This window comes from Podarcis tiliguerta (genome assembly GCF_965153285.1).
Source record: "Podarcis tiliguerta genome assembly, chromosome: 13".
NCBI lineage: Eukaryota > Metazoa > Chordata > Lepidosauria > Squamata > Lacertidae > Podarcis > Podarcis tiliguerta.
This window is the reverse complement of record NC_139546.1, coordinates 1,488,754-1,611,494: the sequence shown is the minus strand read 5'-3', so window position 1 is coordinate 1,611,494 and position 122,741 is coordinate 1,488,754. Positions and strand designations below refer to the sequence as shown.

Here is a 122,741-nt window from a genome sequence, read left to right as displayed (position 1 = left end):
TTGTTTAACTGGCCCCCGGTTCCTGCCACCAGCTCGGTCAGTCCCCATGTAGAGCTAAACGGCACGGCAATGGTTCGTCCCACGGGGACTCACTTCCACTATGCTGGAGCGGCTTCCTATTGGCTGCAGGAAGTCACGGATGCCTCTTCCGTGCCTCCTCCAAGTGTGTGTGGAAATAGCACGTGTGCAGAAATTGCACACGCTCCGGCCCAGCAAGAGCCTGGGCTCGATAAGTTTGCCGACCCCTACTTTAAAAACTCAATATATCAATGTGCCATTTGTTCATCAATCTGAACTTCCCACCATAGATATGTTGACTAAGTAATTATCTATCAGTAATTTGTACTAATTGCTTGTCATACATTTTAATAAGATTTTGAAACATTGTGAAAAGGGTCTTAAAATGCAGTCATTGGTATAAATCATAGGTGTCAGAAGAAGATTCTAGTAATCATTTTTGAATACACTTGTTTTCCAGAATATATATACTTTATAACGTATCATTCCAGGCATTGCAAAGATGCCTAGACTTGTCTTGAATAACTACCAAATCTATTCTCTGAAGGGAAGAAATATCGACACAGAGTTACTTCAAGTTGCATTTGGGCTTCTTTGCTACAATTTATTGCTTTGTTATAATATTGTTATGATTTTAAAATACCATAAAATACTGAAAAAGTATGAAAAGTTGGTGGAATGCAACTGAATCTCAGGATTTTGTAAACTGCCTTGGGATAAGAGTTAAATAAAATAAAATGAAATGCCGATTTTTCTGTTTATAGGGTGGAAAAGGAAGAATAGGAGTAGTGATATCTGCATACATGCCCTTTGCAGGTGTGTCTGCCAGGTAAGAGGGAGCAGGTCTTCCTCTTGCCTACGTCTATTTTTTTTTATAATATTTTTTTATTTTAACAATCAATAAACGAATAATACAAACAAACAAGTAGAGAACAGAAGGTAAAAACAACACATACAAACAATATATAATATAATTGCCTACGTCTAAAGCCCCCACCTCACCCCTTCCAGATGTTTTAGAGTACCATTTCCATCTGCCCCAGCAAATGTGGTTAGTGGTCAGGGAATGTGGGACTTGCAATCCAAATCATGATTTTATTATTATTATTTATTACATTTGTTGGTCACTTTTTAACTTAAAAGTTTTGAAGTGACTTACAAGATAAAATACAATGGATAAAAACAGTTAAAGTCAGAAAATTTAAAACAATACAAATATAATACAAAAGACCTAAAATGCTCATTCAATAACATAATAAGTACAAATGAATAAAAACCAAACACCAAAAAGAATAGATCACATTAGTGCATGTTTCTCTGTGGAGAGCATTCCACACCTGGTGGGCCACCACTGGAAAGGTCTGTTCTTGTGTGGCGCATGGGCAAGGGCCTCTGATGAAGACTGCAGGGTCCAGACTCATTCGTCTGGAGGGCACACGGTGAGGTAAGGCTAGATTAAAATACGAAGTGGGGAAGACAGGATCCTACTAAAAGCACAAGAAAAGGCAGGAAGTCTCCAGGGTTAGACTTGTTTTCTGTCCTTGGTTTCAGAGCAAATGTCAGGTGGATGGAGCATTTCACCAGGGGAAGAAAGTCCTTCCTGGCACTCAGTGGAGCTTCAGTTAGCAATGCAACTAGCCTTGGTTGGAAATGAGGAGAATGTTGCATAGCAATTCCCCCCCCCCCCCCACTCCTTAAGTATGTAGTTAGTTACCCTCCTAGGGTTGAAATGTGCTAATTGATTCTATGACTCATTTTTAAAAATGTGCCTGAGGGTCGGGGCTTGTCTTGTCCTGATGGAGCAGGGAAGGAAGCACCCACATTTTAATACGTTTTTGGCCAGTCTTCAAAATGAAAAAAGATTCCCAAGGCAACTACTGTAAAAACGTAAAAACTGGTATTCTGAATAAAAGTGGTCTTTCTAGGGTAGGGCACTGGGGATGCATTTATGGAACCAAGGGGGTGTCCCCCCCAAAAAGAAGTTTGGAACCACCACCTTAGACCATAGCACAGAGTGTGATAACAGCATTTCAACCAGGTAACAAAATTTACATAAACTTACATTAAAAAATCACTACTCGCTCACTATTCAAAATTCATGATAAAGCATAAAGCATACTCTTAAAACAACACACATTATTTATTTAATACAAAACATCATAAGCTTATATCAAGGTTCATTTCTCTTGCTTGCAAAACTTCAGGGCAGTTTGCAGCCATTATGCCCGCGTCCTTTTCCCTTGGCATGGCAGCCTTTTCTGCAAAGGAAGCTACCCTTTGTGCCACATAATGATGAAAACCCAGTTTCTTTTTAGCAGCCCAGAATTTCATTTTCCTGAAACATGGGTCTAAATAACAATTTCTGATGTCAGTGTATAATCAGCATTCAAAATAGAATGTGCCAAATCCTGCACTCGAGGAAATGGGGCAAAATGAGTGCCTCATCAGAAGAACATGTCACAGCCCAGACATTGTGCTCCTCTGGTCTGGTCAGCCTTAAATGGAATCTAATACACATTTGGAACTACAGTGGTACCTTGGGTTAAGTACTTAATTCGTTCCGGAGGTCCGTTCTTAACCTGAAGCACCACTTTAGCTAATGGGGCCTCCTGTTGCTGCTGCGCAGCCAGAGCACAATTTCTGTTCTCATCCTGAAACAAAGTTCTTAACCCGAGGTAATATTTCTGGGTTAGCAGAGTCTGTAACCTGAAGCATATGTAACCCGAGGTACCACTGTATGTCCCTTGTGATTTTGCTCTTAAAGCGATATTGTCATGGATTTGTGGGGTGCCTGGGATCCCCGTCCAATTCCTGGGTGCCAGACACTGGATTTAGTATGTTAAAATGCAAGCAAGCCTACTGATGGGTCCTCGACTGGAACAAAGGGAGTGGCTCTCTGCCAGAGGGCAAATGAGAGGCGACCCACTTTCAGCTCAGTTCAAAAGACAGAGTGTGGAGAGTTGGAAGGAGAGCAGCTGGGGGTGATGTGGGCTGGAGGAAAAGTCCTGGCCACCCTGACATGGGGAGAAGCGGGACCCTCTTGGAGTCTGAGGCTGGAAGCCCCTCCATCCCAGGCTCAGGTTGTGTATATGTGGAAAGACACCTCAATCTCCGCTTCGCCTCGTTGTCCAAAGGGAAACTCAGAACCTGGGTAAACACGACTGGCGCCCCTGGAACCTCACACTGCTCAGAGGGGCAGCGCGTAACAGTATTAAGCAAATAAGATTTCCCGCTTTATGAAGGGGACCATTCACTTCTTTAAAACAGGTGTTTTTTCTGGTGTTCAGCTGCAGTTCTGAGGCTGTTTGGCTCTCTTCTTGACACAGAGCGCTTGCTTTTCAAAAGGGGCAGAAACAAATGCTTGTAGTGCGAGGGTTGGAGGAAAGACACAGAAAATAATGCAATATTTGGTATTCTTAATCAAACACCCGGTGATATAACAGAGGTGGGCAGCGTTGTACCACATGTGAAATGCAGCCTTCCACTGCTCTTCCTTTCTTGGGCTTAGTGGCACGTTATGCTGGAAGAAGAACAACTACAGTACTATAGTGTGACATTATCTGCTTGCGTTGAGCAAATGTATTTAACTGCATTAGTAACTGCTTACTAATTGTACCTTTTTGGGGGTGTAACACTGATATAAGAAAATATATTGGTTATCTTATCGCTGTTGACATGAGCCAACAGTGTGACGCGGCAGCTAAAAAAGCCAATGCAATTCTGGGCTGCATCAATAGGAGTATAGCATCTAGATCAAGGGAAGTAATAGTGCCACTGTATTCTGCTCTGGTCAGACCTCACCTGGAGTACTGTGTCCAGTTCTGGGCACCACAGTTCAAGAAGGACACTGACAAACTGGAACGTGTCCAGAGGAGGGCAACCAAAATGGTCAAAGGCCTGGAAACGATGCCTTATGAGGAACGGCTAAGGGAGCTGGGCATGTTTAGCCTGGAGAAGAGGAGGTTAAGGGGTGATATGATAGCCATGTTCAAATATATAAAAGGATGTCACATAGAGGAGGGAGAAAGGTTGTTTTCTGCTGCTCCAGAGAAGCGGACACGGAGCAATGGATCCAAACTACAAGAAAGAAGATTCCACCTAAACATTAGGAAGAACTTCCTGACAGTAAGAGCTGTTTGACAGTGGAATTTGCTGCCAAGGAGTGTGGTGGAGTCTCCTTCTTTGGAGGTCTTTATGCAGAGGCTTGACAACCATATGTCAGGAGTGCTCTGATGGTGTTTCCTGCTTGGCAGGGGGTTGGACTCGATGGCCCTTGTGGTCTCTTCCAACTCTATGATTCTATGATTCTATGATCTTGACCATGATTGCTGCTGCCAGGATACAATTTGGAGCTTAGTTTTGAGTGCAGTTTGGTGGTTAATCTTAAACTGCATATTGTCACAACAAGCAGGCTGGAACCCATAGTTGAGACTAACCACAGTACATAACACGGTATTTAGTAATCTTGTGAGAGTTTTCCAATATCCATTGTTTAAAGTTCACCAATAAATATTTTGGCTTTTGTTTCAACTCCAATCCCTGGGAATAAATACTCTCTCAACAGTGAGATCATCAAACTCCCTGTCAATTAAACACGCAGAGCTCTTCCCCCCCCCCCCCGCCCGTTTCGCTCAAAGAGGACATATTTAGCTACACAGAAACAAATATTTCCTAATAAGTTTTTCCAGATGAATGAACAGTTACAAAAGGCTGCCTCCGAATGTAGCACAAAACATAAATAAATCACAAGATAACCTCTGCAATATAATTACAGGCTATTTTCCATCGTTAGCAGGGAGTCATTTGGTTCTTTGTACTCTGTCTGAAGATATCTGAGGTTTTCTTGTTTGCTCCAGTTGCTTGTTAGACAAGCTAAGGTCAAACTCAGTCCCACACCTCTTGTGTACTTACGTGCACAGAAGCAGACATAACCAGAAAAGTTAAAGGCACAACAATTATATTTCAGTTCCCATGCATAGTATCTTTCTGGATTGCACCGCTCTGGGGGGTGGTAACAAGGTGGGTCCCCCTTACTTGGAAGATGTGGGGCATGCCAACCGAGAGTTTGCCTTTTTGTGCAAATGGCTGGGGACAAAAGCTACTTCAGCCGGTACTCCACAACCTCAGGAAGTCAGACAAAAGATAAGGACATTGTCTATGCCCCTTAACATGTTCTATGAGTGGGCTTCAGGTAGCTAAAAAGTCAAAATGTTGCCTTTCTTTCTGACAACTGTGCATTGAACATGTTTTTCTACAAGCACGATATGCAAATGTCTATGGAACTGTTGCTCAAAAATTAAGTTGACCGTCGGCTTCCAGGTTTTTGCAATTTCTAGTTCAGCATCTAGTATCAGAGACCCTGCCTGCTCCTCAAAGTCTTTGTTTGACCTTTGGATTCTCCATGCTTGGGACCAGGTCAGGGCCACACATGATGTTTACCACCCCTGCTCCACAGCAACGAAGGATAAGTACATAAGGATTTGTCCTCTGTTACCCCCCAACTCTCCATTTCTCTCTTGTCAGGGGGCTTATCAACCATAGTTAGCAGTTATGTCCAAACTGTGAAGCTATTGTTGGCGTCCATCTCAAGCAACAGTGGAGTGCGCCTCCAGGGATGAAGTCCAACCCCTGCATTAGCAGCATCAGAGTGACCTCCCTGGGGTGCAAGCCTGTGTACAGAGGTCCTGGGCAGCCCAAACACAAGACCCGCTCTCAGCCACGCTGTTGTGGTCCAAAAGAAAGCAGAGCCAGACGTTTGGCACCAGCTTGGCTGCAGGAGTTGCTTGAAGGAGGCGGACAAGGCACCATCCAACTGCCTTGGAGTCTCCACCCTGGATTTGTGAAGGGTTTCCTTCTGAGCCTTTTCTTCTCCTGAAGATACCCCGCAAGGCAGTGGAGGTTTAGGACCGGATTTTTCTTTCTCCTAGATGGGCTCCTTTCCCAGGCGGTCGAGCCCCATCTGCCCCTCACTGCCCTCTATGGCAGGGGCAGAAACCGCTTTCTCGACCGCTGGACTCACCCACTATTGGTCTCATCTACTCAATCCACCAGAGCCCGTCTTCGCATGCAGGGACGTCCCTAACTCCCCAAGGGTTTCAGACCCATTGGCTACCCTCCCCTGGTTTAGCTGGCAGTCAAAGCCGTTTCCTGGGATTGTGGCCACTGTTGCATGATGACAGCTTCTAGGAGTCACAGGTAACCTGATTACAGTTTATTTATATACTTCTCCTTGACCCAAAGGCTGCCAAGGTGGTAAAGGACATAATCAAGCAAAAATTACAATATTTTATAATAAAATGTGATAAATCGATCAGTAAGTAAAGTAATGTAAGAGCAAAATCAGAACAGAGGTCAAACAAAAACCTCATGGAGCTCTCAGCAGCCCTCTATCTCTCACACCTAGGGATTAAAAGTATACCAAGGCAATAAGAAATGGTTTTAAAATGGGAAGAATTAAGATTGACAAAATTGAGTGAGATGTTGAAGATGTGGTCTGAGTGGATCAAGGTGGTGTTCAGCATGTATCAAAATTTCCATCTTTAAATATGTTGTCCTGCTTTGGAGTCTTCATTAAGATGCTCATTGAAGCCATCCGTTACCTGCAGTGGGAGAGCATGTGGGGTTGATACATGCATTATGTATAGGCACAAGAAGATTTCCCCTGGCTTTCATTTTATAGGTTCATTCTGGTTCATTTCATTTTATAGGTTCATTGTCAAGCAGAGGCTTGACAACCATATGTCAGGAGTGCTCTGATGGTGTTTCCTGCTTGGCAGGGGGTTGGATTCGATGGCCCTTGTGGTCTCTTCCAACTCTATGATTCTATGATTCTGCTGTGTCATCTATTTCTCCTGAAAGCTGGCTTAAATTAATTCTGGAATCTGAGCCTATGAGGTATTCAGTTCTTCCTGCTTCCCCAAGGCCATCTCTCTCTTGGAAGGTTTTCAGTTCAGGAGGCCTTCAACCACAGTCTTTCAGAGAGCCAATGGGCAGTGTGAGGGTTAAGCTGAGATGCAGATGTGCAAACTGAGCCATCTGGCCAAAATGTGGCAGTGACTCCTCTAGCGTCAGCCATGTCTTGAAGCAGCTGTACATACTGGGCTGCACCTGCACCTGACTCCCAGACAAATCTCCCCTGAACAGCTGTTGGGTGAACAATGAGAGTGGGAAGACAGGTGAACTTTGTTCAGTTGATCTTGGCTCAAACATTAAAGCTCTCTAAGCCTTCACTTTTTCTTAAATGCGCTTTGAACTTTGTTATGGGTTGAACTGTTCATTTATGTTCCTTTATGCTCGTATAAGGGCAGGGGTACCTTTACCTTTATGCTCGTTTAAAAGGTAACACTCTCAGGAAATGTTCTCTTGCAAAATGCATTGATGGCAGCCTGGATCAGAACAGCAATGCAGGAAGACTCCTGAATCCCAGCTGTAGATGCCTGGCTGAATAAGGCCGTGGCTGGGGGTGGCTGGGCCTCGTTGCACTTCCACTCTAGTCTGGCCTGGCCAGCACAGCCGATGGTCAGGGATGATGGGAGTTGTGATTCAGTAACATCTGGAGGGCCTGACCCACCCAGTGGCCCCGCTTTCTTTGAAGGTGCCCGGGCTCTGCCTTTCTCCCGGGGTGCCCCATTTCGCATGGCCTCTGGATGTGGGCCACGGAAGCAGCTCCTGGATGGCCACAGGGTAACCTCCACTGGCATAGATAAATGGTTAAGAGGGTGCCATTGCAAAGATTGTGGTGTCTGAGGGTTAGGATTCTTAAAATGTGAGACATGCTAATTGGAAGGCAGAATCCCATGTGTTGTTATCTGCTCAAGAAGACGGATTAGTATTTTGTGTTACCTAATTAATAGATGCATGTTTAGATTATAATGGTTCTTTACAACTTTGTCCCTTTTTCAAAAAATGTGATGATGTGCTGATTCTTATTTGTAACAAGGTGTTATTATTCCTATTGTTATATTTGCACAATTGATAATGCCATAGAGTTCCATGACATTTTTGTTTTGTTTTAAACGTAAATAATATCCTTTGATCTGAAAGGTGGTTTACGATAAAACACGCTTCAGTCCATTCTCACGTGTTCACAGCTGCCAACTGCGGAGGAAACGGCAATAAGGCTCAGCAAAGCCCTGTTCTGCCTCATCTTTACCCCTGCCCATGCTCTGTAACAGGAGCGGACCTCTCCTGTCTCCACGCAGCCCTCCCTGAGCACAAACATATCATGTATGGGCTGGTTCATATATGACTGCAGCCTCAAGTGAAGGCTAGCAGAGGGGAATGGGCTATCATAGATCATCACCTCAAATGCACATTTTGTTGTCTCACCAGTACCATCCATTTACAGTGGTACCTCGGCTTAAGTACTTAATTGCTTCCGGAGGTCCGTACTTAACCTGAAACAGTTCTTAACCTGAAGCACCACTTTAGCTAATGGGGCCTCCTGCTGCTGCCGCACCACTGGAGCATGATTTCTGTTCTCATCCTGAAGCAAAGTTCTTAACCCAAGGTACTATTTCTGGGTTAGCGGAGTCTGTAACCTGAAGCGTCTGTGACCTGAAGTGTATGTAACCCGAGGTACCATTGTATATCTAAACCTGCCTAACATCAGGGCCGGCGCGGACTGTAAACTTGCACAGAGTTCGCAGAGAACCAAAGCATCTTAAGTTCTGTGTCGTTCCTCCACACTGAGGAGCTTTCTAAAGGTAGAAAGAAAGAGAAGGCAGGAAGACCTGAACACTTTATATTCTGAAATAGACTCTATCAAGCAGGTAAATCAGAAGCAAGGAGCCCTCCTTTTTCCAGGGTCTGGGTGGGGGCTGGCCTGACCTTCACACTCCACCCCTTAAGAAGTTGTGCACCATTTGCAAAGCTGTAGAATGTCTGGCTGAAGAGTGACTCTCAGCATGTGGTGGCGATCCATTGCCAAGTACCGTAAGTGAGCTGTACCTGTGGGAAAAGGAGAAGAGGCCCCATGACTCCTAAAAGGGGGCAACTGCACCCAGAGAAATTGCCTTATGCACTTAGCATGTCCACAGGATCCCTGCAGGGTTGTGAGCCTGCTAACAGCCTGCTTGTTTGGGAGCACGGGGGCGGGGGGGGAGAGAGCCTGGAAGCTGCTCTGCATCTCATCTGTGTCTTTAATCTGGGCTGACTAAGGTCCTTTAAGTGGAAATCCTGCTTATTCCTCAAGCAGATTAGGAGCTCTGCAATTGATGATGATGCTGGAGGAGGTTCTTGATAGGGATGAGGCCTCTTTTCAGAAAGAACAGTCAAGGTCCTCTGAAACCCTCTGCTTTCTTAAGCTTTTTTGCCTTCTTTCGCTCCCTATAAGTGGTTCTAAACTTAATATCTTTCCTCCTCACTGGATGCAGATGGCATCTCCTGAGTGTCCACAAGGCTGTGCTGTTGTCTTTGGACAGGCCTCTGAATGTGAGAGCATCTGTGTCCCTCTGTAGGGAAGAAAGTTGGAATGGCCTATTCCTCATTGCCTGAGGGAGGGAGGCAGCCTTGGTTGTTTTTAAATGTACTCTTCCTCTGCTGGAAATTTGTAGGACACCTCTGTGAACTGCCTTCTCACCTTCCATGGACACTATATAATCGACTCTTCCTAATCTTGGAGACTGTATTCAGTGGGAATCATAGAATCCTAGAGTTGGAAGAGACCACAAGGGCCATCGAGTCCAACCCCCTGCCAAGCAGGAAACACCATCAGAGCACTCCTGACATATGGTTGTCAAGCCTCTGCTTAAAGACCTCCAAAGAAGGAGACTCCACCACACTCCTTGGGAGCAAATTCCACTGTCAAACAGCTCTTACTGTCAGGAAGTTCTTCCTAATGTTTAGGTGGAATCTTCTTTCTTGTAGTTTGGATCCATTGTTCCGTGTCCGCTTAGGAAAGATTCCCTACAAAGGCTGTGAGATGCCAGGGAGAAGCGTAGAGGACGCCTGCCCAGTCGCCATCGGAACGTCCTCCAGCAGCATCTGGCAAACTCAGAAACTGACCTTGCTGTGGATTTCTGTTTGAAGATGACGCAGGAGGACATTCTGCCCAGCTCTCCTTCCTCTGCTGTGGGGCTGGTGGCTTCTTCTGCCACCTCACATACTGTCAAAGCCTTTCTTAGGCAGCTGCTCCTTAATTGGAGGTTTCCACTTTTTCTTATAGGGGAAGTTCTTTTTGTTACTGAAATAAAAAATTTAAGGTCTTATATATATATAATAAATGTTCATAAATGTACCAACCAAGCGCATACATAGATGTGTGGACCACATGTCTGGAGCAGCACAGGAAGAACGCCCTGAAACCATTTTGACTCCCAAACTGACCAAATGTTTTCTCTGCAAGGAGGGAGGAGGTGGGGGAGACTCCCCATTGTCTTTTTGTTCACAAATCCTGTCTTAAGGGTATGTCTTTGTATGAATAGGGTGAGCCTGTGACCTGGCTCAGGAACTAAGTATTTGTCTTTACGAAAGACTGGCCAGGTTCCCCAGGGTATCCAATCAAGTAACCATTAACAGGTAACCTGCCGGACAGGAGATAAACAACGCTCTCAGATTTCTGTTGTAGGTATGATGTTTCTGGGGGTGGTCTTGGACTCCAGGGCAGGCAATTTAAAATGTCTCTATAAGGGCGGGCACACCTTTGTCCGGGGTCCTCCTCCTTTCCTGCATGTGAGGGGAGCACCCTGTTGCAACAGTTCAATAAAGATCAGGCTTACAAGCCGCTTTGCTTCTCAATATTCTCTGGTTGGCCTCTGCTATTTTCTCCGACCGATGGAGAACCTACAAAGGACTCTATAAGGGCTCTTGTTTCCCCCATAAGGGAATCAGGGCACATTTTTGTTTATTACATTACCCTTTGTCTTCTTGTTCTTCCCCTTTTTTCCTTCTCTGTAGAGTTGTAATTGTGGGACTCTTGTCTTTGTTGTGGTTCCAGTTACATGATTGTTGAGGCGTCCGGGAGTTGTCGGCTCTGCAGGTTGGTCTGCAGAAAGGGATGACTCCTCCTTCCCTAGAGATGACTCCTCCTTCCCTTCCCGTTGGAGGAGCCACCAATCAGGAATGTTCTCCAGCAGCATCTTCAAACAGAAATTCTTGCTAAAACAAGTTTCCGTTTTTCAAAAAATCAGCTGGTTTTGTAGCAGTATCACTTTAAACCAGGGGTCAGCAAACAACGGCCCCCGGGCCAGCTAAGGCCTGGGGGGTTGTTTAACTGGCCCCCGGTTCCTGCCACCAGCTCGGTCAGTCCCCATGTAGAGCTAAACGGCACGGCAATGGTTCGTCCCACGGGGACTCACTTCCACTATGCTGGAGCGGCTTCCTATTGGCTGCAGGAAGTCACGGATGCCTCTTCCGTGCCTCCTCCAAGTGTGTGTGGAAATAGCACGTGTGCAGAAATTGCACACGCTCCGGCCCAGCAAGAGCCTGGGCTCGATAAGTTTGCCGACCCCTACTTTAAAAACTCAATATATCAATGTGCCATTTGTTCATCAATCTGAACTTCCCACCATAGATATGTTGACTAAGTAATTATCTATCAGTAATTTGTACTAATTGCTTGTCATACATTTTAATAAGATTTTGAAACATTGTGAAAAGGGTCTTAAAATGCAGTCATTGGTATAAATCATAGGTGTCAGAAGAAGATTCTAGTAATCATTTTTGAATACACTTGTTTTCCAGAATATATATACTTTATAACGTATCATTCCAGGCATTGCAAAGATGCCTAGACTTGTCTTGAATAACTACCAAATCTATTCTCTGAAGGGAAGAAATATCGACACAGAGTTACTTCAAGTTGCATTTGGGCTTCTTTGCTACAATTTATTGCTTTGTTATAATATTGTTATGATTTTAAAATACCATAAAATACTGAAAAAGTATGAAAAGTTGGTGGAATGCAACTGAATCTCAGGATTTTGTAAACTGCCTTGGGATAAGAGTTAAATAAAATAAAATGAAATGCCGATTTTTCTGTTTATAGGGTGGAAAAGGAAGAATAGGAGTAGTGATATCTGCATACATGCCCTTTGCAGGTGTGTCTGCCAGGTAAGAGGGAGCAGGTCTTCCTCTTGCCTACGTCTATTTTTTTTTATAATATTTTTTTATTTTAACAATCAATAAACGAATAATACAAACAAACAAGTAGAGAACAGAAGGTAAAAACAACACATACAAACAATATATAATATAATTGCCTACGTCTAAAGCCCCCACCTCACCCCTTCCAGATGTTTTAGAGTACCATTTCCATCTGCCCCAGCAAATGTGGTTAGTGGTCAGGGAATGTGGGACTTGCAATCCAAATCATGATTTTATTATTATTATTTATTACATTTGTTGGTCACTTTTTAACTTAAAAGTTTTGAAGTGACTTACAAGATAAAATACAATGGATAAAAACAGTTAAAGTCAGAAAATTTAAAACAATACAAATATAATACAAAAGACCTAAAATGCTCATTCAATAACATAATAAGTACAAATGAATAAAAACCAAACACCAAAAAGAATAGATCACATTAGTGCATGTTTCTCTGTGGAGAGCATTCCACACCTGGTGGGCCACCACTGGAAAGGTCTGTTCTTGTGTGGCGCATGGGCAAGGGCCTCTGATGAAGACTGCAGGGTCCAGACTCATTCGTCTGGAGGGCACACGGTGAGGTAAGGCTAGATTAAAATACGAAGTGGGGAAGACAGGATCCTACTAAAAGCACAAGAAAAGGCAGGAAGTCTCCAGGGTTAGACTTGTTTTCTGTCCTTGGTTTCAGAGCAAATGTCAGGTGGATGGAGCATTTCACCAGGGGAAGAAAGTCCTTCCTGGCACTCAGTGGAGCTTCAGTTAGCAATGCAACTAGCCTTGGTTGGAAATGAGGAGAATGTTGCATAGCAATTCCCCCCCCCCCCCCACTCCTTAAGTATGTAGTTAGTTACCCTCCTAGGGTTGAAATGTGCTAATTGATTCTATGACTCATTTTTAAAAATGTGCCTGAGGGTCGGGGCTTGTCTTGTCCTGATGGAGCAGGGAAGGAAGCACCCACATTTTAATACGTTTTTGGCCAGTCTTCAAAATGAAAAAAGATTCCCAAGGCAACTACTGTAAAAACGTCCATGTTAAAACAATAATGGCCCTATCAGATCTAGAATCGAGTGCGTTTGCCAATTAACCCAGAACATGATTCAGTTGGTATGAACCTATGCAATATCCTGATTTGAGAGCAGCAAAGCTACTCCCGAAAACAATATAATTTTTTCCTCCCCTTCTCTCAACAGTGCAGATCAAGCCCTAGATAGATTTGCTATGAAGAAATTCTTTGATGATAAAGGTTCTGCTTTAATGCAACCATCCCAGAAAAGGTATTTTAATTTATCTTCTCATATACTTCTGTTTAGGCAAGTACCACACTTCCCTCCCTTCACCAGTCGGAGGGCGGTTTCCTGCATTTGCCCCGTCTTTCACCATCCATTTCACCATCTTTCATAGCTGTCAACCGTCCCTTATTTGTTGGGAAAGTTCCTTATCCCAGCACTGTGTCCCACTGCTGTCCCTTATTGATGTTGTCCCTTCAATTTCCTGGGTTTCTCCCTCCCTCCCTGCCAGCCAACTGTGTTGCTTGGCTGCGTTGCTCACCCAATAAGGAGTCTAAGAACGACTGGGGGGTGGAGCTTGCATGCCTTGTGCCAATCAAATCAGCCGCGTTGCCTGGGGACTCGCCTTTGCTCTACGCTTCCCAGCGGAGAGGTGACGGTGGTTTTCCTTGCTGCATCCCCTTTGCCGGGTTGCTGCGCTGTGGGAACCACGAAGCTTGAGGCTTCATTTGGCTGCTGGCTGGGCTTTCTGCCTTTGGCTTGGAGGGGCTCAGAAGTTGAACATACCTGTGCTCGGAAAATCCCTTATTTTGGCTGCTGATCCGTTATTTTCGAGGCTGCTGGTCCCTTATTTTCAAATCTGTAAGTTGACAGCTATGCTATCCTTCCCTACTTGAGGGTGTGTATCTTTTGCTGGGCTCATATGAGGGGGAATCTGCATTATAAATGGTGTGGTTAACCATGTTTTGGCCCAAGTCCACACTGAGGGTTAGGCTGCCCTCCAAGGGCCCTGTGTGCAAAGTGTGCATATGCATATGCATATGCACACACACACACACACACACACACACACTTGCCACACACACAACTTGAATACAGACAGGCTTCTGCATTTTGTTTTCCCAACATGGCAACTTTGGGCTTAGGAAGAACCTCCCCACCCCCGGTCCAGTTCTGCCACAGGGTGGGAAAACAGCACAATGAAGGTGCCTGCTTGATCTCAATGGGTAGTTCCAAAGTGCAGGTGCTGCCACGCTAATCAGACTCACAGAGCAGGAAGGGACCCCAAGGGTCATCTAGTTCAACCCCCTGCAATCCAGGAATCTCAGCTAAGCACTGCTCTTCAGCCATTTTAGTTCTGCAGAGTTGTTCACTATACTAAAGTCAGATTTACAGGTGGCTGAAATTGCCTTCGTAGTAACAGATCTTGATTGCCAGATCCTGTTTATCATACCAAACAATAAATGTAGCATGAGAACCCCAGTTTGCATGTAAGAAACACAGATAACATTCATAGAAGTGGTTACAATGCAAACATGCCTTGACGTTATATGACTGGAATATTCATTCAATTTAGGATTGAATTAGTGGGCCTTGTAATACCAGAATGGGAAGAGGAATTAGGGCACAACAATTGGCTAAAAAGAATAGAAGCAATCAGCCTGGCAGCTCGGGTTGGTAACCCTAGTTACCCATCCATTCCCTTCACCAGAACGCAGATGAGTATTGTAGAACTTGTTTGGAGAGGGAGGGTCTTGCTAGCCATTGAGAGGACAATGTCTGGTAGAGAGCCAGGCCAGGCAGTACATCTGTTTGTCTCTCACTGCATAAAAGCTTTCCCAGTGAGCTGCTGCCCTTTTCTCTGGAGACCTACACAGCTGCTGCTGAAGTGGAAAAAGAACAACACATCCCCTCTGAGGCTTTAATAAATATTTAGCCTTGAGAGATCCTTTCCCATTCTGCTCCAGGTCAGCAAATAAATGCAGCATTATTAGGGCGGTTGGGTGTGCTTGCAAACATTGCTTTGAAAGGCACAGATGAGCAGTGCCGTGGGATCGAAAGGAACAAGATGTTTCCATTGGCCCCTTTGAGAGGATGTGCAATATAAACTGTTCTGATTTTCTCACAGCCTTTCTCTTCTGCAAACAAGCATCCATGAAAAGCAGAGGCCCACAGAGCAGCATTTGCAGAAGGTGCTTCATGGCAGTAATTGCAGCCGTGGAGGATGGTCAGGGGGGAAGGCGTCAAATGGTGTCTTCAGTGTACGACACCCCACCCCCCACTTGCAATATAGTCATTTCTGAAAGGCTTGGGGAGAAATTCAGTTTTATGGCAGATGCAGCTTCCTGTCCATTGGCATACCTGCAATGCCTTGTGCTGTACAGCTCTTCCAACGGTGTCGGGAATTGGGATTGTACTGGAGCATCCTTCCCCTTTTTGCCATTTGCATATTAAGTCATTACTAATATCTATGAGACAAGTTAGTAATGACTTAATTTAATTGCCATCGGTGTAAGCAGGCCTGTGCAGAGCTTGTCTGAGGCCTGAGGCTTGAGTCTTGTTAGAATAAAGTTATATACTGTACTCAGAGAAGAAAGCAGCCTGTCGCTGGTGGGAACTGGATTTAAGTGATTACTTAGTGCACCTAGGGACGCAGGTGGCGCTGTGGGTTAAACCACAGAGCCTAGGACTTGCCGATCAGAAGGTCAGCAGTTCGAATCCCCGCGATGGGATGAGCTCCCATTGCTCAGTCCCTGCTGCTGCCAACCTAGCAGTTCGAAAGCACATCAAAGTCAAGTAGATCAATAGGTACCACTCCAGCAGGAAGGTAAACGGCGTTTCCGTGCGCTGCTCTGGTTCGCCAGAAGCAGCTTAGTCCTGCTGGCCACATGACCTGGAAGCTGTACGCCGGCTCCCTCGGCCAGTAAAGTGAGATGAGCACCGCAACCCCAGAGCAGAGTCGGCCACGACTGGACCTAATGGTCAAGAGGTCCCTTTACCTTTACATTTAAGTACACCTAATGAATCTGGATGCAATGAATTGTGTCTAGGCCACTAATGGAATTTTCCCCATTTGCTCAAAATAATTTAGAAGAGCGGCATTTCCGTGTGCTCTGCCACTCGTCACTGTGTTTCGTGCACCAGAAGCAGTTTAGTCATGACCCGGAAAAGCTGAATAATGGGGAGGAAGGATGGGATGCAAATGCTAACAAATCATAATAGTACCTGCTGTCACCTTAGTAATTCCAAAGCAGTTTGAAGGACTGCGCTGCCTACTGTTGCAGGGGAGTGTAAGCAGACTGTGCCTTAAAAAGCACGGCCAACTCTAGGAAGAGCTTCTTCATGTGTTGTGTTTGCTCTAATTTATCTACTATGACCGTTTCCCCTTTCAGGCATGCACAATTCTTAAGTGGCCTTCTCTCTGGATCTGTAAAAATGAACACAGCATCTCTCTTCCTGCATTATGTTATCCTACACAGAATTCTGAATTTTGATGCTGGGGAGGGTGAGTTTATTCTGCTTGCAGTTGTCCTTGCTCCGAGCTGTGTGAGCATGGGTCCTGATACAAACTCTGCAGAGGCAGGTTTAGGATTGTGCAACCGGTGCAGCCCGTACCGGGTGCTGTGTTTCAGAGGGCGCCACAACAAGGCTGTCAAATGGAGTGGGGGAGCCGGGGGGATGTGCCAAATTTTAGCACAGGACACTGCAAAATGTGGGGGCCATACCTTTCTCTCACCAGTGGGGGCCATAATCCTTAGAGGAACAGGTGGTAAATAAATGTAATAAATTCATTTACTTGCTTGCCCGACCTGCTCCACCCCTCATCAGCTGCCACACCATCTGTATTGCTTTGGCCTTGGGCACCACTTCCTCTTCCCCTAATGTAAGGAAAGCTCACCTGTGGCCTCCCAGATGTTGCTGAACCCCAACTCCCCTTAGCCCCAGCCAGCGCGGCCAGCAGTCCAGAACACAAACAAGCTATACGAAGGCATCCTCCAGGTCTTCAGTCTGGCTTGGTGATCTATAGCAGACACTCTATTGTATCCTATTGGATGGGAGTAGAGAAATCCTCACTGCTTGGAGGAATTCTGGGTCGTTTGGGGCATCTGTTCCGCAACTGGTGGCCAGAAGGCAGAATCTCTCTAAAGTGAGAGCACTTCCTGAAGATGGAAGACCAGGCCAGCTTCTGCTTGCCCACCTCAGGACTCCTGCCACAAGCTAAATAAAACTGAAACGATATCAGTGCCCGAGAACTGTGGGATAATTGCTGTTGCATCAACAGAAGACGAAAGCAAAAGACATCCCTGAGTGGTCTTGCCAACTTCTAATCACATGCAGCTAAGCAGGCACAAGTGGCCTAAACCAAGCTCTTGCCTGGGTGTGCGTTCTAACAGAACAGTGCAATCCATGATGCTATGGGAACACCCATTTTTAAAAAGCCCTTTTTTCTCAGTTTGTCGGCTTTTTCTGAAGGTGTACCAGGCCATGCAGCCAGTTTATACATCTGGAATATAGTAAATAGTAAGCAGCACTTCAATCCCTTATCTGCTCCTGGCTAATCTAAAGTTCTTAATGGCGCTCATGTGCGATAACAACCCATCACTGAACTGTTTCAAAGTGAATGTTGTGGGTTATTTGTTTGTTTGCCTTTCTCTCCCCCCCTTTTAAAATACTTTTTATTTTCTTGTTATAAAATTGTACACACAAATAATAAAACATGAGTGACTAACAAAAAATGGGTCATTAGGTGGGTAAAATACTAAACATATTATTTTATAATAATGAGGTGATTACAGTAAACCAATAAAACAAGTTCTTCCATCAACTTGGAAAACACAAAGCAAAACAAGTCAGTTAATGAGTTGTTGTTGTTGTTGTTGTTTAGTCGTTTAGTCGTGTCCAACTCTTCGTGACCCCCTGGACCAGAGCACGCCAGGCCCTCCTGTCTTCCACTGCCACCCGCACTTTGGTCAGACTCATGATTGTCATGTTTGTGGCTTTGAGAACAGTTAATGAGTAGTGCCTGCTTATCTATGCCATATTGCAATATTCTGTTTTATATATATATATCTATAATATTTTTATTCATTTTCCAAAAAAGAAAAAAAAACATTTTTATACAATCAATCGCTGCTGTAACTGCGCATTGAAAAAGTTTACAGCCTTTCTTACTTATCTCATTTCCTACCAATCCCAATAAGAAGGCCTCCGGTTTCTTAATAAATGTATATTTCAACATCTTTTTCAATTCATTATATATCATTTCCCAGAAGCCTCTCACCTTTTTACACTCCCACCACATATGATAGAATGTCCCTTCTTTTTCTTTACATTTCCAACATTTATTACATGTTTTGTACATTTTAGCTAGTTTTACTGGCGTTATATACCATCTATATACCATTTTCATCACATTTTCCTTTAACGCAGTACATGCCATAAATTTTAGTCTTTCATTCCATAATTTTGACCATTCATCATATTGTATATTATAACCAAAATCTCTGGCCCAATGTATCATTACCGATTTAACCTCTTCATCTTTTGTATACCACTCCAGCAACATTTTATACATTTTAGACAAATTTTTATACTCATTATTCAATATCTCTAGTTGAAATTTTGATTCTTTTTCTCCATATCCATACATTTTACAATCTTTTTTAAACATTTCACAGACCTGATAGTAATGCAACCAATCATAGACAAATTCTTTTTCCATTTCCCCCCTTCTTTCACTATCAATTCTCCATGTTATCCACCTCCCCCTCATATTGATCTTTTTTACGCTCATCACTTCTAAAGGTGAAATCCAGTGGGGGAGTTTAATTCCAACAAATTTTTATACCTGTCCCATACATTTATTAAGGACCTTCGGAAAATGTGGTTTTCAAACCCTTTATGAATTTTCTTCTTTTCATACCATATATAGGCATGCCAACCAAATCTATATAAAACCTTTCCAGATCCAACAATTCTCCATTTTCTAATTTAATCCACTCCTTTAACCAGCATAAGCAAGATGCTTCATAATATAGTTTCAAATCTGGCAGGGCGAAGCCACCTCTTTCCTTCGCATCTGTTAGTAACTCATATTGCAATATTCTGACAGGATTGAGCCAGCAAGAAATCACAGTGGGCAAGCTGGAGTTTTTATTAGCAAAAATAGGATCTGCACAGGAGTGTCTGGCCTAATGAGCATCACAACTCATCTCTGGAAGGTCTTGCACACATGAAGCAGTTGCTGAGACTGAAAGTCCCCTCCTCTCCAGCCCCCCCCCCAGCAATCTGAGACTGCACCTGCAGGAAGGTAACTTCTCCTTGGCCCTCTTCATGCCTCCCCTGGTTCTGGGAGACCTGGTGGGGAGGGGAGCTTGCCGCAGCAGGAGGGAGAGATGCCTGTGCCTCTTCACCAGCCGGACTCATCTCTGCTTCTTGGCCTCCCTCTTCTCCTGCTTCAACTTCTGCCTCTTGGTCTGAACTGCTCTCTGGCCCAGACTCTGCCTGCTCACTAAGCCCTGTTTCCTTTTCAGCTTCCGACACCTCCTCCTCCCAATCTGCTCTCTCTTCTCCCTCTGACCTCTCATTGTCGTCCCACCACCAACCCCCGGAGCCTTCTTCCCCAGGGGGTTCCCTTAGCGGTTCCCCAGATGGGGTCTCCCAACACTCCTCTGCATCCAACCAGCCTGTGACATATACTCTGTACATATTACTCATCTCTGTGTTGTTTCATTAGTATATTTAATAAAATCATACCATACAGTGTAAAAATTATCTTGCTTTTTCTCTCCCCTTGCTACCTTCAATTTTTGTGACAGCTTTTTCATTATGGCTGTTTGCCAGATGACATTATACTAGCGTTCAATATTCATTAATTGCAAGGTTTTCCAGGTTCTGGATATTATCGTTTTAGCTGCTGTTAATAAATGTGTTATTGATTCCTTACTTCTTAATTAGTTCATATCCGAAGTATATAAATTATGCTGGGGTTATTGGGATTGTCTGAGCTGTAATCCGAGATATCTCTTTCCAAAATAGTTGTATTTGTGGACACACATTTGGTATGTACCTATCATTAGACATCCTTTCCAACATAACAGAGAGCTATTGGGCTTTACATAAGATAGGCACCTCGGTGCTAAATACCACCCAGGCCAGGGGTCTGCAACCTTTAAGACACAAAGAGCCACTTGGGCCCGTTTCCGAAGAAAAAAAAACTGGGAGCCGCAAAACTCGTTATTATAAAAATAACTTTTTTGTCACTTTTTTATTATTTCTTTGTTTGACCCCTCAGAATTACTCCTCCTCATAGAAATAAACATTAAATCAACAAGTTATCTTTTTGTGTGTGTGTGTTCTTCACTCCCCTTCAAAACAGTGACCAGCGTACATGCCCCTTACAATGTAGCGGGCGGGCGGGAAGGTGACGTCGGGACAGTGCATGACTAACGCACGCACCGCCCCCATGCGACGTCACAGCCAGTACAGCGCCCGCCACAGTGGGGAGTTTCAGGGCGCACAATGCGCCTCCTCCCCTCGCTAGTATCCGCCCCGGAGCCGCGGCAAAGGTGTAAAAGAGCCACATGCGGCTCCGGAGCCGCAGGTTGCAGACCCCTGACCCAGGCACAATTGATAGTGAACGTTCCCTAGTAATAGCTGACAGATATTTATATGGTGCTTTTGTCCAAAAATTGTTTCATTTATCCTCTTCAAAGTTTGTATCCCAATATAATTCCCACCAGCTTTTTAGATTTTGTTGGGGGCAAAATGGGTTCTCAATAAGGGTGTTGTGTTTTACATATATGAATGAAATTAATCTCTTAGTCATTATACTATCTCTTATTACTATCATTTCATATTCTGTTCGTTTCCTTGTAGCCTCATTTTAAATTTTTGTAAATGTAAGAAATGATCTCAACTGATATCCTAACAGCCATGAAAACTGATTATTTTCTAAATGGACTTGCATCTCTGCTGCTGTAAGAGGTTTTCCTTTCCCATAATAATCTTTCAGATAGCTCCAGGAATGGCAGCCGGTCTCACAGCTGAGAAGATGTTATGCTTTAAAATTTTAGTTAGTTTCTTTTTTTAATCTGGGCTTGCTGCACTCTGACTCCCCTGCATTCCATGGTGGAATGCCAAGAGCCGTAACTTACGGAGTTTACTTTTTAATTGTGTTTTTATCTTTCTCGCTGATGTCTTTAAATTACTGCCCTGGAGCTGCCATGCACAAGCAGAAATGAATCAGCACCTGCGAGACAAGGTTGGCTTGTTGCTGCTTAAGTTTGGTGAAAGACAAAAGCAGGAAGGATTTTAGATGGGAAGTTGTAATCACTCGCTTCATCCATAGGGCTCACCAAAGGGGCAGTTGTGCCTCTGTTGCATTGAACAATTCTAGCTAGCCAGAACATCAGGGGGTGTCGTTGAACTCCGGTACCCCCCTCTCCACCCCGCGGTTGGCATCCAGCCCCTGGATTTTCTACCTCCATGATGGCACTTACCCATGGTCAAGCCCGTAGGGGCCCCCTCCCTCCTCCAAAAGCCCCAGGACATTCCCCACAGTAGAAGTCTACACTGGACTTTTTTGGGAAAGGAAAGGAAATACCATTTGGGAATGACCTTGCAAGCCTAGAGAGTCCTGTTGCTATAAACCAGGGGTAGGCACTCTAAGGCCTGTGGGTCGGATGCAGCCCAATCGCCTTCTCAATCCGGCCGATAGACACTCCGGGAATCAGCGTGTTTTTGCATGAGTAGAATGTGTCCTTTTATTTAAAATGCATCTCTGGGTTATTTGTGGGGCATAGGAATTCTTTCATTTTTCCCCCTTCAAAATATTGTCCAGCCCCCCACATGGTCTGAGGGACGATGGACTGGCCCACGGCTGAAAAAGGTTGCTGACCCCTTCTATAAACCAACCACTGCTAGATTGCTATCTGGGTTCTCCTGCTAATTTTGAATCTGGTTTTGCCACAGCTGACGAGGTGTTTAATTGGTGTATTAATCTGGACCTTGGTGGTGAGGTCTTTGCTGACAGTGGACAGTACCAGCTCCCGCAGGACAGAATTACACTGATCGTAGGAAAAGACGCCCCAAGGCCAGCGTGGACTACTGGAGTCATGTGTAAGGCCACCTGTGCTAGTACCTGGAAAGATTCATTTCACCCCCTGGCGCTGTCCACCTCTGCCCCTGAGCTAATGGGGGTGGATGGGCTTGTTTGGTGGGAGTGTTGCAGGGCTGTCCACCCACATGCCCTTGCCAGTGTTATGGCTGCCAGACTTTGATGCCTTGAAAGAACAACATCCCCGGGAGATGGACAACTCTTTTTTCCAACATAGAGAGCAGCTGCCAGCAAGATGATTGGACACCACTTCCATGCTCCCATGCTGATGTGGTAGCTACTATTGAGGCCCCTAATCTTAAGGGAGCTAACTCAAAACCTCATGCATCTGCCCAGGGCTCAAGGTCTAAGGAGATCCTACATACCTGGCCAGTTCTGCATTCCCATGGACTGGAGGTTGAACTGTTAGCGGACATTTGGGACGTTTTAGGGACATCTATCAAACTAGACAATGACCTCTGCTGCAGCTGGGTGGACATGTACGAGCAGAGGGGCAGCACTGAGCTGGTTTTCCATGACTTAGTGTTGCAGAATAACTTCTGGTATCTGATACATTTGTCTGCAAATAGAGAGCTCCTTGTTGAGTTAATACAGGCCTGTAATGCTGAGTGCAGACACATAATGGAAGTTGGGCTGCAAGGAAAGGAAATGTGAGGCAGAGTGGTGGAGGCAGGGAGAGACCGAGGTTGAGATCCCAGTGTTTGTCACCTCCCCCAGTAACATCCAGATCTGCTCTAAGAAGCTCCCAGGCGGCAGGCAGTTCTTGGCTCTTCTTACAAGAGCCCCATGAGTCTTTGGAAGCGGACAAGAGACATGTAAGGAACTGTCTCTGTTGAAATGAAGTGGGAATTACTGATCCAATTTCCTTATTGGATCAGTTATTCCCCCAAGAACAAACCCAGGTTGGTTTTGGTGTATATAACTGCAAGTAAACATTTTTAATCTAATGACCAGAATGGCTGTAAATATTTTATAATCTAGATTTAACAAAGAGATTGGTTGGTGGGATCCTTGGGAAGAACCACGATTCTTGAATGCTTTGAAGTTGCGGGAAGTGGGTTATGGGCTAAAACAGTGTTGTGTTGCATTCCACCCCAGTCTCTGAGCGGTGAGGGGCTGCAGCAGGCACTTACCCAGGGTTCATGCTTCCTCTGCAATGAGGTTATTTGCACATATATACAACCTGAGCCTACGATGGAGGAGTTCACAGCATTAATGCCTCAGGATGGTATTGCTTCTCCCAGAGCCACAGCCTTGGATTCCAACAGAAATCAGGCATCGCTCTGTCTCCCAGCTGCCCAGCCTGCAGCTTCTAGCTTGCACACCCCACTCAAGTTTTTTGTCTTTCAAACTACCAGACACGGGAGGGAAGGGGCCCCACTCATTTGTCCTCTGGCACAGAGCCACTTCCTTCGTTCCCTTAACAACCCAGGCTTAGGCCGTTACCTCATCAGGAAGCTCGTCTGGCTATTCCTGGAATTGAATCTGTGTGGGATGCAGGAATTGGAAGGAGGCTCGGGCTTACAGCCCCCCCCCCCCCCAACACACTGCATAGCCTGGCCATTTGTGGAAGTGTGTGTTCCTTAAATGTTTTGTAAAAGGGTGTTTCAAAACCATCACGACGGGTTATAAATAATAAAATTATTATTATTATTATTATTATTATTATTATTATTATTATTATTATTATTATTTAGGGCCACATGATTTCCCCACCTTCAAGTTTTAAATTACTTCTTTTATCTTCTCCTCTGATACCTATTTTCCATACATTTACTGTCCTCTTCCTTTAGTATAGGTATTGCTTTGGTATCTAGTAATTTATTCTAGAGGGGGAGTGGGGAGGAGTACAGAGAAGAAAAACTTATTAAATTCTGATTTTGTGTTATAAAACCTTTCTTCTGTTTTCATTTTTATACCTGTAATTACAGCTTTGTTTCTCATTTTTTGCAACCAGCAGCTAATAGTTTGGATCCCTTACCCCAATATTCTTAATACTTTTGTTTTTAATGTAGAATTTGTACCATTGTTTTATCAATTTCTATTGCTTCTAGTTCTTCTCACATAATATGTTGTTGTTGTTTAGTTGTTTAGTCGTGTCTGACTCTTCGTGACCCCCTGGACCAGAGCAGGCCAGGCCCTCCTGTCTTCCACTGCCTCCCGCAGTTTGGTCAAACTCATGCTGGCAGCTTCAAGAACACTGTCCAACCATCTCGTCCTCTGTCGTCCCCTTCTCCTTGGGCCCTCCATCTTTCCCAACATCAGGGTCTTTTCCAGGGAGTCATCTCTTCTCATGAGGTGGCCAAAGTCTTGGAGCCTCAGTTTCAGGATCTGTCCTTCCAGTGAGCACTCAGGGCTGATTTCCTTCAGAATGGATCGGTTTGATCTTCTTGCAGTCCAGGGGACTCTCAAGAGTCTCCTCCAGCACCAGAATTCAAAAGTATCAATTCTTCGGCGATCAGCCTTCTTTATGGTCCAGCTCTCACTTCCATACATCACTACTGGGAAAACCATGGCTTTAACTATGCGGACCTTCGTTGACAAGGTGATGTCTCTGCTTTTTAAGATGTTGTCTAGGTTTGTCATTGCTTTCCTCCCAAGAAACAGGTGTCTTTTAATTTCATGACCGCTGTCACCATCTGCAGTGATCATGGAGCCCAAGAAAGTAAAATCTCTCACTGCCTCCATTTCTTCCCCTTCTATTTGCCAGGAGGTGAGGGGACCAGTGGCCATGATCTTTGTTTTTTGATTATGAGCTTCAGACCATATTTTGCGCTCTCCTCTTTCACCCTCATTAAAAGGTTATTTAATTCCTCCTCACTTTCTGCCATCAAGGTTGTGTCAGGTGGTTGATATTTCTTCCGGCAATCTTAATTCCGGTTTGGGATTCATTCAGTCTAGCCTTTTGCATGATGAATTCTGCATATAAGTTAAATAAACAGGCAGACAACATACAGCCTTGTCGTACTCCTTTCCCAATTTTGAACCAACCAGTTGTTTCATATCCAGTTCTAACTGTAGCTTCATGTCCCATATAAAGATTTCTCAGGAGACAGATGAGGTGATCAGGTACTCCCATTTCTTTAAGAACTTGCCATAGTTTGCTGTGGTCGACACAGTCAAAGGCTTTTCATAGTCAATGAAGCAGAAGTAGGTGTCTTTCTGGAACTCTCTAGCTTTCTCCATAATCCAGCGCATGTTTGCAATTTGGTCTCTGGTTCCTCTGCCCCTTCGAAATCCAGCTTGCACTTCTGGGAGTTCTCGGTCCACATACTGCTTGAGCCTTCCTTGTAGAATTTTAATCATAACCTTGCTAGCATGTGAAATGAGCGCAGTTGTGCGGTAGTTGGAGCATTCTTTGGCACTGCCCTTCTTTGGGACTGGGATGTAGACTGATCTTCTCCAATCCTCTGGCCACTGCTGAGTTTTCCAAACTTGTTGGCATATTGAGTGTAGCACCTTAACAGCATCATCTTTTAAAATTTTTAATAGTTCAGGTGGAATACCATCACTTCCACTGGCCTTGTTATTTGCAGTGCTTTCTAAGGCCCATTTGACTTCACTCTCCAGGATGTCTGGCTCAAGGTCAGCAACCACACTACCTGGGGTGTACGAGACATCCATATCTTTCTGGTATAGTTCCTCTGTGTATTCTTGCCACCTCTTCTTGATGTCTTCTGCTTCTGTTAGGTCCTTTCCACTTTTGTCTTTTATTATGGAAATCTTTGTACGAAATGTTCCTTTCATATCTCCAATTTTCTTGAACAGATTTTTGGTTCTTCCCATTCTGTTGTTTTCCTCTATTTCTTTGCATTGCTCGTTTAAGAAGGCCTTCTTGTCTCTCCTTGCTATTTTTTGGAAATCTGCATTCAGTTTCCTGTATCTTTTACTATCTACCTTGCATTTTGCTTGCCTTCTCTCCTCCGCTATTTGTAAGGCCTCATTGGACAGCCACTTTGCTTTCTTGCATTTCCTTTTCATTGGGATGGTTTTCGTTGCTGCCTCCTGTATAATGTTTCGAGCCTCCATCCATAGTTCTTCAGGCACTCTGTCCACCAAATCTAAATCCTTAAACCTCTTCCTCACTTCCACTGTGTATTCATAAGGGATTTGACTTAGATTGTATCTTACTGGCCCAGTGGTTTTTCCTACTTTCTTCAGTTTATGGAATTTTGCTATAAGAAGCTGATGATGTGAGCCACAGTCTGCTCCAGGTCTTGTTTTTGCTGACTGTATAGAGCTTCTCCATCTTTGGCTGCAGAGAATATAATCAATCTGATTTTGATGCTGCCCATCTGGTGATGTCCATGTGTAGAGTCGTCTCTTGTGTTGTTGGAAAAGCGTGTTTGTGATGACCAGCTTGTTCTCTTGGCAGAACTCTATTAGCCTTTGCCCTGCTTCGTTTTGGACTCTAAGGCCAAACTTGCCAGTTGTTCCTTTTATCTCTTGACTCCCTCCTTTAGCATTCCAATCCCCTATAATGAGAAGAACATCCTTCATAATAGGTAGTTGTTTGTAAACTTGTTTTGAACTTGTTGCCCTGTGTCTTGGCTCCAGGGAAAAGACTTCCTGTTGTAACTGTGTATTTTGTGCCTTGTAGATTTTATTCACTCTTGATTTTTCTTGCATACATAGACCTTTAAACACTGTCTTCATTGTTTCCCACAGCAATTCTGAAACTCTTCCTTCTGTATTATTTTTCTTTTTAAAAAAATCTAATGATGTCAAGGACAGGACCAAAATACCAAATATGGGTCACAATTTCTGACAGAGTTAATAGGAACTCTGCACTCACTGGAACATGGTCTGTTATTTTGATTTCGCCAATATGAGCTGTCTGCACTTCCTTTAAATGTCTATATTAGATTGTGAGCTAAAAAAAGGGTGACAAATGTGTGGATTGTGTCCCCTGGATTATTCTCACTCCATACATCCCTTAGACCCCACTCCTACAATGTTCTCATCTATTTTAGTTGTTTCTTGCCCTCCCCCCCCCCCCCTTTTTAACTTCAGTGTTGTTTTACATTGCTTTTTCCATGCAGAATCAGAAAAACATGAGAAAAGCCTCTTGCATTCTAATTTTAATCTCCCCCAGTTATTGACTTGTAAGAAGAAAAGTTATTGAGGCACAACATAAAAAACCCCACTTCCCGTATGAGTTACTCAGAGTTTAAAGACAGCCTGCCCTCTCTCTGAGTCTCTCCCAAACCTCAGAAAAGCAAGCTGGTCACTTACAACTCCAATCCTGAATGCCCAGTAGCCTGAATGCCAAGTGTCTGGGCACATGGAGATCCTAAAACCCTGTGGTTAACAATTGCTGTCAAATTAAGAAACTTTATTAGGAATAAAGGGTGGGGGGAAGCTGGCAGAAGGTCAAAACAGATTGCTAAATAAATCTGAGCTCTGTGGCTCTAAAATGACATCATCATTATTATTATTATTATTACTACTACTAGTACTACTACTACTATTGGACCCGGGTGGCGCTGTGGGTAAAACCTCAGCACCTAGGACTTGCCGATCGCATGGTCGGCGGTTCGAATCCCCGCAGCGGGGTGCGCTTCTGCTGCTCGGTCCCAGCGCCTGCCAACGTAGCAGTTCGAAAGCACCCCCAGGTGCAAGTAGATAAATAGGGACCGCTTACCAGCAGGAAGGTAAACGGTGTTCCGTGTGCTGCGCTGGTGCGCCAGATGCAGCTTGTCACGCTGGCCACGTGACCCGGAAGTGTCTTCGGACAGCGCTGGCTCCCGGCCTCTAGAGTGAGATGAGCGCACAACCCTAGAGTCTGTCAAGACTGGCCCGAACGGGCAGGGGTACCTTTACCTTTACCTTTACTACTACTATTACTACTATCATACAGGCAGTGACCACTTTAGGCGTGTCCAATTGATGCAATCCCTGACGCATGCGGCCTTTTCGACCTGGAAGAAGGCAGAATGGGGGCGGACCAGGGGTGGGGGGAATTCGACATGTGGGTTCCAGGTACAGAACCGCCATGCAGAATGATTGCTGCCTGTAAATAAAAAACAATAAAATATTAATAGAAATAAAATTATATCTCTACCTCTATCTGTATTGATCTAAGACCTATTAAAACATACAGACAATTCCAATGGAAAGGGCACAGCACTAGTCTTTTCCTTAAAGGCAGCCAGATTCCCAAAGCCATTTGGAACAAGAAGGTTTTCACTTGCTGACGGAAGGACAACAAGGAGGCAGCCATTCTAGCTTCTCCAGGGAGAGAGTTCCAAAGTTTGGGAGCAGCCACCAAGACGTCCCCAAGAATCCTAGCTGCACCAGTTCTGGTTTACTCATAAGCAGCAAGGATGGTCAACTTCACAGAAAGTCCAGTTTGGAAGCCTGATGCCAAGAGGGAACCTGGATTCCTGGTGCTGCAAGAAGCGGATCAGCTTTTTTAAGGCTTTCGCTTAATGTGGGAGGAGTGACCTCCAGACTCTTTCTGACCATTAAGATTATGAGTTGGTCACATATCTCATGTCTCAAGTATCCTCTTTGCATTTGAAAAGGACTTGCAGGGGATACCTGACAGACTGGCTTGGAGAAAAGGTGGGCAGCTCAGTGCTTCTCTTCACATGGTGGAGTTCTCCAGTCTGTTTAAGGTCATCTTGAGTCCTGATTCTATCTTCTGCAGTATTAGCTGCCCCTCCCAGTTTGGTGTCATCTGCAAATTTGATGCTTCTTTGGGTTCGCTCAGTCAAATCCGCCTACCACTGGCATTGCACAGCACACATTTTACCAGCTTCTCCACAAGAATATCATGGGGGACTTTTTTGATAGCTTTATTGAAATCAAGCAATGTTATATCCACAGCACCCCCCCCATCCACTAAGCTTGTAACTCTCTCAATATTTTAAAAATAAATAAGATTACTCTGGCATGACTGGTTTTTGAGAAACCCAAGCTGACTCTTAGTAACCACAAAATCCTTTTCTGACTGCTCACAGACCAACTGTTTAATGGTCTGTTCCATGACTTTTTCTGGTATTGATACTAAGCTGTCCTCTCCCCGCCCTCAACATCTGTCCACCTCCAGTCTGCAGAAACCTGCCCTGCTCTCCAAGAACTCTCAAAGATTATAGGTAGAGGTTCTGAGATTACAACTGTGAGGTTCTTAATACCCTTTGGGTGCAGCTCATCACGTCCTGGAGATTTGAATTCATTTAAAGGAGCCAGGTGTTCCCTGACCACCTCCATGTTCTCTTCTGCATCAGGAATCCCAAATGGAGAGAGCCACTTTCTCCCTAAGCAGCTATTTTTCTGTATGAAAATGGCTCAGTTAAACAATATTATTCGTGCACCTACTTAATGAGTTGGTACAATCCCAGTGGGGCTGAGATTTTTTAAATGTATAAATCAGGTTTCAGCCATTTGGACTCCTGGAGTTCAAAATTATCTCTTCTGACGGCACTTTGAAATACAGCCTCTCACACAATTCCCCTTCTTTGTTCTTTAAGTTGTGTGGGGCCAGAGAATAAAAACAGTGTCTCTATTGGAGTGGAACCAGCCCAGCTGCTGAAGGAAGATATTATGGTAAGCATTAACTGGACTTCATTGATGTTTAAATGCTCTGGGTGTATTTTTTCTACAGAAAAACACTGTCTCCATCTTCCTTGGAGGAAGAAAACCTACAAATATTTAGTATTTTAGCTAAATTTAGGCAGCTCAAAAGGTTATCCAGAAATGAGCCAAAGTAAAGAGTCATCAAGAAAACCATAGATAAAAAGTCACTTAGTACATTATACTGGGTATTACTAGTACATTATACTGGGTATTATTATGACTTTTTTTACAAACTAAATTGGATTCTTTCTGTTCAATATGTCTAACAACAAGGCAGAGAAGTAAGACTAGAAGGCCCTATTGAACAGGGTTAGCTAAAATTCAACATCCTGTAGATTTTGCTTAGCTTTGAATCAGGTTCTTAGGTTGCAGGCTGCACTGGGCAGGAACAGGGGACCATTCAGTCATGTGCCGTCTGAAATGGTCGAGATCTAGAGACAAGACTAATTAAGGTGGATGGACAGCCTAGAGGGCCCAGCACATGTTGCTTTCCAAGGACTAAGAGTGGCTATGGTCTCATTCTTACTATAGCCCTGTGAGGTTACTCTGAGGGATTATGGCCAGAGGAACAGTCTGGATTGCCTGAAGCTATCCAGCAAAATTCATGGCTAAGCAAAGTTCTGCATCTTGGGTTTCTCATGGCTAAACCAATGATTACTGTCTGCACCACACATCTGCCCCACAGTACAGTATATGGATTTTTTTGCTGATTTATTCTGCTACATACCTAAGCATTTTGTGCCTGCATGAATCCTGGAAGTTGCCTTACCTGTGTTTTCCTCTATTTCAGCTGAAATGCTGCCATAAAAAATACGGATGTACCACCTGTGATCTTTTCCGCCTGCAATTCCACACAGGGGCTGTTCAAGGATATAGCCTGGTGTTTGACAAAGAGGACTTGGAGAATGCAAACACAGGCAAGTATCCATCTACCTTTGAAGATGGCAGAGGAGGATTTAAGCACATCTATGTGCTTAAACAGTACTTCTGCCTTGTCAGGATTCAGTCTCAATCTGTTAGCTGCCACCCGCCTCCAAACACTCACACAAGACATTCACTGCCTTCACTGGTTCTGATTTAAAAGAGAGGTAGAGCTGGGTATCATCCGCGTACTGATGAACACCCAGCCCAAACCCCCTGGTGATCTCTCCCAGAGGCTGCATGTAGATGTTGAAAAGCATGGGGGAGAGGACAGAACCCTGAGGCACCCCACAAGTGAGAGCCCAGGGGTCTGAACACTCATCCAGACAGAAGTACTGTTTTGTGGAGGACTACCTGGTCCTGAATGGGGAAACTGCCCCTGAAGGACCAGGTGCGCAGCCCACTCCCAACAGAGCAAAAACAAAAAACCCCAACATTTAAAACACCACAGATTAAAAACTATTTAAAAGCATTTCCAGCAGCAGCCATGTCCCAGTGGCCTCCCAGGAGCCTTTTCGCTGTTCCGGGTGAGGGTAAACGTATTTAGTATTTATGTGGGTGTTGGAAGGAGGGCCTGCCCCTGAGGCCAGGTAGAAAGGGGCCTTGCAGCAGCAGCAGCAGGGAGCAGGGCCTCCTTCCAACACCCACATAAATAAATACGTTGTGCACATTTAAAAAAAAAAGTTTGGTAACAAGGCATTGATTTTTTTAACTCCTTTGTCCTTTGGGCCAAAGCATCAATAATTTTTAAGTGTCTTCAGATGAAATAATCCTTCTATAAAATCTTGATTTCCATATGTGCCCGACTGTTCCCTGGGAACTTAACTTTCTAAAACAAATTGTGGTACCTTTCACAGATGAACATTTCCCTGATTATGGAAAAGCTGAACTGTTGTTTTCAGGATCCTCAGAAAAAATCCAAGGTGAGTACCCCTCAAAAATTTCCTGCCTTACAGCTGAATCCTATAAGTTGTAACTCCAGACTCGGCTCACTTGAGTCCAAAGGGCTCACCAAGGAAGAACTCGTGGGACTTTAGTCAATGGCTGGGAACCAAAGGACCTTGTACATGTTTCAGGCACCTTTTGTTTGAAGAAAAAACACTGCTCAGAAGGCTTAGGACAAAGACCCATGATACAAATTGGCATTCAAATTGGAAATGCTACCTTATATGTATAGATATGGGTTTAGGCCAACTTTCAGAAGCCAACTCTGGGTCTTGCTGTCAGGGTTTCCTCTGTGCTAGAGATGTCAACAGGATTTTCTGGAAACAGTGCTTTGCAGTAGGCCTTCCACAAATTGAGGTGGTGGGTGGCTGAGATCTCATCACCATTGTGCTTTGGCTGCTCTAGAAGCAAAGTAAGAAAAGAAGCAGGATCACGGCCTCCCTCCAGCTAAACTCTTGCTTGCATGTTGCCTCACCACTGCAGTGAGCTTTGGACCTTATTACACAACCATGTTATCTGCAGTGATAAATTCCTTGGGCTGTGGTGGGGGGTGGGGAGGAAGCCCAGAACTTCCAGTTAACTTTATTGGGAAATGAAAACATCAGAAATACTGATAGTTAAAACCCTAGCCATGATTTTATGGGCTTACATTCATTAGTTATTTAATGCAGAGGAAAAAATGCACCTTTCAGTTCTTCCCCACACCTGAACTGTCAGCTCAAAGAAAGCTTTCGAGAAGAAGCAATTGAACATTTTCACTTGCCGGTATGTGCTAGCTTTTTCACATACAGAGAGTTTTGAGGTGGGGAAGAATTCAGCCATGAGACCTTCTCACCTATACTACTAAGTGGTGCAGTCTGCCTTGCAGCATAGCTTCTCTTTCCCTGCACATTTGAGTCACTTCTTGTTCTAGTTCTTGATGAGGAAGTGAAACTCAAAAAAGTGATTCTGCCCCCCCCATAGTGACCTCAGTAAACTAGCCAGTGCTGATTGGGGGGGGGGATTTGGAGATGCCTAACTTAAACTTCTGGTTCTCATCTTTCAGGATGTGAAGAACTACAGAATGGCCATGGTGTGTTAGTGGACTTCAGCTGTTCAGATCCACTGATTTGCTGGGATTCTTACGAAAACATGAGTGCTGATGAGGAAGGTGAGTTGCTACCAGGAAGTGAACAATACAAGCGACGAGGAAGCAAACAAGGTCCCTCTCAGCCTGTCCAGCTGTGCTTGCAGTCTTGCTGTCGTTCTTGGCTTTTTGTTTTTCCAAATAACCTAGTTTATTAGGTTTTTCACATTATTACAATAGGACAGTACAGTGCCTTATTCACCTTGCCAGCTTCCCTGATGTCCTCTGACCTCATGCTCTCTTTTTTTAAAAAAGCCATCAGCTAACTCAGTTGTTTGGCATGTTTTGCAGTGTTCAGATGTGCACACAGGGGCTTAGAATAAATGAATGACAATGCTCTGCTGAAGTCCAGATTAGGATCCATTAAGTTGGGAAGCATGGTCATATTGACAAATTCCACATCAGCTGCAGTTTCATAGTAAGCAAGGCTGTTATTTATAGTCAACAGGAGCAGACAGGGCCAAGTTCAATGGTTGTTTATCATCTGCAGAGACCTCCCTGATTTTAATTAGAACCCCCACAGCTTTGCAGTTTCCCAATATTGATTGCAAGCTACATGGTAGAAGCTATGGCAGCAACAGTGGGTGAGATGTTTCTTGGAGGCCGGATCTGCTGCCCCTATGAATCCTGCCACCCAAGGCGGTTGTCTCACCTTGCTTCATAGATGAGTCGGCCCTGCCTATGGCATTGTATAACTACATTGTTTGTAATTACTTTGTCCCAGCTGTGGTTTGTTTTCTTGCACATATGTTCTTTAAAAGATTCTCCACTGGTGTAGAAGCCGACTTGTGTGCAGTAAAAAGAAGAAGGAAAAAGTGAAATTTGGGATTGTTTGGAAGCTGAAGTTGAATCCCACATTCCAGTTATTTATTTATTTATTTATTTATTTAATAATACAGATTTATGGCATTTGAAGGTCCTGGTAAATAGATGCCAACAGTGCCTGCAGCAATTTAGCAGGAATCCATGAAAGTGCCAGGTGTCAGCAAAAAGAGATTTACACTTGGAAAGAGAGGTCCGCTACAACGTTAGTGGAAAGCAGCCATTGGTAAAAGACTCCTGCTGACTTTTGGTGAAGCTTTTAAGGTTAGGGCAATAGGTAAAGGTAAAGGTACCCCTGCCCGTACTTGCCAGTCGTGTCCGACTCTGGGGTTGCGCGCCCATCTCGCTTAAGAGGCCAGGGGGCCAGCGCTGTCCGCAGACACTTCCGGGTCACGTGGCCAGCGTGACAAAGCTGCATCTGGCGAGCCAGCGCAGCACATGGAAACGCCGTTTACCTTCCCGTTTGGTAAGCGGTCCCTATTTATCTACTTGTACCCGGGGGTGCTTTCGAACTGCTAGGTTGGCAGGCACTGGGACCGAGCAACGGGAGCGCATCCCGCCGTGGGGATTCGAACCGCCGACCTGATGATCGGCAAGTCCTAGGTGCTGAGGTTTTACCCACAGTGCCACCCGCGTCCCGTTAGGACAATAAGTACTGTGAAAACCAAAGCTTTAGAAGCTGCCCTTGTCTCTCTGGAGTTATTAAGAACTGCATCCAGGTGAGCAGCAGCTGGCTTTCAGGAATTCACCTATGACAAGATGATTGCTTTTCCCCTGGGACAGTTGACTTTTCAGTTTATCTTTCTCCCGCCCTTACTCCCCTTTTAACTCAAGGTAAATAGTAGTTGAATGGGGAGGTGCCCTCTTGCATAGTTAAATACTTGGTTTCCCAGAGGGCTGCTCTCTATTACAAAACTCTAGATTTGAGGCAAGATTACTTTGGCTCTGGTGCTTTGGAAGGAATGCAAATGCCTACTAACAAAAACAGCCCAGTCAGTGCCGTTTCTGGTAAGTGAATAAATGTGTGGTTTGATTTCTGAGCTGTATAAGCAGTTCTTTGAAAGAAGTGTGTGTGAGAGAGGGGAGGGGTGATAGAAATTTGGGAGGCAAAATAGGTGAATTTATTTTAAAATCCAAAATATTATGTACTGTTACATTTCCCTCTCCATTTCCATGTGGCAACCAAAGCTTTATCTGGCAAAACTTTAAATTCGCCTTTTAACTGATAGCTCTGATAGTGATTTCTTATCTTTTATTGCAGAATCTGTTGTCAAATCAATAAAACACTCATACTGCTGTGTTATTAGACAAGCTGGTTTTTCCTGACACAGAGAATGGGTTCACAACACAAACGTTTTCTTTAATTTTTTCATGGAGTTCTTCCAGAAAACAACAGTTGAGACCAGGGCTATTTTTCTAGAAAAGGAGGTGCTGGAACTCAGCATGAATGCCTCCCTTGTTCTCTTATAATGGCAATGGCGCCCACCTGAGAGGTTCCCTGGTTGAAACTTAGCAGATGAATGTGAAACTTATTTAAGATATCTCCTCATATGTCAGAATCTAGCTCTTCTCTAAATTCTTTCCCCATTTGTGAAGAGATCCATGCTTTGAGCCTGGAAGGCAGTTGCAGAGAGAGGTCAGGAGGGCTTGCATGAGAAGTTAAAAATAATAATAAAGGTTTCTTTGGCTGTGTCTGAAGCAAGAGGAAGAACAAGTGAGCAGTAGGTCCCTTGTGTGAAGAAGACAGACAAATGCTGTTGGCTGACAGAGAGAAGGCGGAACTACTCAACGCCTACTTTGCCTCTGTCTCCACCTAAATGCCTCTGTCTCCACCTAAATGGAAAGCAATGCCCAACCAATTTATTCTGACAACAGAATAAATGGTGTAAGGAAGGAGCTGCAGCTCAAGACAGGAAAAGAGGGAGTAAGGGATCACCTAGCTACTTTGAATGAATTCAGATCTCCAGGGCCTGATGAGCTGCACCCGAGCCTACTAAAGAACCTTACAGATGTAATCTCAGAACCTCGGTCTGTAATCTTTGAGAATTCTTGGAGAACAAGTCATGCCAGATGACTCTCATTTCTTTTTTTGATAGAGTTGCAAGCTTAGTGGGAATGCTGTGGACATTGCGTATCTTGATTTCAGTCAGGTTCTCAACAAAGTCCCCCATGATAGGTGGATTTGTAGGTGGTTGACTGGCCAAATCCAGAGTGCTCATTAATGGTTCCTCGTCATCCAGGAAAAAAGTGACCAGTGGGCTGCCTCCGGGTTTTGTCCTGAGTCTGTTGTTGTTCAATGTCTGTATAAACAACTTGGATGACACAATTGAGAGGATGCTCATCCAATTTGCAGGTGACACCAAACTGGGAGGGGGAGCTAATGTCGCAGAAGGCTGAGTATATTTAGCCTGGAAAAGAGGAGACTGAGAGGAAATATGATAGCCATCTTCAGATATCTCAAGGGCTGTCACATGGAAGAGGGAGCAATGCAACGGATTCAAGTTGCAAGAATGGAGATTCCGACTAAACATGAGGAAGAATTTTCTGTCCCCTTAGCAGAAAAACACCCCCAAAGCATAATATGTCCCCCTCCATGTTTAACGGTGGGGATGGGGTTCTTGGGGTCGTAGGCAGCATTTCTCCTCCTCCAAACATGCCGAGTTGAGTTGATGCCAAAGAGCTTGACTTTGGTCTCATCTGACCACAACACTTTCACCCAGTTCTCCTCTGGGTCATTCAGATGTGCATTGGCAAACTGCAGACGGGCCTGTACATGTGCTGTCTTGAGCAAGGAGACCTTGCGGGCTCTGCAAGATCTCTGTCTTTCACGGCGTAGTGTGTTACCAACTGTTTTCATGGTGACCATGGTCCCAGCTGCCCTGAGATTGACAAGTTCCCCCCATGTACCGTATTTTTCACCCTATAGGACGCACTTTTCCCCCTCCAAAAATGAAGGGGAAATGTGTGTGCATCCTGTGGGGCGAATGCAGGCTTCAGGAAGCTGTCCGCAAGCCGTGGGAACCCGCGGGAGTTCCCGCCGGGCTCCCACGGCTTGCGCAGAGCTGCCTGCACCCCGGAGCCCTGGTGCGCTGAGCAGTCGCGCTGGGGCTTCGGGTAGCTCTGCGCAAGCCGCAAGAGGGCTCCCACGGCTTGCGGAGAGCAGCCTGTTCTGGGGGCTGGGGTCGGGGGAAGCTTGGGCTTCCCCCGCCCCAGCCTCGCGCCTTGGGGGGGAAATAATTCCCCCCCTTTATTTCCCCCCCAAAAAAACTAGGTGCGCCTTATGGGCCAGTGCGCCCTATGGGGCAAAAAATACAGTAGTTCTGGGCTGCTTCATCACCATTCTCCTGATCATTGCAACTCCACGAGATGAGATCTTGCATGGAGCCCCAGACCGAGGGAGGTTGACAGTTATTTTGTCTTTCTTCCATTTGCGAATTATTGCACCACCAAGCTGCTTGGCAATAGTCCTGTAGCCCAGTCCAGCCTTGGGCAGGTCTACAATCTTGTCCCTGACATCCTTGGACAGCTCTTTGGTCTTGCTCATGATGGCTACTTTGGAATCTGCTGGATTGATTGCTTCTGTCGACAGGTGTCTTTTGTACAGGTACTGTAACGAGCTGGGATTACAGGTAAGACCTCTCCCTTACAGCAGGTGCTTCTAATCTCAGCTCATTACATACAGTGAAGACACCAGGTAGCCTGACATCTGGCTGGTTGATAGGGGATCAAATACTTATTTCACTCATTATAATGCACATCACTCTCTGACTTTTGTCTTCTGGGTTTCTGGGGTTTTTCCTGTTGTTACTCTGTCTCTCACAGCTACAGTAAACCTACCATTAAAATTATGGACTGGTCATTTCTTTGTCAGAGGGCAAAGAGGCAAATTTAGCAGGGAATCAATACTTTCCCCCCTCACTGTAACACCGGGAAGCCCAACTTAAGCTGATTTAGTTCAGTGGCCCAGTGCATCTTATGAAAACCCTTCTGCCCGAGAAGATAGCAGAAACAGCTGGCACTAGAACTGGTTCCATCAATATCAGCGTCTTTTGATTCCATAGAAGTACACTTGGAACTTTTTAATATTAGAAGCCTTGAGTCTCACACACGCTGTCCGGTGAAGGAAGTGGATGATTCCCGTGCGTGCCCCCACCCAGAGAGAGAGCAGGGGCAGCTCGGGTGAAGCAGTTGCCATGCGCTCGCGGCTGCCTCCCTTTTCCAATGGGCAATTTGACAAAATGGGTTATTTTCAAAGATGTCTTGCTTTTGAGATTCAAGTACTAGAACTTTGAGTTCTAGTCTTTTCATTTCAGGCATCAAAGTTTAGTTTGTTAGCTTGAATACTGTTTGATTGTCTTTTTAGCAATTATAGTCATTACTGTTATATAGCTTTTGAAATGTCTGTTGCCAGACAGGCAGCCCCTTTCCTGGCCACGGCTCATAATGCAGACTCTGAAACAATAAGCCTGTGGCATGGCTCATTGGTTGGGATGTGTTAACATTAGAGAATGTTTTCAGGAAGTTTTCATAGGGTTCAAAGAAAGTTTTGTGGGCTGTGGTGTGGTAATGATTTGCTGGAGTGAACTATAGATTTTTGCAGACTTATTTATTTACGTATTAAATTTGTATACCGCCCTTCATCTGAAGATCACTGAGCAGTTCAAAACATAAAACACATAATGAAAAGACAAAAAACAAAAATGAAAGCAAAACAACCAACCACGCCTCCTAGAAACACATTTTAAAAACCATAATCAGACAAACGCCTAGTTGAAAATAAATGTTTTTGCTTGGCACCTAAAGGTATGTAATGAAGGTGCCAGGGAGGACTCCTTGGGGGGAGCATTCCACAAATAGGGAGCCACCACTAAAAAGGCCCGTCCTCTTGATGCCACCCTATGGACCTCTCGTGGGGGAGGCACCCAAAGAAGGCCCATAGATTATGATTGCAGGGTCTGAGTCTGTCTGGGAGAGGCTGTCTGGGAGCTCTTACAGTCCTGAGCCCTTTAAGCCTTTATAGGTCAAAACCAGCCCTTTGAATTGGGCCTGGAAACTAATTGGTGGTCAGTCTAGTCCAGCCAGGATCAGTGTAATATGCTCACACTGTCTTGCCCTGGTGAGCAATCTGGCCGCTGAGGTCCACATCAGTTGGAAGTTTCCAAAGCATTTTGCGTTGTAGTAATCTAACCTAGATATTAGCAAAGCATGTATGACAGAAGTTAGGCTATCCCTGTCCAGGTAGAGGCACAGCTGGGCCACCAGCTGAAGCTGGTGGAAGTTTGAGTTTATCCAGATGGGGGGAGGAACCAGAGTTTGCTTTGTTGAGTGCTGGAAGCTGCTGTTACCAAATAAAAATCTGAGTGTGGTTAGGACTGAGCAAATCTTTTGCAGCTTTCTGCACAGAGATGCACAGAGAGTGAGCCAAATGAGGATGTGGGCATTCAGAACAAATATTTGCATAACAGTTCCGGGGAGAACCTCATAGAACACTATCTGTGTCATTTGGTGATGCAAGAATTAAGGTGGACTCGTGTTGGGGTCTGGCATCAGTTGACTAAGGCTTAGTGGCGGTGAGATGGGCAGAGGGGAGAAGAAAATAACATTTGTGAGAAAGAGTTTGTAGCCTGAATTACCTTCTGAAACACCACGGCTTCACTCTCGCTTTGCTGCAAGGGTTCAAATTTCACAGAACCTGACTGCACTCTCTGGCTCCTCCCTTATGTTTACATTTTTACTCTTTTTCTTCTGAATCCAAAGTTTCCTGCTTCTCTAGTGAGAGCGATTTACCTTCAGCAACTGCTGCATCGAGAATGGCAAAGTAGCTAAAACTGGTGGTGTTTTCCAACTGCTTTCCAACTGCTGCTGTTTTGTGTGTGTTGCGTTTGCTGTTGTAGTGTGTGAAGCTGATTTTAAAATAGGGCAACCATTTTGCTGCTTCAAAAAGTTATGGGGCTTCTGTAATTCCTCTGCAAGGTAAGATACCATTTTCTTTAGACTCTGTTTGTTTGCATGTGAGTGAGAGAGACATGCTATGTTCATACAGTGCTTTGTGAGTTTGTGTTCAGCAAAGGAGGCAAGACAAAACGGCAGAAATGACTTAACCTTGCAGAGAATGCAGTTCTAGGCTTGTACAGCTTTGCCTAAGGGCGGAGATTTATTTCTTAGGTGTGGGAGGGCACCTAGATTACTTCCTACTTAAAGAGAGATAGCTGGTGGTGCAGGATAAGCAAATAAGTTTCATATAGAGCGTTACCCAACCCAATTTAGAAAAACTGGGTCAAAACTGTCATTACTGGGCCCTACAGTTCATGAATTTACCTCGCTAGTTTGCTTCTTTGAATGTGCTTTCTCAAGTACTGAATGGCTGGAAAGGAGATAGCTGTGAGACAGATCAGAAAAAGCTGAGAAACAGAAGTGGGCGAATTTTGCACAGAGGAAGTTTAAGAGCTCTCTCCTAATCAACTTTAGTTGGTAAGTGTTCGTGGCTTTGGCGTTGCTTTTGTTCACGGGATCTGCTTTCAGTGTGTTCATTTGTAGGCATAAAAATACACATGCAGCCATCTTTCTGTGTGTGGCTGCTGATCCCATTCAGTTTATAGTTCAGATTCAGGGCTGGCATTTTACCAGGTCTCTCGGTCATTCAAGAAGAATTTCCTTTCCCCCCTTTCCTGGAGGGAGTTGAGCTTAAGAGAAACGGTGTAGGGAAAGAAAGGGGTTGTTTTCAGTTTGATGTAGACAAATTCCATCGCCACTAGCTCAGCTTTACAGTTTCAATCTGCTTTTGGTTTCTTTTCTTTTTGGGGAGGGGGGGGCGGAGTTTGGACAGCTGTGTTACTGTACCATTTTTGCAGAAGGCTGTTTCCTTGGAAAAATGAGAGCAATGTTTGAAGTGAAATGAGGTATTTCAGCTGTTAATGAGAGTGTCAGCGTATTTGGTAAGGTGATCATACAGTGAAGTCCTGCTCTCCTAACCTATCTCCCTCCCCTTGTTTTTGGAAACTTCCTTTCCTTTCATTCTGTGCCTAAGGGTATTAGTTTCGTAGCTTTTGATCCGTCTCTTTGGCTTTTAAAGATGTGAGCAGGTGATGCAAGTGGCAAAGAGACTTGCCAGAAGTGTCTTCACAGCGGAGACTTTCCATGTGTGGGACTTCAGAAGCAGGCAAATGACCAAGCACTGGGCTGACAAAATGCCAAGCTTATGTGCTTCCCTAGAATCCAGCCGTTTGTATTTTGGTTCTTCTTTTAAATAGAAATGAGAAGTTTATTTTGCCCTGTTTAATAACAACGTAGAATAATATTGTGTGCCTCATCTCTAAAATTCTTCCATCAGGTCGCGTCAAGGTAAGTTGAGAAACGCAGCCCGTTAAATTGGAAGGGAAACTTTTTGCAGACTTCACTGGCCCATGAAGAACAAGGCCCTTCTTTGTGTGGTGGAGTTAAAAGGGGGCAGGGATTACTGAGGAACCCTGTAAGCTCCTTATGATTTGGTATAAATAATTTGAGTGACTCATATGGAAAGGAATGTTCCTTGAAGGTCAGGTGAAGAAAATGTTACCTGCTGCGTATTCTCCATAAATATTTTATTTTATCAGACATGCAAAGCACACAAGCTGGTTGTTTTGCCTGCCTAGTGCTTGTCCCTTTCTTAAGTTTCACTCATGGAAAGCCATATCACAGTGGCTTGTCCAGCCTGAGAGGATGATTTGCAGGGTTTCTCAGGGGTGGGACAGCAACTTCACCCCCACCGAATCTCTCCACCCAAGCTGTATATTTGAAGGATTTCCATAACTAGAAGTTCCAGGACGTTTCTGAAAACAGCGCACTGTACAAAGTGGATCTAGCGCAGTTTGAAAGTGTGCAAGATGCCTGCCATGCCTGTGGAGCAAGGGGGGGGTGTCATTACCCCCAAGAGATGTTAGGGAGCTTTGCTAGTTCTCCTTGAACACTGGACAATGGATTGTGGAATCTGTTCCAGGTTTTATAAACCACCTCAGAGTTTGGACAAAGTGAAATAAATGTATTCTGCACTCCACCAAAATTTCCAGAGAGAAGCCGTTTTGCTCATTCCTTGCATCAGGGCTTGTCTCATAGTGGGCTCTTGCAGGCGAAAATCTGAGTTGGGTCCAAAGGGAATATTCACTCTGGCGATGACTGCTGAAATTATTGTCCTTTGGCAATTCTAACTATATGTGAAGCTGTGGTCATAGCCTCTGGCCATGTCGTGAGGTGAGTGTTGCCATCGTCTCTCTGTCCATGAATAGGTTTAAACATTACTCAGCTGAGAGGCCCCGGGGAAGGATGGACTTGTAGGGACCATGCAAGCTGGGAGACTATTGTTCATTAACAGATTCCTATCACATGCTCAGATCTCTGTCATCTTTTCCCTACGTGGTGGCATAGAAAGCTGCCTTATCCCAGGACAGACAGTGGACCATGCAGCTCAAGATGACCACAACTGGCAGCTGCTCTCCTGGGTGTTCCAGCTCTGCCTGAAGTGGCTAGAGATTGAATCTCTCACAGAGCTCCAAGGGTTTGCAAGGAGCAGCTTGTAGGAGGTTGGACTGGGACACTGGTGCTCCTGCCTCATGAGTAAAACCTGCACTCTTGTCATTCGTTTTCCCTCATGGGCCTGGGCTGCATAGCAGGATTGAGGCAGCCACAGTTTTTATCAGGAAAACAGCTTGAGGGGTTAACCCCACCTTCTCTTACTGCTGTGCTAAGTCAATGTGGGACCATGTTTGCTCAAAAGAAAATAATTACTCTGCAGTTGACGTTTTGTTTTTCCTTTAAATGGAAACAGTTCGATTGTTCCATATAAACTGTACAATATTTACATGTAACTATAGTTACCATAGTAAACAAACCCACAGAGCAGATGTCCCTCTTTGATCAAGCTGTATAATCACAGGTTTGAGACACATCAGTTGATATCAAACCTGCAAGCTCTTGCTTGGAATCCAGTGCAGTCATTCATTTGTTTTTCCAATAAGTTAAACCGTTAAAATTTTCTGCCTGAGCTTCAAGTGCAGAGTGTGTAATGCAGAGCTTTGGAGAAAGCACCTTGTTTATTCCCTCAAATCATAATCCTTTTGAAAAGGCCATTAGGGTACTTCACAGAATTATGGAGTTGGAAAGGACCCCGAGGGTCATCTAGTCCAACCCCGTGCAATGCAGGTATCTTAACTAAAGCATCCAAGACAGAAGGCCATCCAGCCTCTGCTTAAAAACCTCTAAGAAAGGAGAGTCCACCACCTCCTGAGGGAGTCCATTCCACTGCCAAACAGCTCTTACTGTCAGAAAAGTTCTCCAGATGTTTAGTCAGAATCTCTTTCCCTGTAATTTGAAGTCATTGGTTCAGGTCCTACTTTCCAGAGCAGAAGAAAAGAAAAGCCTGCTCTATGTGACAGCCCTTGAGATATTTGAAGATGGCTCTCATATCTCCTCTCAGTCTCCTCCTTTCCAGGCTAAGCATACCCAGCTCCTCCCACCGTTCCTTCTAAGGCTTGGTTTCCAGACCCTGGATCATTCTGGTTGCCCTCCTCTGCACACCTTCCAGCTTGTCAACATCCTTCTTAAATTGTGGCGCCCAGAACTGGATACCGTATTCCAGGTGTGGTCTGGAATAGAGTGGAACTATGACTTCCCTTGATCTGGACACAAGACTTCTGTGGATGCCGCCTAGAATAACAGCATTAGCTTTTTTGCTGCTGCCTCACACTGATGCCTCATGTTAAGCTCCTGCCAAAGTGCAGAACCTTACATTTGTCCCTATTGAAATTCTTTTTGTTAGTTTTGGCCCAGTTCTTCAATCTCTTAAGGTCATCTTCAATCCCAATTCTGTCTGCTGCGGCATTAGTTACCCTTCCCAGTTTGGTGTCATCTGCAAATTGGATGGGCATTTGTGGAGCTTATGCCCATTAGGGGCAAAGAGTGCCAGAAGACCTGCAGCAGCAGTTGGTATTTCCAGGAAGCTGGGAAACAGACTCACCCTCCTTTCTGTCCCACCCATTTGCCTTTGGCTGCTGTCTGCCTCCTCTGGAGTAAGGATGTGATTAACTTCAGCTGGGCTATTTACTATAGTTTTAAAAACAAGTGAAATAGAATTATAGAGTTGGAAGGGTCATGAGGGTCATCTAGTCCAACCCCCTGCAAATGCAGGAATCTTTTGTCCAGCATAGGGCTCAAACCCACGACCCTCAGATGAAGAGCCTCCTGCTACGTGTGGTGAGATAGTGGATTATCAGGGGTACACATTGAAGTAATTGTTTTGGGAGTGGGGGATAGCCAGAATTTTATTCTTACTCTCTCCTCTTTAAAACCGTGGTTTATAATTGGTTTTTAAATTACCGTATTCTCTGTGGGCCACTAAAATGATGTTCTGAGTGAAATAAAGGTAAAGGGACCCCTGACTATTAGGTCCAGTCGTGACCAACTCTGGGGTTTTGGCGCTCATTTCGCTTTACTGGCCGAGGGAGCCGGCATACAGCTTCCAGGTCATGTGGCCAGCATGACTAAGCCGCTTCTGGCAAACCAGAGCAGCACACGGAAATGCTGTTTACCTTCCCGCCAGAGCGGTACCTATTTATCTACTTGCATTTTGACGTGCTTTCAAACTGCTAGGTTGGCAGGAGCAGGGACCGAGCAACGGGAGCTCACCCCGTCACGGGGATTCGAACCGCCAGCCTTCTTATTGGCAAGTCCTAGACTCTGTGGTTTAACCCACAGCGCCACCCGTGTCCCTTCTGAGTGAAATACCCTTAAATTGCATGATGTTGTATCTATTGTTAATGAGGAAGTAAAGTATCACCTTCTTAAATATTGAATAACCTCTTCCCCTCCACAAGTGTTTTTCATTCACTTGTTTTCTAAAACAGAAGTTGGACAATGTAGAAAAATCATTTCCATACTTGGGCTGCTCATAGAACTGATACAGAAGTCTAGTCACCTCAGGGCTGTACATTTACAAATAAATAAATACATAAATAGCCAGCACTGTAGCTTGTGGAGCCAATATAAAAATGCAACTTTGCTATTGCACCAGAATAATTCAGTTTCCAGAAACAAAGTAGGGAAATGTGCTTTTCACCCCTTCCACGCAATGCTCTGTTTTTGTGAGTCTTGTTACAGAATTAATTGTATAAGGCGAGTAAAATGATTGTGATTTCATCATTCATTCTGGCACAGTTAATGATAGCAATGTCTGCTGCTATTATTATTATTATTATTATTATTATTATTATTATTATTATTATTATTAATATTGCTACAAAAGTTGTGTGCCACCTCCCCTCCCTGCAAAATCCCAGGGGGTTCCAGGCACTCACCCAGGGTCTGTGTTCTTTTAGAGAATTGAGACATGGAGGAGATTGTTGTAACTTTAAGAAAAATGGTTTATTCACCTGTTTACACTTTCAGTCTGCATGGAGGGTATCCAGATCTTACAGCATAGTCATTTCAAGAGAGCCAGCTTTCAGCCCGCCTACCCAAGATGGATCCCAGTCTTCCTTCCTTCCTCTTCTTCCCAGCAACCCTTCCTCAAGACTCCCCCCCCCCCACCTCCCACCCAGTTACCCTGGCATCCTTCCAACCCCGCAGTCTCTTCTCACACCTCGGGGCAAGGGGGGAGGACAGCTCTCTTGCATTGCCAAGGGCTCTCAATGGCCCTCTCTTGTTTCTTAATGGCCCTAGCCTGGCCATGTCATTTTGCCCAGGATAACCCAGGAATTCCTCGGCAGCTTGCATTTCTCCCTTCGCATTCCAAATAGACAAAATCTCACCATTTACTAATATCTAGGGTTTAAGAGGGGTTCCCCCCGAAAAAAAAAATTCTATAATGTGTGTGTGTGTGTGTGTGTGTTGCCTCGATATTAGACAGGATGAAAGCCAATAAACCGAAGCTCAGGCCAGATAAGACAGAGGTGCTGTTGGCGGTGGGGGAGGTTTCCTAGACCAGATGGCTGTGAAGATGCCTCCTCTGAAAGAGTGGGTCTGCAGCCAGCGGGTCCTTCTGGATCCTCTGCTGCAGATTGAGGCTCAGGTGGCCTCATGTCACAAGTCAGTAATCACACTCTTCAGAGTTGAAGTCAACTCATTATTAGCAAAAATATGATCTTCTCAGACTTGGTTGAGTGTCAGGCCTAATGAGCACAGCATCTCATCCCAGGTAGGTCTGGCCCCATGGATCACTTGCCAAGACTGAAAGCCCCGCCTCCTCACAGCCTCCTTTTCCTTAACGTGGGGCTGTGAGGGTTGTCTTTCTGTCTGTTTGGTTGTGGGCTGCTTTGGGCTGCCCTGGGCAAGATAAAGCAACCAACAAATTTAATAAATAATAACAAACAATATTAAATAGTTTCTTCTTGTCCCCGTTCCCCCACTCTACTCTGTTTTGTCTTATATAATGCCTGCTGTATTTCTTTGCAGTGCTGCGCACCCAGGGCCCCACGGGGGGCAACTTGTATGCTCAAGCGAGGAAGAAAAGCTGCAGTGAGAGCCCCCTTCCCCGCAGGGCCCCGGCTGCTGCAGATACCAGCCCTGACCCCAGGGACTATGCCTGGTCCGTGGGCAGCGACTCGGGACACTCTACAGCCTCTCTGAGGGCGGACAAGACTGAAGAGCGTCCCCTGCCAGAAACCCAGAGTGTCCTGAGCCCCCTGGAGAAAGAGGGGCTGGAGCAATTGCTGAGCGGCCTTGGTCTGCAGCACTCAGCCAGGCCTCCTAAGGATATGACCGATGCCCAAAGCCCGTTCAGTGGGACCCGCCACATAGTACCCGCCCAGGTTCATGTGAATGGAGGTGCCGAGCACAAGGACAGGGAAACAGACATTCTGGATGACGAGGTGTCCAGCCACGACCTCCACAGTGTGGGCAGCCTTGGGACTTTGTCCTCCTCTGAAGGGCAGCATTCCAACCACCTTGGAAACTTCCGCTGCCACAAAAGCAGCCAGAATTCTCTTCTGTCAGATGGCTTTGGAAGTAATACTTTGGAGGAGGAGTACAGCAACACTCTGGTCCCAGATTTGGACATTGGTGGAGACGCCAGATATGAGAGGCACGTTGGAGGCACCGACCCAAAGCAGTCGCAGCAGCTGCCGAGAAATACTGCCGTTTCCACCGAACCAGAGGCCTACGGCCTCAGTGGCTACCCAACCCAGACATGGGTGCGGGAACAGCAAATGGTCGTCGCTCATCAGTACGCTTACGGCCCAGAGAATGAAGTACGGCTTGGTATTCGTGACGTGGCTGAGAACTCCAGCAACCTGCGCAGCCAAGCCAGAGGTCCAGATACCCCTGCGCGGGGATCCAGCAGCAGAGATGCTGTGCAGAGGAGCCTCGGGAGCATGCTACCGTCCTGCAAGATAGCACAAATCCCTGGCCCTGAGGTTTTAAAATTACAACACAACCTCGAACTGGGATTGAACATGGGAAACGATTCAGCAGGCTTGCCATCCTCCCCCACCCTGGATATTGATCAGTCCATTGAGCAGCTTAATAGATTAATATTAGAACTGGACCCAACATTTGAGCCTATTCCCACATGTATCAAGACAATCAGCAGAGACACAGGTCAGCTGAATGGCCTTGCCAGCCCTAAAATGGACGTGGGGGGGTTTGGGATGAGCCCCAGATCCCATGGGAAGGCAGAGGTCCTGGAGAGAAACCTGCCTCAGCAGGGTGAGTTATTCTTCATGATGCATCAGTGAAATGTGTTTTTCTTCAGTGGTTAAAAGCTTCCATTTGCCATTGCATAGTGTGAATATGTTAAACGTTTGTCACTGAGAAATGGAGTATCTCAGTATCTCCCTATTACAGATCTCTGGAACATTGGGATGGAACTGAAGTCATTTATCTTTTTTCATTAATATGTTTTTTTCTACACCTTATATCAAAATAATTTCTATCTTTATATTTCAATCATTATATTAAACCCAAAGAGGCACGCATAGACCATGAAATCCCAAGATTCAAAGTGGCCAATCAGATCTTCCCTGTTACGCTTTGGGTCTCTCATGTCACTTCCTCTCCCGCCAGATCCTCCCTAGGAGAAGATGTCGGGGGGGGGGGAGTGAGAATGGCAGGCACATCATGGAGTTCTCATTCTTTTCAGTTGCTTTAGTTCTGTGAGGTTCAGGCTGGGGAGACAGATGAGTAAGGGGAGAGTATATTCAAATATTTATTTATTGTTATTTTATTTGTTAAATTTGTGTACCACCCTTCATCTTTAGCTCTCACAAAATGCATAAGAAAAACAAGAAGGAAAAAGCACAAACCAGTAAACTCCCTCCCTCACTCCTCCCACAAACACATTAAAAAAAGGGTATAAGATGTTAATCAAGCCAAAGGCCTGGTTGAAGAGAGACATTTTCGCCTGGCACCTAAAGGTGTACAGTATAAAGACGGTCTAGAGTTGTGAACATCTTTGGAATTTTGAGCAGCGTTTATTTTGGAGCCAGTTACAGTGGCACCTCCAAGTTAATAAGAAAGAGCTGTTCACAGAGTTAGTTGCTCAGTCCTCCTCCCAAGCTGGAATGAGCATATCCTATTTGTGTGATTGTACAAATAACCCCACATTGTATATAGTCGAGGGGACTGCATGTGTTTGTGCCTCCACAATGGGAAGATGGTCAGAAGCAAGGTTTAGGGCTGCTTAAAATAAATCTTAATTATTTGGTAATATTCTATCTTACCCAGCATTCTGTCTCCTTAGCAGCATACATAGACCCAGGAGAAATAGATTTACCTTTTTATTTTGTCTATAGTGCAGGTACTTTACTTGCGATTTGCCATTTATGGGGGGGAAAGGTCATTATTCATTTACTTTTTCCCCCTTAGGAGAAACTCATGAGACAAGAATTATGAAAGACTCCCTGTATAATTCTGTCCTTTTTATTATGAGCAGAGTTCTCAAAATACAAGCAATATGTAAAAAAGAAAAAAGTTGTAAAAATTCATCATCATCATAATTTATTATTTATACCCCGCCCATCAGGCTGGGTTTCTCCAGCCACTCTGGGCGGCTTCCAGCAAAATCTTAAAATACCATAAATAATGAGACATCTGGAAAGCACCAAACATTGGGAGTGCTTTAAATCTGAGTGTAGTGTTTCTCGTGTGTGTGTGTGTGTGTGTGTGTGTGTGTGTGTGTTCATGTTCCCCATCCCTTTTAAGCTAGATCTCACTGCAGTCTTAAAGAGGGAGGCTCTGAAAGGCTTTTGGAAGCATTTGTGAATGTCTCCCACCTTTAACCGTGGCTGTGACATCAAAATCGGGCTCAACAAGGAAGACCTTTAAGGTCTTGCGAGAGCATCGCTGACCCTGCCTGCTGAGCAGGACTTGCCCGGTAAGCAAGGTGGAGGGCTTGAAAGCTCTCCTCCAGCTCCGCAAAGGTAAGGATGCTCACACAGGGGCAGTTCCAAGGGGACGCATACTCATGTATACTCATTTTTGCATATACGCACCATCCCCCAAACATCACCCCCAAATAAGATGCAAATGTACTGTATTTTCAGAGACCGCTGAAACATCTCTAGGAGAATCTTGCTGATGAAAAGCAATCTCAGAAAATAGCCGCTGTGTTCTCTGCCCAGTTTGTAGAGGAGGAAGCTGCTCTTCCCAGTTTGAGGCCAACAGAAATGGCTTCGTTCACAGCTGATCCAGGGGTTGAGAGGGCTAATGCCTCTGGCCAGGCCACTCTCTCTCTCTCTCTCTCTCTCTCTCTATATATATATATAATTTATTAATTTCAACATACCAATTATTATACATTCCACAGAACTTCCCATCTTATACAATATTTTGGGACTTCCATCAGCACCTCTGATGATCCACCATTTTTATCATTTCTTCTGCATTTCTTAAATTCCTATTGCCTTTAATTATCTTAACTCACAATCCACCTCCTTAACCATTTTTGCAATAATTCAAATAATTTACCTCACAGAACTTCTTGCAAACCTACAAACGTAATCTGGTCATCACAATTACTTTTCAAATAGCCCGTAAATTTACACCAGTCTTCTGTGAATCTCTGGTCCCGCAGGTTTTGAATTCTTCCGGTTAGCCTATCCAATTCTGCATAGTCCATCCATTTCATCCTCCATTCTTCTTTTGTCGGTAATTCTTCTTGCTTCCATTTTTGTGCCAATAATATTCTTGCTGCTGTCATTGCATATAAAAACAACTTACAATCCTTTCTGTTTATATCATCTCCTACAATGCCAAGTAAAAATACTTCTGGTTTCTTAATAAATGTATATTTCAACATTTTTTTCATCTCATTATATATCATCTCCCAGAAGTTTTTCACCTTTTTACATTCCCACCACATATGATAAAATGTTCCCTCTTTTTCTTTGCATTTCCAACATTTATTGCTAACTTTATACATTTTAGCTAATTTAACTGGTGTAATATCTATACATCATTTTCATCACATTTTCCTTTAAGGCATTGCATGCAGTAAATTTTAAACCTTCATTCCATAGTTTTTCCCAATCATTCAACTGTATATTATACCCAATATCTTTGGCCCAATGAATCATTACCGACTTTACCTCCTCATCCTTCAAATGCCATTCAAGCAGCAATTTATACATTTTGGACAAAATTTTATATTTATTACTTAATATCTCTACTTCAAACTTTGATTTATTATCATCAAATCCTTTTTCTTTAAAATCCTGTTTAAACATTTCATTGACCTGGCGGTAGTGGAGCCAATCATTCACATATTCTTTAACTTCTTCATATGGCTTCATCTTCCACTTACTCCCTTCTTTTTGTATTAATTCCCCATAAGTTATCCAATTCCCACCCATATTGATCCTTTTCACACTGATTGCTTCTAATGGAGATAACCAATGTGGCGTTTTACGTTTAGGTTTTGATACCTATCCCATATTTCTATTAGAGATCTTCGAAATATGTGGTTTCCAAATCCTTTATGGACTTTTGTTTTGTTATACCATAAATATGCGTGCCAACCAAATCTATTATCATAACCTTCCAGATCTAACAATTCTGTATTTTCTAATAACATCCATTCATTTAACCAACAGAGACAAGATGCTTCATAATACAATTTCAAATCTGGCAGGGCGAAGCCTCCTCTTTCTTTAACATCTGTTAACAACTTACATTGTATTCTCGGCTTCTTTCCCTGCCAGATATATCTTGAAATTGCTTTTTGCCACTCTTTAAAAATTGTTGCCCCCTTGATTATTGGAATTGACTGAAACAAAAATAACATCTTTGGTAGCACATTCATTTTGATAGCAGAAATCCTTCCCCAAAATGACAATTTCATCCTTCCCCATATTTCCAAGTCTCTTTTAATTCCATTCCACACCAGTGTATAATTATTTTGAAAAAGATCAATATTTTTAGGTGGTAACCAAATTCCTAAATATTTAACTTTTTTTTACTGCTTCTATGCCAATTTGTTGTTGCAGTACTTCCACCAAGTCCTGTTTCATATTTTTAACTATCATTTTGGTTTTCTTTTTGTTCAATTTAAAACCTGCCACTTGCCCAAACTGTTCTATCTCCTCTAATACTCCTTTAACACTTGTAACTGGATCTTCTATTGTTAGTACCAAGTCATCTGCAAAGGCTTTCACTTTATACTCATTCCGACCAACTGAAATTCATTTTATTGTTTCATTTCTCCTTATTATTATCTCTTCCAGTACCAATATGAATAATAATGGTGATAATGGACACCCTTGTCTTGTACCTTTCGTAATATCGATACTTTCTGTTACTATATTATTTACAATCAATTTTGCTCTCTGTTCTGAATATATAGCTTTTAATCCTTTTAAGAAGAATTGTCCAGTGTCCATTAATTCCAGATTCTTTAACATGAATTCCCAAGATATATTATCAAAGGCCTTGTCCGCATCCACAAAAATTAACACCGCTTGCTTTTCATTTCTGGCAATCAGATATTCAATTGTATTAACTATATTTCTTATGTTGTCTTTCATCTGTCTGCCAGGTAAAAAGCCTGCTTGGTCCTTATGAATTATCTCATTCAATACCTTTTTCAATCTATTTGCCAGTATGCTTGCAAATAGTTTGTAATCATTATTTAACAGCGAAATTGGCCTATAGTTCTTTACTTGTGTTAAATCCGAATCTTGTTTTGGTATTAATGTAATATATGCTTCTTTCCAAGTTTCTGGTAATCCTCCTTTTCTTAATATATTGTTCATCACTACTTTCAACGGTACAAGTAGGGCGTATTTCATTTCTTTATAATATTTTGCTGTGAATCCATCCGGTCCCGGTGCCTTTCCACTTTTTAGTTCTTTTATACTGGCCAGGCCACTCTCAGCTGAATACCTGGTGGGAACGGAAGTAAACACAATCTCAGGGTTCAGGCTAATGTCTCTCAGGTGTTTCCCTTCCCTTTCACCCCAGTTCTCCCCTCCAGCCAGGAAAGCGGCAAATGTTTACTGTGACAGTACTTAACAGGTTTCATCTAAATTCAGCCAGTTACTGTAGAATTACCACAAGACCTTCTATTTCTAAAATTGGATCATCCAAGTTTTCTGTGGTGATACGATATTTCATAACTTGAATTATGAATATCCAGCTCTTCTGGACATCAGTCATACGAGAAATATGCAAAATAACCAAACAAGTATTAGAAATGACCCCAGAATTGGCCTTACTCAACATCTTCCAAGACAATAATGCCCACTTGCACCACAAAGAACTCGTAACCCACCTACTCTCAGCAGCCAGCAGCATCATAGCCAGACACTGGAGAGACCTGTCAGGAGGAAGCATGGACCAATGGTACCAAATAGTATGGGAAACAGCCCTACTAGAAAAATTAACCAACAAACTGAAACTGACACAGGGACAAATAGAAGAAGATGCCTTCATCACACACACAGGCCAGCAAGACAACAACAGGAACCTGCCAACAGCATTCGAATCAATCTGTCTAACCTGATCCAAAAACACACACACACTTCACTCACCCATGAAAACAAAGATCACCACAAACAAGCAACAATCACACCCTAGGCCAACCCCAACCTCTCTCACCACCAAAGGAATACAAGCGAAGAGTAAAGAGATTCCGCACAAGCAACACTGACACTAAACCCCACAAATACAATAAATAGAATAGAAGCATTGCCACCCAACCCCCTCCCCCCTCCCCTCCCCCTCTTCCCCCTCCTCTTCCTAAGGTAACACTCATGTCTCAACAAATGAAACTGACCTGTAGAAAATGTAACTTGAAAAAAGAGACATTGCACATAACTTTTGTATACCAATAAATCTTTAATAAAAATATATTAAAAATAATAATAAATTGAATCATAAACAGTGTACTAGAAGCAGACCACTTTTTGCCTGTTCCCTGGAAAGAAAATATATTAGGATGGAAAAGGGGCTTTTAGCCTAACTTTCCCTTAAAGGTAAAGGGACCCCTGACCATTAGGTCCAGTCATGGCCGACTCTGGGGTTGCAGCGCTCATCTCGTTTTATTGGCCAAGGGAGCCGGCGTAAAGCTTCCGGGTCATGTGGCCAGCATGACTAAGCCGCTTCTGGCGAACCAGAGCAGTGCACGGAAACGCTGTTTACCTTCCCGCTGGAGCGGTACCTATTTATCTACTTGCACTTTGACGTGCTTTCGAACTGCTAGGTTGGCAGGAGCAGGGACCGAGCAAGGGATTCTCACCCTGTCGCGGGAATTCGAACCACCAACCTTCTGATCGGCAAGCCCTAGGCTCTGTGGTTTAACCCACAGCGCCACCCGCGTCCCTTAGGCTTTCCCTTAGGCTGTGCTTAAAAAGGGAAGCTTCCATTTTCCACCCTGCTATGTCTTCCCCATTTCTTTCTCCCCTACGCTTACATAAAAATACACGCATGTGCTGGCAGCTGTAGCATTTCTGATAAACAAGGAAGAATGTCTTATAAATATTAAGCAACTGGTGTTAGTTCCTTTTTATGAGCAAATAGCAGTACAGGGATGACATATGGCGAGTATTAACCAGGGCTCACTTGGAATGCAAAATGTTAGAATTTACTTTGGCTAGGTTTGCTGACAACACTGCAGTCAGTGATGCCATTTTAAGTAAATCTACTTGATTTTATCCTTGGCCATGAATTACATCCCTTTACTGCAAACTCACTTTACCTGGTGGTCACTTTTTATATTGCCCAATAGATTTTGCTGCAAAGTATTTGTCTGAATGTTTAACGTGTAACCAGATTGAGCTTCTCCGTGTGTTTGTATCTCCAGGCTCTCAAGCAGATGACGTCTTGAGTGGACTAAACAAGAAGTTAAGCCGGGCACAGTTTGAGAACAATGTCTCAGCCCAGCCATTATATCCAAAGTGTGAATGGGCGGAGCCTTCTGCCGAAAGACTAGGTTCATACAGGCCTGGAGGGGAGTCAAATGAGGTAAGAAAGTTGGTTGGCATCCATCTGTCTTGAGAGACAATGGAAGAGTGCGCCTTTGGGGGTGAGGTCAAGCTGTTGGAAGGTTGCAGCACCTGTAGAGGCTGATAGGGGAGAGACATGTTTTGCTGCAGCTGGGGTAGAGGAAGGCATCCGGTGGTGCTGCTGGAGGTGTACCATGGTGTTTCTTCCTTCTGCACTCCTCTCAGCAGTCATTCCTCCTCTGGTCACTGCTGTCGATATGTGACCTGACTGGTGCTGCAAGGGAGTCCCACATGGCGGGGTTGATGTTGCCAGCTTTCATGTCATGTTTGCAGGTACCTTTGTGTAACACAGTTGGTCTGCCAATAGGTCTGATGCATGAGGCCAGCTCCTCGTAGAGCACATCCTTGGCGAACGTTGCTGGTGTCAGCAGCAAGTTGGATGCTCTGGCACAGCTTTAGGAGTCATTGGCACATTGTCTGGCAATCCACTGGGCATCACTCCTTGCCTTTCTCAGTGTATTTTCACAGGGAACACACTTGTAGTTGAGGAGAGCCTCACAGCAATAACAGATTCCATGTCCTTTAATGCCAGCCTCTAACCAGCCGGGAGTAGGTTTGTTTCTTTTGCCCAAGGAGGACATAGCTGTGTTATAGGTTGCCTCTTGGATGCGGTCTCACCTTGCTTCAACACTATGTCTGGTGCAGGTCAGTAGAGCTTGTTCAACAAAATCAGGGAAGCACTCAAAAAGTTCTGGCAGTGTTGATTCAAGGCCGCACTTTCTACTTTGGGCTTTGGGCTGTCTTTGGGTGGAGATGGATCTTTCTTGCCACCAGGGAGTGACTATCTGTGTCACAGTCAGCATTGTGGTAGCTCCGTGTGGCACGAACACAGTTCAATGCTGATTGCCTGGCGACCATCAAGTCCAGCTGGTTCCTCTGGCCTGATATTGGCTGTTTCCAGGACACTCAATCTTTTGCCTTGGTGCTCGTGGTGCAGAGGCTGTGCACAGATCAGGCAAGCCTTCCTTTGCCCGTTTTCCTTCATGCTGCCAATAATACCAAAGTGGCCGATGCAGTTGTCCAATGTGTGATGATCGTTCCCAACTCTAGCACTGAATTCTCTCAGCAGGAATAGGTGTTCTCAGGCTGGGACCCTCCTGACAACCTGGTCTTGCTCCTCTTAGAACTGGTCCTTGGTCTGTATGGTCAGAGCACAAAGTGGGAGCCTAGACACTCAAGATGCTAACCAGACCGGAGGTTGTTGAGAGGCGGAGGGAAAGCAAGCATTCTGAGCCCTCCGGCTGGTGGTTCTATCACAGACAGAAGAGAGGTCCTCACTGTGAAAGCTATGCCGTGAACGTGCCCTCCTTGCCAGAAAAAGGTGTAGTTTTACTCTCAGAGGCTGCCATTCGACGTGAGTCTGGTGTCCTGTAGAGCGGCAAGGTCAGTGTTGAGCCTTTTCAGCTCACGGTCAATGATGGCCATCTTCCCTGAGTCATTGACCTGTAAGAGGCTGGTGGACAAGCCAGGACACATGGTCCCGATGTACCAGCTTGCTAGGCACAAAGGACTTTGTTTCCATTGCCTTAGGGACTTCATTCCGGATTTGTGTAGAGTTTACTCCTTCACCTTTTCTTCTCCCAAAGACGTTCCGCAAGGCAGTGGGTTTGGATTGTTCCTCAGGGTTTACTCCTGAAACTTTTCTCAAGAATGAGCATGGCTGCAAGGCAGTGAAGGTTTAGGACCAGCATTGTCCCAGACAGGCTCCCTTTCCAAGATGACAAGCCCCGCCTGCCCCTCATTTCCCAGCAGGTGCAGGAAGCGCTTTACCAACCATTGGACCCAGTGTTGGTCTTGTCCACTCAATCCGTCAGAGCCTGTCTTTGCATGCAGGGATGTCCCTCACTCACCAAGGGTTTAAGACCCATCGGTCAACCTCACCTGTTTAGCCAGGCATTTGAAGCCATTTCCCCCCAGGGCGTGTCCGCTGTCGCCTGCTGACAGCTTCTAGGAGCCGCAGGTGAGAGCTGAGTGCAGGGGGGGGGGGGACCAAAGATGAGCAAACTGCCCAAGAAGGAGCGCTGCGTGTCCCCCACCAGAGGTACTTCCCCTCCCCTGACACCCCATACACCCCAGGTAAGAAAGTATTACTTGAGTAAGAATGCCTAATCTATCACTGTTTTCGGGATTGTCTGCATGCCTACAAAGATTTGGAACCAGCCCTGTGCTGTTGTTGTAGTTACCACTTTGGAGCCAGGAGATGTAAATCTGGCAATGGGGTCAGTGGTCATTTCCCCAGATTAACTGCGACTGGGCTGCATGTGTCCACTTGTCTGCGGCTTTAGGAGCGCTGAGATCTTTCTGTTTTAAAAGTGGGGCAAAAGGTTTATATAGGCTGACTTGATCATGCCTGGGAAAAATGGGCTTCCTCCATGTTTCTGTTTTATAATCTAGAGGCGTGTTGAACACTATCAGGAAGGCCGGGATGAAGCGGACAGCAGCATCTTCTCACCAACAAAAAATGGGAATGAAACGCTCCAGACTACTCCAGCATTTCCAGTATCACCAGAGACTCCCTATGGTGAGACAGCGAGTTTTGTATTTTGCTTCTATATCTTACAACCAGGCTTTTTTCAGCCAGAACTCACTGGAACTCAGTTCTGGCGCCTCTCAGGTGGGTGCCGCGGCCATTGTCCTCACAGCTCTGGCCTCTCAGAGCTCTTAGAACTGTTAGAATTGTTCCACAGTACAGACTAGACTTTCCTCGTGCAAAATAGCTGCAGCTTCTTCAACTGTTTGCTTAACATTAATAACGGGAAGCAAAACAGGGAGTATAAATAGATAAAAAAGTAGGTATCTTGTGCACTTAAAGGTCATATAAAAGACGGAATTTCAGCAGACATGTCTCTTCAGACTCTCACATGGCAAGGTGCACCTGCCAAAATTCCCTTTTCTGTATAGCTGTTGAAAATACAGGGACTTCGTTCTTCTTTGCATTTGATCACCCTAGAGACCCAGACCTATTGCAGCATTAACAACAATAAAATTGCTGAAGTGTGCAAGAGTCCTGCGTTGGATCAGATGCTATATTTAGCTTTGCATGTTTTGTCAGCTAAAACAGTTAATCATTTACAGAGAATCCAGGTACACATATTCCTGAATGTGGACTCTGCTCATAGGTGACATTTTAAGTATATTTTCTCCTGCATGGTTGATGAAGTTTGGCGCTTCGTGAGAACAAAGAATTTATAGAATATTTTTCCTGCTGCTAACATTTCTGTGGACAGTCTGCAAATTCAGTCGCTTGGCTGCTTGAGCAGTGTTACTATGTTAATTACTAAAACATTTCATTGCATAAATGATATTTTAATAAAGCACTGCCTTCAGAGTTATATAATCTATTCAATACAGAAGGCTTTTGGAGTGTGGGGTGTGCGAGTGTGAACTTGCACATGCATCCATACTCACCTCGATTATTATTACAGGCACCCCCCCCCCCCCGCCGTTTACACAGGGATTACATTCCAGGAGCTTGTGCACGTAAGTGAAACTGTGTAAAGTGGGGAGCACCCCACTTTAATAGGGAGAGAAGAAAGAGAGACAAGTGTCTCTGGAGTAGAGAGGCTTGGAAGTTGGCAGCTCCCCCCCCCCAGCGCGTGGTGAGGGCGGGGGTGGGGTAAGGTGCTCCAGGTGAGCAATAGGGGGTTGAGGCCAAGCTGGGCAGGTTGACCTTCCCTCCCCCTTGCCCTCCACGCACTGGCACCTCATTCCCAAGTGGGGGTTGGGGTGCTGGGGTTGCCTGCAGACTCCACCCCAAGGCTGCCAAGCCATATCCAGCTGCAAGCTGGGCAAGAGGGCAACCGAGAGCAGTCATTGTCCTCCCACCCACCCCCTTGATGCTGCCGCCCACCACATCCTGGTGCTTCTGCGCTGCGGCCTTTCCCTGGTTTGGGCAGCAGCCCCAGCGAGGGGAGGGAGGACAGTCTATGTATTTATTTATTTTGTGGCCGTCCACATAAATGCAGTCACACAGGAGTGGGAAGCGAGGGGGGTATATAAAAACAGGATGAAACAGATCAAGACCACAGAGCCATCCATATTCCCACCTAGGCAAAGAGAAGGGGGCAGATCTAACCTTAATAATATACATACAGAAACATCACAATAGAGGTGGTGATACCTACTAGGGGCAGGTAACAGAAGCCTGATATCCTCTTAGCAAAATGGGACCAACTGAGCATAAGTTGCCATACTTTGTGCTATTTCTGGTGTGTCCCTTGATGGTGAATTGTCCCAGAGCTGGACAGAACTTCTCAGAGGGAGCTTCTATTATTGGGCATGTTCGTAAATGAACTGTTTCTGGTGGTATTTTTCCCTTTTCTCTTTGACAAAAACATGTTTGTCAGAGAGGACTATGATCTGTGCATGTTCAGTCAAGCCGGGTGCTTTCTGTTTCTGCATACCAAAATATGTTGTCACTGTCAGGGAAAATGACTTGGGAAAAACAAATGATCTGCAACAAGACTGTTTCTATGAAGATCTGTCAGATAGATGCCCCAGAATTCTTTGGCTTGCTAGGTTCATCCAAGTTTTTGATTAAACTGGTGTGAGATTCCTCTTTGGAATCTATAAAACAGAAGCCACTGATAGGACCTTAAAGAAAGTTAGTTTTTAATGTTTACTCCGTGAGTATGTTCCTGTTTTCTCATCTGTTTGTTAAAAATATACTCTGCCTTTCACCTCAGTTAGACCAAGGCAGCGGGACAGTAAGCATAAATGCTGCAGCGCTCTGAGCACATGATAATACATGGGTGTAGATCTGGGACAGATCCTGCACCCAAGATCCTGCCCACCCCACCCCCATATCCATACATTATATCTAAATGAATGTCTGAGAAGGGCTGTAATCTGCACTGAGCTAGGGTCTTCTTTGAGCCAGGAAGCTCTTAGTTCACATTTCATCCTTGAACTCCCTTGGTGGTCTCAGGGAAGGCACTTTTCTGTCTATTTTGTGCTATTTCCCCCCACTATGTCGCAGTGAGAATAACTGCTTTTTCTGCACCTGCATTTTGTGCTATTGTAAGGTACATTTTGTGTGCTTTGCTGCTAATTTATTCATCATGTTTGTCTGCAAGTTTAAATTCTGCATTTACTGGATGCTTCTGTTCTTATGTTGTGTTCTTACCTGTTTGTGAGTCAGGACTGGTGAGATTGAGGGTCAGGACACTACTGATCAGGCTTGCCTCCCATGATTGAGGGGTCTGGGGCCATGCAATGTCACCACACACATGCATGCACTCCCCACAACATGCACGCATGACGTCCGCACACCCCACGGCCCCACATAGATGGCGCCCCTGCCACTGATGCTTGGGTCTCCAGCAGAAGGAGCTATGGCAGTGGAGATGCGAATGGCCGTGAAAGGGAATTGAGCACCCTGGTTGTTGAATCAGCAGCTCCCTTGAGTCTTCAGCTCCTTCTCTTCAATGCCAGTGGAACATACAGTGGTACCTCGGGTTACAGACGCTTCAGGTTACAGATACTTCAGGTTACAGACACCGTTAACCCAGAAATAGTACCTCGGGTTAAGAACTTTGCTTCAGGATGAGAACAGAAATTGCATGGCGGCGGCACAGCAGCAGTGGGAGGCCCCATTAGCTAAAGTGGTACCTTAGGTTAAGAACAGTTTCAGGTTAAGAACGGCCCTCCAGAACGAATTAAGTTCTTAACCCGAGGTACCAATGTAGTTCATTTAGGATTTAATCCTGGATAAGCATGTTGTTCTGGTTTGTATTACTAATACCTAGCTGCAGAAATGGGGTATGTTTGTAAGCCCCTCCCAGTTATGTCCATGAGGTTTCTTGGAATGGTCTTCATAGGCAGGAACCTGCAATCTTCTCATTTCAAGTTCTGACCTTGGGAATGGGCAAGGCAGAGATAGGTTAAGGAATAGGGGTTCAGCCTGTCTTAGGTGAGGTGGAAGATTCAGGTTCACAATTTGGGCATTCCTGGGATTCTTTTATGTTATTGATTTATTTATTTTATAAGGCTACTTATAAACCACCAGCTCATGAAAAATACCACATTGGTATCATTAAAGCATCATAATACAGTGGAACCTCGCTTTTCAAGCATCTCGGAATCCGAACGTTTTGGAAGCTGAATGCCAAAAACCCGGGAGTAATTGCTTCCGTTTTTGAACACGCCTCAGAAGTCAAATGGCTTCCGCTGCATGTTTTTCTTTTTTCTCAGTGGATTTTGCCGACTGCCCCTTGCTCCTGATTTCCAACGTTTCGGAAGTCAAACGGTCTTCGAGAACAGATTATGTTCAAAAACCGAGGTTCCACTGTACTATAAAATTATAAAATACAGAGCAAAATACTGCTGCAATCCCTAGGAGTTGCTGTGGAAGATATCCACAACTGGCCAGTTTACATATTGCATTTGTCCATTTGAGGCTATGTCCTTGTTTGCACAAAAGAGCACTGTGAAAATGTGTCTTCCTCTACTTTTAAGTTGTGTGTCAGGTAAGCAATCTGGCCCACGAGCAGCTAATCTCATTTTGAAAAGCAGGTAGCCTTCTTCAAGTAGTATGCCGTTCCCCCTGGCTTTTCAAATTAAATGTAAACATCCAGCAGTGGAAACTCAGTGGCTGGCATTGTGAGGGCAGCTAGTTTTGCAATGGAGGGTTCCTGTGTGCTGCTGAAGAAACAAGAATGCTCTGTGTATCCCACTCTGGGACTTATAAAGACCCTCTTGTCATGCCTCAAGCAGTGAATTGAGGTCCCTTTGTGTAGCTGCATTACACAAGCTAAAACATTCTGCACCAAGCCAATTGCCAGAGATTTGAGCTGCGTCTCACAAATGTTCTGTGCTTGAACATTTGCTGCCATAGAATCACAGGACTTGGAAAGGATTTTCAAAGGTCAGCAGAAGCTGACACAGAGACTGGATTCATTAAGCCAAAACTGTCCACAGAGAGAGGTTTCTTCAGTCTAGCTTTCAAAATCTCCAGCCCATATATTAACCCACTCCTGCAAAACTGTCCCAGCGTGCCGGGGGGGGGGGCAGTCAGGACATGGTGGAGGGCCACTTCTCAAATGGCTAGGCTGTGAAGAGGCCTGGCTAGTAAGCAACAGGTTTTTTTGGAAGCTTGTAACTGAGCCCACAAAACACCCCACCAAATAGCATTTTTTGTCTTTCTTGCTTTTAAAACTTCTCTTAGTTCAAGGAGCCTTAAGGAAGAAAGGCTCACAAGAAGGAAGAGAAGTGGACTGTTCTGCTTAGCACCATTGCTCTTGCCTTGTACGCAGTGCCAGGGCCTTCCTGAGAAGCAAACTAAGCACCCAGGCAGGGAACAAGCACGCCTGCAAAAAGTGTGTCTCTTATGTGCAGACAGGAAGGGCCAGGCAAGCGTCTTTCTTGCTTTCCTTGCTCCCCGTGACCGCAAGCGAAATATGCCTTTGCTACTCATAGAATCATAGAGTTGGAAGAGACCACAAGAGCCATCGAGTCCAACCCCCTGCCAAGCAGGAAACACCATCAGAGCACTCCTGACATATGGTTGTCAAGCCTCTGCTTAAAGACCTCCAAAGAAGGAGACTCCACCACACTCCTTGGCAGCAAATTCCACTGTCGGACAGCTCTTACTGTCAGGAAGTTCTTCCTAATGTTTAGGTGGAATCTTCTTTCTTGTAGTTTGGATCCATTGCTCCGTGTCCGCTTCTCTGGAGCAGCAGAAAACAACCTTTCTCCCTCCTCTATGTGACATCCTTTTATATATTTGAACATGGCTATCATATCACCCCTTGACCTCCTCTTCTCCAGGCTAAACATGCCCAGCTCCCTTAGCCGTTCCTCATAAGGCATCGTTTCCAGGCCTTTGACCATTTTGGTTGCCCTCCTCTCTTGCTATCTTTCTCTTCCTGGCACTGGGAAGCAGTTCTTGTGGGGAAGGTTCTATAGGTTGGGCAGTGAGGCCCATCTCTTCAGTCCCTGGCCATGATCCAAATAGAGATAAGCCCCAATGCCAAGGCTCAAGCAGGGTTCAAGCAGGGGTGGGTGGGGGAGTGATTTCTGTGTTGTTCTTGTGGGTGGGGAGAGGAGAGGAGAGGTCTCTTTCTGCCTCTTTTTCAAGCAACCCACCAGCAAACCTTGCCCCATTCCATCCATCCCTGATCTGGCTTCCATTGAAAACTTCTTACCAGTGGGGTTCTTGTAAGAAATATCTTCAAATATATAATGTATATATTGCATTGCATAAATTCTGCTGCTTTTTATTCATTTTGGGTCTAATCCAACCCAAGTTGGTCATGGTGCCTTGTCTAACTTCATTGCTATAGTCATGACTGGATTGCATTGGAGATATTTTATGGCTGCCAGATCTGTCCTATGTAAGTCTATGTCTGTCTGTCTGTCTGTCTGTCTGTCTGTCTGTCTGTCTGTCCGTCTGTCTGTCTGTCTGCTTTCACTCCTTTACTAATATCAAGGCGATGGTAATTGTTGGAAGGAGAAATCAAACAAGGTGTGGGATCAGCCCATATTTATCTGACTTCATCTCCCTTTTTTCCCTTTCTAGTATCAGTTCTTCAGAATTTCTAGCATCTTTTGGAAAGGTGGTGACACTTTACTGCCTCTCAAACCAAGTCTGAATAATTATAAATCTGCTGTCAGGAATAACATTTATTGTTGTTCCATGGAAAGCTATCCATGTGTCCTTGAGTGGGGGGGGGGCGCTGTGGCCCCTGAGATGTTGTTGGGCACCAGCCCAAGGATAAGCATAAGGATCAGGGAGAGCTGCACCCCAACAACACAGGGGAGCCTCAGGTTCCCCATTCCTGTCCTCAAGGATGTCGGTCCCCCCAGCTTCCTGGATTATTCTTGCTATCAGATGTTTGCATTGTTCTGTTTATTGTGTTTACACTGAACTTCCAGGAGTTTGTGGATCTCAGAACTCAGGTGGAAGATGAGATGGATACAATTTTAGCTTCCAACAATACCCTAAAATTTGTAATCGCAGATAAAGATAAATATTTGGTACAAAGTAAAACATGTGTGTCTCTTGTTCAGTATGCAGCAGGCTGGATTTTCCTGAATAGATTTTAAAAGGTTGTTTGTTTTAATAATTGGTAGGCCGCCCTTCTGCATAAATATTTCTAGGATGGCTTACAAGTTAAAATATAGAACACATGCAGACAATGAAAATCAAGATAAAAGATAACGCTGTGACGGGGTGGGAAAATGCTCTGCCCCACCCCCTTCTTTGTCCAACTGCAACCCAACATTCCTACAGTGTTGTCAACAGGTCTTACTCTCTGGTAGTTGCTGCCACCAGCTTCCCACTTACCGTATTTTTTGCACCATAACACTCACTTTTTTCCTCCTAGAAAGTAAGGGGAAATGTCTGTGCGTGTTATGGAGGGAATGCCTACGGGTGGCGGGGGGATCTGCTGCAGTCGTGAGCAGAGGATCCATGGTTCCCCTTCCTTCCCTCCTCCGTGGCTCGCTTTGAAACAGCAAAGCGGGAGAAGAGCTGCTGAGTGGGGAGGAGAGAGGGACAGAGAGCCTGCTTCTTTAAAGGAGCAAAGCGGGAGAGGAGAGGAGCCGCTTACACGAGTGTAAGCGGCTCCTGTCCTGTTGGCTCCTTTAAAGCAAGCAGGCTCTCTGTCCCTCTCTCCTCCCCACTCAGCTCGCTACATAGCAGCAAAGTTTTTCAGCTCGCTAAGCCAGGGATGAGCGGGGAGGAGGGAGAAAAGCAGAGCCTGCTTGCTTTAAAGGAGCAAAGTGGGAGAGGAGAGGAGCCTTCTCCCCTTAAACCCCTCTTCTGCATTATTAGCAGCATCCTTCTCCACCCACCCCACGCGTGTTCCTTCTCCCCTTAAACCCCTCTTCTGCATTATTATTCTCCACCCACCCCACGCATGCTATTTGTCCCTTGAGTGCTTTTCCTTCCCTCCCCACTTAAAACGTGGTTACAAAGCATGGATCCACATGGATCCTCAGGATTTTTGCATTGGGCTACTCCAAACTCACTGTCAGATCACATGTCTGTGGCCACAGCATGAACCACAAAAATCATACATCCACTGTTTCGTTTAGAATATTTTTTTTCTTGTTTTCCTCCTCTAAAAACTACGTGCGTGTTATGGTCGGGTGCATGTTATAGAGCGAAAAATACGGTACTCTTGCAGCCCTGACGGGAGGGGACCTGGGTGCACCAAACAGATTACTTTTGGAAAGGCTGCAAGCCAGTGCACTTGGCACTCCCCAGTTTAACCGCGACACAGATTGCTAGGGAAAGCAGGGCTAGCTTCCAGCTGCCCTTTCCTTCTCCAAGATCAAAGAAGCTTGCTCATTTCCCTGGGGACTCTGAGACCAAGGCGCCTTGCGTTTCCCAGGCAGTTCCCTTGTTAGTTACTCAGAGTGTACAAGCAGCCTACACTCCCCAACTCTCTCCCACGTCTCTGAAAAGCGTGCTGGTCTACTACAATTCTGATCCTAAACTTCCCAGCCTATTCTTTACATGACAGATGTTATGGTTTACTCACAAATAAGCAGCAAAGATAGCCAACTTCATAGAAAGTCCATTCTGGACTGCAGGGAACTTGACTCTCAGAACCCCTTCCAGCTCAACAGTATGTGTGTGAATGTGCTTATTAAGATTTTCTTAAGTAATAAAAGTACATGCAGCATCTGTTTTCAAACCATAGAATCCTTCAAACAGGTCACTTACATTCAGGGTGAGACATTATTGTCTCTTCCCTCTCCTGGGAGGAGTGAATCCTGTCTGTTTCTGACCAGTAAGATCACAAATGTTCATATTATTACCAAGCAAGGTATTGAAAACTGGTGGTTTATTCTGTATGTTAAATGTTGGAAGTAAAGAATGTTTGCTCATTCATACAAGGAAACAAACACTGAACTTTATTTGCTGCCAGTTAAAGTCTCCGCTTACAATACAGCCATTACTCATTTCATGCTAACTGTAGGTATATAATTTGTTGTCCAGGTAGGACTCTCCAAGAGTGCATGGCAAACTGATTAAGAGCACACTCTGAAACTCCAGAGGCGGCAATCCTAAACTATGAAATAAATTCAGTGAATTTATTGGAACTTACATCTGAGCAAACATGCAAATGATGGCACTGGGAAAGGATGTTTTGCTCTATGAAACTTGGAAGTAGGTGATGAGCAGGTCTGCATTTTCCATAACCCAACAGCCTTTCTCCATCTTCTCCATGCAAAGGACCTTCTCCTTCCTTGGTCTTTCTCTTTCTTCAGCCATAAGTGAAAAAACCACTTTCTAGGATCTAGGAGTCTTGGTTGACCACAAACTTGACATGAGCCAACAGTGTGACGCGGCAGCTAAAAAAGCCAATGCAATTCTGGGCTGCATCAATAGCAGTATAGCATCTAGATCAAGGGAAGTAATAGTGCCACTGTATTCTGCTCTGGTCAGGCCTCACCTGGAGTACTGTGTCCAGTTCTGGGCAGCACAGTTCAAGAAGGACACTGACAAACTGGAACGTGTCCAGAGGAGGGCAACCAAAATGGTCAAAGGCCTGGAAACGATGCCTTATGAGGAACGGCTAAGGGAGCTGGGCATGTTTAGCCTGGAGAAGAGGAGGTTAAGGGGGGATATGATAGCCATGTTCAAATATATAAAAGGAGGTTCAAATATATAAAATATATATATATAGAGGAGGGAGAAAGGTTGTTTTCTGCTGCTCCAGAGAAGCGGACACGGAGCAATGGATCCAAACTACAAGAAAGAAGATTCCACCTAAACATTAGGAAGAACTTCCTGACAGTAAGAGCTGTTCGACAGTGGAATTTGCTGCCAAGGAGTGTGGTGGAGTCTCCTTCTTTGGAGGTCTTTAAGCAGAGGCTTGACAACCATATGTCAGGAGTGCTCTGATGGTGTTTCCTGCTTTGGCAGGGGGTTGGACTCGATGGCCCTTGTGGTCTCTTCCAACTCTATGATTCTATTATTAACTTCTCTTGCAAGCCTGAGCTCATTCTGAGCTTTAGCCTGCATGACCTTCCCTCTGCAAGTGTTGGCTACTCATTTATATTCTTGTAGCATTTCTAGCCACAGTGCCTATGTTTGACTGCTAGGCCCATTTATGAAAGTAATTTTATACACTAATGTCCTATTTCACTGCAAATTTGTTTTGCTTCTCCTGAACAGGGAAATACCAAATGAAAGCTGAGAGGGAGGGAGAGATAACAGATCATGTTTGGGGAGTCTCCCACTTCCTTCTTGGGTCTCATTTTTTAATGTGGAAAACATCCTCTCCACACACCCCAGAAAAATAGGACTGCTTTCGTGAGAGCCAGTGTGGTGTAGTGGTTAAGAGCGGTGGACTCGTAATCTGGTGAATTGAGTTCGTGTCTCCGCTCCTCCACCTGCAACTGCTGGGTGACCCTGGGCTCGTCACACTTCTCTGAAGTCTCTCAGCCTCACGGAGTGGGGGAGGAAGGGAAAGGAGAATGGTAGCCACTCTGAGACTCCTTTGGGTAGTGATCAAGCGGGATATCAAATCCACACTCTTCGTCTTCTTCTTCTTCTTCCTTTGGAGAGGCCCCAGCAGCAGACATGTAATCTAAGGAAATTAACCAAGATTACTTTCTTGTGGGAAATGCAGCTTCTGTGCTTTCTCTTTTAAAATGTTGGCAAAAATGCTGAGATATTACAGTCCACGATGGAATGGCACAAGCGGGCGGTTGTGCTGCTTAATTTGAAATGGCTGTGAAAACAGAAGTGCTTGGCTCTTTTAGCAGGTTATAATTTTCCAGAGAGGATTGGGGGACATTCAGTGAGTAGGATGACTTTTCCTCACCTGGACCAGACAGGCTTTGCAGGCCTTTTGCCTCCTCCTCCTCCTCTTCCAAGGGCCTCCTTTTCCCTTAGGTATTTAAATGCACAGTGTTTTTCTTGTGAGTTTTTTCTTTCCTTTTCCCGGCCCAAGGCTCTCTCTCCCGGCGCCTGGGGCTCACAGGGGTTGGAGCCAGCACTCAGTTAGCCACTCAGCCTTCCTTCCAGGGCTCGTCTTTTGGCTTCTGGCCTTCTGTGTGATTAGCGATGGGGAGGGCGAAGCAAATCACAGCCTGAAGCCTGTCTCTGAGAGAGAGTGGAGGAGGGAGACATTCTAGATGAAGTCTGTAATGCTCCTGCCTTCTCTTGCTCGGACTACTTTGCTATTCTTGCAGAGTTCATTGCTCCAACAGCAGCATGCCTGGTATTGGTGCAATTCTCCTTGTGGAGCAGCAGGATCTCCTTTAAGAAGCTGGCAGGTGTGGTGACTGTTTTTTGGCAGGAACCAGTGTTCTTAATTCACTTTGAGCAGGAGACTTGTTGGCTTTCAGCTGCTAGCCTAGGACAGTGAGGTCCTACACAATGCAGTCATACCTCATGTTACGTTAGCTTCATGTTACGTTTTTCAGGTTGCGTCCTGCAGTGACCCAGAAGTACTGGAAAGGGTTACTTCTGGGTTTCACTGCTTGCGCATGCGCAGAAGCGCTAAATTGTGCTTTGCGCATGCACAGAAGTGCCAAATCACGCTGCGCACGTGCGCAGATACAACGCTTCAGGTTGCGGGCTTTTCATGATGCGAACGGGCCACCGGAACGGATCCCGTTCGCAACCAGAGGTGCCACTGTATCTTGAGATTGAAGAGTCACTGTTCTTTCTGCCTGCAGTGCATTTTACAGTTATCTTTGGGTGGTGTTTAAAGTTGTATTTCACTGCATCTGTAGTGCACTATGGCTCCTGGCCATATTCTGTGGGAAAGGAGGGATCTATTCTCTACCTGTGTTTACTATAATTCTGGTCCCCCTGGGCAAGGGGAATATCTTTGTATTGTACTTTCTGTAATGTCCCAAGAGGTGGGCTCAGTGCCACCCTCAGTCATGTTGGGGGGCTCAGGACTCAGGGTGGAGTCTCCTTTCTCCCTCCTTCATAGTAAACACAGAAGGGGAAGGTCCTCTTCCTAGGAAGCCCATAAGGGAATGAGTTGGCACCACCCACGAGGTTTATAAAAGAGGACCTTACAGAGCTCTCTCCGGTTGCCATTCTGTGAGGTCTCCTTTCTTCCTCTGTTTCAGGGATGGTTCTTCTCCTGTTGTCATGGAGCCAGCTAAGAAACATGCTCAGGGGCCAGAGGGTGCTGGTCATGCTCTCGCCTCTCCACAGTGATCCTCTGTAAGAAGGAGCACGGTCTGGATCTGACCAGTCAGCCTGTAAACCTCTTGGGGTGGAGGGTGAACTTTCTGAGGAAGAAATGATGGTGGTTGGCTTCTCTCTTGTGCAACATTCTTGGTTTTCTTTTTCTTCAGGATGGGATAAATAAGCAGCTTACCGCCAACACCTTCAAAGACACGTGACCTCTCTGAGCAGTGTTTTTTCTTGCCTGCATTGTCTTTCCATCCTACGTTCAAATGTTTCTTCGAGAGGGTTGTGTTATCTTACTCCCCGATCATATAGATTCCTTTTCTACAACCTAAATTGTTTTGTCACAGCTCTCCTGACTCCCCATTTTGAGTCCTTAGCTACCTATGATCATAAGTTTATAACCGAAAGCTTATACCCAGAACAAACTGAGTTGATCTTTAAGGTGCTCCTGGACAATTTTTTTTAACCTTTTTTTTTTTTTTTTAACTGCGTCAGACCAACACGGCTACCTACCTGAATCTAGAACCTTAAAACTGTTTTCCTAGCAGCGATCTTCCTGCACTCATGAAATGCCTGTCAGAGTGGTGGGTAACCCGGGAGAGCTGCTATTTCTCCCTAGCACAGCACATGTTGGGGCAGAGGCTTCGCTGGGAAGGCAACGTGTGCCCAGAAACACAAACTCTGAATTGGCATCTACTGTATATGTAAAATTAGCCGGTGGGACTCCTTGCGCCAGGGGGAAGGTGTTTCCTGCAAGATGCCTGGTAGGGCAGCGCATTCTCGGGAATTGCCAGTGGTCAGCTCAGGGTGGCCGGTGGGGTGAGTGCCAATATGCCTCTTCATGTGGGGATGTAAAGGGAAACATCTTTAGGATGCCCTGAGGCTCCCCCTGCTACTGGGCTGTGCCATCCTGATCCTGGTTTCCGTTCTTGGTTCATGCCATGCTGGAAGCTGCCTTCCAAGTGCCGGGTTTTTTCCTGGAGCCCCCGGGGTCTAAAGAGCTGGGGTGCCGAGGCGGCTTCCGCTCCTGCAGCGCTGCTGCGCCCCCCCCCCCGGCGGGCCTGGCGGGCTCCTCCTTCCCCGGGCGGGCGGGCGGGCGGCTGGAGGCGGAGCCGGGGCGCGTCTCTCCGGAGGAGGGTCTCTGGGCGCCGGCGGCGCTGGGCGGCCGCGTCTGGCCGGGAGGCTTCCCCGGGGAAGAGGCGGCGGCGCGGGGCTCGGCCATGGCGGCGGCGCTAGGTAGGCGGCGGGGGCTCCGAGGGGCCTGGACGGGGCGCGGGAAGGGGGCAGCTGGCGAGGCCCGGGCCCGGGACGGGGCGGCGACGGGCGGCTCCTCGGCTGCGCTTGCGCTGGGAGGAAGCAGCCGAGCCGCTTGCCAGGAGTCGGCCCCGGGGTTTGGCACGGGCTTCCCCAGGGCAGAGAGGGCCCCCGGGGCCCCGATCCCCCCCCCCCCCAGAGGAGAAGCGGGCCTTGGTTGGCCGAGGAGGGGGACTGCGCTCGCGGCTCGGCGCGCCATCCTGGACGGGCTCTTTCCCCGCTGCTGAGGGGTTAGGATTTGCGGGAGGCGCAAGAGCTGAACCGGTTGTCGTGTTTCTTGCAACTTCCGAAGGGGCCGCGTTGGCCCGGGGGAAATGGCGAGGCCCTCTCTGGGCCGGAGGAGGGCTCAAGGAAGAGATTGCGCGCAAAATATTGGGCAGAGCGGAGACTGGAAGTAATAAGTCTTACCGGGATCCGCGTAAGAATGCGCCGGGTGCGAGGCCCTTCGGAGAATGGGCAAGCAAACCGGCTGCTAGAAAACATGGTAAACACGGTCCTCTAGGAGGACCCCCCTGCCTCCAAACAGGGCATCTTCCAGCCTCAGATAAGAAAAGGAAGTTAACACATTGATGGATTTTAAACCTGCTTTCTGGCTAAGAGGGTGCCTGTTTGGCTCCAGAATCTTCATCTCTTCTTGACAGACATAATATAAGACCTTTTGTTTTGCATTGAGGCACCTGCTCATCTGGATGCGGGTGGCGCTGTGGGTTAAACCACAGAGCCTAGGGCTCACCGATCGGAAGGTTGGCAGTTCGAATCCCCGTGACGGGGTGAGCTCCCGTTGCTTGGTCCCTGCTCCTGCCAACTTAGCAGTCTGAAAGCACGCCAAAGTGCAAGTAGATGAATAGGTATCACTCCTGCGGGAAGGTAAACGACGTTTCCGTGCGTTGCTCTGGTTCGCCAGAAGCGGCTTAGTCCTGCCAGCCACATGACCCAGAAGCTGGACGCCGGCTCCCTCGGCCAATAAAGCGAGAAGAGTGCTGCAACCCCAGAGTCGGTCACGACTGGACCTAACGGTCAGGGGTCCCTTTACCTTTACCTGCTCATCTCAGGGGGCACCATCACCCAGTGGGAGAGTTGCTAAATTCTCACAGATTATAAATGCTGAGATGGTGCTCAGTGTCACTTCTGAAGAATACCATTTGTGCTAACAAGCAAATATCTACTTTGCCCAGTGCCCAGATGACTCCTGCTTCTCTCCTCAGAGGCTTACCTAGAGGGCACAAAATTTGCACCTCTTTTGGAGGAATGAGTGGGCCCTCACAGCAGCCCTGCGGAGCCCCTTCCCCAGCCAGCCTCTGTGCTGGCACTGCTGGCTTCTTCCCAGCCAGCGTACTTACTTCTGAGTAAAGTGTGCCCTGGGGAGCAACCTCCAAGTTAGTGCCTTTCCGCTGGTGCCTCCTCAGAAGTAAGGAAAAGCCAAGCAAGGTATTGTCAGAAGTTCTTGCCTCTGGCTTGCCAGACTTAGGCTGCAGTCCTGTGTACCCACCTTCCCAGGACTAAGCCCCGTTGAACTCAATGGGATTTACTTTTGAATAGACATTTATAGGACGGTGTTGTTAAACACCCAGTTTAAGAGTTGCTTGTGAAGGCTGAATTGTGTCTCTTTTTTGTGTGTGGATGTGGTGGGAGGCACAGATGCATCTCCTTGCCAAGGGCGCAGAGGAGCCTAGGTGCAGCTCTGTCTCCTTTGCGAGTTCTTTTTATGTTTCTGATGGGAGTTTTAGTCCTACCTGTGGGGTACCACATTCACTACCCCTTCTTGCAGTGGTTCAACCCAGACAGGCTTATTACCAGTGAGAACTGGGCCAAAGTTGCACAGGAGTGATGATAAGAGGTTGATGATAAGAGGGTTCCTGTTTGCAAGCGTTATTTGGAACCCGAACTTCCGACGGGGCTTCCGCGGGGAGGTTCCTGCAGCCAATCGGAAGCTGCGTCTTGGTTTCCGAACTTTTTGGAAGTCAAATGGACTTCCAGAACGGATTCCGTTTGGCTTCCAATGTATGATTGTACTTGTAACTGCTTCCAAATATTTCAGAATAAGCCAGGATGAGTGCACAAAGAGACTTGTATCTGTCTGGTGGCGTATGATTAAAAATACATCCTCACTTTGTTTTTGTCCCTAGACAAACGAAAGGCATCTTTGTCTCATTTGAAAATAAAAGTAGAGCACTCCTAGTTTTGCTCATAAGCTGGCACTAGTGTGAATGTCACCACTGACATCCCAGTGTGGCCAGGAGGGGGAATTCAGTGGGTGTCCCTCCCCACCTCCGGTTTAGTTTGATCCCTAATTAGCATAGCTGTTTTGGCAGAATTATCCCTCACCCCACTTATCTCCTTTGTGTCCTAACCAGCAGTATGCAAGTTGCTATCATCTAAGAATTTCTGCCATTCCACCACATAACCCAAATCAGCTAAACTTTTGGGAGCCTCCCAAAATTGCTGATGGAGCTATTGCAGCTTTGTTGTGAACATCTGAAGGGCTTTCAAGGCTCATTTGAAGAACGTATCCACAAATTGAATTGCGGCATATTAGTAATTACAAATCACAAAATCATTCTTTTTTAAATAAATAATATAACAGCTGGTATTTAAAGCCCCAGAAAGAAGTAAGTTCCTGAGATCTAACATTTCTAATGCCCCCCCCCCAATGCAGGGAATTGGGGGGGGGAGTGTTGTTTTTCATCTGCTGGGTCCTAAGTGTAGGGTTAAAAAACATGGGAATGCGGGTGAATTTATTTTAAAAAAATAAATAAATATGTGGTTATCGTGTGCAGTGTTCATATACCATTTTAGAGACAGTCTGGGGGGAAAGAGTGGAGTAGAATGACCAGTTTGGTTCCTGAGTCTTGTTGCGCAGACTGTAATTCAGTCATCCCTAAGCTGGGACCTCCTGATGTTTCAGACCACAGCTTTCATCTGCCCCAGGGAGTGTGGCCCATGGTCAGGGAGCGGCGGTTCAAAACATCTGCAAGTAGATGGTCAGGGGCTCCGTTATTCCCTACACAGACACACCAAGAGGCTGTTTCTTTGTAGGAGTCATGGCACACGTAGAGAGGTTTCTTTCTGCCATGAAAGGAAATTTGATCTGTAGGCCATGCTGGAGATACAACTTCCAGACTGCACCCAGTGGATGTTCTGAATGCTGATGACTCTCCAGAAGTGGATCTGGCCCCGTGATGCCTGGACAGGAGACTACTGGAGAGCCACATATACAAACCACTCTGAGCAACTCAGAACAACCTGTGTGACTACAAAAACAAGGACCAGTGCTTACTTAGAATGATTTCAGAATGCGTTTAGGTGCCAAATTTTGGGACACAAAATCTCTGCAGGACAAGAAAATGTTTCTGCTCTAGAGACAGTAGTACCAGCAGCGGTAACGCTGTACCAACGCAACCCACCAAGCGCTTTATTTGAAGATAAAAACAAATGTACAGTGGTACCTTGGTTTTTGAACATGTCTGCTGATGAACATTTTGGTTTTCGAACGCCGTAAACCCAGAAGAAAATGCTTCGGTTTTCGAACACACCTCGAAAGTTGGAACATGCCACACGGCTTCCGTATTGAGTTTTCGGTTTTTGAATGTTGCAGAACTTGAACTTTCTTCCGGAACAGATTACTTTCAAAAACCAAGGTACCACTGTATTGTTGTATTCAGTCTTTGTTTACACATGCCTCTTTGGAGTAGTAAGCTTTGTTCTGGTGCCTCTTAATGTGTGAACTCTAGAGAGGGCTGTGGTTGGTTACCACCTGTATGTGACACTGGGCTATGTTTTGTGAGCCACTGGCTATACATGATGCGTGACAGTGATGCACATTTGTATACTCAGCGGTATTTAAAGTATGTGATCAGAGACCTATCTGTGCAAATTAGAGACCAGGAAAGGGCTTGTAGTAAACCTACCAGGGGCCCCGGGATGGTGTGGTCTTGGCACCTCTTCTGTCTGCTACCAGCCAAGTAAAATTGTGGCAAAAATCAGTATGTAGTCCCTCAACTATGTCTGAAGAATTTGTAGATAAGGATGGGAAGAGGAGGGACCATTTTAATCGGTCCCTATTCTCCAGCTTTGTTTTGATGGTGGCCAACAGATTGAGGTTGAACCCGACAAGACATAACCCCAACAAGACTGTTTGTGGGGGACTCTCTGGGGTAACTGCCCCTGAAAAACCAGGCGCACAGCCTTGGGGATGTTTGGTACTCACAGCTGCTCATGGAGGCACAGGTCAATTCTGTGTCCAGGGCAGCTGCCCGGAGTGGTTGGGGCAACCCAGTAACAAATAATAATAATAATTATTATTATTATTATTATTATTATTATTACTGCTACTACTAGAGTGGCTAAGAGTTCTGTGTTTAATGTGATCTCAGCCAAGTTAAAAATCTAAGGAGTGCTGAGAGAGAGCCTGGTGCACAGATGATGTTTCTTTGGGCATCTTGCCTTGCTTTCAAGTGGAAAAGTGGCATGGATTTAGCTTTTAACTGTATTTTTTTTTTTAAATGATGATGTATAGCTGGAAAATCCAGGAAACAGGTCTCTTTCAGGAATTAAAAAAGGAAGTGTCAGGCTAAAATTGGGGAGCGTGATGTCAGTAGCAGCAGGTGATCAGTGATCTGGCCAGGCTCCTTGGAAGTCTTGAATGTGTGGGCAATGAAATAATGGAGGCAAGACCAAGTTGATCAGGCTTTCCCCCCATCGTCCTCCATTTCAAAGATAACTGAACATTTAAGCATTAAGTACAGATACTCTGTTCAGTTCTGGTTATTTCCCTATCCTCCTCCTTCACACTTAAGCGTTAGACCACACTTCATTTTCCTCTTGGTGTGTTTTGTTGTTGATTTGGTAGATTGCATACCTACATCCTATATTTCTTTATTAGCAATTGTGACAACTTAATCCTTTAGAAAAACAAACAAGTTTCCTCTTGTTTCATTTTTCTGTAGCCTCTTCCGTTAAAATTCAGTAAAAATAAGGAGGAAGTAAAAGTTGTTCTATGATGGCTGTTCAGTTGAGTGATGAAATTTGTGTGTGTGAATCTACCTCGGGAAGAATTCAGTAAAGAACTCAACACCTTTAGTTTCTGGGCCCAACTGGGATACAATACATTCATTTCTCTTCACTCACATCTTCATTTGTTCTTTTGCTTAGGCAAAAGGTAACAAATGCACTGCAACTATTATTTATTTTATTTTATTTCCAGCTGAACTGGCCATATATTGTTTGCTTCATATCCTGGATAGCAGGATTGTACAGCAGAATGATACTGACCTTGTGAAGAAGAGGGATGATGGCACCTTCTGCCTCTGAGCAACTTGTGTCCAAGATGATACCTGCTCAGGAGCTGCCATGCATTCCCTTCTCTTCATGAACCTTCCTAGGTTTCATGTAGGGGACCTAAACACATACGTTGGAGTCCATGCACAACAGCTCCTGCACAGGTGGAGGTGGGGGTGAGCCTGCAGGTGTGACCCCGATTTCCTCCTCTGCCCCCCTTTTGGCTGCAGCACATTCCATTTCTACTAATATGCATAACTAGACTGGTGACCATTGCAGGTTTATGGACCATAGCATACATTTCCTTCTTTTCACTTCTTCAGAACCCCAGAGTTACGCGGAAGGCCTCAGTCATTCCACTGTGAAGCCCGAAAGCCCCGCAGGCCCAAATCCTGCTTCGTTGCGGACAGATCCTTCCTGCCGGCAGCCTTTTGCGGCTGTGTGCTCAGTCCCATGTCATCGCCCTGCCCAGCAAGGAGATAGGTAAGACAACTTCTGCGTCTCTTAATTTTCAGCCACCTCATTTGCATGTAGAGGAATCTGATTCCAGGAAGAATTCCTTAAACAGTTTATAGACCCAACCCTGAATTGTGTCACCTTGAGGCGTAACCCTGAGGCAACCTTTCTGAGTGCTTAATGGTCATTTTTGATACTTGGTTTGAAAGTCAGGAAGAACAGATTATTCTGTTTCTGGTCCATGTCAATTTCACATTTATTAATAAATCTGTCGCATTCTACTGCCACATTAATCTGACTTTTTTAAAAAAATCTGCATGACAGTTTGTATTTAAATACATATTTGTATACATTTTATTATAAAGTATTTAACTTCTTATTTCATTGAGTTGAGAACTGTATCACAGAAGTCAAAGAAGTGTTCAATCTGATGGAGAAGTACATTCAAATCTTCACATTAGTGTGGAGAGTGTAGATCAGATCCCTTCTCACCAGATTTTGCCATGCATTCCCTGGGCCAGTGTTTGGGTGCAGTGTTGAGATGGATGAGGAAAAACAAGCTGAGCTTGAAGCCTGGAAATATGGAAACACTCTAGTAAAGACTTGTTGTCTGTTTCCTTTAATTTGCTCCCATAATCTTTTCTGCCACAATTAACTTGCTGGTAAATGTTTAAGCTGGTAGCTTCAGTGCCTCTAAATGTTAAATCCATCATTATTTATATAGCTGCATAATATACACAACACTTTTTGCAGTAACTTGAGCACAAAGCACGTCCTTACTCTGCAGCGCTTTCAGCCTAAACATCTCGGTTCGGGGGGACCAGCAAGCGGACAGGAAGGAAGACATGGGAGAGGCAGATAGAAAGAGGAATAGATGAGCCAGCTTAGATAACTTCCTGTCTTCCTGAAGTAGTTCCATCCTGTCTGGATCCTGTTTGTTGCAGCCCTGCAGACCCAAAAAGTTTTCCTGCGGCTGCACCTTTCAGCTGAATAGGGAGCTCTCCTGAGAACTGTGCTGTGAATTGTTCCCAAAGTTAGTTTACTAACTATTGAGAAAGCTCAGTCTCCAGGAGGTGCAGTGCTGCGGTCAGGGAGCATCTTCTGCAGCTGGTCCAATGGGAGGAAAACCACTGTGTTGGAGGCGCACAAACAAGGACCCTGAGAGGGCCTCTGAGGCCATTGAATTCTGACGCAGGCCCTTTCTAGGCTCTTTGGACTTGTGGCCCAGAGTACCTGTGGTTGCAGGACAGGAGTATTCACAGCTGAGAAAGATTTCTTTTGCCTGTCCATAGATTGGCCTTGCCATGGCAGAAGGTGTTATGGACTTCATAGATTAAAATAACCCTTAAAAAGGTCAATTGGTCACATTTGACAGGAAAGTGCAGGAGTTAAAGGAGAAGCATATGGCACCTTCAAAGGTGTTGAGTGTTTCCAGAGGCCAGCTGCTAGGAGCTGTGCCACCCTTAGCCAGATGTGGAGCATCTTTGAGGCTAACCTCACCTGTCTGAAATTGTGGGGCCTAGGTTTGGGTGGGGTCAGGAGGGCTCACATTAAGGGCAGGGTGTGTCTTTCCTATGGCACTGATTTAGGCTGGTTGCCTTCACTGTTCATTCCCGCTTTCAGTCAAATGTGGCCCTAATTCAATCCATGTTATGCATTTCGCCTCTTATTTTCTGCCCCTCAGTTCTCAAAGTATAAAACATCAGTCTTCAGCAACCTTCTTTGAAGATGCAGCCAGTGGTTGGTTGGAGGGAGCCCCTTTGAAGTCTCCACAGAGGGGGAAAGGCACCTAAAATGGGAGCATTTTCCTCTGTGCAAGGAAAGCACTGGGGGAAGCATTCTGAATGCAGACTACTTCATGGGGGGGGGTCCTTTTAAGAATGAAGCATTCTTTTCTTGCCAAAGGTGTTTGGAAAACCCCTTCCATTTGGGAGGTGTTGCACTTTGCACAGTGCTTTTGAAGCACCCAACAACCAGCCTATTCTGTCAAGCGCTGCCCAGACCTGTCCCAAAACATGGTGAATGTGACTGAACCACAAAGGCCTCTCAAGCCAACTAGAGGGTCCCCCAACCCTGGCAACTTGGTTTGTGTAGGTGGCAGAGTTGGTAGGGAAAGCTGAGTCAAGTTGCCTCTTTAAGTGACCACAAAATGGATGATTATGTGGCCACTGCAGACTGTGATGGTGTTCTTGAAATGAAAATTCCCTAGAATGTGTCCAAGGTCTTTTCAAGCAACTTAACACCTCTCACATTATGTTTTTAAGTCTTTGAATGTATTAGTGAACACGGCAAATAGAAGTTACGTTTGTCAGGGACCTGGAACTGAATACAGAACTCTTTTGAGTGTACATTCAGTAGCAAACTTGAGTGTGCTGCCACATAATGTGAGAAATAGCCATTGTACCATAAACTAAAACGCAGCACTGCATATTCAAATGTTTTAAAGTACATTTTTGAAATGGTTTGATTGTTGTTTTCACTTTTTCAAACAGCCCAACTGAACAAGTTTGGCAGCAAAACAGTTCTCAATCCTCCTCAACATCCCAGTTTTCTGGAATAAGCGACAAGTTTATAGGAAATTATCTCACATCTCCAGAGTTTTCGGTTCCTGTTCAAGATTGCTCACACTTGTCTCACTTCCAGATCAAGGGACTTCAAGCTGGGTCATTTAACAGCCAGGAAAATTTGTCCTTGGGGCAGCAGCAGGAACCTGGGGCAAATACCAGCACCCAAACATTCCTCACTTATGGAGGGATCAGTGCCAACAGCTGCCAGCCACTGGTGGAGATACAACCTGCTTTTGCATCAAATGCCAATAATGTGTCTCCCCAAACTCAGAAATCTCCAGGGGACAGTGACATTTTGCCACACCGTTTTCTTGCAACAACTTTTGGACACAACAGCCAAAGCGGTGCAAATCAACAAAATCATGGAATAAGCACGCACCCTCAGCCCCCTCTTCCAGAGAAGAAGAGGACATCGGAGGGAGAACGTTCTTTCAGCTCCGTCTCACCGTCTTCGAGTGGCTTCTCCAGCCCACACAGTGGAAGCACCATCAGCATTCCTTTTCCAAATGTTCTCCCAGATTTCTCTAAAGTTTTAAACACTTCACCATTGCCAGGTATGCTCTGTGCTCATCAGAATGAATTCCAGAAGAATAACTGTGTTAATCTGAAAATGAGCCTTGGGCCGGGTAAGGGTTTTCCAAACATGGGTCTCCAGCTCTGGGTAGTGGTGGCACCCACAGGATTCGCAAATGAGGTGGTGTCGTGAATTGCGCTACTCCAGACTAGGTTTGGAACGCTCCCTTCATGTGAAAAAGAAATTTGCCTGCAGATAGAAAGCCAGAGGATCAGAGGTTCTGGCTCAGGACTTTGCCTCCCGTGCTCTGAAGTGGCGCAGCACATTCTGCCGCTTGGGCATTTTCGTTCTGCTGCATGTTTAGATGACAGCAGACGACAGCCGGCTCCTCAGATGCTGCGTTATGCTGGGACAGCCATAGTGCGCTGCTGCTGCTGCTGCTTTTCACTTCTCTTGGGCTGACTTCTCTTTTTACCCCATAGAAAATCCAGCTGAGAAGCAGGTGACTGTGAAGTTTGTCCAAGACACCTCCAAGTTCTGGTACAAACCGGAGATTTCAAGAGAGCAAGGTTTGTCAAGTCATGCCAAGTTAAACACCTTCCACAAGGAGGCAGCTTAATAGCGCTTTGTATTTACTTGCAAATACTTTTGATTCATTCTAACTTGGAGCTGCAGGTGATTTGCACAGGCTTCCTTTTCAGTTTTCACTCCCAAAGAGAAAAACCACCCGGCTTCTAGTGGGGCTATCAGTAGGCTGGAAGAGGTATATTTTAAGAATGCAGGGAGCATGTGAGTGCTCTTCAGGAGCAATCTCTCTCTTCCTCCGCCCCCTTCGTCTTAGATCACATATGACTATTCACAGTACCACCTATATCTTTGGTCACATAGAAAAGTCAAAAAGCAAGTGTTAGGGGAAAGTTATCTGTTTAAAACACGCATGGAGGGGGGGCAAAGTTGTGTCCTCTTACACTTCTACAGATCCTCAATGAACTTTGTCCAATTTACACTGCCTGCTGGCAAACAATAAATCTGTTTTAATATAGGTTTTCTGAAACTGCCAGGTTGCTGCAGGTGTAGCAAGAAAAGATTATCAGAGAACACACCTGCTTGTTTGCTTTGGATTCAGAAACCCAAAAGCTGAACATTAAGTACTGTACAATTAACAGACAAAAGGTGGTTTCTCCTTTGGGGGCGGGATGCAGATGGTTCTAGGAAAGCGAAGTATTGCTGGTTCCTAGAGATCAAATATTGTTACAGGGAAGGTTGTAAAGGCTGAATAACTGGCTTTTGGACCAAACAGTTTTCTATTGCTTCTCTCATTATTCTGCTGCTTTAGCCAGGTACAGAGCGAAGGTTTTACTATTCCAGCCATGGTTAAGATATCGTAAAAGCACCCCGTAGGCTTTTTTCTTCTTCCTCCTCACCCTTTGAGGGCTAACCATGCTTGGCTTCAAATCAGAGTTTGCAATGGTGCTTGCAAGTAGCTTTGCAAATTGTGGTTCCAGGTAACCACAGTTTATCATCAGTATCCCTACAGACCTACCATATTTTTCGCCCTATAGGACGCACCATTTCCCCTCCAAAAATGAAGGGGAAATGTGTGTGCGTCCTATGGGGCGAATGCAGGCTTTCGCTGAAGCATGAAGAGCGAGAGGGGTCGGTGCGCACTGACCCCTCTCGCTCTCCAGGCTTCAGGAAACTATCAGCAAGCCGTGGGAGAGCTGCGCGACTTCACGCAGCTCTCCCACGGCTTGCGGATAGCAGCCTGTTCGGGGAGCTGGGGTCGGGGGAAGCTCGGGCTTCCCCCACCCCAGCCCTGCGCCTGGGGGGAAATAATTTTTTTTCCCTTTATTTCCCCCCCAAAAAACTAGGTGCGCCTTATGGGCCGGTGCGCCCTATGGGGCGAAAAATACGGTAATACTTCTGCCTGACAAGTGAGTAGGTTCTTCTGGAACTCAGAAGTGACTGAGAAGTGTGTGCTGATTTCTGGTACTGTTGACCTCTTCACCTGGCAGTCTGTGGGTGCTCAATAAAATTTCCCATAATATCTTTGATGCAGCATCACTCTGGGGTATTGTGGGAAAATTAAATACCTGCGTGCCATTTCCAGGTTAGCCAATGGCTGTGCATCCCCCAATGTGAGGGGGTCCCCCTTTTCACAAGGAGCTCTGCTTATGTGGCTTTCGGGAGACTAGACTGACTTCAGAGAATAAGGAACTGAGACCATCCATGGTGTGACACGCTAAGGGGTGTGAGTAAGGCTTCCATAGATAGACCCAGGTAAACAAAAATGAGGTACTCCTTTTAAACTTGGTTTGCCTTGTTTTAGGAGAGGAGTTTTATAGCACTTTCTTGTCGGATTACCAGCTACGTTTGTTTGTTTGTTTGTTTGTTACTTGCCTAAAAGCAACTCGCTCCCTCACTCTTTTCTCTTTCTTTTTCTTCCCTCATGCAGCCATTGCTGTCCTGAAGGACAAGGAGCCCGGATCCTTCATCGTCCGCGACAGCCACTCTTTCAGGGGAGCCTATGGCCTTGCCATGAAAGTGGCTATACCTCCTCCTTCAGTGTTGCAGCTGAACAAGAAAGGTGTGATATGTTTTCTCTCTCCAGTTTGGGGAAAGGGATCTATACCTCCAGAGTTGAAGAAAAATCCTTTGTCCTTTACATTCTAACGTAAGAGGTACATTTTTGAGATTGCCCCATCGCTGTTCTCCAGTTTCTGTTTGGCATTTCCCAGATGCTGGGAATTGGCAAGTTCTCCATCATTTAGTGCAACTTCGAAAATAAGTCCACACAACTAAAAAGAAAAATGAAACTAGCCTCCCAACTGCACCACCGCCACAGATACACACACGCTAGATCAGTTATTTGTGGCTTAAAATACTAAAACTTACCAACTTGCATTGGGCTTCTTTACCTGATTGCCTGGAGCTCAGAAGCTGTTTACAAGCCTGGCTGAAGTATTGCCTCACTCTCTGAGCCTCCTTAATTGTTAGGGACCCTGGAAAGAGTCGGATTCCATTGTATAGGAATTCTATCTTTATCTGGAGGCAGTAATGCAATTCTTGGAGGAAATAGGGAGGAGAGAACCCAGAGCAGGTTTGAAACAGTAGCTCAGAAAGCCCTTGGCAAAGGTAGCGGAGCAATAAGGAGCCCTCTCAAATCCTTGTGCTTTGCCACATAGCATGCCAGTCTTGCTGAGGGAAAAGGAAAGTGGCATGCAGCGTTGGGCTGCAATCCTATACAATTTACCTGGGAGTAAATTTACCTGGGGTGCGGGTGGCGCTGTGGGTTAAAGCCTCAGTGCCTAGGGCTTGCCGATTGAAAGGTCGGCGGTTCGAATCCCCGTGGCGGGGTGCGCTCCCGCTGTTCGGTCCCAGCGCCTGCCAACCTAGCAGTTCAAAAGCACTCCCGGGTGCAAGTAGATAAATAGGGACCGCTTACTAGCGGGAAGGTAAACAGCGTTTCCGTGTGCGGCTCTGGCTCGCCAGAGCAGCGATGTCACGCTGGCCACGTGACCCGGAAGTGTCTCTGGACAGCGCTGGCCCCTGGCCTCTTGAGTGAGATGGGCGCACAACCCTAGAGTCTGTCAAGACTGGCCCAAACGGGCAGGGGTACCTTTACCTTTACCTAAACCATATGGAACTCAGTGAGGCTTACTTCAGAGTAGACATGTATCGGCTTGTGCTGCAAATCAGTATGCCTTCCTAGAAGAGACATGGTTGGTTTTAAAAATATTTTATACTCAATAAACTATTCTTCATTGAGCTAAAATCCATCGCAGTAATATTTTGTGAATGAGCAGTGGAAATGAAACTGCAAGTGTTCCATTTTATGGCAAGTGATAGTTTTTTCTGTTCCTTACACCATGTTATATTTCAGCAGTAGAATGCAAACTGCCATGCACAATTTGAGGATTGTGTTTTCTTGCTATGTACCAATTAAATTGTGTGTTCTGTGTCTTTCCTTCACAAGTTTCATCAGTGGAGATTCTGGGGTGTTCCAGTGCTACTTGCTTACTCTTAGGAAGTCTAGTAGTTCGATCAAATTAGATCAGTTTCCTCTTGTTTGTTTTAGCTGCTTAGATATTTGAGAACTGTACTGCCCCCGCCCCTCCATATCCAAGCAGAGATGGCCAAAGGTATTTTAGTGCCCCAGCTGGATACATTTGAGAGGTGTTTCCAGCTTTTCTTGCAGTGTTGCAAATAATACAGTTGTGTGCCTTTTGGATACATTGCACCCCAAAGTAAATAAAGTAATAAATAAATAAAATAAAACTATTGGTGTATTCCAAGCAGCCACCCAAGATGGATTTAGGGGAGCGCGACCCATTCAGTCACACTGGGTACCAAGCCACAAGGGCACCATAACTATTATGTGGGGGGGGGGGCAAATTTTGGTGTCACACGGGGCACTGCTGAAATTTGAGACCTCAAGGACCGCCACTGCAGCCACTAGTGATTTGTGTGGCCATCAGTGGCTTCTCTGGATGTTGTCTGCTTCTCCATCAGGCGTTGCTCTCCGTTGCTGATATATGTTTCCCCTTCACTGCAAATGCAGATGAACCAACAGCACGATCCGTGTGCTATGGTCCTCATGTGCACAGTCCTTTTCCTGTGTACTGTGACTAGCAGTCGGCTCCAAGGCATGTACAATGGTACCTTGGTTCTCAAACTGCTTAGTTGTTGAACAAATCAGCTCCCAAATGTTGCAAACCCGGAAGTAAGTGTTCCGGTTTGCGAATGTTTTTCAGAAGCCGAACAATTGCAGCCAGTTGGAAGCCGCACCTTGGTTTTTGAACAGTTTTGGGAGTCGAAGAGACTCCCAGAACGGATTACATTCGAGAAGCAAGGTACCATTGTACTTGTAGGTGATGCCATTCCTTCACATTCCTTCATTTGGTCTAATGACATTGTTTTCTGTTGTTTTATGCCGCAGTTGGAGATCTGTCTAATGAACTTGTCAGGCATTTCCTGATTGAGTGCACCCCTAAGGGAGTGAGGTTGAAAGGATGCCTCAATGAGCCATATTTTGGTAAGGATATTTTATCTATCTATAGTTCATAAGTGGTGGGCTTTAGGAAGGTGATGAATGAAACTTGGGCAATTTTTAAATTCCTGCTTTTGAATACCATTTAAGGCCTTGCCTCCCCTTTTACAAGTTTAAAAGTTTTAATAGACTTCTCCTTTTCTCCTCCATCCCTTGGCAGAAGGAAGCACCTCTGGGAAGTAGGCAGCTCCTCCCAGGAATGGAGCTCTCAGTCTCTCTGCACCTCACTCTTCCCTCTGCATAAGTGCTGCAGCTGCTCCACTTTGTCCTCCTTCACTTTCCCTAGTAATGTAGAGATTCCCAGAGAAGAAATGCAAACCAGAATTCAACTTAGGGGGCCAGATATGTGATGCCACTTTAAACCAAAGACTCGTACAAAGTCTTTTCAGATCAGGCTAAATCACTAGCATTTCATGGCCTCCTTCCACCGCTGCTTCTACGTGTGATAGTCAATATTTTTCATACTTGGTATTCCATGTTGGAAATTCAAGTAGATGAGAACTCTGTATGCATGGAAGTGTTTAAAGAGTGATCTAGCAAGTGAATCCTGGGTTAGTTTGCTGAATTGAGAGGCCCGCGAGAAGATCAGATAGAGGTAAGTTTCAAGAGATAAGTTATCCAGTGCAATCCAGTTCTGTGCTGCCACAGAGAGAAACCTGTTGAGAAAGGATAGCTGCTGGCTTAAGATGCAGGACGTAAGAACAAAAACTTGTTACAGAAGCCGGAGGTTAACTCGATGCCTTTCTTTGTTTTAACCACAGGGAGTTTGACAGCCTTGGTGTATCAGCATTCAATTACTCCTCTGGCCCTGCCCTGCAAGCTGCTCATCCCAGACCAAGGTATTCCCATTAAAAAAGGAACAGGCTGTGCCTAATCCAGGTCTCGTGTAAACGTCTGAACCAGTATGCATGTCCAGCACACTCACGTATTCGACACACAGCTCAGAGAGGACTAGGAACTACTATGGACGCACCGGAGGAATAGAGAAAGGCTGGTTTATTTACGGAGGCTCCTTCAGAGAGGAAGTGGGCAGCAAATCACACAGCAAACACACTTTTAATTATGAGAACAAAAGAGCGAGTGTAGCCTTTCACTACAGTAAGAGAAAGAGCAAAGGAGAGGATAAGTGGGTGAGCTTGATCTAGTTGTGAACAGAGAACTTTGGCCTCCAGAGGTGTTAAACTCTCCCCTTAGAGTGCTTTGCACTGGCAAGGCTGCAAGTGTCTTCCACACATTCCTTGGTCTGTGGTCCAGCGAAGCATGAATGCAAGGTGCCGTTGGAGCTGTGAGCTGCCCAACCATTGAATATCGGGTTTAAATGCCCAGCTAAACTGGGGGGGTGGGGGCTTCCTGAGTAAGGACTGTCATGCTTTAAGTCCTTTGCTTATTTCGCTCAAGTTCCTGTCAGTTTACTAATCTGTTCTCTAGGATAAGTTTGAAGTTGAAGTGACATGGCCCTAGTCTGAAATGTATATTAATTGAATAATAAATTTATTCTTGGATATTCAGTTTACTTCTCAGCAGAATCTCAAATTGTGGGAATCTAATTGGGACATAGAAATAGAAAAGGAAATTTGGAATAGGAATACTTTGTAAGTCAATTTCTTCCAAGAGAATGGGGCTTGTTAAAAATCTCTTTGGGCTGCTATCATACCCCTAGGAAGCTATCTTGCCTAAAACCTAATAGCTCTCTTCTCTGCTGGACAGAGTGTGCCACCAGCCTTGGGACACACAGACATAAGAGGTGCTTGGACTGTTCAAAAATAGAAACATTTTGGAAACATATTTTTCAGGAAATGTTTTTAATCACATGCCCAAATGTCCCTATAATTCTTTCTTTGGCTCTTTTTAATTTATATAAAGGAGAAACAGAGCAATTAAGAAGTAAGGAACTCAGAATGTGCTTGCTAACTGCAGCACATACAATGATAGCCAGACATCAGAAATCTTTAAGCCTTTTCGTTATCAGTGGTATAATATAGTTAAGCAAACTGTGCTACTAGGACAACTGTCTCACAAGTTAAAGGTGACAATCGGGCAAAAGAAACGTGGCAATTCTAATGTCACCTGGTATGATTTTATTGTTTATAAAATAATGAAGCACATGGAAGCGATGTGCTTCTGATATACAATACGGTCTGGCTTGACACGCTGCTGCATTTTGATCCATCACCAGCTGATTTGTAATTCAAAAACCTGAGTTTCTTTCATCATGTGATCTTATAAAGCATACAGTATTTAATAATAATAATAATAATAATAATAATAATAATAATAATTTTTATTTATACCCCGCCCTCCCCAGCCAAGGCTGGGCTCAGAGCGGCTTACAAGCAATAATAAAAACAAGTTAAATGATTACAACTTAAAAACAAAATTTAAAAATACAACATTAAAATACTGAAACATTAAAATATTAAAATGTAGCCTCATCGCAGGAGAAGGAAAAGAAAAAAGAAAGAGAGGGAGGGAGGGAATCAAATTGGCTCCAAGCCAAAGGCCAGGCGGAACAACTCTGTCTTACAGGCCCTGCGGAAAGAAATCAGATCCTGCAGGGCCCTGGTCTCATGAGGCAGAGCGTTCCACCAGGCCGGGGCCAGAGTTGAAAAGGCCCTGGCTCTGGTTGAGGCTAATCTAACTTCCTTAAGGCCCAGGACCTCTAGGGTGTTGCTATTTATGGACCTTGAGGCTCTCCGTGGGGCATACCAGGAGAGGCGGTTCCGTAGGTACGAGGGTCCTAGGCCGTGAAGGGCTTTAAAGGTCAAAAGCAGCACCTTAAATCTGACCCTGTACTCCACTGGGAGCCAGTGCAGCTTGAAAAGCACTGGGTGAATATGCTCCCATGGCAGAGACCCCGTGAGGAGCCTCGCTGCAGCATTCTGCACCCGCTGGAGTTTCTGGGACAGCTTCAAGGGCAGCCCCGCGTAGAGCGAATTACAGTAGTCAAGCCTGGAGATGACCGTCGCATGGATCACTGTGGCCAGGTCGGGGCGGGAAAGGTAAGGGACCAACTGCTTGATGCGGCGAAGGTGGAAAAATGTCGCCTTGGCTGTTGCTGTAACTTGCGCCTCCATGGAAAGGGAGGCGTCAAGGATTACACCCAAACTCTTAACGGAAGGCAATGGCACTAACTGGGCCCCCGCAAGAGAAGGGAGTTGGTTCCTCATCCCCATGCCATCCCGACCTAGCCATAGGACCTCTGTCTTCGAAGGATTTAGTTTCAATCGGCTCCCACGAAACCATCCAGCCACAGCTTCCAAGCATCTGGTCAGTGTGTTCGGGGCCGAGTCGAATATAGTTTCACTTCCTTTATCATATATTGACAGTTAAATAAACACTATTTTTACCGTCCAAAGCAAATATATAAAAAGCAAGCTTGAATTTTCAACCTTGTACTACAAGAGACTGCAAAGTGGCTCTTTGCTTTATTTACAGTCAAGCACTTTTAAATACCATGCGCTCACTGAAATGATTGGGACTTAAAAGTGCTTGACTGAGTTTGAATTGTTCCCAGAGTTTTCTCCTCCCTTCTCATGCGTAGCTGAAGGGGTGAGTGTACTTTGGACTGGGATGCTTTTCCTTATAATAGCTCCAATAAGGTGTCATGTAACACCGAGAATCTGACTTCTCAGTCCAATTTATACGGAAGATGCAAGTTTCCATTTCTGTCTGCAGACCCCCTGGAGGAGATACCTGAAAGCTCTCCGCAGACGGCTGCGAACTCTGCCGCAGAGCTTCTGAAGCAAGGGGCAGGTCAGTGAATAGTTCTTGGCGCATCAGTATTAGAAGGCTTTGCATGCCACCCCAAGTGAGTTGTGATTAAAGGCTGCAGACTGTTCTAAGCTCTTTTAAAGAGAAACCTAGAAATAAAAACAGTTATTGTTTCATCTTTCTGGTGTAGCCTGTGAATGTTATAGTAAACTTCTCTGTGTTCCTAAGGGGGGTAAAAATAAATAAAAAGTTTAATTAGTGCACACTGGGTCTGAATTTTCAGGCTAATCGCTGCTGCATGGCATTCTTTGAGCTTGTATACATGCGAGCCTGAATGTCTACCTAAAGGTTGTGTGAAGGAAGTTCCTGTGTCTGCTTTGCAAATTGTCTGCCATCAGAACCAAAGTAAGATTTTCCTGTACAGATCCTGCTGACTTTCATAGTTCTTTCCTTGTATTTCTTCCTTTATTGCATGAACAGCATGCAATGTTTGGTACCTGAATTCTGTTGAAATGGAGTCCCTCACTGGTTATCAGGCAGTGCAGAAGGCCCTGAGTTTAACCCTGGCTGAAGAACCGCCTCCTGTCTCTACTGTGGTCCATTTCAAAGTGTCTGCACAGGGCATCACACTGACGGACAACCAGAGGAAGTGAGTGCTGGCACTGCTATGTGCTTGGTTTGGGGGGTTGTTGGAGGTTTCAAAAGTTTTTTTTTTTTTTTAATGCGTATGAGCCTCTTAGAATGCTTCGTGATAATTTTAGTTAGTTTCAATGTTTACCTGCTGTTTTTCTGCTAGGCTTCCAAAGTACACATTGTGTTTAATGCCTAGTTAGGTTATTTTTTTTTAACATGGAACAACAGCCATGATAAAGGGCCTAACTAAGACCTATTCAGTAGTGAGGGTTTTTCTTAAGCTTTTATGCTGTGATTTCAGTTGAAATCGCATTCCCCCAGCAGCTGCCGCTGCATTGCAATGGCATTACCATTGATGCAAACAGCAGCCTTCCTCACACGTGAAATAGCAGCATTAACGGCATGAGAAGAAAGGGTTAACATCCTCATGCACCACAATCCTTATTCTGATTGGCACCTCCACAACTGTCAGTTAAAGTTTTATAAAAGAATCATGCAATGCCAATTGTGTTTAATGCAGAATGTATTTTGTTCCTACAACAAACATTGTCTTGCAATTGCCTATCCCCTCAGGAAACCACCCCCGGTAGAATGTGCCTGAGATGTAAGCACATAAATTTATGTAGCCATAAATTTATCACAACATTTCTTAAACCTATTTTCTCTTTCCCTCAGGCTCTTCTTCAGGAGGCATTATCCGGTCAACACTGTTATTTTCTGTGCTTTGGATCCACAGGACAGAAAGTAAGGATGGCAAATGCTTTTCCTAATTCAACATTCATAATACTGTGTGAGACTACAAAAAACACTAATAGAAATATTAATCTGTTCTCTCCCCCACCCGCCTCCCCCTGCCTCTTCTGTATGCAACAAGATGGATGAAAGAGAGCCTTTCAGCAAAGTAAGTAACAGCATGCATCTTACTATCCGACCACCTTTGCAAACAGCTTATACCATGTCCAGGACTCTGCATTTTCTTCAGATATCCTCTAAATCGGGACTATTGAGCAAGGCTTGGGGACTCTTATCAGGTGGCAATTTGGAGTCTCAAATGTGACCCATGGCATCTTCCACACTTCCTACAATTTTTAGAACAATCTTTATGTCCTGGAAATGATGCCCTTAGTGGGACAAGAGCAGAGACGTACAAATGGCGTCTGCTGCTCTTCTCAGCATCCCCCTTTCCTCCACATTCCGATTCAGCAAGCATTGCAGGAATTGGGAATCATGGCATTTGCAGCTTGCTAGTATTTGTAGCCAAGGAAGAAAGTTGTAGGAGGAGTGATGGTCTAGTCTTGTTGGATTGGGTGAAGCAGAGTCTGGCAAGCATGTGTTTTGGAAGGCCAACAATGACATGTTCAAAATGGGGCTTAGATGGTGAAGTACGAAGAGATGCTGGTCAAGGGATTGTGACTATTTTGAAGAAGATGGCACTTGCAGTTAAACAATGAGTGACATTTTCAGAGGTGTACTAATAATATTGGCTCCTTCCTCCTCCAGCAAAACTAGCTTCGGATGCATGTGGGAAATTTTGGTTTGGCCCGGTAGCATTTGCTAGGTGGGGAGTTTGGGCATTTTGAGTGACTCCCCAGCTCTAAATATGCAACTTCAGTTAAATTTCTAAGTATTTCTAAAAGGGAAGTCCTGAGGTGTTAAAATGCTCTAGGGCAGAATGGTGTTTCTGTGGTGATTGTTAACTATTGGAGATCCCTGGATCAGATCTACCCCTGTAAGAGGTTCCCTTGGGGCACAAGAGACGTTGGAGGAAGTGAACACATGTGAGCGCTGTAGTCACAGAAGACAGCTGGGAGTGGGGGGCAAGTTTGCAAACTACTTTCTCTTAGTTTGTTCTGGCCTCCAAAGCAATTCCATTATTTGCTCTGCGGTGTGATGCTTCTTTCTTTTCATGCGCTTTTCCTTTGCTTTTGCTTTCTACAGGGTGTTTGGGTTTGTTGCAAGGAAACAAGGTGACGCTGCAGACAACGTGTGCCACTTATTTGCAGAGAATGATCCAGAGCAGCCTGCCAGTGCCATTGTAAACTTCGTATCAAAGGTCATGATAGGTTCCCAGAAGAAGAACTAAGAGCTTCCAACTGAGTGCTGCAGACAAACTCACAGGAAGGATGTTATGAGATGATGGCCACTCAGCCTGCATCTAGCGGTTTCCCAGGACGACATTCCACATACAAGGATTGCCATCAGTAACATCACCTGACCATTTGACAGGTTTTGAGATACAAGTGCAACGTTAAGCAAAGAAGGGAGCTAGAAGTCAGCAAGATCCCTAAAGCCCGTATCTGAACAAATTCTGGAAGAAAGACTTAAAGCAAGGGAGCCAATAGTGTTTTCCATGTGCGGCTTTCTGATTTTTCGCCACATTGGGCTAGAATCATAGAATTGTAGAGTTGGAAGGGTCTTGAGTCATCTAGTCCAACCCCCTGCCATGCAGGTAGAATGGGAGGTGGGAGCCACATTGCTTTTAGCTGGAATTCTTGCTAGGAAACACACAATCCGGGGCAGAACTCCACTTAAAGAAATCACAAAGGGAACAGCCTCTGGGTGCGTGTGTAGGGAAGAAGTGGTAGCTACAGTCTGGGTTATAATTTCAGGTTCTCCTTTGCAAGTGCCCACCTCTGCATTAGTGTTATCTCAGCAAATTCAGCTATGGAAATGCATTTGCTGATACAGCATATATTTCCACCTGTAAATAATTGTTGTAGTTTCATTTGACGATAGCCATGGCCATTCTCTTCCCTTGTTTTCACATAACAATCAAACTTTAAATGGAAAATGTTGTGTTCAGAGGAAATTGGTTCAGATTTATTTGGGATGGTGCAGAGGGAGAGAGAGGGGTTTTTGGACTGCAGCAAGAAGGGTAAGGAAGCTTGGGTGCCTTTAATTTATTTGAAGGTTAATGGGATTGGTTAAAAAAGAAAAATGCAATGCATGTTTGTCATGTTATTTTCACGTTGCTTCTTATACGAAGAATTTAAGTAGGGAATGTAACTCTTTTCATGGTTGCAGGATAAAAAGGAGGGGGAAGGCACACACGAGAACATTTCTGTATAATTTATAATATATTGCTGTAGTCAGACTATTTATAGCAGGCGTGGAGAACCTGTGTGCCTCCACATGTTGCAGGATGGCAACTCTCATCAGTCCAAGCCAGGAAGGCCGATGGTCAGGACGATGGGAGTCGTAGTCCAATGATATCTGGAGGTGCCACAGGTTTCTCAACCCTTGTGGCGCAAAGCAGGCATCTCTCTGTTGTACAGTATTCTGATTCTGAGCATAGTGTTGAAGGCACCGTTCATTATGATAGGACTTGGGCAGGAGATCCATTCAAGCCCTGAACCGAATGGGGGTTCTACTGCAGCACCACTTGGAGCAATGCTTTTTTTAATGTCTCCTGTATTCCTTCAGTAGCGGAGACTTCGCTTGAGCCTTGCTGTAGGAAGTAGTTTTGTATTCTGACTTTAAAAGCAGCCTTTACGTTTACAGTAAATATTTTCATATTATTTTCTATTACTTAAAATGATGGTTATGAAATCCAATTTGTATGGATGGTTTTTAAGCTGATTTTTATTTTTAAAATCTGGAATAAATAAAACATAAGGAGGAAAAAATATTTTTGTTGCACTTACCCATATTTTGAAGATGGTCTGATTCTGTTTTGACAGTATGGCACATCCTGTGCATGTATTGCTTACGAAGACTTTCTGATGTTGGTTTATAATTGGCTCTTACAACACATGTGACAACTGCCTCTTTAAGATCCATCTTGCGACTTCCTTCACACACAGACCCAGCAAGATGGAGAGAAACTTCCCATGCCACAGGAATCCATGTGTGAATATGCAGCCACATACGCCTTTGAATCAGGGTAGTTGAGTGAATCAAGCCTCATAAGTAGCATTCTCACGGTCACTAAAGGAGCTAGGTTTAGCCCCCCAACCAGATATGTCAATCTCCCTTCTTTTTTGTTCTATGAGTTTTATGAGTTTTTTTGGCTCCTGTTTGTTTGCAGCGTTTTGAGAGGGTTCTTGTTGGTTGATTTCTGAAGTGGTTTGCTTTTAAGGGATGCTTTTTCTTTTATACAGGTTTCTCTGACAACCACTTTCATTGCATTCCAGAGGAGGGGGGTCAGGCATGGCCAAACTTGGCCCTCCAGATGTTTTGGGACTACAACTCCCATCATCCCTAGTTAACAGGACCAGTGTTCAGGGGTTAGTCCCAAAACATCCGGAGGGCCAAGTTTGGCCATGCCTGAGGGGGGTTGTTAGGTTCTCTACACCATTGTCCTTCAAGTAGTTTTGGAGGGTCTTCGAGAGAAACTCTCTTGCCATTTGGTTTGTGTTCAGTATGGGACTAAAGGACCATGATGAGGTGGTTTGTACTTTTTCTCCTAGCTTGAGAGAAGGCATGGTCCGTGATCTTAACGTTATCAACATTTGTCGGTCCAACCAAGGGGATCAGGCCTGGTGAGAGCAGAATGCTAGCCAATCTGGACATTATGGTGTGGTGCCCAGACTTGAGAATGTGTGGCTGGTGTTGCCTGGGTTCTTTTCACTCCATATATTGTACAGGCCTCCATTTTTTAGCCTTTATAGTAGTCTATGAGAGTCTGTTTTTGCGTTTCCCTTGAAGGAAAGTTGCCCATGTGGTTGTGGGGCAGATGTCTCTCAAGGAGGTGCCTCTCACATTTAGGTTGAGGTTGCCTCCCAAGATTGCTTGCCCTTTGGAGATGAATTTATTTAGTGTTTTCTGGACAAAGTCTGTTTTGAAATTGGGCGCATATATAGAGCCAATCATCAATTTAGCTTTTCCACCTAGTGTTCTCTTGGAAAAGATGAATCTGCCTTTTAGTATTGTTGTGGCTTTAACATTTAAGTCTCTGCTGAGCACTATGGCTCCTCCGCATGCTTTTCCTGAGCCAGGGGACACTCATTGTTGGCTAAAGAAGGCTTCATTTAGAAGTTTTCTACCTTTAGGTGGGCTCTGTATCTCTTCTAGGAAGAAAGTGTGGGTTTCATGGTGCTCATGTAAGAGGTGATGCGGGGTTTTTTTTGACAGGGTTCCCTGGCCTCCTCACATTGTGTGATTGCTTTTAAGGTAGCTATTTTTGTTTGTCTGCTTTGGATGGTGTTTCCTTGTCAACCCACCTGCGATGTTCTGTGTCTCTTGCTTCTAGAGTGTTGGGCCTAGTAGGTAGCGCTGACAGGGTATGATGGTGGGGGACAGAGGGGGTTAGAGTTAGGTTATGGGTTACATAGAGTAGCATATAGTTACATAAAGACTTACTGAAGGTAACTTGGACTTTGTGGCTTCCAGCCAGGTGGTCTCGGGTAATGTGGAGGGCCTTGCTTAAGAACAAGTCACCTCCATTGTCACTTGTGATGATAGGGAAGGGGAGACAGTGAGACAGTGCCATGCTCCTTTGCAGCACTTGGACTGCGGTGTAACAGTTGGAAGGTTTTTAAGCAACACTGTCAGCAGTAGTAATAACACTGCTCGATTGTTAGAGCAAAGGGGTAGAGCTGTAAATATGTTCACCATTCTTGCTAAAAGTGCCAAAATCCCACTCTACCACAAAATCCAAACCTGTGACTTCCATTTACCAGGAAGCAGGTAGGGAGAAATTCGGATGTTGCATTAGTTTCCTAAATCATCTTTGTCAACCTGATGCTCTCTAAATGCTCTAAATTCCAGAGACTGCAGCAGTTGGAAGCTGTAGTAAAATAGCAGCCGGCTGGTTCATATCCATTGAAAAATTTGGAGCATGTGTTTCTGGATTCCTCCTTGCCAGGTGGTTAAGCATGTTTTGCAAAGTAACCCATTTCTTTCAACTGGTACTGAAGTCCATCATGCTCTTACAGGCCACTTAAGGGAGAGTTCCATTAAATCCGTAGAGTCAACAGGGCACTGTCCAGTGTTGGACATCTATCAGCCCTAGTCAATGGAGGGCACAACACTGGCCGCCCCTGTATTGCTTGAAAGGGCTCTCGCCCGTCTTCTGTAGCCTAAGACACAAAGGCAGTGTCTTCACAGCCACACAAGCAAGAGGCCCCAGGCAGCTTTCAAGAACTTGCTTTAATGGAGCCTGGAGTAGGAACATAGTCTTACACTTCACATGGTGTACAAAACCAAACAAAAGTCTGAAGCCAAAAAACAAAGAAACAAGATATAGACAAGTACAGATCTTTGGCAAACAAAACGCCAAATGGTCCACAGAGGCAACACATCCGAGTTTACAAGTGATCCTTCTAGTATTGTGTCAAAGCTGAAAAATAATGGTCTGGCACATCTTTACAAATACTCAAATATTTAGATAGATACATCTATTTTTTAAAAAAGCAGACCAACTTGAGCAAATGGTCAATAGAAATTCTTACCCCTGCACCCCAGTACTAAAATAGGCCATTACGGTGAAGTTACTAGCATCTGCTATTTATAACTTTTCATAGGAGGAGGAGATGATGAGTAATGCCACAGATCTGAGGGTGTCTGGGTGTTTGTAAAGTGTACCTGCAGGTGAGACAGAGAAGCTGCCCCAACAAACTGGATCTGAGCCTGCCATAGGACTTGTATAAACTTAGAGCCATAAGCTTTCACATTATAAACTTCTCATTTGTCAAAAAGTTTCCCTTAAAAAAAGAAAGAAGCTCCATGAAGCATCATGAGCCACCTCTAAAGTGAATTTACATCCCTCATCACATCCCTCAATATGAGGGAGCATTTAAAGCCATTTCAACCAGGATTTCCCCTCCTGCCCGCAAAGTACATCATCTTTGCCACCTGATTCTCACAGAAAAATCAGACCATTCCCATATCAGCAGCTCCCTGCTCTGTATAGCTTGGTAGGTGTGGAAGTCCAGAGAAGTGAGGGGTGATCACCAGCTGCCTGTTTTTCTCACTGGCGCACACAACACACACACCCCACACTTGCTCACTTGTTCAGAAGCAGCCGGGCAAAGTCTGCGTTAGACATCTTCTTAGGCTCCTCTGCCATGGGGAGGGATGGCGCTGCCGGGTTCTGGGCCATTCCATTCTCTGCCTTGGCCATGGGGTTGCTCTGGCGCTGCAGAGCACGAGGGACCATCGACAGCTGGGTTCTCCCTTTGCCGCGGCTTTTGAAAGAACAGATTAAACGAGATATAAATGTTGGGGGCTTTGCTTACTGCATGCTAAAATTCTGTGCCTTGCATTCATTGTGCAGATTCAACTGTTTTTACTACTACTGTATGTCTAGCCATGAGAAGACATAAGCCACAGCTAAGACCCAAGTGCCTGGGTAAGGTTTTACATGGTCCTGAAAATAAAATAAAGATGCCATCATTTATTTGTTTCTGATGCCAAGTAAGAGCCTCTCTGCGAAGGGCTTTCAGGAGACACAAGGCTTCTTTTCTGGTCACGTCTGCACAACACAGAAGTCTTGACTACTATGAGAATTACCCATTGGCACCATTGGAGTCAGTGTTCTTCAGCCCAGAGGTCTCTCTTTTTTTTTTAAGTGACAAGGCTTGGGAGAGAGAGAGGTGTCCTAGAAGATGTTGTGCTGCTGTGCAGGGTGCAAGCCACACTGCACTCCCTGAAGGAGGAGACCACACCCAAAATATACTCACGCGCCATAGATCTGCCGGGGTGCCATGGCTCTCCCTGCTGCCTCAGACTTCTCAGGGAATCTTCGGGCAGGCGGGTTGCTAATTGCCACCTTAATGATTTGATCTTTGATTGTCAGGCCATCCATTTTCAGCACTGCTTGGGAGGCCTGCATCTCATTCTCGAATTCCACATAGGCTAGGCCCTAACAGTAAAGAGAAGATGTGCTATGAACGCAGCACACTGCATTTCCTGGTCCTCTTAATGGGCAACTTGGACAATGATCCAAATACAGTTCTCCAACCAAGCTTTTTAAAAGCCACTCCCCAATATGGTCTCTCTCTTGGGGAATCTGCTCAAGCCACTAGTGGTGGTCAAGGCCTACCTTGGGTTTGCCAGCACGAGTTGTGACCAGCCGGATCTCCTTCACGCTCCCATGGGCTTTGCACACTTCCTCCAGTTCCTCCTTAGTACAGGAAAAAGGCAATCCAGAGATAAATAGCTTGTGTTTCTCCAGGACAGTGCTATACTTGAACACCTTGAGGGAAGAGAAACAAGAATTTCTAAAACTCCAAAAACAAGCAGCGTTTGAGAAAGATCCAATCTATTCAAATGCAGGATTTCAGTTTCACATCTTAAAATTCAAAAAATGGAAGTTGTGTTGATCTTTAGGGGTGGGGGCTCACATCCACAGCTGGGCAATACCTTGATTGGGACCACGAAGTGTGGTCAGCTTTTGAGGTCTCCAGAACTTTTAAGTTTACATCTTGGCTGAAGAACTCAAAAGCTTACCGCACTTCATGGCATTTTGATTTGTCCCAATTATGTATTGCCCAACTACTGATCTTAAAATTCAAATGCCTAGAACTGTACACTGACGGTCTTGGGAGAAACTATATACAGTCATACCTCATGTTACGCCCACTTCATGGTACGTTTTTTCATGTTGCATTCCGCAGCGACCCAGAAGTACCGAAAAGGGTTACTTCCAGGTTTGGCTGCTCACACATGCACAGTAGCGCAAAATCGCACTTCGTGCATGCGCAAAATCGCGCCGCGCACATACGCAGAACGGATCCTGTTCGCAACTGGAGGTACCACTGTATTGTGTGTGTGTCCGTCTGGCAACCAGCTTGCCTTTCTTGACAGGCTCACTGCAGGAGCCATCTTAGTGCACACTAACTGCAGTTAGGGAGGAGGGAGATGGTGAGAACAAAAAGGGAAGGCAGCTGCCAAGTAGAAGAAAAGCAGACGACAACATGCACGTCAGAGAAAGGGGTTTAGAGCAGAGGGAGCCAATGCCATCCTCTCGGCCAACATGGCCAAAGGGGAGGGATGAGGGGAGCTGCCGTCCAGCAACATCCAGTGGGACACATTGGTTGCCCTCATTTCAAAGAGCTGAGTAAAGCAGGCCTGAGAGAGATGCCCATTGCCATGCTTCTTACTGTAAAGCCAGCCTGTTTTCATGTTTGCGGCACTCCCTTTCCCTTTCCTGTCTCTTTGCAACACCTACGAGGTCACTCCCCCCCGCCCCCATGCAATGAATTACAACTGAAATTCAATACTCTACAGAAGGTTTAGAATTGGGATAGGTTAGCTTATTCTGGTTTTATTCCCAACTGCTTTGTCAATTAGACTTCTAAGTGTACATTTATGGGCCTTTTGGGCCCATTTGATGCTACGACCTTTTATTTCGTGACAGCAGTCATGAAATTAAAAGATCCCTGCATCTTGGGAGAAAAGCAATGACAAACCTAGACAGCATCTTAAAAAGTAGAGACATCACCTTGCCAACAAAGGTCTGTATAGTTAAAGCTATGGTTTTCCCATTAGTGATGTACAGTGGTACCTCTGGTTAAGAACTTAATTTGTTCCTGAGGTCTGTTCTTAACCTGAAACTGTTCTTAGTCTGAGGTACCACTTTAGCTAATGGGGCCTCTCGCTGCCACAGCACGATTTCTGTTCTCATCCTGAAGTAAAGTTCTTAACCTGAGGTACTACTTCCAGGTTAGCGGAGTCTGTAACCCAAAACATTTGTAACCCGAAGCATTTGTAACCCGAGGTACCAATCTATGGAAGTGAGAGCTGGACCATAAAGAAGGCTGATCGCCGAAGAATGGATGCTTTTGAATTATGGTGCTGGAGGAGACTCTTGAGAGTCCCATGGACTGCAAGAAGATCAAACCTATCTATTCTGAAGGAAATCAGCCCTGAGTGCTCACTGGATGGACAGATCGTGAAGCTGAGGCTCCAATACTCTGGCCACCTCACGAGAAAGGGAAGACTCCCTGGAAAAGACCCTGATGTTGGGAAAGATGGAGGGCGCAAGGAGAAGGGGACGACAGAAGACGAGATGGTGGGACAGTGTTTGCAAAGCGGCCAACATGCATTTGACCAAACTGCGGGAGGCAGTTGAAGACAGGAGTGCCTGGTGTGCTCTGGTCCATGGGGTCACGAAGAGTCGAACACGACCAAACTACTAAACAACAACAACATTTTATTTTACTATTTCTTAATAAATCTACTAAATTTAAAATTGGTGTTGATCTACGTGGGTGAACCCTTGGGGTACTAAAGTCCAGTTCCTAACTTCTTGCTTGCTTGTCAGCTGAGGACCCTGAGGGGTTCATGGAGCAGAGAGCCTCCTCCTCAGCTCTGGCTTCTCTAGACACCTTAGTGGTGTCCAGTGAGGTCTGGGGGTCTCCCTGACCCAGGCTGGCTGAAGGGGTGGCGGCAGCATACCTTACAGGGTGAGTGGTAGACTCTGAAAACCAGATCCAGCTAAGTCACCCAGGGTTTGGGGAGCAGTCCTTGACAAACCTGAGCCAGCATGACCAGGGAGTGGCAACATGCTCCCCAGTCCTGCCACAGCTGCACCACAATGGTCTTTGCCCCACCTGACTTCCTCACCCCGATACCCAGAGACCAGCAATGGGGTTAGCAGCTTAAGGAAGGAGGCGGGTGTACCTTAAACTCTGGATTCTTGTTCTTATCGACGCACGGGGACACAAACATGGGCCTCCCCTCCACATTTTTCCGATCTAGGCTGAGGGCTTTCAGTGCTGACTTCTCTTCCTTGAATTCCACGTAACAGTAGCCCCGGAAAACCCCTTTGTTGGTGAAGATGGGACGGACCTCCACCACATCCCCACAGTCTGCAAAGAGATCTTTCAGCTTCACCTCAGGCTCTGCCATGCTGTAGGAGAGGTTGCTGACGAAGACAGTGACGTTGTCCTTTTCACTGTCATGAAAGGTTTTGGGGGTGTCTTTCCACTTGGAAGCTGCCGTCGCCGCCGCCTCCTCCTTGGGTCTCAAACCTGCATTTGTGGGCATGTTCTTTCCGAAGAGCCCTGTTTCCATCTCCATGTCTTCAACCTCCTCTTCAGCCAAAGTATCACCGCCCCCCGTCTTGTGCCTCTTGCTGGGCTGTTCAGCTGGTCAAAGAGACATTAAACAACTGAGACATTCCCAACTGAAGTGGCTCCATTGCCACATACAGGCTTTTGCAGTACAAAATATTAAGCAGAGGCTATGAAAGAGAAGGGAGAAGTTCCACCTGAGGCTATCGCTTCACATCCCACCGCACGTACTGGAACTAATTTATGAAAGCCACATAAAAAAGGGGTTACGGAGCAGGAGGGGGCAGCCATTGGCCTTGTCGCTCCAGTGTCCACAGAAGGAAGGCAAGGGAGAACTGGGCAGCAAACATAGAAGCCACAGTCACACCACACATTTACAGCACTATGGTACTACTTGAAAACACTAATGAAGCAGGCAGAAAGACCAGGAAGAGAGGGATGGTTCTGTCTCTCCCACTGGCTAGAAAGCCTCTGAGTCGTTGCTTAGGGCGTTCCATGCAGAAGAGCAAAGCTGCACAATTTATTGGGGAGAGGGAAAAGATGCAGGTCGCTTTTTAACTTTAATCTGTTATGTTTACTCAGATGTTCTACCAAATTCAAAGCACTGGCTCCCTAGTAGCTGTGCACAGGATACTATTTAATTGGTTTCTCAAATGTTTTAAATTGTTAACTTTGATTTTACAGATAATTTTGTTTTATCCTTTTGTAAACTGCTTTGATTTTTTAAAAAATCATTCAAGTGGTGCGATTATTTTACTCATAAAATTTATACACCACTTGACTGTCCAAAATCCTCCAAGCAGTTTTCAAAAATCATAAAGCAATAAAATTGTAACTTAGAAAAATTAACAATAATTTAAGACATATGAAAAGTTAAAATAACAATAGACTAAAAACAAGTTAGAACTTGTATCAGCTTTCTGAACACCTGCCAGGGTGAATAAAAATCAATGATTCTTTTTATTATTATTATTTTTTAAAAATCAGATTTTTAAAATTTAAATTGGATTTTTAAAATAAAATGCTTTTGGAGGAAAAATCTTTCTAAAGATAGTTTTCTATTTAGGTTACATTATAGTCCAAAAGCTATCCATCAGGAAATAACGATTTGTTTTAAGTTTTTCATGTGTGCTAAAACTCAGTCTAAGTTTTTTTTTTAAAAAAAAGAAAGTTTAATGCCACATCAGTTAACAAACATGAATACGCATGCTATAATGTTATTGTTTTAGTTAAATACTGTATTTTTTGCTCTATAACACGCACCCGACCATAGCACACACGTAGTTTTTAGAGGAGGAAAATCGGTAGGCATGCCACCCGTAGGCATTCCCTCCATAACACGCACAGACATTTCCCCTTACTTTCTAGGAGGAAAAAAGTGAGTGTTATGGTGCAAAAAATACGGTAAATTGCTTAAATTGTTATTAAGGAAATGATTATTTTTCTCCTTCCAATAAAGTACAGCAGAAAAGTTATACAAATATAAAGTTAACTTATTAAACCTCACAATCATTTCATAATTATCTGTCTATGTATTTCTAATAGTATAACCAAATCAGTAATTTTTGATACAACTGTAAAAATCACTCTGAAAACTTATTATTCCAAAAATGAAGCCTACATCTGATTGTAAATATTAAGATTATACCAGCAAGAATGAGTCTTTCTGTAAAAAAATGACTTAAATCAAGTTTTACTGAGTGATTTAAATTGTGATTTATATCGATTTGATTTAAATCAAATCCACCCTGACACCTGCGTAGGCTAAAATGGTTTTATCAGGTGCTGAAAAGCGTACCATGAAGCCGCCAGCTTGACAGGGACAGGCAGGGAGAAGCCAAGTGCAGGTGCTGCCACACCAGAAGTTTCTTACAAATGCTGAAGGGGTAATTCGGTGGCACCGCTAACAGTGCCAGTTCCGCCAACCAAAGCGATTGAGTGGGCACATATAGGGGAAGGCACTAACTGCAGCTTCTGGATCAACCGCGAGGGAAGCCCCACATAAAATGCATTGCAGTGCATACATTTTTGAAATAAATAAAAACAGGTGGAGCCAGTACCTTCCTCCTCCTCCTCCTCCTCCCGCCCCCATTCGCCATCATCACTGTCGGCCTTGCGCTTCTCTCCAGTTTTCAGCTTCCTGGACTTTTTGGCAGCCCTCTTCTTCTCTGCCCGCGATGGCTTCTGCTGCTCGGCTCGCTGTGCCTCCTGTTTCGCCAGGACAGCCTCCTTCTCAGCAACCTACAAACAGATGCAATGGTGTGCAAAAAGTTCAACTGAGGCCTCCTAACAGACTCCGGTGCCCTACGAAGCAGAGGAACCCCCAGGCCTTGCACCTTCAGATCCAGGTTCCTTCCCACCCAACTGAACTAATCCAAGGAGCTGCTGGACAATAATGATGGATAAAGACAAGTATATACTGTAAATTAATAAAATAAAATGAATAAATAATAGAAAACCCTGTCGCTACCTGAACCACAGGAGACCTCATCCCACCCAAGGTTTAGTGAAAGTTTTGCTTAGTTTGCAGGGTCTGCAATTAAAAATATGTCTTTAAAAAGGAAGGAAGGAGCACTATGTTTGAATAAGGAAGACTTCCCAACCAGGTGCAGGATGGGGCCGATTGTATTCATAGTCCAAAAGACCTGGAAGGAACCAGGTTGGGAAAAGCTACAATAGGAGATTTAAAAAGATGCACGTATCCTGACCTTAACTCTCTGCTCATTGACTCGAGCAAGCCGGTTTTCTGTCTTCTGAACAGCTGCATCCCAGTCTTCCAAAGTGCCTGAGAGAAAGAGAAGGATTTGATTTTTTTAACCATCTGCCAATTCTGCATACGCCTCCTTCAGAACTGGGTATATATTGCCAATATGCAATATCCAAGGGACGCAGATAGCACATGGTCTAAAGCACTGAGCCTCTTGGGCTTGCTGATCAGAAGGTCGGTGGTTCAAATCCCCACGACGGGGTGAGCTCCCTTTTTTCGGTCCCAGCTCCTGCCCACCTAGCAGTTCAAAAGCACACCAGTGCAAGTAGATAATTAGGCACGGCTGTGGCAGGAAGGTAAACAGCTAAAAAAGTGATGTTTATTGTTGTAATTATTTTATGTGAACCACTTTGTGAGGCATGCCTGAATGACCTGAATAAATAAATAACCTGAATAAATAAATAAAAGTAGTCTTCTCAAGCTTATGTAGCCAAAACAGCAACACTCACGCATAAGAAAAGGGCATCAACAGGCACAAAATATTGACCACTGGGAGGGAGAACATGGAAAACTAGTGGAGAAAATCATTTTTTGCTGCAGGGTCTAGTTTATTTTCTAATGAAGGGCTCCTGACAAGAAAACAACATACAAATCACACCAAGAGAAAGAGGAAGCCAGGACCGAAGCCCCCTTGCTTCCCTAGTGAACAGCTTTCAGAACATTCTGTGACACCACAGCAGTTCAGCCAATCAGGGTTTTAGCCACTACAAACGCAATACACACAATAGCTTCACAAAAGCAGCTGACCTTCAATTCTCTCCAGCATAAGCAGCACCTCACAGACATGCTCTGGGTAGTCGTTTGTGCATTGCACAGCCCGGTGTAAGGCCTTCCTGCAGTGCTGGGTGTCGCCATGTGCCCTGGAATCGGAGGGAAAGAAGGGTTTGGCAGCTGCAAACATCAAGCACAGCCTGTTTGTTCTTGTAGCACATTTATGCTTCATGAGTGGCGTCCAAATAATTTCACTAACTGCAGCCTGTGGACTCATGTTGGAGCCAAGCTTTCAACCTGGGAGAGGCCCAAAGGCCAGAAAGGCACACTGGGAACAAAGTGAACCCGTGCAAGAACACTTGGGAGAGCTCCGGACACGGCTTAAAATCCAAAAGTGCTTTGACCCCACACAAAGGGAATACGATATTCAGGTCCTCCCCAACCTGGTTCCCGCCAGATCCTTCTGGACTCCGACTCGTGTCAGATCCAGCCAATGCCAGCGATTATTGGCCTCATGGTCTAACATTATAGTGTGGCAGCAACTGCACTTTGGAACTCCTTGATATGGATATCAAGCAGGTGACTTCACTGTACTCTTTTTGGTGCCTGCTAAGAACATTGTTTAAACAAATGTACCCAGATGCTTGGAAAGTAGACATAATTTTAATCTGTTTTAGTATTTTAACCCCTGAATGTATGGCTGTAGTTTTTTCCTTGATTTTATTGCTTTATCTTTTTGTAAACTGCTTTGAGGGTGTTTGTTTTTACAGTCAAGCAGTATACAAATTTTATGAAATAAAGATATAAACAAACAAATCTTGAGGGTTAGGGAAGGCTGCCAAAGAGAAAACCCTGGCAAGAGATCTGAATGATTGTTTTCTTAACTGTAGGGTTTCTGAACAGGAACCTGGGAAGCCGTAAAAGAGGTCCAGGGCTAGAGCTGAAGCATCCCAGGAAGGCAGCTGCCAAATCTCTTACCGTTCCAGGTTGTAGTACTCCAGCCACATGTTGGCATACTTGGCATTGCCCTTGGTCATGATGCTGTCCCAGAGTTCTCGTGCCTTCTGCATGTTGTTACAGAGGCGAGCCTAACAAGGAGAAACAAGAGGATGCCCAACATCCAAAGAAAAGGCAGCATTTTAAAGCTCTGATAAGAATAGCACATCCTTTTAGACTCACAACCCCCAACCCCAAAAGCAGAGCAATACATACACCATGGTGGAATGAGCCAAGGTTACCTCAATCCTCGCCCAGGTCTGCATTACGGTGCATGAAGGATCCCCACTCTCACTAAACCCTGTGGGCAAAGTAGGGAAAGTATGATTCTTATAAGATTGGAACAGCATAGGAAGTGGCAAATAAAGCTCTGATAAGGAAAGGTATTGTGTATTATTATTATTATAAAATTTATTGCCCACCTATCACCAGCAGGTAATTTGGAATTGTTAACACATCTTACATTCACAAGAATAGGGTGGGTCCTGAAAGCATACATCTCAAGTGTCAAAAGCCAGGGTAAAGAGGTGCGTCTTCACCATTTTCTGGAAGCTGTATAGTGAAACTACCAGATGCACCTCAGTGAGGATGGAATGCCACAGATTAGGGGCTGCCACAGAAAAGGCCCTTTCCTGGGCCACCACCACTTGAACTTCCGAGGGAGGTGGAACCATCAGGAGGGCCCCATCCGATGAGTACGGCACCCAAGAGGGTCTGTAAGGGCTTGGGCAAGGAAGCAGGGGTCACAAATTGCATCAGAAGCTTTCAGTGCTGTATGCATTCATAACCCCAAAATATACATATCCTTTTTAAAAATAGAAGCCCCAACATACGTTCTTCCACTTCTTGCTTTAAGTATTCTATTGCATGGGCAAATGCAGACCGAAGTTCTTCCAGCTCTTTACTGGAGTCTGAAAAAGACCAAGTGAAAGAAGAGCACCATTCAGAGACCAAAATGCTCTTAAGAGCTTTCTGCTGAGCTGTTTCTATACTAAAGTGGCAGAGACCGGAGACAGGATGGCTACCTCACTGACTGGCTGTAAGAACTAAGTCTAGAAATACAGCAATTGCCCAAGTGACTATTAGAAGATTCTCCAACACCGTATTAAGTTTTACCTTGAGTAAAATCCACCCTTCTCCTCAGGTAATCCAAGTACGCCTGCCAGATTTCCACATAGTCCGTAGCTTGAATGAAGCCAGCGTTCAAAGCCTTTTCAAAGTTCTCTAAACACAAGAAAGAAAAGCAAGCGGCATGAATGGGGCTTTTGTGATCTGCCCACCCCACCCTTCCTGGTCAATTCTTTAGCTTTAATTTCTGCATTGCAGGGGGCTGAACTGATTGACCCTTTGGGTCCCTTCCAACTCTATCCCCCCATTGGTAGCAGGATGACATTTGGAGTTCAGCTCCTGGATTTGGGAGTGACCAAGCTTAAGACTTCCCGCAGAGCCTTCCATTCTCCCAATGGCAGGGAGGGTGTGGGCTGGCTACAGGAAACTGCCAGACGGAGTCAGTCCACTGGCCCACACTAACTGGCAGTGGCTCTCCAGCGCTTCAGGCAGCCTTGCCTGGAGAGGCAGCCAGGGACCTTCTCCCTGAAGAGAAGATGCACTACCAATTGAGCCCTTCTGCCAGGGCCATTCAGCATCAAAGGAAGCGCCACAGCCAAGACAAAACGGACGGAGGCCTTGTGTGAACCATCGTCACTGCTTGTATAACACCCAGTGTAAGGTAGTAACATAAGTCTGTGTTCCATTAAATTGAGTGCTTCTTTACCTGAAATCAGCTCATGCTCAACATGATGCCTCTCCATGGCCAGGAGGTACTGGTTCCACAGCTTGACAGTCCACGGGCAATTCCTGACGGCTCGCTCATGGGCGGAAAGCACCAGCTCCTTCACTTTCAGCTGCCTGTCCTGCAAGACAAAGCCGATGCCAAAGTTAGTGTGTGTGTGCTCGGTTCCACAGGCGCACAGAGCATGGCCTCTGGGTGTCACTTTCTGCTTTATGAATAACTTATTGGGTTTTATAAACAAGGATCATAGAAATAATAAAGGATATAAAATAAACAGCCTTCTCGTGTCGTTTGTGTATCACAAAAATAGTGGCATAAATTTGCAATAATATCTACAGCATATGATTCATTATTAATTATTAATGTGTAAGTTTTTAATTTGCAAATTGGTTTAAACCAAAACAAAGGGGAAATAGGATAGAACTGAGTTAACACATATCATTCAACATCACATAACTAAAAGCCTAATCAGGAGCCCTTGTGGTTGTGCTCAGATTAAGAGAGAGTGTAATAATGATTTTTCCTCTTATGTTACCAATTAAACAATATAAAGTGCTGGTGATAAATGTGGAAGGGGTGTTCAAAGTGAGGATAATAATTTATGTTTAAATTTAAATTTAGATAAACCAAATGGAACAAAATACTGATGGGAGGGATTGTTTGTTTCCTAGAATACTAGCATATGTTACTGAATTAAACCACACCAGAGTAAAGCCATCTCTGTTCACACTTAGTTTATTTGTTAATCTCTCAAGGACATATGTTTCCCAATCTGTTTTGAACTTCTGCTTTGTGAAGGTCTCTGCTCAAGATTCTAGGCCACATGGAGAAGATACACTTGAAAGCAGGTGACATCTGCTAAAACCACATTAAGCCAAAGAAGAAGCTAAAATAAGAAGCCTGTGATTCAGAAGCCCCCTCCCCACAATGAGCAAAATCAGAATAAACTATACAGAGTCAAGAGCAATCATGCAAACCTGCACTGCACATTCTTGGGGTCTGGATCACTTTGGAGAAGCATTTTAAATTTCTTATAGCAAGCAACACAGCTCTGGTTAAAACTAATGGCCTTAGACTACAAGAAAGGTGCCTCTCAGGAGGCTCGGAGAAACTCTCTCAGGGCTCCTTACCAGATACTGCGTGTAACGAGCCCAGAGGTCTGGCACAAGGCAGTTCTCCGCCAGGGCACGCTCATAGGTCAGCTGAATGCGAGCCGGGTCTCCAGCCTTCGTCTCAAACTCTATATAGGCTTGGTATTCTGCCAGCTTTGGAGTCTCAGCTACTAGCTGAAATTAAAGGGGGTGGGGGGAGGAAGGGAACCATTTCAGGATGTTAGGAAATTATCATTAGTAGTAGCAGCAGCAGCAGCATATATTTATTTATACCTCACCTTTTTCCCTGTCAGGCTTAGAAATAAAATAGGAACAGCCGGTGGAGAAAGGACTTGATTTATTTACATGTGTTCAGCATTTTCTACCAATAAGTCTCATAGCAAAGTGCATTACAAATGTAGTTCACAGAAATAAAATCATCAGCACACTAAGAAATGAATTAATGAATATACAACAAGTATATACAACTATGGATTTTTATCCTAATGTTGGATGTTTTTTGTTTTGTTTTGTTTTGTTAAGTTGATATACTGGACTGGAGGAAGACTATGTTTGACATTTAGTTTGACTAGAGAGCCCCATTTAACTTTGGATGTCTGGGGTTGAAGGTCAGGAAAACATTGCCTAGCAGAATGAGGAGCAGCTGGATATTGTATTGGAAAATAGCTGGATACCATCCTGGAATGAACACTTTTTATTATTTTGAATAATAAAATAGTAAAATAAAATAGTAAAATAATAATAATAATAAATTTTATTTATACCCCAGCCAGAGCCGGGCTCAGGGCGGCTAACACTGAATATAAATTACAATAAAACATAATGAATTCTGTGGTTTTACAAATCTGGACATAATAGCAATCATTTGTTCCTTAGTAGGTCTTAACATCAGGAAAACACAACCTCAGATGAGCAACAACACATGACATATTACACCGTGTCACGATTTATTTAACAAAAATAAAGCCAAGATGGAGAAATCATGTATGAAAAACTAAGTACACCCTTACTGCTTCTATGGGAATTAAAAGCCTAAGTAGCAGACAGGGGCTGCTAATCAAATGCCCTTGCTTAACTGATCATCGGCAAGTGTGCCCACCTCTATAAGATCCAAAGTTTTAGCTGTTTGCTGGTCTGGAGCATTCAGGTGTGTTTTCAATGCCAAGGAGGAAAGAGGACGCAATGCTCTAAGAGAAGCAAGTGCTGCTGCCCATGAAACAGGGAAGGGTTCTAAGGCCACCTTAAACCAATGTAAAGTCCATCATTCTACAGTGAGAAAGATTATTCAAAAGTGGAAAACATTCAAGACAGTTGCCAATCTTCTCAGGAATGGACATCCCAGTAAATTCACCCAAGGTCAGATCGTGCAATGCTCTGAGAAATTGAGAAAAACCCAAGAGTTACATCTTAGGCTCTACAAGCCTCAGTTAGCATGTTAAATCTCAAGTTCATGACAATACAACTGAACAAGTATGGTCTGTTTGGAACCGTTTCCAGGAGAAATATTTGTCTCTCTAAAAAGAACATGGCAGCATGGGTTTGATTTGAAAAGTTGCATCTGAACAAACCTCAAGACTTCAGGGAAAATGTTCTTTGCACAGACGAGACCAAAGTGGAGATGTTTGGCCATAATGCACAGTGCCACGTTTAGCAAAAACCAAACACAGCATGTCAGCACAAGAGCCTCATACCAATTGTCAAGCACGGTGGTGGAGGGGTGATGATTTGGGCTTGTTTTGCAGCCACAGGACCTGGGAACCTTGCAGTCATTGAGTGAACCATGAACTCCTCTGTATTTCAAAGTATTCTATAATTAAACGTGTGGCCCTCTGCCCGACAGCTGAAGCTTGGTCATGCAACAGGACAAGGATCCCAAGCACACCAGGAAATCTACAACAGAATGACTAAAAAGAACAGAATCAAGGTGTTGCAATGGCCCAGTCAAAATCCAGACCTCAACCCAACTGAAATGCTGTGCGGGATCTTAAGAGAGCTGTGCATAAACAAATGCAAGCAAACCTCAATGAACTGAAGCAAAGTTGTAAAGAAGAATGGGCCAAAATTCCTCCACAATGACGTGAGAGACGGGAAAAGTCCTACAGAAAACATTAATTTCATGTTATTACTGCTAAAGGTGGTTCTACAAGCTATTGAGTCCTAAGGTGTACTTAGTTTTTCACATATGGCTTTTCCATTTTGGCTTCAAATAAATCATGACATGATATATAACATGTCACGTGTTGTTGCTCATCTGAAGTTGTATTTACCTCATTTTAAGACCTGCTAAGGAACAGATGATTGTTACTATGTCTTCATATGTAAAATCACAGAATTCAAAGAGGGTGCACTTTCCTTTTCCAGTGACTGTATGTGAGAGAGAAAAATTCATTATCAGAGGCCAGATAAAACACACACTGTATTTGAGCTTCAGTGACATCAGAGATTTTGTCTAATACAAGTTTGCTGTAAATAAGTTTACACTGCAAGAGGTGTAGAGTTGGACGGGACCTGTTTGGATCCTGTCCAGCTCTGCATTTCTATGATTTCCACTGCTGGTAAAGAGCAGCCCCATTCCACCCAGCAAGGAAGCACCTTACCAGGGCCTCTTCGTACGGTTTACATTTAGCCATCTGCTGCAAAGCCTTCTTGTAGTTTCTGATCACGGCTTCAGGGACTGGCTCCTCAGACCACTCTTCATACTCTGCATATGTAGCCTCCATATCTTGGCATAAGTAACAAAAACCATTTCAGAATATTTCCTACCTGCTTAGCATGGCTCTCAGCATTTGAAATGAGTTTCTTTTCATGAGGATGAAAAATTATATTGCAACCAACTTGAGACTTATTTCTCTGCCACAGGAAACCAATAGCAAAAGTTATTCTTCTTAAAAAACACGTGCCACATTGGAAGTTACCTGTTTCCCCCCTCCCCCTTCAATTCCCTGCTTAAATCCCCAAGATCCATTTAAAAAAAAACATTCCGAAGAGAAAGTTGTGTTCAAAGGCTCTCTGGGCAATACACCTTATTGATGGCAGGAGTCCTTTCTGTGCCGCTGCCAAAAGGAATGCCTGCAGTCCCCCACAAGTTCAAATGGAGAAGGCACCCAGAGCTTTGCACCCAGATCAGAATCACAGTAGATTTGTCTCGGGGTGCACACTGCACACCCCCCAAGGAGATGCAGTTCCACCAGACTGGAGCCACTAAAGCTCACAGGTTCTTACCAAGAAGTGGGATCCCCAGCTGGCGCCTAAAGAGCACATGAATCCTTCCAAGCTGTGCGCTGACTGTCTCCTGCTGCTCAGCAGATGGAACGCTGCCGGCTGCCGGCTGCCCAAGGAGAGAGGGAGAAAACAATTGGTGAACATCAGACAAGGCTATGAGATGCAGCAAGGAGTGGAAGGCCTCTAGGAGCCCACCAGCCTCATCAGAAACAAATGTGCACATACACAAAATGAAGTCCCAAGCATCAAGGGCTGCTGATAGGGCCCCCTAAGTTGCACCATCACCCCCGGCTTGGAATAGGGACAGAAAACAGGCCTTCCTCCCCAGATGAAGGCTCCCCTCAGAAGGCTACTGACCCCCACCCCACTGCACTTCTTAGTGGCCAATTATTCAAAAAGAGTTTGCAGGGAACCAGGAAATCCCACTTCCCCAGAGAGTCAATAAGTCATCCTTTCACCTCAACAGAATACAGCCCCTTCTTGGTAGATTTGCCATCCGCACAAGTACAAATTAAGGGTAGCAAAGCAAGGTATTTGTATACTGCTTTACCATTAAAAAAATCAGCATGTTATATATATTAGATTAGAAACACATCAAAACTTAAGCTCAAAACTTAAGCTCATAAAGCAAATTATGTATTCTTAACTCCCTGCATAAGCTTGGACATAAAAAGTTGGCACAGAAGGGATCTCCTGAATCTCTACTGGCAGAGTGTTCAACAAGATTGGGCCAATGACGCTCCTGCAGACTATCGCAGTAATCCAACTGTGATACTGTATAAAGGTTCAGAAGATCCCAGACATACCCTGGACTCAAGTTGTTCAGGAATTTGTAAATTAATACAAGGACCTTGAATCTGGCTCAATGGCAGCCAGAGCAATGTTGCTCCATCAGCAATCTGGCTGCAGCATTCTGCACCAGCTGGAGCTTCCAAACCAGGCCCAAGGGGAGCCCTGCATAGAGCACATGGCGGTAAATCAGCCTCAAGGTTATCAATGCATAGACTACAGTGGTCCTTTACCTGCACTGTTTCCAGGATGGCATTTTCAAACTCCCGATATGCCTCCCAGATGGCAGCTCCTTTCGTCATGTGAAGTCCAACAGCCGTTAGCGCCCTTTCAAAGATTGAACGAACTTTATCAATGCCTCCCTCCTGGCCAATGCCTCCAATCGAGTACTGGGCATATTCCAGCCATATTTCCGGACCTATAAAAAAGCACCAGAATGCTGCCCACTCAGGTCTGCAAACGATTTATTCCAAAGGTGAAGCTTTTAAGATCTTTTAACTGTGATCAGTTTTAACTGGGTTCTACCCGCTCTTTTTCATTACTGACTTCTGTACTGTATTTTTTGCTGTTGAATTATGTGTAAGCCACCCTAGTAAATTTTATGTGAAGAGTGTGGAAACAATTCTTTTAAAGATGAACTTATAGATTTCACTGCTCAAGCATACACATGGATAAAAGCAAATGCAACAGTCAACATTTGTACTCATGTGTAAGGGAGCCTTGGGAAGTTAGCCAGAGATCAGGAACTGCTAGCCCTCCAGATGTTGCAGGACACCAAATTCCCATGAGCCCCAGGTAGCATGGCCAATGGACAGGGATCCTGGGTCTAAATTATCTCTGTATTGGGAGAGCAAAGGCAGAAGACGACAAACCAGCCTAAATGGACCTCACTTTTGCCTAGCCCTCAGCTCTTCTCCGAGAGCTACCTGAATTCATTCTCTCCCCATTCCAATTATTCTTTCCATGTACCATGTTTTCCAACATGGTACAGAACACAAATAAACAGCAAATATTTGGAACCCAGAACTTTGCAAGCCAAACTGCCAGGAATAGTTAAAGAGTCGGACAATCAGCCTTCAGTTTACACTTGCCTGGCTTAAAATTTAGCATCCTGCAGTTTAGGTGGCTTGTTTAGGCTGTTTTGGCTTAGGAACATGTCAACGTTTTGTGGTGTTAGATTTTTTTTAAGGTGAAAACTTACAGATGTAGTCTTTCACAGCTCTCTCAAAGAGATCATAGATCTTGTCTCTCTCCGAGTTTTCTGAAGCCATCCGAATCTCATCCTTCAGCCAGTCTAGCCAGATTTCTGCAGTATACAGGGATATGTACATTCATATCAACAGAACACGAGCACAGCAGGCATACAGCCTTTCAACTTGGAGGTAGCACATAACCGTTATGACTAGTATCCTTTGATATGCAATCCATAGGAGACAAGGCTAACTCCCTTTTAAAGCCAGCACCACATCGTGGAGAGGAGCCAGTGCAGAGTAGTGGTTAGAGTGCTGAACCAGAACCAGGGAGACCAGGGTTCAAATCCCTGCTCAGCCATGAAGCTCACTTTGTGACTTTTGTGCCAGTCACTGTCTGTCAGCCTAACCTACTTCACAGGGTTTTTGTGATGATAAAATGGAGAGGGAGAGAAGTGTGCATGCCCCCTTGAGCTCTCTGGAGAAAATGTGGGATGTAAATGTAATGATAAATAAAATAAATTGCATAAGGTTATGGCAAATCAAGCTATAAAAACAGCCTACCTTCTGTAAGGGGAAAGAGTTCACTCATCTTCTGACGGGCTCTTCGGAGTTTGACTAATTCGCCTTCCTGGTGCAGCAATTTTATGAGATCCAGATGACAATTGTAATCAAATACATTGATGGATAGCTTAAAGACAACAAAAACAGTTTTATTTGTAAGCTTTTAGTGGAAGAACAGGTAGCAGTCAAGCCTCATGGGCTTTTTTCTTGGGTGTGTTCTTGACTTAACAAGGCACCACAAGCAATCATTTTAGGGGGAATCTATGCATCCGTTCTCTCAGGTCATGCTCAAGTCCCTGATATTTCTTCACAGCACACTAAGTTGCAGCTCCAGCTCATAGACCAGGAACCTGAAATCTATGCACACCACTGTCTAGTTATGATGGCTTCCGCTACATCTCTGTACATGTCATCACTCAGAGCTGGCCTCCCTTCCCCAAAAAGTCAGGCATGGTTTGCTGAAAACTTGGTCTCAAAAAGAACCTCAGGGAGATCCCTCTCTGTACAGACACAGGGGATCTGCCTACATTGGAGGGCAGTAGTAGAACACCAGGTTTGCATGTAGAAGGTCCCAGGTGCAACCCCTGCTTCCTCCAGGCAGGGCTGGGAAAGACTTCTTGCGCATGAGTTAATTAGGCCTCACTCACTTTCAGCCCAACCTACCTCACCTCTCCCCATGTGAACTGACCCGGACCCCAGAAGCATCACCGGAGGCCCTTCTTCGCGTGCCCCCTCCACGAGAGGCCTGGAGGGTGGCAACACGGGAATGGGCCCTTTCTGGGGTGGCTCCCTGCTTGTGGAACACTCTCCGCAGGGAGGCTCACCTGGCGCCTTTGTTGCGTATCTTTAGGTGCTGAGCAAAAACATTCCTCCTCTCCCAGGCCTTTCTTTAATTAATGAATCTATGGGGGGGGGGGGACGTCTGCTTGTTACTATTACATATCTTTGTGTTTCTATGAAGCGAACCGCTCTGTGATCTTCGGATGAAGGGTGGCATAAAAGTGAGTAACTTATAACAATGAAAAATGAGGAAGGAAAAGGTGCGATATAAAGGCAGCAAGATAACGAACAAAACCACCTGCCTCGGCATCAGGCAGCTCGGTGCTGCCAGCTACACCCCCGAGAGCGCCACAGCCCCCTCCTCCCCAAGCACACGGCGAGGGGAGGGGAGGATGTCCAGGCTCAGGCAGGAAGAGAGAGACCCCCGTGTCATCAACCCAAAGCGACCCTCCTCCACCCCCCCCGGCCCCGTCTTCGCTTCGGGCGGGGGCGTGGCCTTCTCCGCCGCAGCCCCGCCCCGCGCGGCCCTCACCTGCTCCTCCAGGCGCTGGATCTCGGCCTCGTTCTCCTTCTCCGCGTCCTCATCCTCGCCTTCCCCGGAGGACTCCTCGGACTCGGACTCCCCATCCGCTTCTTCCTCTTCGCCGTCGCCTTCCTTCCCGCCTTCATCTTCCGAGGCCCGCGCCTCCCGCATCTCCTCCTCAGCGGCTCCGCCAACGGCCGCCATCTTGTTCCGCCGCCGTCGCCGCGCGCTTCTCTCCCACTCAAGGAAAGGCCCCCTCCCGACAGCCTTTTCGCCCGCCGCGCTTCTGGGCTGCCCTGTTCTAACGCCTGACTGAAAAATAGAGGCAGCTGCTGCTCCGAAGGCGTCTGGTACAAACAAGGCGGGGGGGTGTCGGTCCCGCAGAGCTCTAAAGAAGGGCTGCTGGGCAGGAAGCGTCCCCGGCAGGTGAAGGGCATCGCCATTTGGTTCTTTTCGAAGGAGCATAAATGTCGGGCTTTCCCAAAATCTCGGCGCGCCGTAGTCGCCTCAAGAAAGGTCAGAAGGACCCTCTGCATCGCTCCGGGAAAGGCAGGCCGGGGCCGCCATGTTGAGTGTGTCAGCGCGTCGCTGCTCTGGTTCCGTTGGCTAGAAAGGAGCTTGCGCAGGAGACCTTCCTGTTTGGTTGTGTCTCGTGTATTGGGGGGGGGGGGGTTGTGTGTGTGTTATGACACTGATATCCCGCCTTTTCCGTAGAGTGGCCCCCGAAGGAGCTTCGTCGCTGAGTGGAGGATCAGAAGTTGCTTTACCTTTGTAACTTTCAAAATAGGCCAACCCATTTGCCGGAGCAGGGACGCTGAGGGGGGGGGGGGGGAGGCATCTGCTCTTAAAGCAGCATTAAATTTGCTCCAGAGCCCCTGGTTGGGTGGTGGGGGCCCAAGAGCCACGCATAAAAGGTCGGTCCTCTCCAGAGTCTTGTCAGGCCATAAATCAAAGTATTCCTCCGCACACGCATACCTGCTTCAAATAATAAATCATTTATTTACTCCCCTTATTTGCATACTTCCCAATAAAATATTCAATAAATAAAACAATTAGTGTAAAAATACATATAAAACTGTAAAATCAAAGCGGATGCCAACACTGACGGCATTCTCTCGTGACTGCTATACATTTATGCTCTCAATAATTAAGTACAGTAATTATGGTCAGCAAATATCGGTTTTGGCCTGACTACTATTTTTTCTGTAAGTTTCAATGTCGTTTAATGTGTTTTTGTGTCCCCTGCCTTGTGATGCTGACATGAAAAGTGGGATAGAAACAGTCCTAATAAATAAAAGGCAACAAAGAAGAAGAAAAAAGCATAGCTCCTTTGCACCCCAAAGCTAAAACGCATTCGGTGGCGGCAGCGGCGGCGGCGTACAAATGATGCCGGCTTTCCCCGCACGAGGCCTGGGAGGGTGAGGGCCTGCCAAAAGCTGTGGCGCTGAAGAGCCTCGGGCTTGGGAATTCTTTAAGAGGTTTTGTTGGGAGGTGGGTGGCTTGTTACAGTTATTGACTGTAATCTTTTGTATTTCATTTCAGATGTTACAGTACTCTGATTATGCTTGGTGATGTGTTTTTTGTTATATTTATTATTTATGACTACTGTTGTTACGTTGGAATTGTGCTTTTTCATGTTGTAAGCCGCATGGAGCATGGTTTGAACCCTAGAAAGATGGAATTCAAATAGAATTATGTATGTATGTACATAATGTCTACTCAGAAGTAAATCACACTGAATTCAGCAGGATTCGCGCCCAAGTGCAATTAGGACTGGAGACAAAGCAACAAATCAAAACTTGCAATAATAATAATAATAACGATAGTTATCATGACAAATAACAATCATGACAGTAACATCCAGACTAATTCCCTCCCCGGGCGGGTTAAGTTTATTCCTCCCGGAGGCGTGGCTAATGACGCCCCTTTCGTTTTGCCCTCCGCAGGGCGCTGTGGCCTCACCCGGCGCTGCAGGCGTGGCGTCACAATCTCGCGCCGTCCTTGTCTCCTGCGTCGCAGTCCTCCTCCAGCAGACAAGATGGCGGCCCTGAGGGCGAGTGTTGCGCAGCGGGCGGCGGCGGCTCTCCTGAGACCTGGGCCGGCCCAGGCTCCCCTCGCCGCGGGATACCACGAGAAGGTAGGGGACGGGGGCTGGCTCACTCAAGGGGGGCTTTGAGGGGAAAGGCGGGCGAGAGGGGGGAACCCAGCAGAACAGGGGTTTTCGGGGGGGGTCCCTCAGAAGGTGGCGGACCCTCCTTCCCTGGAGGGTTTTGAGAAGCAGAGGCCAGGCGGCCCCCTGTCAGCGATTCCTCAGCCGTCACGCCTGCATCGCAGGAGGACGGACTCGAGGACCCTTGGAGGGCCCCTTCCGCTCTGCAGCTCCGTGATTCTATAAGGCAGCGGCTGTCATTCTAAACGGGTAGCTGGATTATGGGGGATATCACAAGGGAGTGTAAGGGAATGCTGCGCAGGTATGGGGGTCATAAGGGGTGTTGGGGGGTATGTGGAGAGGGGTTGGAGAGGGGATGGCTGGAAACTGAGTGGAACACCAGAAAGAGGGTGAGAAGGGAAGCCTGCACAGATTTGGGGAGGGGACAGTTTGGTGGGCTTCAAACAGAATAGATGCCTGGGAGGAGTTAATTAGTATAAATAATGAGGACACTTCATTTTTAAAAAAAAATAAATAAATTGAGTGGTGATCTTTAACAAATAGCTGGTGGTCAGAGGGAGGCATGGGGAAAGGCCTTGCAGTGGGGCAGGGTAGATAGAGAAGTTGGGGACTGAGGTTGCCCTTTTTTACATCCCTTTTCCATTTTGTATCATGGCTTCTAGACTGTTAGCCTGCAGGCAGGGACTGCCTTGCTCTTGTGTACAATGCTTAGTGAAATCCATGTGCTCTAGGAATGATTAACGGTAATCATAAGCTGTGGGAGTTGGTGTGATTCACGGAGGGAAGGAGGAAGGATGCAGAAGGAACAGGGCTAACATAGTCAGAGAGCTGGCATATGAAGGGTGGTATACCAAAAGGAGGCACAGAAGGAGAAGGCAGGAAACGGCGCACAGTGGTGGGGGTTTGCAGACACCTGGCTTAGAACTGGTATTAAAGGTAAAGGGACCCCTGACCATTAGGTCCAGTCGTGACCGACTCTGGGGTTGCGGCGCTCATCTCGCTTTATTGGCCGAGGGAGCCGGTGTACAGCTTCCGGGTCATGTGGCCAGCATGACTAAGCCGCTTCTGGCGAACCAGAGCAGCACACGGAAACACCCTTTACCTTGCCACCAGAGAGGTACCTATTTATCTACTTGCACTTTGACGTGCTTTCAAACTGCTAGGTTGGCAGGAGCAGGGACCGAGCAACCCATCACGGGTATTCGAACTGCCAACCTTCTGATCTGCAAGCCCTAGGCTCTGTGGTTTAACCCACAGCGCCACCCGCGTCCCTTTTAGAACTGGTATTAGTATTGGCTAGATACTGTGTACCAGTATATTCCCTGCTGTGTTCGAAGGGCCACACTGTTTGTTTCTCCTGCCCATAATGTGGAGGAGCACTTTGACTACAAGGTTGTGTACACAGGGCATTGCAGACAGGGCCCCTCCCCTTGACAGATATTTTATGAGACTGGGATAAGTTTTAGTCATTTCTTGGGGATCTCTTTAAGTTGTGCTGGACTGAGTGGCAGAAATCAAACAATTGGAAGGGTCCCTGTAGGCTGCCTTGTCCAGCCACCTGTGTGATGATGCAGAAAATCCAAAGATAGACACCGCTGATGTCTAGGGCTCAGTCAAGAAATGTCTCCAGTAGGTGGCAGTCAGAGACTTTGCGACTCCATTAAACGATACATGAATAGCCCTAATCATAGAATTGCAGAGTTGGAAGGGTCCAGGGTGATTATCTCGTTCAAGGATTCACCTTTGTCCCCTGAAGATGCACATCAAACCTTTGCTTTTGAATTCCAGGTTGTTGATCACTATGAGAACCCACGAAATGTTGGTTCCCTGGATAAGAGTGCAAAGAATGTTGGGACTGGCCTTGTGGGAGCACCAGCCTGTGGAGACGTCATGAAGCTGCAAGTAAGTTAGTGCTGCCTTGAGGCACCAAAGGCTGTGAGACAGTAAAGCCTCTTCCAATCTCTCACCCTCTATTCTCTGTGATTGTGAGCAAGAGAAGTGCCTCTTTTGTTTCAATGCAATGCTTAGTCACTCTCATGAAAATGTCCTCAGGTTGAAGTAGATGAAAATGGAAAGATAACAGATGCCAGGTTCAAGACGTTTGGCTGTGGGTCAGCAATCGCTTCGAGTTCCTTGGCTACTGAATGGGTGAAGGGCAAGACGGTAAGTCTGATGCCTGTCAATATATACCTTGGCCTTGTTTGGGAAAAAACCTTTCATGCTGCATTACCATCCCTTACGGTAGATTTTGCATGCATCATCCTAAGAGTCTAATAATGTGGAAGTCAATTGTGGAGGCCTGCAGCTGGATCAGACCAAAAGTCCTTTTAGTCCAGCATCCTGTTCTCAGTGATCAGCCAGATGATTCTGTGAAGCCTGCAGACAGGATATGATTGCAGCAGCACCCTTCCTACCAGTTTCAGTCAGCAGCTGAATTTCAGAAGCATACTGCCTCCAGCAGAGGGGTAGTAAGCTGGCAATAGAAAATGAAATTGTGTCTGTGGAGCAGAGTTAGCAGCAGTTGCTATGGAAAAGCTGTAGCTTACGCACCTGTTTTGTGTTCAGAAAGTATTATGTTCAATCCTCAGCTTCTCCAGGTAGGACTGGGAAGATACCTTCTCTGAAAGAACCACTGCCAGTTCTTCTAAACAATACTGAGCTCGATAGACCTGAAGTCTGGTAGTGCAAGGTAGTAGTCCTGTGTGCCTAAGTCCATGGTATGAAATGGAAGGCTAAGTAGTAATTTTTGTATGTTTCAGGTTGATGAAGCCTTGAAGATCAAAAACACAGACATTGCTAAAGAGCTCTGCCTTCCTCCAGTAAAACTGCACTGCTCCAGTAAGTAACCTTTTTTGTCCTTTGTTACCATTGAAACTCTTTGCAGACAAGTTGTTGGAAAGAAGCACCACAAGGCCCCAAATGCAAATAGTCAATCATGAACAAGAAAGGTGAATGTAAGTGAAGTTCTTTTACAGCGATGCCTTCTATGTAGTTGGTATGTTCTTAGAGAAAGTGAAGAGCTAGAATATAAGGGCATATGCCTTTCTCTGATTGGTGCTAAGGAGAGTTGTAATCCAACAACATCTGTACAGCTACAAGTTCTCCAACCTTGGGAGGCTGGAAATTGGTTCTGGAGCTAGCATTGTGACAGACTGAACCGGGAAGTTCCTATTATAGTTCCTGCCGTTAAACTCAGTGGAAGGCTGTTGAAAAGGGAGTCAGGGTTGAGACACTATTGGCTTATCTTTATGGGGCTGTTGTAAAGAATGCTGAGAAGGCAAGTGAACTGATTTGTGCACAAGTGCTGTGCCCATGCTAAGTCATAAACTGGCCTAAGAACACCCCTCAAAACTCAGAAATCTTGGCACATAGGAAATCTCTCCTTCACTTTAGAAATGCCTAAAGGTCACCACAAGGTGAATGTGGGGGTTTACTGCCAAGGTTGTGAATTGGCCTGCTGAGTTGCAGGAGAGAGCCAGAAGCATGGCTCTTCTCCCAGAGTCCTTGGCACTCAGGATTGAAAATATTTTGCTTATTCGACTTCCGCTGTTAAACCAGTGTAATATTTCACTTGTGTTCTTCCTCCCTTAGTGCTGGCAGAAGATGCCATCAGGGCTGCCTTAGCAGATTACAAGTTGAAGCAGGGGCCGAAGAGCAGTGAGCCAGGAAAAAATGCAAGCGTGGCCTAGAAGGAGGTGCTGCGTGTCAAAAGGCCTGGAGGCCTGTCCTGCGACAACCTTGTCATTCCAATTGTAATTTAGCAGGGCAATTACAGCAAGGAGCCAACAAATCACCTTAGTGCATTTTGGAAGCATGCACAATGTCAGGCTGCATTGGAACCACCTCAGGGCAGTCGCCTTGATCATCTTTGCTACCAGCTTTTCTGTTTTCCTTCCACATGTGCGAGGAAAGAGAAGAACCTTCTTGTGATTTCAGTGTGAGAATTTTGCTATAAGTAATCGTTCCAGCTTTCAGTGTGTAGGAGGCAATTGCCTACGTGTTTGCTAGGGCATGGCCTGCTGTTGCAAGGAGCAGCCCCATCTCCGCTTCGGGCAAAGCTGCCTGGTACGAGAGAACAGTCAGGGACCTGTAACTCTCCCCACAGGAAGGGAAATTGAGCACACTCTAGATATCTTTGGGGACTAAAGAGGGTAGAAGTTGCTCTCCTGTTTCCGCAGATGAGGCAGCAAGAATCTCCCTTCCCGTCGCCAGCAGCATGTTCTTCTAGCCGGGAGGGAGGGAATTTACCCCAACAGCAGATTAAGGCAGAAACAACCATGTTCCTATCCTTATTCCCCAGTTTTGGGTTTTAAAGAAAAGGATTGTGTGATCAGACAGTTTATGCACAAGTTTCAGATTTATTTTATGTACAGTGTATGCTATATAGAAATAAATAGAGATAATATATGCTGTGCTCTGGCTCAATGAATTGTGTGTTTCTTCCTAGCAAATTTCAGGCTGAATTTAGAAGAGGAATTCGTATAAATGCCTTATTTGACACAACAGTATTCAGCCAGACCACAGAGAAATAAGAGAGAGGTCTCAGCCTGCTTGGGGTGGCAAGGGAGGGGGCTGTGGAGGATGCAACATAGAGAGACAGTGGGAAGAGAGAAAACAAACTGAGGGGGGAGGGAAGACTGTGGTGCCTTCCTTGGTGGGAACGGCTGGCTGGGACCCTGTAGGGTCGCTCCTTTTGGGAGAGAATACACAGTGACATTTTGCTCGCGATTGCTTGTATGGCCCTTCTAAAAGTAGGGCATGTAGGCCACAGTCCTCTTGCTCCCCAGCAACCGACACTCAGGAGATTTGCTCATCATCTTTGGAAAATGCCAGCCCTGTGCTCTTTGAAACAGCCTTGAAAAGCAGTCAGCCCCATTAGAGAACTGCATTGCTTAGAAGGACAAGATAGCTCAGTTCTCAGTAAGAAAGGCAAAAAGTCCTTCACCAATGTGAGGGGTGTATTCATAGCAAAATCTGCATCTCCCCCCCCCCCCGAGGAATGGGAGGGGGGTGCTATTGCCCAGAAGAACTCAGTTGGGGTTTTCTTACACAGTCCTTAGCTTCAGGAATAGTGACAGGTCAGAACTACATTTCCAGGTTCCTTGGCTGATTTACAACCAAAGCAACCTGAAAAATAAAAAAGGTTTAATGAACTAGTACTTAAGGAAGACTTCCCTTTTTAGTTTCTGGGTGGTGGATAGGAGAGGAGAGAGAAAGTCATGTTTCAGTTGGACTGCTTCTTGAAGTGTGTTTAGTAGTGGAAGGGGTTGCCTTGGGTGGCATATGATAGGGAGTGGCAATAAGAAGTCCCTGAGGGCAGCCTGCCCTGTGCTCCCTAAGCTGTCTCACAAAGACATCTTCAGCATCCAGACAAGATTCAGCTGCCAGTCCAGCTTCTGTGCATGAAATGGGGTGCCATCTTGTCCTTTGCCAGATGTCTGACCCTGCTGCTGCTGCTGCTGCTGCTGCTGCAAGGCTCCCCTTATATTCTTAACCAACCGACTATATCCAGCCTGTCCCAGGGGAGCATTTCAGATTGAATCACTTCCCCTTGCTTTACACCAGGGGTAGTCAACCTTTTCATACCTACCGCCCACTAATGCATCTTTTTTGATGGTAAAATTTCCTTACCGCCCACCGGCACTCGATGGAAGGAGGATTCAGCTTGTGCCATAGAACCCCCTACTGCCCACCTAGAATCATGAAACACCCACTAGTGGGCGGTAGGGACCAGGTTGACAATCCCTGCTTTACACACTCCAGAGAGCTGCCCAGCACCAGCAGTGAGGTGGGTCCACTCACATGTGAATCACCCCCATTAACAAGACATGAAGATCAGCGCTGCAGGACCAGGCCAGTGCGTGCCCATCTAGTCCAGCCTCATATTCTCACAGTGGGAAGCCCACAAGCAGGCCCTGGGTGTAAGAGCCCTATCCTGCATTTTCCAGCAACTGGTATTCAGAAGCATTCCTCTGATCATGGAGGCAGAGCACAGCCATCCAGGCTAGTAGCCATTCCCCCCTCCCAATGAAATTATCCAGTCCTCTTTTAAAGCCAGCCAAGATTGTGGTTATCACTGCTTCCTGCGAGAGGGAGTTCCTTAGGGAGTTGCATAACTGATGCATGAAGTACCCTCTTAAATCCCGAATCTTCTAATGCTCAGGTTCAGCAGATGCTGTACATAAATACCCTCAACAATTCTGCTTTGCATCCCTCTGCAAGTGAGAAACGCTTGCCACTTTTGCAAGGGACTTGCGAGTGTTCCAGTTCATGCTGAGCAGCAGTTGCTCTCTCATTGGAGGTCTGTGGCACGTCAAATAATTTATTAGTAGCTCAGGTTTCTAACTGAAATGTCTACAGCTGCTCCAGCATCGTGGTTTATAACAGCAGCTGTGCACCATAAGACAGACTTGCAGGCTGTAAAACTATTCCTGTTGCCAATGTGTCGCTCCTCAAATGCAGGAAAGGGGGAGATATATATATATATATTTATATATATATAAACATCTGAAATGTTTAGATTTTAAAAGCATCTGGTTCTTGCTGGAAAGTCAAGATGTCCCAAAAGGGGCAAAATCTGAAGGGCAGGGCAGCTCTGCCCCCTCCCAGTGCTGAGCTAAAGAACAAGGCTGCTTTTTAAAGTGTCCAGCACAGCTCATGTCTAGCGATCGGACTCTTCTCCAGGGGTGTAGCAAATGATGTAGTGCAGGAGCTTCCTGTGATGTCCCCCATAGCCACATCCTTATGGAGAGCGCCCAAAAGCAGGCAGCTGTTTTGATCCATCTACATACATAGCCCTCCCGAAAACAGCAGCACAAGATGCAATATTGTGTTTAATTTACTGGATGCAAACCTTTGCAACAGCACTGCATGTCTTGCTTAATTGTGCATTTCCCAAGTTGGGGAACAGTGCTCTTCTCTTGTCTGAAGATTCAAGCCCTTCGCCTGCCTTCTGGAGGTGGCCAGAAAAACACCTCTCAAAAAATGGCTGAGTATGAGAGGCTTGACTTCCTGGCGTTCTCTCCTGTTTTATCAGAAGCCTCTCCAAAAGGCCCGCCGATAATGCTTTCCCTTAGCCCACAGAGCGGCCAAGACACCAGAAAAACCAGCACTAGGGCCTCTCGGCTTTTGCCTTTTTGCACAAGTATGCTGGCTATTTCCTCCTTTAATCCCAGGAGAGAAATAGATTTCATGACAGCTTCCCCGCCCCCTTCCAGATGTGGCACTGAGACATGCAGGCGCTGGGGAAGAGAGGCTGGAAAGGAGTTGGGGGAAATCCAGCCTTCCATTACTATTTCAGAAACGGGAGGGAGCAAGAAGAATTGCAGATCTCACAAAGGGCGCGCAGGCAATGACACGTGGCTGGTCTGCACAGTGGAAGAAGCGTCCAAAGCTTAACAGGGATCTCAAATGCAAAGAATAATCTCACTCCCTTGAGTGTATATTG

The 122,741-nt window shown here is 45.3% G+C and overlaps 3 protein-coding genes and 1 long non-coding RNA gene across 8 annotated transcripts; 2 read left to right on the top strand and 2 right to left on the bottom strand.

The window, feature by feature from the left end:
* Positions 1 to 13,306: 13,306 nt before the first annotated feature.
* On the top strand, positions 13,307 to 91,346 carry TNS3 (tensin 3). 4 transcript variants are annotated; one of them, XM_083407472.1, is made up of 19 exons: positions 13,307 to 13,377; positions 29,704 to 29,779; positions 30,600 to 30,726; positions 31,588 to 31,653; positions 32,721 to 32,825; positions 46,044 to 47,294; positions 53,884 to 54,044; positions 56,480 to 56,606; positions 75,113 to 75,272; positions 77,738 to 78,366; positions 78,809 to 78,895; positions 80,782 to 80,913; positions 83,266 to 83,361; positions 84,138 to 84,215; positions 87,052 to 87,129; positions 87,568 to 87,736; positions 88,396 to 88,464; positions 88,595 to 88,621; positions 89,659 to 91,346. In XM_083407472.1, exons 1-19 carry the CDS (start codon positions 13,322 to 13,324, stop codon positions 89,801 to 89,803), a joined length of 3,639 nt encoding a protein of 1,212 aa, XP_083263598.1. In that variant the 5' UTR covers positions 13,307 to 13,321; the 3' UTR covers positions 89,804 to 91,346. The 4 variants fall into 4 exon arrangements, with proteins under 4 accessions (XP_083263598.1, XP_083263599.1, XP_083263600.1 ...); XM_083407473.1 differs by lacking the exon at positions 13,307 to 13,377 and adding an exon at positions 17,581 to 17,624; XM_083407474.1 differs by lacking the exons at positions 13,307 to 13,377; positions 29,704 to 29,779; positions 30,600 to 30,726; positions 31,588 to 31,653; positions 32,721 to 32,825 and adding an exon at positions 34,535 to 34,631.
* Positions 81,057 to 83,259, bottom strand: LOC310661711. Its single transcript, XR_014504091.1, has 2 exons — positions 81,952 to 83,259; positions 81,057 to 81,579 (listed from the first exon to the last, which is right to left on the bottom strand). It is a non-coding gene; the product is annotated as an uncharacterized lncRNA (long non-coding RNA).
* A 2,449-nt stretch (positions 91,347 to 93,795) lies between the features above and the next one.
* On the bottom strand, positions 93,796 to 113,714 carry SART3 (spliceosome associated factor 3, U4/U6 recycling protein). Its single transcript, XM_083407548.1, has 19 exons — positions 113,134 to 113,714; positions 111,822 to 111,948; positions 111,269 to 111,373; positions 110,301 to 110,485; positions 109,279 to 109,384; positions 108,654 to 108,778; positions 106,075 to 106,230; positions 104,927 to 105,065; positions 104,269 to 104,376; positions 103,986 to 104,063; positions 103,395 to 103,453; positions 103,135 to 103,244; positions 102,193 to 102,305; positions 101,387 to 101,463; positions 100,739 to 100,919; positions 98,287 to 98,753; positions 95,705 to 95,857; positions 95,343 to 95,524; positions 93,796 to 94,847 (listed from the first exon to the last, which is right to left on the bottom strand). The coding sequence occupies exons 1-19, from the start codon at positions 113,587 to 113,589 to the stop codon at positions 94,667 to 94,669; spliced, it is 3,108 nt and encodes a 1,035-aa protein (XP_083263674.1). The 5' UTR covers positions 113,590 to 113,714; the 3' UTR covers positions 93,796 to 94,666.
* On the top strand, positions 113,457 to 119,719 carry ISCU (iron-sulfur cluster assembly enzyme). 2 transcript variants are annotated; one of them, XM_083408030.1, is made up of 6 exons: positions 113,457 to 113,550; positions 115,071 to 115,261; positions 117,083 to 117,196; positions 117,347 to 117,457; positions 118,054 to 118,132; positions 118,886 to 119,719. In XM_083408030.1, exons 2-6 carry the CDS (start codon positions 115,163 to 115,165, stop codon positions 118,981 to 118,983), a joined length of 501 nt encoding a protein of 166 aa, XP_083264156.1. In that variant the 5' UTR covers positions 113,457 to 113,550; positions 115,071 to 115,162; the 3' UTR covers positions 118,984 to 119,719. The 2 variants fall into 2 exon arrangements, with proteins under 2 accessions (XP_083264156.1, XP_083264155.1); XM_083408029.1 differs by lacking the exon at positions 113,457 to 113,550 and adding an exon at positions 113,795 to 113,867.
* The last annotated feature ends 3,022 nt before the right edge of the window (positions 119,720 to 122,741 follow it).

Bases quoted from the DNA above. Each gene is read 5' to 3' on its own strand.
- ISCU (XM_083408029.1), top strand. From the start codon at position 113,810: ATGACACTGATATCCCGCCTTTTCCGTAGAGTGGCCCCCGAAGGAGCT. The intron at 113,868-115,070 runs GTGGAGGATCAG...TGCCCTCCGCAG, and splicing joins CGAAGGAGCTTCGTCGCTGA to GGCGCTGTGGCCTCACCCGG. The intron at 118,133-118,885 runs GTAAGTAACCTT...TTCCTCCCTTAG, and splicing joins AGTAAAACTGCACTGCTCCA to TGCTGGCAGAAGATGCCATC.
- TNS3 (XM_083407472.1), top strand. From the start codon at position 13,322: ATGAAGAAATTCTTTGATGATAAAGGTTCTGCTTTAATGCAACCATCC. The intron at 31,654-32,720 runs GTGAGTACCCCT...CTCATCTTTCAG, and splicing joins ATCCTCAGAAAAAATCCAAG to GATGTGAAGAACTACAGAAT. The intron at 47,295-53,883 runs GTGAGTTATTCT...TTGTATCTCCAG, and splicing joins GAGAAACCTGCCTCAGCAGG to GCTCTCAAGCAGATGACGTC.
- SART3 (XM_083407548.1), bottom strand. From the start codon at position 113,589: ATGCTCCTTCGAAAAGAACCAAATGGCGATGCCCTTCACCTGCCGGGG. The intron at 111,374-111,821 runs GTAGGCTGTTTT...TGTATACTGCAG, and splicing joins ACTCTTTCCCCTTACAGAAG to AAATCTGGCTAGACTGGCTG. The intron at 104,064-104,268 runs GTAAAACTTAAT...GGTCTTTTTCAG, and splicing joins AAGGGTGGATTTTACTCAAG to ACTCCAGTAAAGAGCTGGAA.